This window comes from Micromys minutus, assembly GCF_963924665.1.
Source record: "Micromys minutus genome assembly, chromosome: 21".
NCBI lineage: Eukaryota > Metazoa > Chordata > Mammalia > Rodentia > Muridae > Micromys > Micromys minutus.
Window position 1 is genome coordinate 24932855 of NC_137956.1, and position 144179 is coordinate 25077033.

Sequence of the window (144179 nt, forward strand, 5' to 3'; positions counted from 1 at the left end):
ACTTGATGTGGGTGATGGAAGCCATGCTCTGGTCCTTTGCAAGCATAGCCAAGCACTCTTAACTACTGACCCATCTCTTAGGTTCCAAATAAAATACATTTTTGTTATACATTACAGATAGATACAACTAGCCCCTAAGCCAGTGCATCTCATGATTGGCTTCATGTTGCAACCACCTAAGGAGCGCCGCAAACTGGCCAAAGTCTGGCTTCTCAGATCCATCGGACTTGGTTGGTCTGAAGTCGAGTCAGGACCTCAACCTTATCTAGTCTCTCAGTGGTCACTGAAGTTTGACCCACCTCCTTTTAAGCATTTATGGTATATTCATTTTTGTCCATTTCAGCTAAGAAAATTGTTTATAAAATAATTAAAAGTAAACTAATGGTGTCTGAATAATTTTTAAAAAAATATTCTAAATTTAAAAATACTGAACTTTTTAAAGCTTTTACATGTACATCCACACAGACACAGATGTAGATATGTATACACACACACACACACACACACACACACACACACTAAAATAAAAAAAACATAAGAGTTATACATTGCTAACTATATTCAGGGTAAACACTTTAAAAATTTTAAATGCATAAGTATCAAACGATTTGTGTTTTGATTGTTTTATGTTTTCTTTTTGTGATTTAGTCTTTAAATCTTGATTTACTTTGAGTTGTATTAAAAGTAACAATAAATTTCTAAAATTTATGATAATTTAAAAATAATGATAAAATTTTTTTTCTCTTACAACTTTATTTTTAAAAAAGATGGATACATGTACAGATTTTTAAAGGCATTTTGGCATAACACTATATGAATATACTTTTGTCAGTACTTAATTCTTTTAGAGGTTTGATAGCATGCATTGAAATCCCACTGGTTACCATAAGCATAAAGTACATGTAGGACAGAATGTAACATGGAAAGTCAGTTTTCTTAGTGTGTATAGATTGAACATAATAATGATAAAATTTGGTGTGCCTTGCTCTTTCTGTTTCTAATGGATTCCCTTGATGGATGTTATTAAAGTCCTAAAATGAAATCGCCTGTCTTTAGGCATTTTTATCTTCCAAGAGGATTTTGGTGTGTTTATTATTGTAAGGAGTCCAAAGCACAGAACACGCATAGTTCCATTAAAACTTTCTCTTTGGTCAAGTAGCCTGACACAAATTATTTTTGATATTTGGTTAAAACACAAAAAATAATGTGAGAAAGAAAGAGAAAGAAAAAATAAGAGAGAGTGGTCATATAGAGAATCAGAGCCAAATGTCTTTAGATCTTTATAAGCATACTGTAGATGTTGGTTAATCCACAGAGCACACACAGTCTGCAGGATGGAAGTCTAGAAAGGTAGTCCCATTGAATACAGTCCCATTGAAAGAGCTGTTTCACTGGCATATCAGGAAACAAGCCAATGGAAGTACCCAACTAGAAAAAGTCTTACTTTCTTCCCTTCTGGCTTTTTGTTCTATTTGATCCCTTACAGTCTGAAAAAGTGCCACTGAAGACAAGGCTGAGTCCTAATCTAAGCCCTTCCACAGGTTTCACGCTTGCTTTCCCTAGTTACTCCATTTTATAACATATCCATTGGCTGCATTTTTATTGGAAATTATTTGCATTTCCATTTCAGATGTTATAACTTTCTCACAATCCTATCCCACTTCCCCCTCCCATTGCCTCCATGAAGGTGCTCCCTCTCCCAACCACCCTCTCCCATCTCAGCACCTTGGCATTCTCCTTCACTGGGAAAACAAGCCTTTCACTGGAACAGAGGCCTCTCCTCTCATTGATGTCAGAAAATGCTATCCTCTGCTGCATATGTACCTTGGTCCATGGGTCTCTCCATGCAAATTCATTGGTTGGTGCTTTAGTCCCTGGGAGCTGTGACAGGTTTGTATAGTTGATTTTTTTGTTCTTCCCATGGGGTTGCAGACCCTTTCAGCTTCTTCAGTCTTTTTTCTAGCTTCTTCATTAAGGTCCTCATGTTCAGTCTGACAGTTAGCTGCAAGCATCCTCCTCAGTATCAGTATTGCTCTGGCAGAGCCTCTGAGGATGCATCTATATCAGGTTCTGGCCAGGAAGCACTACTTGGAATCAGCAGTAGTGTGTGGATTTATTGGGTGCATGTGGGGTATATGCACAGGTGGGGCAGTCTCTGGATGATCTTTTCTTCAATCCCTGCTCCTCTATTTGCAGCTAATGATTCTTCTTTAAACGTATATACACTTAAAGAGGAATCATTAGCTGCATCTTGATTGCAAAAGCTAAAGCAGAATAATTGTATGTGGAGATCATTTGCGGTTGCTTGTCAAGAATTTGACACTGGGCTAGGCAGGACAGAGAAGTAAGATTAGGCAGGAATCTGATTTTAGGCGAGAAAAAAGTAATAGGCTTCAGGCAAGCGTATGGCTTTGGCCTAGGACAGGGAAGTAGGCTCAGATAATTTTGGTCACCTTACAAGCCCTTAGAAACAGTGATCATGGGACTTTGTTTATTGCCTTGCTTGTTCCAGATAACTTATTACACACATAAGGACTAAGGACACACATAATGTCCAAGGACTAAGGACATCCACATGTGTATTCTATTAAAAAACATTGTATTAAAGGACATGACAGCACATATACACCAATCAGCAGGGCACCTGGTACAGGAGTCACAGACCACACTGGCATTTCCAGTGCTCAGATTTTTGGGTATGGATCCAGCTGTATGACTTAGAACAGGCAAGTGATGAGGTTTAGTTGACATCTAACTCACTGCCTTGTGTGTCTTTATACTTGTATAAGCATTCTGCTCTAACCTTCACTGAGGCTCTGTTGCTTCTTTAGATCCTGGTGTCCATTCTCTTGTCCATGTATTCTGGGCTGATAACCTATAATCCAGTGGTTGAGCTGGGTATGGTGGCACATACCTGTAGTTCTAGCACTAGAATGGCTGAGGCTGGAGTACCAAGAGTTCAATGTCATATACAGAAGATAGTATCACATCAGGCAGCCTTTAGAATCCTTCTGTCTTCTCTTCTGAAATGTAAGAATCATAGTTATAGGTGCTGTGAAGTGGAAACTTGAGGGTTCTTTGGGAAGTCAGTTGGAATGCTGTTTTGATGGGGCAAACATGTTTTTGCTAAGTGGACAAAGTGTGAAAGGCTAAGGCCGACTCTTAAAGGAACTTTTCGAAGAAAAGACACAGAAGAGACCATGTTCTGCTAAAGCAAGCATGTGAACGGACACATGATAAAGGGTCCTTTGATAATGACATACATGTACTGGTTTGACTTACATTGTGTGGTTGAGCTGCATTTGTTGAGACTCCATAGAGAGAAACAAATGAAAAATCTTCTGGTGGTGTGCTGCAGTTTCTTGATACTTCCACAGGCTCTGGCTGATTGGATACACCTGCTGAGTCAAGAGAGCTGCTGAGGCGAGGCACATGGAGGATGGGTGGTGTTTGGTGGATACAAATAGGGTATAACAGCTATGTTATATATGTGTCATGGTCTAACCATATTATGATGGTTTTCTCCACTTTGTCCAGTTGTGGATTTCTGTGATGATCTGTTGTAAAAATATATTACACAAAAAGCTGGAGGTAATTCATGGCTGCTAAGAGAGAAATTCAGTCTTCCAGGGATGAGCACATTAATAGGTTATAGAATTCCAAACTACCATCCTTAAATACATACACAAACAAGAACACTGCATAAATTCAGAAGGTTGTGTTTATATGCACAGGTTTATATAAACATTTATGTATATAAGAATAATAATTTCAATATTGAGACAAATAAAGGAGAACATGGGAGGAGTTGGAAGAGGAGAGGGTGGGGTAAAAATAATAGAAATACAAGACTCATATAAAAATTCTCAAAAAAAAGTAAAACAAAAATTTTAAACAGCCTAATGTCCAGGCTAGCTTGTGTTACAAAGGGGGACATTTTCAAAATCCAGACTGCAAAACAAACAATTTGAAATATGCTTTGATTGCCTGAAATAACTCTTATTTATCAGGCAATGTCCTAGTACAGAGTGAACCCAAACTAGAGAATATCCATAATGAAGGAATGTCTTCTAAAAGATTTGTTTATTTATTTGTATGTATTGAGGGGCAGGAGGGTGTGTACCTGTGCACATTGGGAGCACAGAAGAGAACAATAGGTATCCCCTATGACCCCTCATCTACTTTGAGACAAGGTCTTCACTGAACCCAAGACTCATGTTTTCTTAGCTATTATAAAAGTCAGCAACCATCAAAATCCCAGCTATGACTGCCTTACAGTTGGAATTACAATCAAGCAGTAGATATGTGACTTAAGGCAATATATTCTGTGCAGACATATACATTAGAAAGAATCCCATAAAGTGTGGGATACAATGAAAACCCTAATGCATTTGGTAAAAAGAAAAGCTCAAGTGGAAACTTCATGGGACTTTTAATACTTTTCAAATATACCGCACTATATTGGCATCTCTGTGCAATATTTATATTCTTACCTCAGGACTTCAGTGATGTTCCTTGGTATAAAGATCCCTGATGTTGTATGCTTTAAAATTTGTTTTGCTAACTTTCATGAGACTTCAGAAGTATTTGTTCATCATATGAGACGTTGGGGACCCCAGCCTGGGCCAAGGTCCCAGGTGCCACAGAGCTTGTCAACTTTGAATTTAAACAGTTTGCAAACTGTACTTTCAAACTAAAACATAGCCACAGGATAAGTTTGTAAGAGGTGAACAAAATTACTGTACATCAAAGGTGGCATTTAAAAATGCACACAAATCAAAGTGCTTTGGTTATATCTTACATTTATATGATCTTTTAGCAGGCATGAAAACATATGAAATGAAAACGTGTGTAAGTTCAGCTATTATAAATGAATAAGAGGCTGTAGTTATAGATATGAAAGGCAATGGAATTAAAAGAACATGTTTTAGGAGTCATCAAAAGAATAGACGTTCTTATGAAATGGACATACTTCTAAACTATTATCAAAGGCTCACACTCATCTCTAACAAGTAAAAACTTGAATGGATCATTAGACAAAAATAATTAATCTCTTTTTTTCAGAAATTCATTTATTTATTTTACATATGTGAGTACACTGTCACTCTCTTCAGACACACCAGAAGAGGGCATCAGATTCCACTACAGATGGTTGGAAGCCACCATGTGGTTGCTGGGATTTGAACTCAGGAGTCTCTGGAAAGAGCAGTCAGTGCTCTTAACAGCTGAGCTACGTCTCCAGTTGAAACTTTTTTTTAACACACAATTTGCTCAGCGTGCACAGTCCTTTGTGTCTTATTGCTGATTTCCCTGAAATGGATGTATTTTTTTTTATCCTTCCTTCTACACTGTTCTATCTTAGGTTTTGCTGGTTTTGCTTTCCGCGTCTTCTTCCTCCAGTTCCCTATTATCATAGTTCAAGTCTTAGATTCTTCTTTATGTATTATAAACAAGTAATTTATAAAAGTGAGTGTTTATCCTCACTATTTTTATTGTTTTGAATGAATAATTTGTGATCCATTCAGGCTGCTGCTCCTTTGTAAGCATCACAGAGTGGGCAGGTAACCAGTGCACCTTCTCCTGCAGACTTTCCTTGTCGGACATGGTGGACATTGCACATTCAGACAAGGTTTCTTATTGTGAATTGCTTAGGCAATGGTGAGAGGGTGTCTGCTGTATTCACTATGTGCACATATCTTGTGAAAAAAATATTGTTAACATTTATCTTAATCTACACATTTAATCCATCCTTCTAGTACCAGAGGACTAGATGTATACTTTCACAGATCAACAAAGTAAGTTGGTCTTACTGTCCTGATCACCTCTATGTATTGGGGGAGAAAAGTAGGCTCTATGTATGAAGTTTCATTTTTTTTGAAATACTGACAAACAAATCTAGTGGTTTATTATTTTTCTAATGATCAAGAAAATTACTATAAAAACATATTTTTTTTTTTTAAAAATCTCTTTATCAGTACAAAATCTTGTGAATCTACATGACCATCAAGGTTTATCCAAAACAGTGAAAATGTTCTTTGCTTCTTTGGGTGTGTGTGCGTGTGCGTGTGCGTGTGCGTGTGTGTGTGTGTGTGTGTGTGTGTGTGTGTGTGTGTGTGTGCATTCCATTCATGTGCACAATGGTCATCAGATATGCTGATCTGTCACTCTCTGCCTTATTCCCTTAAGACATGTTCTTTCAGAAAATCTGGACCTAGATTGTCAATGAGCAAACCCCAGGGATTCCTCTGTCTCTGTCCTCCTAAGACACTTTAGTTAAAGGTACACACATAACCATACTTAGCTTTTCAGACAAGTTCTGGGGGTTCAAATCCATCCATTTAAATCTTCATGCTTGAGGAGTCTTATGCACTGAGCCATGTCCTGAACCTGTCTCTACTTTATTTTCTGGATAAGGTTTCTCATTGAAACTGTAGCTTGCAGATTCTTTCAGGCTGGCTACTAGTAAGTCTTGGGTCCTCTTGTATCTACCTCTCCAGTGTAAACATTGCCTGTTCAGTACTTATGGAGGTACAGAGAATCAACCTCAGGACCTCAGGCTTACATGGCAAGTAGTTTACTGAGTGAGCCCTCTACTTTGATTCTTTTTTTAATGTTGATTTTTTACTTTGTGTGTGAGAGTGTTTGCCTGCACCTATGTGTATGCAATGGGTGCCCGCCTAGAGCAGAGGAGGATGTTGGATCTGCTGGAACTGGAGTTAGGGATGGTTGAGAGCTGCATGTGGATGCTGGGAACAGAATTAGGTCCTCTGAAAGAACAGTCAGTGCTGTTAAGTACTTAACTGTGTCTCCAGTCCTGACTTTAAATATTAATAAAAGTAACATTTTTAATTAAAAAAATCAGCATTTTGCAAAACTTGTAGAACTATGTCAACCTAGAATCAAATCTTCCATACTGTGTTTGATTATTACTCAAATAATTCTATAATTTTGATGTAGTGAGTGCCCTTAGTTTGTTTTTTAAGAAATAAATGAACAAAGCAAACAAAAAAGAAAGGAGTTTATAGCCTTTGAAATTCAAAACTGAGGATTATGCATTATCAAATTAAAAATCTAACATTTGACTTTGTTTTCTTAAGCACTGACTAACTTCTGTGCTTTCACTATTGACTATATATTACATACTGAGATTTTTCACCGTGATAATTTTTACCTATTATCCTTTCATTTGTGGCTGAGTCTAGAAGCATACATAAAGCTTTTCTTCTAAGTGCACCTTTATTAACATTCTACCCATATATCCAACAACATGAAGACAATGAAATCTGATTAAAAATTTGATTTGCACGTGTTTGGTTTCCAGTGGGGATAAGGGACTATGGTACATATTTTATATACCAAATTATACCTGGCCTTGAGGTTTTCCCAGAATCCCTTAGTCCCTATCTGGCATACCCTGCCCTCAACCTTGTATTCTCTAGTCCAAGAACCTTCTCCCAAAGGCTCTTCCTTATACAATTAAGACACTTTTTTCTTTCTTCTTTATCTGTGTGGACGCTGTCCGCACCCCTCCACCCAACTTTCCTGGCCTTGGTCCTCGAGGCCAGTGAACTCAGCCTGTGAGAGAGCAGCTTCCCAATAAGTTTGACTTTAATATAATCTAATCTGATTTGAATTGGCTCATTGGTGGCAGCAGAGAAATAACCTATTAGTAGGGCTTTTAAATGCCTCTGAAAAATAGTGTAAGAGTGTTTGTTTCAATGTATTAATAAATCAGTTCTGAGCTGAGGTTCTGCAGGTTTTAGTTTTGATGCTGACTTACTCAGCTCTTGATCATCAGCAACTATTGTGTGCCAGGAAAGCATTGGGAAAACCTTTGTGAAGAGATCTAAAAGACTTAGCAGGAGCCTGTTTCACAGACGGCCATGGTTGCCTTTGTCTCACTTCTTTATATGTTCTGTGTTTGCAGTATGACTCTTTTTTTAATACGGCAGCACCAACTGGACTCAGTGTATTGATATTTTTCCTGCTGCTGTGGTAGAGTTCCCTGACCAATGCCACTTATAAAAGAAAGAATTTAATTGAGTTTATAGTTACAGGGAAAAAAAGCACAAACTATGCACCACCCTTCCTAAAGAGAGGAATTCGTGAATAACAGAAAACCAGTGGACGAAAGTGAGCAAGACCCAAGGCAGCAGGGCAAACTCCACATCCTATACTACCATGTCTGATATCAAAGGGTCTGTGGAGGTAGTTCTTTCCTCCCAGCTGTGAGGCTGCAACCCACTTCTTTCTCTTGGACTGGTTCTATTCCATGTGTCAATTCTCCTTGGTATATCCTCTAACACTTAGGGGCCTTCAATTCAGCCCAGCTTCCTCTTTAACAATTTCATGGAACTGTTTTTATAAGGGCTTCCATGCAGGACCTCCCTACCTAAATGACATTCCTTAAGTGGGGATGAATTCACACCCCCTCTTCTCACCTAATGGCCCGATTCTGTAAGGGTCCATGATTAAGCACAGAATGATGCCCTGGACTCAATAGGTAAACACAAAGAGTATTTTAGTCCAGAAGTCCAGCATGCTAGAGTCTCATTTCCAAGACAGACACCCAAGTGAGCTTGCAGACCTGATTTAAAGCACACTAGGAAATTCCAGGGTAGGTGAGCTCTATGTCAATCTGTTGGGTCTGTCTCTATGGATATTCTCCATATGGGAATGGAAACTTGCTGGGGAGGTCTGGGAATTGTTACTGAGGAAGTAGCTGAGAAGGTCTCTCGAAACTGCTGCTGACCCATTGTCATTGCTGCTGACCAGGTGGCTGGGACATTCCTTTTCCTGGGCCGGAAGGCTGGAGCCAGAGTTTTTTTCTATTAGTAATTGAGTTGCATGGGCTTGCCTCGACTTGCCCAGGCTTTAGGCCTACTCTCTTTAACTGCCAATTTGAAGTCTGTCATGGAATCAGCCTAGCCTCAATACTAAAGGCAGAACCATATGAACAATGTTGCCAAGTTCATCTGCCTCCTGAAGATGGCACCTGGCCCCTTTAATCATATTTACAGCAGCTTTTCTTTGTTGTTGCTTTTGGAGGAAGATAATTCCTTAAGCCTTGTTTATTTGTTTCACAGGTTGAAAGCTTATCTATGTGGGGTCTTTCCCTGAGGGCATACCTCTCTATTTCATTTCTAATCCAGCTTCTTCTTAATCTGTTTATCTTTTTCAGTACAACCCTAGGATTCAAGATTACATTCCCTACTTCTCTTTTATCTATTTTTTGTTCCACTTTCTCTTTTTTTATTGTATATCTGCATAAGATTACTAACAAGCATGCAACAGGCTCAATCTTGTGCCATAAAACCTCTTCCAGTAAAGAAATTAGAGTTTTTTCTTTCCTTTTTTAAATTTAGTTCAGGGCAAATTCTTGGGACAAGGACAGAAAACAGCTACATTCTTTTCTAAAGTACCACAGGATGTACCCTAGCCAAGTGAGATGCACCTTCACAGTAGGAATAACTTTCAGCACTACCATCTTTCACATTTCTAATAGGATGGTTCCATTAATCTCTGCTAATAGTATTCAACCACCTATCTAGTGCAACATTTCAACGTCTTCTGAATTTCTCAAACAACAGCATAGTCAGGCCTGTCATAAAAGTCTACTCTCTAGTATCAATTTCTGTATTAATTTCTTTTCTATTGCTGTCATTAAGCACCATAACCAAGGCACGTTATAAAAATTTGTTTAACTAGACTCCATGATAGTACATAACAAATATTTCTAAATATAATTAGTGTTCCCCTTCTCGTTAGGATATCAAGTATGCCTTAAACCTCGAAGAACAAAACCCTTGGGTCCATGATAACATAGCTTTTCTTTTTTTTTCTCTCTCTCTCTTTTTTTATTTTTTTTTATTTTTTTATTTTTTATTTAATGCTGAAACCTTGAAACCTGCCAGAGACTGGCATGGGTCTCTTCACGTGTCCTGTTTTCTGACCCTTATTGCAGCTCATTATCTAGAGCCAGAGTGCTCATTTAAATCAAGCACCACCTCCTCTGCAGTGTAACAAAGCTGAAGCTCCAAGGTTCCTCCTGGCCGCAAGAGTAAGCTCCATTCCTTACAGTAAGCCAGCGGCTGAACCTTCATACTGAAGCCATTGACTTCACCTAGGAAAACTGAAGAACTGCATCTGATGAGCACTTGGGAGTAGGAAGTACTTGTTCTGGTGCATACTTTTCATCTTATGCTTTTAGAAAATCTCAAAGAGTGCCTAGACAACAAAATAATCCATGCCTAAACCTTATAAGCGACTTTGTTTAAGAAGCTACAGATTGTGATCATTTGGAAACTATGATTTTTCTTCAAATATAAAATGAAACACCATGAGGAGTTACTGCTGTAAACCATGAACAACCCTTGTAATTCTGATAGTAAAACCCTTGTGATTCTAATAGTAAAATGACAAATGGAGTTCTATAGTATATTACCATAGTCATCACCTTTGAGATTTAGCTTCCTTTCCAGAAAATAGAGTTTCTGAATTTACAAACATAGAATAATTATATTTTATAAAATAAGCATTACCATTACTTGAAAGTCATTTTGAATTGGTATGTCTGAAAGTGCCACAAAGAAACTACCACTCACGCATGCAATAGACTAGAAGAGTGTTTTTATTTCCAGAAAGCAAGAAGCCTGCATTCAGGTGAACGCCACTTACATAAATGGAAACCCAGACAATGGGTCAGTAGTCTTTTATAGGAAGCCTGGGGAATCTTAGCAAAAGTAAGGTAATCTAAAACTTCATTGGCCCGTGTGGGAAAAGTTTCATGGATCAGTTTCTGATTTGCTGCTATGTTAGTTTCACTATATTTGGTGAGGACTCGAGGAAACTCCAGGAACTGTTTCAGCTCTGGGCTTATCCTCTCTTTGTCAGAGCCATCAGTGATTAACAGCCTGTTGTCAGTAGCTCCTTCTGAGGAGCTCAATCTGCTACCCTGGGAAACAAACTTCCATTCCCAAGGTTTTTATTTTTGTTTTATGAGGGGATATCTCAGAATTACAATATGTACACATCCAAATAAAAGTAGAACTGTCACAGTGTCTCTCAATGCAATACACCCCATTTAAATTTTGTTTCCAAAATACACTACAAAATAAACACAGTAAAATTAATTTTTCCACAAAACATTGGTTTAGCATAGTGTGAATTGATAAACACAGTGGTGTGTATCAACTAGAAAGGCACTTGGTTGGAAGTGCATTGTTTGAATAATGTGAATCAGTTGAACCAGAAAGGCTTCCTGTGGCAAACACAGTATTTTGGATCCCAGGTGTGATGAATCAGGCTGTGTGACCTTTCAAAGGTCATTTCTCTCTTTCAGCCTCAATTCTCATGGTTTTAGAAAGAAAGTCGGAAAACTATGGTTTAAAGTTATTCAAGAAAATGAAAAGCACACTCATACAAGGCAGCAACCTATGTTAGAAAAACTAGTACTCATCTAAAAGATGCAGAAAGAAAACTTTAAGTGGATGATCTGAAAAGAGGATGGTCACCAGAGCAAGGAGGTAGATGAGTTTATATGCTTTCTTGCGGTGCACTCCTCAACCAGTGAGGAAAGACGACCACCAGAGGATTCTTCTCAGATCACGCTTGATTGTGGGAGCCTCTTGATTGAAGGGAAGAGCAGGAAGCGAGGGGGGCCGAACTACCCTAGCTGTCCCCTTATATAGGGAGAAGCGCATACGGGCTTGCCATGATTGGTTGTCACCATTCTGCTGACACCAGAGGCCTCGGGATTGGCCGGAGATAGATTATGTACTGCGCATGAGCAGGGTGCAGCGCCTTAGCTGACAAGAGCATTACTATATATGGAGTTGTTTACCTCAAACCGTGAGGGAGCCAGCGCCATCTTGTAATGGCATCCGCATTCGGCTCCCCACACTTTCTCATACCAGTCATAGGAAGATACATTTCTTTTATTTTTATTCAGTTTAAAATTTTTATTTCAATTGTATACGCTAGGATCTTGAAGCTTAAAGTCCTGTCCATTGTAGTACATATTAAAATAAGCCCATGGTTATCTTGCTGCACCATGTATAAAAATTAAAAATCAAAACATTTATATAGTTGTTGGAATATTTAAAAACTTATGTATGAAATTTACTCAGAGTAATGTGTGATGTACACATTCAACTGTTATTGAGGTAAGTAAAATTTAGAATAAAATAATAGACTTGATGTAATAAATGCTATATTACTGAAAATATGAGATTGATTTATAATTAAAGTAACAGTCAAAAATTTAAATCTCTCTTGATAAAAAATTTGGCAAACTGTGAATATATTATCTGCTCTGATTTATCTGCTGTTAAAGTTTATCTATTCTCTCATATTTGTAACTTATATGAAATCTCCTGAAACTTCTTAAAATTCAGCTCATATAATACTGTGCCTAACTGTTTGAGCTAAGCATGAAGTGACAATGTGAAAACAAAGTCTATTTCCATCTACTTTGAAAATTCTAGGAAAACAGCCAACAGATTACATAAATCAAAACTCAGCACTGTATCCTAAGCAGATGGCTTTACATGTTAATGTGTTATTTAATGCTCTGTCCCTATTGACCAGTGGGAAGATAAGAACCTCTGTAAGGTCACAAAGACCTTCTGCTCACACCCTTTCCCTATTTCTTGGTGTCATTATGTCAACTGCTGGTGATAATTTAGACTGTGTGAGAAAAAAAAAAAACTGTACTTTGATTTCTTAAAAATATATCAAATATATTCGAGCAGAAATATTTTTGATAGAAATTCTGAGTATAAGGCAAAATAATGAAAATATCAGCTATCCCATAGGACTGAGATAAAAAATAAGTTAAAAGAAACCCACTCTTTTATAAGACTTTAAAATATTCTATAAATTTAAAATGAGAAAGATTATTCCCTTGAAGAAATATAAACTTAAGAAACTGATAAATATTTTAGAAAAAAATAATTTCACAAAATCTAGATATTTGATTTGTATTGATGAATCTTGGTATGTTAAAATTGGTGGATATCTCTGAAAACAAAAAAAAAAATGGAGAGAACAATATTAGGCTGATAATCAAGTTATATAGTATTTTTTCAGTTGAATAATTCAGAAAAGTTACCTCTACATAAACAACTCATACTTCTGAAAAGTTAAAATGGACATTTTGCCTAGCATGTTGATAAACACTCTATGACACAGAAAGGGCCCAATGTCCAAATTAAAGTGGGAAGCTCACTCAGTAAAATGGAGGGCAGTTTCAGGACTCAAAGTTTTCCTTAGACTTGTTGGTAAGATGACACAGAGAAGAAGATGCACCTTCCTCAGAAACCTGATTCTTGGACACTGTGACACAATAATGTGTCCTGAAATTTTCTTGATGATGCTGAAGTAAGAATTGTACCTCCTTTATATGTGTTTATAAAGAAAAGTTTTGAACACTGTAAGCAGAACATAACGGACCTTTCTATTAGGATCTTGGGAAAAAGTAGTGATGAAAACTATGCAGACTCAAGAAATTTCCCAGAGGAACAATATTAGCCACCGTGATAGAGACCATTCCTAAGATATTTTGACAAAAAAAAAAATGTAGCTTCTTTCTGTTCTAGTCTTAAGAACTTGCCTCAGGAAAATTTCAGAAGTAATCAACTAATCTCTTTGGTAGAAGAGATTTCCAGACAGTGTAATATTGACTTTGCTGCAGAGTTATTAGTAATAACTGTCTGCAGGTCTACAATGAAAAGAAAAACAAGTGGGCCAAAAATAAGTACAAACCTACCATTTGAAGAGAAAAAGTACAGTGGAAAACTTAATATTGTAGCCATGGATTGTGTTGAGAAAAAACAAAATTAAGGAGAAGTCTGAGCTACATTGGAGTAGAAGGAAGAGAACAGGCAGGGAAAGACTCCACAGAGCTAAGGTTGGGAAGAGACCAGCTCTAAAGAATTTTCTGCTTGTAGAAAGAATCAAGAATCAAATGTTCTGCAATTCATGGGGACCTAGTTCCACCCAAAGTAGGTAGCAAAATCTGGCAGTTGTCAACTTATGGTTCTGGCTTTAGAGTCAGGGAGAATTTGAGGTTAAAGGGGTCATGAAATCATTCTTTGCTTTAGAGAGCTGTTAAAGCTAGGAATATGACCTGAGCGGTCCTTTAGTGTATGAGTCAGTGAGAGTAAAACCTGTATTGACTAGATTACAAGAGGCTGGAGAGGCCAAATCTGTGCACTATTTACTAATGGGTGAAATAAACAGGAAGTGAAACCAAGAAAAAGGCAAAAAAAAAAAAATGCTGGCAGAGCAGAATCATTTAAGTCCTTTATTAGCAGACAAAAAACAGGATTTGGAATTTGCTCTATTAAGTTGTGGTAATGCTTCTGCCTTATAGTTCTTTACAAATCCCCCCATCCTCCCTGTTTTCAGCGTGTTTCTCATGTTCACATTTTCTTACCATCTTCAACATTTGTTCATCTAATTAACTCAGTATTTGTATTGTGATATTTTATACATGTGAGTATCTATGTGCTTGTATAAATATAGTTATATATATTTTTTATTTTTACTCAAGAGAGAAGTAGGACTTATTGTTTATTCCCAATAACTTTTAATTACTTATTCTATAGATATTTCAAAAATTGGTAGGCAATAAATGTGTATGGTTATTATTTCCAATATGAAATGAGAAAAACTTGTCTATACACTTTTTTTAATATGTCTTCAATGTTATTTTTTTTTATTTTTTTAGCCTTTGATCCTTATTATTAAGGTGAGATTGACAGAAAAATTGCACATCTTTAATGTGTATAAGTAAATAATTTGGGGGAAGGCCATGTAGATGTTAAGCCACAGCCACCAAAGTGGAATCAATCGCCGTTCACAGCTTTCATTTTCCACCACCATCATCATAATTAGCCATCATCATCACCTTCATAACCATCACCATCATCAATGCTATCAACATCATAGTCACCAACACCAGCATCATTATAATTGTGATTATTACAATCATCACCACTCACATCATCACCATCATTGATGTGACCATCATCATCATCAACACCAGCATCTTTAATCATTGCCATCATTACCATTATCACCACCCTCAGCAAGATCACCATCATTGTTGCTATCACGATCATCACCACCAACACCATCATCATCATTGCCATCTTCACCACCCTCAGCACCACCACCATCATCATTGTCATTACCTCCACCATCATCACTATCACCACAACCACCTCTAAACAGCATCATTGCATTGTAAGTTGTGGTCATGTTTCCATTATTAGTTTAAAACAAATCGTCTTGCTTGTCACATTAGTTATTCTCTGTGTGGTAAAAGCATGAAACATAAGCTTAATCTTCTTGTTTGCAAAATAGTCTTTCTAGCTTCAAATTCCAAAAGTTTTTCTACTAAAGGTTCATGTAAAAATGCACCACACAGCACAAGAACTGCTAATGTTTTCTGAGCAATTAGGTTGTGTCATGTCATTTGGCTTGTAAACTGACGAATATAGAATCCTAGAGTAGAGAAAGTAAAAGGGATTGTTTTCTCTGTCCTATGGAATGAGATGCCCTGATATCCAAGTGACATAAGACCAAAAATTTAGAGTTTAGGTGTAATTTTGATATTTAAAGATTCAGACTTTAGTCCTCCCCTTCCATTTGACTCTGGGAGAAATTATAATTATGGAAGCAAATTAAGGGTTATAAATGACAACTTTCTACTCAGTAGACTTCGGGTTGTACAGTTCAGAAAGGTCTTCAAACCCTGACAGAACTCCTTCCTGAACTACATAGGGCTGTAAGGAAGATGTGCTTGTGGAAATATGACAGCTGACTCTGAGTGACTCATTAGCTTAACTTAACAGACTCTATTGCCTCTTCACCAGAAAGAAATTTCTAGTATTAAGGTCATTTTATGGGTCCTATATGTCAAACTTTTAAACAGTATATTGAAAATTATTCTAATAATATATTAAAATTTCAGTTCAAATTTTTTATTTTCTTGAGTGATAACTTAATGAAGAACTTGTGTTCCAATTCTCAAGCAGCGGTAATATTTTCAATTATTATTTCCATCTGCATCAGTATTTGATTTATAAATTATGAACAATATAATAACATAACATGTGTATAGTCTGTATGCTTCTTAAAATAATTCCATTTATTGTTATATAATTTTTCATATATTCTCAATTAATAGAACTTCTTTCTTTATCAGCATTTGGTAATTTAGTTTCCAACATTTCCTGATTTGTTTTATGAAGCTATACTACAAAAGTTAAATCAGAGGATCAGTAACAATGTTTAAAAAATCTGTCACGCTTTTATATTTGAGGGCATATTATTCATAATATATATAATTCTATTAGCATTATAAATAGTATAATTTAGATAGAAAATTAACAATAAGGAAAATTTAGTATTCATCTAAATTTATAGAAACCTCAAATGACAAAATTTATGTTTCTAATCATTGTCTCAATGGTATTCAAATACATTTGAGATACATATCTTGTATTATGTGTTGATCAGATATTCTTCTCCTCCTATATTTTATTATCTGATGTAAATAACTGATTATTTTCTTCTTTGGTGTTGTCAGGTACTGCCCAATTGCCTTTAATCAGTCTCTAGTTTTGTAACTGTCAAAATTATTGGGCAACTGCACCTTCTAAAAAGCAATGTACTGAGAGGTAGTATTTAGGTGAGGGAGAACACTAGCGTTGTACTGCACTCACCCTTTGTTTTGGACACTTGTCACCTACCTTGGCAAATGGTACATTTTATGTGCAGCCACCATACTGGCAAGCTAGAGAAGCAGGACATTAGCCTTTACCTTCCTTTTCTATCTGTTCTTCATCGTTTATAACTAGAAACTTCCTGTGCACTTTGAATAACTCAGGGATACCCTCTTTAGTGTCCGTGTTTGTGGTCTTTTTCCTGGCTACTGTAAATCGACTATATAAAATAATTTTATTGTTAAATTTCCACCTAAAATTTACTATTAAGAAATCTTAAGTTATTAAATATATAATGAAGAACATGCCTCAAAAAATAAAACAATGACAAAACTTTCTTAAGGTTGTTACTGATCTTCTTATTTAATAATTCATGGTTAGCTGAAAATATACCATTGATTCAATTTGATTTTTTTGGCAGGAGAGATAGGAATGACAACACATTTATTTCCTTCACTGTTATTCTTGTTGAACATATGGTATTTTAATATAATTGAGACAAAATAACAGAGTTCTCAAGGCAGATGCTAAATATATAATTTTTTCTGGTGACAGTTTTTTTAATGAAGCCACTATTCTAAAAACCTAATCATATAAAATGGAAAAATTTTGGCAAATGGAGAGACAATTAGGTATGGCCAGCCAACTGCAATAATCCCATAAGCTTCTTAAACATCAGACAAAAATTATAAAAAAGTGCACACCTAGAGCAGGAAAATTACTTGAGCTACTCAGGACGTCTTTCTCACAAATTATTATATTAAGCTGTTAATAATTAACAATTACTCACTGTCTTTTCATGGTGACCAAAGGACTTCTAAAAGATATGTAAGCATTTATTCAATAAAATCTGTAAAATAAAATTAAAAAACCCAAACAAGCAAAAATCAGTAAAAACAGAGGAACCTGGCCTTGGAAAGGGACAAAGCTAGAATTTTTATGTCTTCCTAGAGAAAAGAATCTTTCAAATTGCTTTTATAAAATGGCTTTTGGCAATTCCAACAGCTTATTAGATGGAAGAAGAATTTGAGGTTGTTTCTGCAACCTGAGAGATGTTTTCTATAATCTACCTGTCATTGGTTGCCTACATTAAGTGGATAGAGAGCAAAAAAGTGACATCACATGAGACTTCATTTGGAAGAACAGGATGGAGTCACTGGCCAAAAGCAATACATGCTTTGAAATGTGGTCCTATGTTAATGGAAAATTGTTCCAGTTCGATTATCCAATTGACGACGTCCAACATCCCTACTTCCTAGCAAAGCTGTCCAAGATAGACTTCATAATCAGTGTTTACTAGAAGATGCTCTCCATGATTCCACAAAATCCACGTTGGATAGTGGTAATCAGATGATAGGACAAAACTACACACAGAAGACAGATTCTGGTTTCACATGGAAGGTGCACAGGGGAAGAGAGTGCAGAGCTTTCTTTTCTCACTGCTTCCCTTTGTAACCACAGGGTTTAATTTAGATCATCCTACTCAATTTCCTTCAGCCTAAGTTATGTAGTAATTGATTTTCCAAAGAATTGGAAAACAAAAACAAAGGAAGCAATGCAAAAAATAATTGCACAAATGTCAAATGCTGACAGCTGTTATCCTACCAATAGAGGAAGAAAGTCAGAGATAGAGAAGAACAAGAAAGGGGAATGGATTGAAAGACTAACTACTTCAGTGGTTTCTAGTGGTTAGAAATACGAGGTGCACATTAAAAGTTCTCTGAGGAATACAATTGTGAAAATAAACTCACTGATTAGTACAACTGTCTTAGTCAGGGTTCCTATGTCTGCACAAACATTATGACCAAGAAGTAAGTTGGGAAGGAAAGGGTTTATTCAGCTTACACTTCCATCCACATTGCTGTTCATCACCAAAGGAAGTCAGGACTGGAACTCAAACAGGTCAGGAAGCAGAAGCTGACGCAGAGGCCATGGAGGGATGTCACTTACTGGCTTGCTTCCCCAGCATTGCTCAGCCTGCTTTCTTGTAGAACCCAGGTCTACCAGCCCAGGGATGGCACCACCCACAATGGGCTGGGCCCTCCCCGTTTGATCACTAGTTGAGGGAATGCCTTACAGCTGGATCTCATGGAGGCATTTCCTCAACTGAGGCTCCTTTCTATGTGATAATTTCAGCTTGTGCCAAGTTGACACAAAACCAGTCAGTACAACAACCATGTCACTAAATAAGCAAATAAAAGGTAACACGCAGGTATGGCAATACCTTTTTGGCCCTACACAATGGAACACTAGAGCAGCAATTGCTGGCCACATGTTAGGATTTCTTGAAAAAGACTCTAATCATGTTTCTTCAATGCTAAGATGGCCATTAAGTTTTGGATGATAAAAGCAACCCTAACAACTTAGTATTTCTTCTAAGGAATTCTGCTACAGAATAGAGTCAACTGTAGACTTGGCGACATATCTTTCTCTCTTCAAAGATTCTTTAGGGATTTACTTGATGCCAATATACTAAGATCAGCATCTTTTAGGTGTGAGCCTCTGGGGAGATTTGCAGCTCTCTCGATGGTCAGAAAGGGAATATCTTTTCCTTTGTATATTGAATGGTTGCTATGGTACATGATTGTAATGGGTTCCATTGAAAGGGTCGAAGGATCTTTAACCAGGGCACTGTCATTAAACAATATTTATAAAGAATAGGTAACTTAGAATCAAAGTTAGGTACTTTAACATTGATTTTTGTATTGTTTTATCTGTATACTTCTTACATTTGGACTGGATAAGAGGAACAGTGAACTTCTGTCCACTTAAAACTCCATATTTTCTTCATAGTCTGCATATCATTGATACGATGAATTATAAAAGCTTAGTCAGAATACATGTATGAGCTGTAGGCATTTAGTTGAACTTTATCTCTTACTTTCCCCAAAGAGCACACTGAATGTTACAAGTGTGTAAACATCTGTTTTAGTTTGCTTTACTTTTACTAAGATAAATTTACCAGGATCAAAAACAACTTCTGGATGAAAGCTTTTGTTTCATCTACAATTCAGTGGGGCAGCATGGCAGGAGGCAGCAGGCAGCAGACATAGAATTGGGAGCAGGAAGCTAAAACCACACCACTATGGACACACAGGAAGCAAACACTGTGAGATGAAATTGAGGTAAGATGGTCAATACTCACAGTTCTCCTCTAATGGTTCACCTCCTCCACAATGGGAAGAGACAAGATTCAAATACATGAGCCCATGGAAATATTTTTCACTGAAACCAGTAAAACATCTTGATGATTTTAGACTTTTATAGGAATACTGTGCATCAAGATTGTTTATGATTTACAGTCAGATTAGAAGTATGCTCAGTGTTTAGGCTCAGAAAGAATGGAACCTGAAGTATGGCTTTTATGTGTAATGATGGCTTAGTCTTTACAAAAAAAAAAAAAAGCTCTGTTGTCCTTTTGAGAAGTAGGAATTATAGGACTGACACTACTCTGGTGCTAGGAAGAGCAACTGAGGAACTAAACATACATTCTTGTCACAATAACTAGTAAAAAACTATCGATTCCATAAAAAACAGCCATCATTACTTCTTTACCAGGGAATTATGTTTTAGGAATCTGTTTTTGCAGTGAAAAGGCATCAAAAATGAAAGAGATAAAAATAGAAAGGAATAAAAATAGAAAGAGAAATTAATACTTGTAAATCTATATTGTGATAAGGAGGTGAAGTATAATTTTCTGAGCACCAACTGTGCACAAGTTATGTTGTAGATACTTAAATCTTAGCAATGGCCATGAAGAAATTAATGTTGTTCTCATAAAACACAAAAAAAAAACTATTTTACACATCCACTGTTATTTAAGATGTCACATGATAAGACTAAAAATAATACTAAGGAAAGATCTGTAATATTATTACAAACAAGATCTAATTACAGCTCTTATGATTTTTCAGAAGATGTATTTTTGTTAATCAAATGAACAGGATGCCTGTAGAAGTCTCCTTGACAACCAATTGACTCAGGAATGCCTAGTGCGTTTTTATCTTTTGGTAATTGTATAGTGTATGTGTGTGTGTGTGTGTGTGTGTGTGTGTGTGTGTGTAGACATACAATATTATTAATGCCATTGTGACAGCCCACAAATTACATGTTTTTTACAGAATCTGGGTTAAAATATAATTTTTCATTCCAGTACATTTTTGGTAATAATAACAAATAAAGAGGTAAAAAGGTAGCAGGCAAGAATAAATTAATTTATGCACTTTTGGCTTGCAAGCTTGATAAAGATTTAGTTTATCGTGTCTAAAGATAAATTATATTCAAAGAAAAATTCTGAAATCTTATTTAGTAAAAGGCTTCAAACTATTTTGAACATTGAGAAAATTGATCATAGTTTATAAGAAATAAATTTAAGAAATAGATGTTGCAGTGAATTTAGGAACCAGTCTCTTGGCTTACTCTGTCAGTTTATGGCTGTCCTTCTTTCTTATCACCTATGGTAAAAAGCATTTCTCTGGAGGATTTCTCATAAAAATCCTTCTTACCCACAAATGAATTAAATCCAAGGAGATAGCTCTGCATTCAGCTCATCAAAAGTTTTATGAAAAATCCATACAAGTCTCTTAAACAGAACCAATATCTTAAGAATTCTTGTATTTCTATTAGCATTCTGTTTTTATAAAGTTGCGGGTTAATGTTTTCTGAAATTATACAGCTGAAATAAAACATGGCAATATTGCATTATTAGCAAATATTATCTCTGTGGTAGTTTGAAAGACAAATGTTCATAGACTCAATCTTATATACACTAATGATTCCCAATTGGTGGTGACATTTTGGGAAGATTAGGAGGTATGGCTGGTGGAAACATGTCAGTGGGCTTGGCTTTTGAATCCATTTCGTAAGTATGAGCCAAACAACCTTTCCCCATAAATCTTTTTCTTGTACAATTAGGTTATGATTATAAGAAAGTGAATAATATATATTTTTCAGACTACATAACACAGTTTCAGTTTCTTCAGGATAAAATGGAAATTGTTTTTTGAGAATTTATTTCTCATAATCTTAGAGCCTCCTCCAGAGCAATGTGAAAAATCATCTCTATAATGAGTCTGGCATATATGCCATCAGAATGATCTATACTCAAGTTCCATAGCCATTGAGGACCAGGAGCCTCTTGAGCTACTTGCTTTGTGTGGTACTTCTGTACACAAAGTGCTGTATCCTTAACCCAAGGTCACCGAGCTTCCCTTTTACTGAGAGATGACCTATTCTTTTGTACCTACATTTTAACTTCTTGGTTTCTGTAAGTCAATTTCTCTCACCTAGAAGGCTAGGTCTCTTTGGTTCTGAATGGAAATATGGCAGTCAATGCTATATTCCTTCACTGAAGTGTTATAAAATTCTGTGCCTAAAACCTCTTGGGTATTATGGCATTTGAAGTATACCCTACTGGAAACAAAGACTCTTGTCAATGATTCTAAATCCTATCTTTTCTTTTGAATGTGTTGTTACTTTATTTATACCATCCAAAGTTACTGGAAATCTACTGCTTTAGTATTGAGCATGAACTCATAATTCCAAGGTTATAATATTTATGTCCAAAACAAACAAAAAGTTCTAGAATATAAAATTTGCTCTAGAATATAAAATTTTGGAATCTTTTTAAGATTCCAAATTTTTTACATTCCCCAGTCCCTATGGCTGTCTAGATTGTTTCTTTCAAGTCTAGTGATGCTCAAAATATAACTCGTATCAAATATGAAATAAGCAAAAACTTAGATTATAATTTTAGTTCTTTACTTTTGCCATACAAGATCATAATAACATACACCTCCAAATAAAAACAGTCTTACAAGTAAAGAGGTGACTTCTTGGTCATGTTAGCAATGTGTTGTTATGGACAGTCAACAAATTGATACCATATTGTCTCATACAGAATCCAAAACAAGTCAGAGAAGCCAACCCTTCTCAGGCTGCACATAACTATAAGCAATAATAAATGACAAAAGAACAAGCAGAAACACATAAATGCTCTTGAGCTCTAAGAACTGCTTTGATGTGACCTCTGTCATATCTGCTCCAGTTCAATGTCTCTCACCAGAACAAAGGTGGTTAGGGCTTAGAATTTAGGAGTGTCATGAATGGCAGCCATTAGCCTTATACTATTTCTTTGGGAGAAAGAGGAAATGTTTGGAACAGTAATGAAATTGACTAAAATCATTCTGTATCTTTCCATATTTACTAATAAAGTATCAAAGAATTATACTCAAAAGGTGCCATTCTGCTTATTTACAGAAAGTTTATATTAAGTTTAAGAGGGGCATAGCCATACCATTGCAGCCTTAAAGATTCCTGGTGCAACTAATTGTCACAAATCAACAGGAGAGACATGGGTATTGGACATGTCTGTGAGAGCCTTGGTGTGTAAAACCAAATGCTTGCAGATGGATAAATGAAGAGGAAAAACAGGAGAGAATTCACCCACAATGCAGCAAGAGGGGAGATGGGGATTTCTGATCACACATACTTCACTGGGCGTTGAAGCCCCCACCCCCACCCTCTCTAGTAATAAGAATTCCTTCCTTCAGAGTATGGGGATGAATCCTTGCACATGAAGTTATCCCCTGATGTCAGGACATTGAACGCCAGACAACACTGTTGCACTTGTTACCTATCCAAAGACCTGAGCTTATACATACAGAATCCTGCTTCTAGGAAAGCAATCTCTACCATTGAGACTACTAAAATGTCACTACAAAGGGGTATAGTGAAGACTCCAGGATGTTGGTATGGTAGACTAGCCACTAAGAAAAACTATCGGCAGAGAATGGAACTGGAAAAAAACAAAGGGTTTGTATGCTACAGGTTCAGAACTGGAGGGGTAAAATTATGTAATCCCTGAGTCCAAATGATTATATCAGTAGTCCTAGATGCCAGACACAGAGAAACAGGATTTGGCATTTACTCTACCTGTTTTGTGGTCTTATTTTTGGTTTGATCATTTTCTTATGACTCCATTCCTCATTTTTGAAATGAGGATGTTTACTCTGTACTACTATGTATTGGAATCAGGTAACTTGTTTTTAGTTTTCTAGGCTAAAAGAAGAAAGAGATTGTCTATGGTCTAAGAAGAGGCTTTAGACTTTTGAGCATGTTGGACTGTTAGATACTATGGGACGTTTGACTGGACATAGTTTCCTTTATGATATGACTATGAGTCTATCGTGATAAGGAATGGAAAACCGTGGTATAAAGTGGTATGTTTAGGTGTCAAGATGACAAAAGATGCTATTGCGATGGTTAATGTTTATTTTTAACATGTCAGAATCCAGAATAATCTAGGAGAAAAGTCTATGGACATGTCTGTAAGAGAAGTGACAGATTGGTTTAGTTCTGTTTGGAAAACTTGCCACTATTTATTAAGCTGGAGTTATATACTAACTGAAAAGGAAAGCTTCAGATGAGAACTAGCATTCATCTCTGATTACTGTCTATATATACTTTATTACCAAAGCTCCCCACCACAATGCTTTTCCAACTACAATGGACTCTTGCTTCAAACTGTAAGATAAAATAAACCATTTCTTCCTTAAGTTGCTTTGTTCAGGTATTTATAGTTAATATAAAATAGTATTTATGTTTAACATATCCAATCTCCTACTTGGAGATTTAACATATTTGGTATTAAAATAAGGAAATTGAACTACTTATTTTCAGTGACATCTTCTGGAGTAATGTATGTTTCGTGCTTCTCATGTATCAGGTAATACTAGTCATTCTGGAGTTTCTTACATGGTTGAATACTGGTAGTCTCCTAGTCAACCCAGCTGTGTTGAATTATACTCTATTAGGATAGATGACAGAATGCTTTATTTAATGGACAAAATTGTTGGACTGGGTGTTAAGGTTGTCTTATATTTCATAAATTATAGAGGGGTAATAGTGGTACACAGTTTACACTTAAAGGTAAAGCCTATTTTTTTTTTTTTTTTTTAGCAAACAAAAAGAGTGATATATAGATTTATGTTAAGGCGTTATATGACTGGACAAAGAGAGGTAAGACGAGGAAAGGGAAGAAATCGAAAGAGGAAGAAACAGGAAAAGAAAAAGAAAATCAAGATGGAGTCAGAGAAAGCAGACCTGGATCCTGGTGCTTGTAACTGAAATAGGTAGATAAGAATATTTTAAGGGATTCTATATAGGTCTTCTATCTCATATAGAAGGGCAGTTTGTATTCTTGTCCATTTTATGTAATCTTATTGTGTGTTTGTGAACTGAGAATCTATTAAATAAACCTGTTTGAAAAGTAACCAGTCTTTGAAGTGGTGTTTGTGATGGCGGTGGAGGAAAGAAGACACCAGGGCAGTACTTCCACCTGGGACAGAGACAGTAGGGCAGGAGGAGTGAACCGCTTGGGAAGGGAATGGTGTGGAGGGGGTATTATGTGGACTGAGTGACAGAATTCATGTGCCCGGCTGTATATTAAGCAGTGAAGTGAGACCACAGGGGCTGATAAAGAGACAAGACAGATTCAATTAAATGTATATTCTCTATTTTAATGTTTTCTTTCATAATTCTGGACAGTATAACTTTTAATTACATTTGTAGTATATACAATGTTCTATAGGTATATGCAAAAATACTCATTACATAAATTTATTTTATAATAGAAATAAAAATATAATAAAAATAAAAATATGTATCTACTACCAAAAATCAAAATGAGGGCTAAGTTGATGACTAGAACAGGTAAGAGTATTTGGAATATATGCATTGGGACTAGAGTTTACATTTTTAGCACCCATGTGAGCACTTGTGCATATAAAGATCTATAACTTCATCACTATGAGGCATGGAGATGTCAGGGGTTGGGGATCATTGGGGCTTCTTGATCAACTGTCTAGTTTCAGTTTCATGGAGAGACTTTGTTCATGTAAGGGGGAGATGATGGAGGAAGTCAGCCTGTAAACTCCTCTGAATTCTGCATGCATATATAGTGCATACAGAGTGCACATACCCAAATATATTTACGTACCACAGACATACCCACACATGCAGAACTCCAATTAGAAAAGCTGTTAAAGTTATTGCTTTATACCACTTCCAGTAAAAAGATCTGATACTACTGTTGAAATTTTTGAACCTATTTAAAATAGTTTTTCTTATTAAAATAAGCTTCATTAATCCATTTATTCTCCTATTCAAGCTGCCTGCCTTTTATTTTCCCATCACATGCAATGGAGAATTTAAGTACATGGAAAGGCAATTAAGGAAAGTTGTCTAAAAAGCATTTCGGTATAGAATTATCACCAACTAAGATATCATCAAATTGGAAAATTAGTAACTTCTAAGAAACAGCTTCTGATGATTTGCATGCAAATATGATTGGCTTAATATATTTAATTATAAAACTCTTCAAACATTTTCATTATCCTCCTGTGAAGAGATTTTAATTATACAACTTGCTTTAACACTTACTACCTTGGTGCTGCTTTGCAAAATAAAGCAGGCATTTTTCCCCCAGGCAGAACTATGAGTTTTTGTTCACCTTGCAAGTAAGTTGGTGGTTTATTGGGTGTCATCTATCTGTCTTAGTATCTATCATTCATTTTAAGTAATCTTTCACCACTATTTATTGGCTCCTTTCTAGTTCTACCTATACTCCTCTTTTCTGAAGTTTTTTCCTTGTTTTACCATTCTCTTGCTTTACTTTATAGTTCAAGATGCTACCTCAACACTACGTGTTTAATTTTCATACATTGGAAACCTTATAAAATAGAACTATACTTACTACCTTAATCAGTATTTTATTGCTGTGAAGGGACACCATGAGCCTGGCAACTCTTATAAAAGAAAGCCTCATTTAATTGGAGCTTGCTTATAATTTCAGAGCTTTAGTTCATTGTCATCATAGATGGAACATGGCAGCATATATTACTAAATGTGCTAAAGCAGGAGACATGATGCTACAGAGGTGACTGAGAGATCTATATCTGGATCCACGGGCATGAGAGGGAGGGATTGGATTGAGGGAGGGAGGGAGAGGGGCAGAGGGGGAGAGAAAGAGAGAGAGGAGAGAGAGAGAGAGAGAGAGAGAGAGAGAGAGAGAGAGAGAGAGAGAGAGAGAGGATTGACTCTGGGTCTGGCTTATGCTGCTTTTGAAACCCTCAAAGCCCACCCCCATTGATGCAATTCCTACTCCAACAAGTGTAGATTTATGTTAAGGTGTTACATGACTGGACAGGAAGAGGTAGGCAGAGAAAAGAAAAGAAATCGGAAGAGGAGGGAGAGAGAGAGAAAGGGAGATCAAGATGGAGCTGAAGAAGTGTGATCTGGACCCAGGTGAACTTAATTGGTGCTAGGTAGATATAAATATTTTAAGGGATTTTATAGGGCTTTTATCTTATATGGAAGGGAAGTTAGTATCTTTGTCTATTGGATGTAATCTTACTGTAAAGATTGTTTGTGGAATGAGAATCTTTTATATAAACAGGTTTGAAAAGTTACAGGGCTTTGAAGTGATGCTTGTGATGAATGGTGGAAGAAAGAAAAGGCAGGGGCAGTAATTCCGCCTGGGATAGAGGCAGTAGAGCAGGCAGAGTGAAACTGAGGGGGCGTGTTGGACTGGGTGACAGAGTCTGTGTGCGCAGCTCCATATTAAGCGGCGCCCTCGGAGTGAGACCGTGGGGGCCAATAAAGGGATAAGCCAGTTTTCCATTAAACCTATACTGCAAACAAGAACATACCTACTTCAGCAAGGACACACCTCCTAATATTGTCACTCCCTGTTGATGAAGTATTCAAATTCTTGATCCTATGGGGGCTGTTCTCATTCAAACCACCATACTTACTACTCCATGAGCTTTCTTTCACTCAGTCTTGTGCTTCTAATGGAAGCCTAAGGTTAAAGTACTTATGGAAGCTACACTGTCTTTTGCTAGCTCCATATCAATGCTGCCATATCTCATTTATCTTTTGTCTTGTCAATTGGGGGCTGGGTTATTTCAAGGGTTAGTCTTATATGGTGTTATCTTGAGCATCAGTGTGCTTTTTTTCAAACAACATGCCTAAAGAAGGTCTAAAATAGTCACAGTTTTAGGTAACTTGAAAACAAAACCTAGGCACTAGGGAGACCAATAGATAACTGAGTGAAATCACTTACACTGCAAATATGAGGACTTTATTTGTAATCCCCAACACCCATTAAAAGGAAGTCATGGCTGCTCATGCCTTTAACCCTGTTGCTGAATGGGCAGATAATAAGGGTAGATCACAGAGCACTCTGGCTACTAACCTAGGTGGAATGATGAGCTTCCAGTTCAGTGACAAACTCTTCTTAAGTCAGCAAAGTAGAGAGTGAAAGAAGAACCCCCCACATCCTGTTCTGTTTTTGTAAGTACATGCTCATGGACAAATACTCTCAGACAAACACCACCAACCCACATCTATCCCCACGGATACTCTTATACATGCACCATACACACTGAAAGAATGAATAAATAAATTCACTTCCTGCTGCCTGTGAATCATAATATAGAGCTCCCAGCTCCTTCTCCAGCACCTTGTTTGGTTGTGTGTTCTGTGTGTTCTACCATGATGTTAATGGGCTACACCTCTGAACTGTAAGCCAGCCCCAAGTAATTGCAGGATTATATTTCGATGATTATATAATACTTACTTCTATATAAATTGTATTGGATTGTATTATTTCTATATCCTCAGCATGCATTCTTTTCCTCCTATGTGTGCTACAGGCATCTCCCCATTTATGCCCTCTCTTCTTCTTGTCTTTGGACAGTTAAATTAGCATCTTGGTTAAGATTTTTGTTATGCAAACTTTACTTTCTATCTTTGTCTCTCCCACATGCATATTTTGGGAGCAATTTCTTTTCTATTTCACATAATCCCCATTGTCCACTTGGAAAGTCGTGGAGTCTCACATTCTCCTGGATTCTGAGTCTTCCTTCCTGCCTGTCATTTAGGGGTGGAAGTGCCTCAGGGGCAGAGAGTTGCTGCAGCTTCCAGCTTCTGCTCAAGCTTTGCTCAATTACGTATTCTCATTGGCTTTAAAATTTAGTAGCTTTAGTTGTGCTCTATCACATTTTCAGAAATGGGAGTCCTTAATTTCCTTTTACTTACGGAAACAAATTAACTTGTTGCAATAGTCATAGACATAGGAGACTATCAAGTACCATTTGTAAACCAAGGCTGCATCTTACTCCTTATAGTAGAAGGCACGCATGGCCTTGGTGTCATTGATGCTTAATTTCTTGCACAGCTGCTAAGTCTAAGGAACCCTTGCTTAAAATTGGGCTACCACCTCACCTGACCTTACCACCTGATGTGACTCATCATGCACACAGTGAGGCAGGGTTCTATTATGAGTGGTCTGAAACCAGCTTGAATTTTGTCTGGGTGATAAATAATCAGCCACTGCCTGTCTTATTTTTTTTTATTGCGGTAAAAAGACATCAAGACTATAAAAACACTTAAAAAGAAAGACAGTTGGCTGGGGCTGGCTTACAGTTCAGAGGTTTAGCCCATTATTGTCATGGTGGAGAGCACAGCAGAACACAGGCAAACATGGGACTGTAGGAGTTAAGAGTCTGTACAGTGATTCACAGGCAAGAGACAGTGACGGGAGGGACTTCAGAACCTACCAATAGTGACATACATCATTCCTCTGACAAGGCCCCACCTACTTTAACAAAGCCATGCCTCCTAATAATGCCACTCACTATGTTCCTATGAGGTCATTTTTATTCAAACCACCACATTATCATTGTGAGCAGTGTAGCTGGTAAGAAATCTAGGAAGAACCATGAGCCTAAAGAACCACAAGCTAACTGAATAAAATCAAAGCTAATAATGAAAACATTTGAATTGTGAAGATAAAAGACCATGAGTTGGTAATTGCTTCAATAAAAAGCATAAAAATACATCCACATGGAAGAAAGGGCAAAAATTACCAGGGAGAATGTACATTTCTCAGCTTCTGCTCCATACTTTGCAAGAAGATAAGACAAAGCAAAGCCACAGCTTGGCAGGCGCTTGGCAGTAGTACCACATACATGAGTGTGGAATGGTTGACAGCATCTTTGGTCAAAGAGCTGCTCTTTTTATTTCTAGGCTGTCACCGATAGATGATTTGATAGATTACAATGGATATAAAACACTTGAAAAGAATTATATATATGCAAATTATTTTATGATATTATTAGGTACACTATCAGGCTTGTAGTTTCTAGTGACAGTCTGTGTTTGCCTCCTAATTCCTGGGCCATCTTACTGGGAAGTAACAGGAAGGAAGCTGCCACTCCACAGTCTCCAGTTTGTCTACATTTCTACTTTTGAACAAACAGGGCTAAGAGGTTCATTTCCAACTACTTACTCCAAAGGACACTTTGTCCTTGGAGCCAACACTGCCTCTGTTTTGATCATCTTCTTACTTTAATCCCAGAGAAAAGATTCTAATCTAAAGAGCTCAGTTTAGCCATCAGATTCAATTTTTCTTGACAAGTCCTGAACTTTAGAAGCTATGAATCTCATACCAGCATGGCCAAGACAGACTGAAATTGGGCCCGTTTCCTGTGTTTCTGCAGAACACTTTCCTGTAGCTGAGATGGTGCAAGTAAAATTGTTTGGAAGCAAGTGCCCCGAATCTATATCTTGGTTTCATAGAGGGGAGAGGAGTTGTTTTATAAGGGAAAACTGAATCATTTGTGGGGGGGGGGATTTGGTTGGAATAATTGCTGGAGTAATCATTTTTTGATTAGCATATTCTGTGTACAAGTCCCAATCATATGGTCTTGGATGTGGCCAAGGTTTGTTTCTAGTATGAGACAGCTTCTTCAGGATACTTTAAGTAGAGAGATTGATTGTGGGTCTCTGTGGTTTCACTGTCCAATAGGCTGAGAAAAAAAATAATCCTTGAATTCAGCTGAAGGTCATTTAGAAAAGGATGTTACAAGATTTGTGAGTGTGTGTGTGTGGTAAATTAACCCCTTCAAACTCTAGATTCATTCCTAGTACTAGAAAAATGTTGCTTCCTCTAAGCAGTAAAATAGACAGTAGGGAAAATGTGTGTATTTTCAGCAACTAGAAAATGCAGCTAGAAGTCCAAATGATTTAAATAACCAAGGAAATGCAAGACCTTCATGGAGCACAGTGTATCCACTGCTATTTTGTTTTGGGGCGTGGAAAGCATATACCAGAAAGCATCAATAGCAGAAGCATGGAGAGAACAAAGAGGCCCCTGACTTTTCTGCAGTATGGTAAAAAATATTGCAGGTCAATTAGTATCAGAAAGTAGGAGAGTTCTAGTTCAATTCAGGTATATGACTGGGAGAACAGAAGATTGGTCACAATAGACTGACATCCGAGATTAAATGCAACATGATTTCTCTTTTATTCTCATGTTCTGTGTCTGATATGAACCCTCCACTATCGAGCTGTGTTCAGATTACTTCTATGTCCTGCAATTAGGGATTTAAAAATATATATCCAATTTCAGCCACGATGCTGTTGTAAGAGTGTCTGTTTGCCTGCAGTCGCTGTGAGGTGGAAGCAAGTGTTCTGATCTGTCAGTATTCACAGTTGTACTAGGATGGAAGGGTTGGGTGCTGGGATGAGCTTAACTGTGTCCCCCAGAATTTGTCTGTTGGCATAAGGAGACAAAGAGGTAATTACAGTAAAAGGAGTTTTCAGTATGGACCCATATCCAAGGCATTGAGTATTCTCATATGGATAGGAAATTGAGGGTTAAAACACTGAAAGAATAGTATGTGAAAACATGGTAAAAGCTGTCTTGCAAATGAAGCAAGAGTATCTTACAAAGCCAAACATCCAGCCTCTATAAGTGTAAGGATGTAAGTTTCCAAGCCCTCAGTCTGTGGAATTCTGTTGTGACAGCACTAACATCTACATAGAGTCTTACAGTTAAATATGGAAAACCTAAGATAGAATCGCACATTTCAGGGAAACATGACAAACATCTCTTTTGCCTATAACTTCAGTGAGTCCCCAAGGTCCATGTGCCAGCATAACTCTCTAGTTATATGGGTTACATTTTGAAGAGGTGGAGTCTACTAGAAGGTGACTAGGCTGTTGACATATCAGCCTTAAAGAGAAATACTACAGCTCTCATAAAAATGGGCCAGCTTCTGATATTGGGAAGTTTATAAGGCAAGTTATAATTCCTTACACCCATCAACGTGCTTAATTCCTTTTGCTTCTATCATGTATGGTAGAGCCAAGGGAGACCAGGCTAGACTATAACACCATGATATTTGGAATTTTAACCCATTATAATTGCAAATCACAGACTGTCTTCTATTTATAAAGTACCCAGGCTCAACAAACAAATACTTAGTCCCAGGTTGTGTCATAATTAACAGTCATCCCTGCTGAGTGACTAACTATACTCATTCATATCTAGAAATCAAAACATTGCTTACTAATCAAGATGTAAAATTGGAGAGGATAAAGAAAATGATTGAATATCAATAATTTTATAAAAAGGCATAACCAAAGGTATGTTTATTTATGAGAAATTTTCCTCATACTCCTTCCAGTGAATTGTGCCAGATAAAACAGGAGTTACTTACATTAATGTCCGTAGTTGAGTACCTGTGGACTAATTACATTAGAAATAATGATGGGAGGGGTACTGAGCTTTACTTAGAACTCATGCATACTACTCACTTTTTTCCATCCCTGGATTTGATGTTTAGAACAACAGTGTTCCCTGTGGGTTACCTCATGTGTAACAGATTGTTCCCAAACCGTAGCAGTTTCTACTGAAAAGAAAAAAAAAAGAAAAAAAAAGAAAAAAGAAAAAGGCATGCTTAACTGTCTCTACTTCTGTGAGGCAGCAGCTGAGTTTGGCTGATGTTGGAGTCTCTTAGAAGAATTGAATCAAAGTGGCGGCTGTATCCTATTTTCACTCAGTATAAGCTTGAGGCAGAATCTGTTTCCACACTCATGCAGAAGTGGGTAGTAAACTTGAGTTCCTTTTGGAAAAATGAACTGAGATCCCTAACTGTTGGTTGTAAATCACCCTTAACTCTGTGCTCTGTGGCTTTCTCTGTAGAGAATCTCAGCACACAACCAGCTTTAGCAAAGTGTGGTACATACGTGCACATGTGTGTGTGTTCCTGTGTGGGGGGTGTGTGGGTGTGGTGTAGGCCTTTTTATATTTTAATCATGGATACACCATCATTAATTTGGCTGTACCATTTCAGGTGGTTAGAAACAGCTCATTAGATCCAGCACATCTCCAGAGAGAAGGTATAACATGTGAAGTGTATTATGGAAGTGTTTGAATATTGAAGATGATAGAAAGTAAAGAAATAGTGACATTAATATTAATTCACATAATTCACTTACTCAAAAATATTCTCTCACTGTCTACTTATTATAAAAGGTAATTTCATGGCTAAAAAGATAGCTTTCTACATCTTATTCACATTTTAAAATTCACTGAATTATTATAGAGTTAGCTCTTAAGAAAAGGGTTATTTATTTTCTTATTTGGTTCTGAATTAGAATATCATCATGTAGTTCAAACTTTCCTGAAAGTTAGTCTCCTTCTGTTCTAGCCTCTTTGGTGCTGATCACAGCTGTGTAGCCTCACCTCTGGCCTGACATCTCTGTTCAGAAAAATAGGAACCTACTTATGGTGTTATTTGAATCCAGCAGAAACCCTTTCCAGCAGAAACCCTTTCCAAGAGATTTCCAAAGTATCCACGTGTGGCTTCTGTTAATGTAATAAAACACTGACCAAAACTAACATGAAGGAAAGGGGACTTATTTTATACTTTCAGGTTAATAACACATGACTAGGAGAAATCAGAACAGGAACCTGGGGCAGGAACTAAAGCAGTAACTGTAAAGTAATGCTGCTTACCAGCTTCTTCTCCATGGCCTTATTATTATTATTATTATTATTATTATTATTATTTATTATTATTATTATTATTATTATTATTATTATTATTATTATTATTATTATTATTTGGATATTTTCTTTACTTAAATTTCAAATGTTATGCTCTTTCCCAATTCCCCCTCTGAAAACTCCTATCCCATCTCTCCTTCCCCTGTTGTTATGAGAGTGTTTACCCACACACCCAACAACCCCCTCTCTTGCTTCCTGCTCTGGCATTCCCCTACACTGGGGTACTGAGCCTTTACAAGGCCAAGGACCTCTCTTGTCCTTCATGCCTGATAAGGCCATCCTCTGCTACATATGCCACTGGAACTATCGGTTCCTCCATGTGTACTTTTTGGGTAGTGGTTTAGTCTCTGGGAGCTCTAGGGGGTCCGGTTGGTTGATATTGTTGTTCTTCCTGTGGAGTTGAAAACCCTTTCAGCTCCTTCAGTCTTTTTCTAACTCCTAAACTGGGGATCCCATTCTCAGTCCAGTGGTTGGTTGGAGAATCTGACTTTATTTCTCGGGCTCTGGCAGAGCCTCTCTGGAGGCAGCTTTATCAGGCTTCTGTCAGCATGCACTTCTTGGCATTCAGATATTGTCTGGGTTTGGTGGCTGTATATGGGATAGATCCCTGGGTGGGACAATCCTTGGATAGCCTTTCCTTCAGTCTCTGCTCCAAACTTTGTCTCTGTATTTTCTCCTGTGGGTGTGTTATTCCCCCTTTCAAGAAGGACTAAAGCATCCACTCTTGTTGTTGGGATTGCAAGCTGTTACAACCACTCTGGAAATCAGTCTAGCAGTTTCTCAGAAAATTTGACAGAGTAGTACCTAAGGACCCAGTTATACCACTCCTGGGTATATACCCAAAAGATAATCCAATATATAATGGGGACAAATGCTCCACTGTGTTCATGGCAGCCTAGTTTGTAATATCCAGAAGCTGGAAAGAACCCAGATGTCCTTCAACAGAGTAATAGATACAAAAAAATGTGGTTCTGTTACACAGTTGGAGTACTACTCAGCTATTAAAAACAATGACTTTATGAAATTCTTAGGCTGGATGTATGGGACTAGAAAATATTATCCTCAGTGAGATAACCTAATCACAAAGGAACACACATGGTATGCATTTACTGATAAGTGTGTATTAGACCAAAAGCTCCAATTACCCAAGGTACAATCCACAGATCACAACAAGCTCAAGAAGTTGAAAGACTAAAGAGTGGATACTTCAGCCCTTCACTATGGCTTTCTTATATACCAATGGACAACTTATCTAAAATTGTTACAATGGGCTGGGAACTCCTACATCAATCACTAACTTAAAAATGCCTTGTGGCAGACATACTACCATCAGGACTCACGTCATTCATAGAGTTAGAAAGAGAAATTTGCAAATTCATTTGAAATAAGAAAAAAACCCATGATAGCAAAAACTATTCTCAGCAATAAAAATACTCCCAGGGGAATCACCATCTCTGACCTCAAGCTATATTACAGATAAATTGTGATTAAAACCACATGGTACTCTTACAGAGACTGGCAGGTAGATCAATAGAACAGAATAGAAGATTCAGAAATGAACTCTCACACATATGGCCACTTGATTTCTGACAAAGGAGCTGAAAACATTCAATGGAAAAAGAACAGTCTCCTTAACAAATGGTGTTGGCTGAACTGGCAGTCAGCATGCAGAAGAATGAAAATATATCCTTTCTTATCTCTTTGTACAAAGCTCAAGTGCAAGTGGATCAAAAATCTTCACATTAAACCAGGTACACTGAAACTATTAGAAGAGAAAGTGGGGAAAACCTTAGAACACATAGACATAGGGGAAAATTTCCTGAACAGAACACAAATGGCTTGTGCTCTAAGGTTGACAAATGGGACTTAATAAGATTGCAAAGTTTCTGTAAGGCCAATGACACTGTCAAGGAAACAAAATGGCAACCAACAGATTGGGAAAACATCTTTACCAATCCCACATCTGATAAAGGTCTAATATTCAATATATACAAAGAACTCAAGAAGTTAGACTCCAGAGAATCAAAGAATCGTATTAAAATGGGGTACAGAGCTAAACAAAGAATTCTCAATTGAGGAATATCAAATGACTGAGAAGCACCTAAGTAAATGCTCAACATCCTTAGTTATCAGGGAAATGCAAATCAAAACAACTCTGAATTCTACCTCACACCAGTCAGATGGGCTAAGATCAAAATTCAGATGACAGTAGAGTGAGAATGTGTATAAACAGGAACACTCCCCCACTGTTGGTGTGGCTGTAAGCCGGTACAATTACTCTGGAAATCAGTCTGGCAGTTTTTCAGAAAATTGGACATAGTACTATCTATGGACCCAGCTATACCACTCCTGGGCATATACCCAAAAGAAACTCCAACATCTAACAAGGACACATGTTCTACCGTGTTCAGAGCAGCCTTATTTATAATAGCCAGAATCTGGAAAAAATACCTCAGATGTCCTTCAGCAGAGGAATGGATACAGAAAATGTTGTACATTTACACAGTAGAGTACTATTCTGCTATTAAAAACTACTTCATTAAATTCCTAGGCTAATGGGTGGAACTGGAAGCTATCTTGCTATGTGAGGTAACCCAGTCACAAAAGAACACTCATGGTATGCACTCACTGATAATCAGGTACTAGCACCAAATCTCAGAATACCTAAGAAACAATTCACTTATGAAGCTCAAAAAGAAGGAAAGTCAGAAGGTGGATGCTTCAGTCCTTCTTAGAAGGGATAACAAAACACTCATGGAATGAAATAATGGGACAAATAGAGGAGCAGGGATTGAAGAAAGATCATCCAAAGTCTGCCTCACCTGGGGATCCATTCCATATGCAGTCACTAAACCCAAGCACTATTGCTGATGCCAAGTAATGCTTACTGGTTGGAATCTGATATGGATGCCTCCTCAGAGGCTCTTCTAGAGCCATACTGATACAGAGGAGGATGTTTGTAGCCAACAATTGGACTGAACATGGGGAGCCCAATGAAGGAGCTAGAGAAAGGTCTAAAGGAGCTGAAAGGGTCTACAACTCAATTCAAAAACATAATTATCAACTAACCAAACCCACCACAGTTCCCACGGGCTAAATTACCTACCAATTAATTGTTATGGAAAGACCCATGGCTCCAGGTGCATATGCAGCAGAGGGTATCATTCTCTGGCATCAATGAGAGGAGAGAACTTCAAGTCAGCGAAGGCTTGTTTTCCCAGTGTTGGGGAATGCTGAGGTAGGAGATGGAGGTTGGGAGAGGGAGCAGCTTCATGGAAGCAATGGGATGGGGAAGGAGATGGGATTGGTAGAAAGGGTATAACATTTGAATTGTAAATACAGAAAATATCCAATTTAAAAATGCCTTATGGGCTCGAGAGTTGGCTCAGTGGTTAAGTGCTACACACTGAGAGCTAGACCTTCAATAAGTTTTGTCAAAGATAAGATGCTTGGGGCATTCTGGTCATATTGAAGTTCTGACAGAGGCCTTGGGAAGTTAATATTGTTTCTACCAAAGCATGTTGCGTTATTGTTTCTTATTATATTGAAAAGGTGACTTGGGTCATAGAGTCTTAGAGTGTGTCTTGACTTGTACATTGAAAAGAACATCATCATCTACAATAATTTCTAATTTCTTCAAATAATTTCTATGTTTCTACCCTGCATTTTCTCCAAGAAACATCACTTATATTACCTCATAGATTTTATTTAAAACTAGATTTAAGGAATTTAAATGGTGGTTTTCTTTGTTCAAAGTGAGATCAACTTTCAACCTTTTTATCTAGATATAAGCCAACGTATACCACTTTGGAATTTTAAGACACAAGTGTTGTAGCCCATTGCATTTCTACTTATTTTGCAGATTTGCTTTTAGTTTTACATTTTGTATAAAGATATCCTGTGTGACTACTCTCAACCTCAATTACTGAGGTAGGAGGGCTTAGCATTAATTCAGTGCAGAAGCCTTGTTTCTGTAAATTGCTAAAGTGTTTCTAGGAGGCTCATAGGGTGATGTCTTGGTCTTCTGCATGTGGTCCCATTGCTGGTAGCAGAGCCTTCAAGAGGTGAAATGTAGTACTAAAAGCATGTTCTCATAGAAGATAGCCCTTCCTTTTTAAATCCTGGAATGGAGTTAATGTTTCTTCTACTGATCAAAACTCACTGCTGTATGACAGGCCCCAAAACTATGGATCCAAATAATAGTCACAAATATATTTTTCAAAGTGGAGAAAAAGAATTTTCTCTCGGCAGAATATCGAGGAGGCACCCAAAAGCAGCCAGAAGCCACATAGCGTCCACAGCCACATGGTTTCTTCCCACTTTCGTCCACTATTTTAAATGCCAGACAAATAGATCATTTTTATTTTTTCTGTTATTTTTAATTAAAACACATAATAGAAGATAAAAAAGGAATTTTCTCTCTATAACACTATTATTTCAGATAAATGGTACATAAATGAAAGGTGATAGACAAGTTTTATTTTTCAGGTATGAGCATACAGCTGCATAATTTTTGAGGTCTCTCAACCATGTAGAATATGTTGACCAATGTCTAGTAGATGGTCTGACATGAGTAAGGTGATATCTTTGTGTACTTTGATTTGTTTGTCTCCAGAAGGTTTTGATCTATTAGACATTTGCATGTGCTTTTGAAAATGTTTGTTTACTTACTGTGCATCTTTTAAATTTGGTTGTTTTGTAATTTATCTCCATGAAGATATTATATGTTTTATTATCTCTTTTTATCAAATATTATTTAACAGTATGCTCTATATAGAGAGAATTTGCAGGCTTGGTTAGAGCAGATATGAGTTGGGTGGTCCAGCAATAGTCAGCTGCACTCTGGAAAGACACTTACAACTCGCAATCCATGGGGATGCATCTTGAGCATTCCTACCATGATGCTCTAGGCTTGGGAGATCCCTAGAGGGTCACTGAATTCTGTTGACAGTTAAGAACAGCATCAGACACACCCACAAACTACCAAGAGGCAGATGGAGCAGGTTAGCATTGCTACTTTTTTCTTAAGCCTTGACATCTGCCAGGGAGATGCTACCTCTTTCTGAAGGGGAATTTTCTTCCTATAGTTAATCCTTCCCAGCAATGCTTAGTTATCCATGCACAGAACAGGTCTCCTTGGGAAATCTAGGTCCAGTTAAACTGATAGCAAAAAAGAACCATCACACATTATTTGCTATATAGCTTATGATGCACATCTTTCATCCATAATCAAAAATATATTATCATAAAAGTTTTACTTTAAGATTTTTATTGATTGATTTTATATTTTATATTTATCAGTGTTTTACCTGTGTGTGCTATGTGCATGTCTGGTGCCCATGAGGTCAGAGGGGACGTCAGATCTTCTAGAGCTAGAGTTATAGATGGTTGTGAGCTGACGTATGGATGCTGGGAACTAAACTCGGTCCTCTACAAGAATAACAAGTGTTTTTAACCACTAAGCCATCTCTCCAACCTCCCTAAAAGCATCTTGTTTTGTATTTTTATAGTTTGAAATGGTACCTTTAAGTCTTTACTCCATTTTGTCTTGACAGTGTGTGTGTGTTTGTGTGTGTGTGTAGTGTGAGTTCAAGTCCAATATCTTTCTTGTTGATGATATCTAGTTTCTCCACAGCCTTTACTGAAAAGGGTATGATTACTTGATTGCCTGTACTTGGTATATTTGTCTAAGGTTGGTTGAAGATTCTATAAGAATGTCCTTAGGAGTTTAACAGAGATCGTGTGAAGTCTATATTTAATTTGAGCAGTTGATAGTGCAAAAAATTTAATTATTTAAGCCTATTAATCCAAGAAGCATTTCCCTGTATTGACATTCTTTTTAGTTTCTTCAATTAATGTTCCGTAGTTTTCTGTGCATGAGTCTGTCATTTCTCTTGTTCAATTTATTCCTACGTATTTTGTCTCTTTTATTGTTATCATGAATGTGTCTGCTTTCATAATTTTTATATTGTGAAAGCAAAGACAGCAGATCTTGGAGAAAATCTAAGTTGAGAGAAACCATTGTGCACTATTGTGAGTCAAAATTGTATCTATGCTAAAAAAAAAAAAAAAACAATATGGAAACTTCTTTTAAAATGAAATATAACTGTTACAATTGTTTATTTATTCAAGGTAGTTGATATGTGAATTTTGAATATATACCCACCTTTTACAATATTATTTATAATAGCAAAGACACAATGACTACCCAGATGTCTGTAGACAAATGAAAGAATAAATAAAATGCGCTATAAACACACATAAGAATGTTATTCAGATTTCAGGAAGAAGGCTATCTTGACATTCATATTATTGCTGATTCCAGAAAATGTTACATCATTTTAAATACTTCATTGTCACACATGTGAAATGTTGTCAGTTAAACTCAGAGAGATAAATATAGGCTGTTTGATGTGGTGGTTGTCATGGATGACAAGCAGGAGAATGTGGACAGATTTATCAAAGAGTACCAACCTTCAGTTATTCCAACCAAATTATTTATAGTACAATAATCTACTACATATTGACTATTGCAAAACCCATTTTATGTTATAAATTTGAAACTTGACAAAGGAAGAGGTCATAAATATCACTATACATCAAAATCTTTTTACATAAGATCATAATCTATAGTTAACTAGACCTTCTCTTTGATATTTTCTTTGAGTAAGAAGAAGATCTATTAAAATTAGATAATGTAATTGAAAAGTACCATATATTTAATTTCCTTGTAGCTTAGGTTGTTATACATGTTTATTTATATTTTTGTGTATACATTTTCAGCATGACAATATGTGTGCACTGAAAGGAAAAAGAGATATCCGGTCATGAGGAAATGTAATCTCCTCACACAGGGCACCAATGTTGTTAAAAGATGACTTCCTGGGTTTCAGCACCAATGTTAGGAAAAGGATGGGGGGGATATGGCCCATATGTCCCATGGAGGTGTGGGAGTTGAGAAAGAGAGAGAGAGAGAGAGAGAGAGAGAGAGAGAGAGAGAGAGAGAGAGAGAGAGAGAGAGAGAGAGGAATAGAGGGGTAAAGAAGTAGAGGAGTAGAAGCTGGCCATGAGCACGTGGATGGGGGAAGGGGAAGCGGGAGAGCAAGAGAGAGAGAAAGGAAGAGCAAGAAAGAGAGAGAAGAGGGGGCAAGCAGCCCATTTTATTGTTTCAGTTAATTGGGGAGGAGCATACCTGACTATTGCCAGGTAACTGAGGGGTGATATTTACAGAATCCCAACATGTACCATGTTCTTGCTTTGGTTCTTAGGAGACCAGAAGACAGTGTCACTGCCTTGAATTGGAGCTACAGACAATTGTGCCCCACTGTAAGGATACTCAGAACTGAACATAGCTCCCGTGGAAGAGCAGCAAGTGCTCTTAAATATTAACCCATCTCTCCAGCCCCCTTGACTTAGAATATGAAATGAATCTTTTCATAGTCCGTGTGCGGACCTGGGCTTGACCTGTCACCCAATCTGTCATTCTTCATCCTTCCCTCCAGACAGGGGAGAAGTAGGTGAGTTCTGTTGTCAGAATTCAGGCAGAGTTTAAGACCACCTTTTAGCTCCCTTTTCTGTTCTTTATTTCTATTTCAGAAATAAAGTCCTGCAGACAGTTGGCATGTGAAAAGGTTTCTTTCTTGCAGTTTCTTTTGTTCATCCTGAATGGTTGGTTTGTATGTGTTTTTTGGGCAGGTGACTGCCAGGTCAGCATGACTTTGGAAGGAACAAAATGACAAGGGTCCTGCCCCTGGGACCAGGCCAACAAACATGGGCATCTATGAGTATGGATGACTGCTGCCAGTGTAAGGCTCATTTGTATAATAATATGCATATTTTACTTTCCTCCCTCAAGGAATGCTGCTCTGCCTCTGTTGACATTAATGACTATGTGATAGTCAGAGGCAGCATGAATCTAGGAGGTGAAGGTGTGGCTAATGTCTCAGCAACAAGGAAAACACTGGGATCTTCAGGACAGCATTTAAGGCTATAGAAAAGAACTCTAAAAACATAGGTTCAAAAATACATAATTTCTCAAAAAAATAAAGATACAATATTAATTCTATGAGGGGCTTCACGAATCTGAAGGAACACAGGGAGCCACCTTCTCAGGAAGATAGTAAGGAAGGAGATAAAAAGATCTAGAATGGTGATCACAGATCTCACCCAGCTAAGTGGTTGTTGTTGTTGTGGTTGTTGTTTATGCTTACAAAGGCAGACAGATTTCTGAGTTTAAGGTGATCCTGGAACAGTGCAAGTTTAGGCCCAGGCATGGTTGAAATAGTAATTTCTGGATGGAATCCCACCCAGCTACTTTACCATACTTCTATGCTTAACAGAGACAATCAGATCTCTGAATTCTTTTGCAATGTTAAAAGAAAATGTGTGCCTGTTGTCTCCTAAAAATTAAGGGGTTGGAGTCCTGAGATTATCATAAGATAATCAAAAATAATAAAAATGAAAACCTGAAGTAAATCGTTAGGTTGCTATGTAAAATAAAAGATTGAGCTTATGATCTGCAAGAGATGAGCTATTCAAACAATTATTTAGAATATCAAAGAGGAAAGAAGAACTGTCTCAAGCATAGAATAGGAAGAGGAAGCTGGAGATAGATAGATAGATAGATAGAGAGAGAGAGAGAGAGAGAGAGAGAGAGAGAGAGAGAGAGAGAGAGAGAGAGAGAGATCAGTTTACCAAAAAAAGCAGAGCAGAAAGAAAGCAATCTGGAAAGCTGCATGGGCTGCCAGTTGAGACCCATGATTTTACTTGGGCTCCTAGACACCCTTTTTTTTTCAAAACCCCTCTTCAAGCAGAGGCTGGTACTTGGCAGGTAACCTTCCCACAAACAGATCATGTGAGCTGACCCTCACAGCACCATTATCAGCAACTTTTCCTGTGATAGTGTCTGCAGTGTAAAAAACTCAGGGTCTGATGTTGCACTAGAACACTTGCTACGAAAACCAAACATCACTTTACTTTTAAATTTAGACCATATTTGCTTTGCCTGTTTGAGAAACGAAAGGACATTGGGATGTCAAAGATACAAATATTCATAACCTCTATTAAAATGGAAAGGAAGATTCGATTAAGGGCTCTGTCATAACATATATAGGAGCATTGCAGTAGGGATTTGAGATAGGAAAGAAAATGTACTCATTTCTGAACACAACACAGGAAAGTGGGGGATATACATTTATCGGTGGTATCTGGTAACTACATATGTGACTGCAAAGATAATAACAAAAAAATAAAAATAAAACTTCCCTGAATGAACATCAGGCACACACCTCTGAGCAAAGAACAGGAGACACTGTGGAAAGCACAGCATGACCATGCTAGACTCTCTGTGCATCAGGAAAATTTTAAATTAATCTTGTTTAAGTGCCATCAGCCTAAGCCTCTCACATCATATCCATATTTAATAACTTTCTATATACGACAAATATCAGCAGCTTATGCCATTTGGAAAGATATGTCTCATCCTCTTGTCTTGGCTTCAAGTTGGACAGATGTGTTTCCATTACTCCTAGTATATCCTTGTATAGTATTTCTACTCCTTGACGCCACTGTTCTTGGGGGCTTGATTCACATTCTTCATGTCTCTAGTGCTTGCTATCTCCCCTGAAAGACATCCAGTGAGTGGCAGAGTACCATCTGGAAGACAGGCAGAGTTCATTAGGATAAACTAGAGCACATTCTCAGATGAAAACTGCTTTATTTGAAGGGCTTGTCCTGGCCCAGGCTTACCCCCAGGCTTGAGGAAAATTGTAGCTGGCTTCCCTCACTCATAGTTTCTGGTATTGACTATCTGAACAGAGTTGTGAATTATTTGTATAGGCAGGGTATGTCCTATTCTGTCTTGGGACCCTAAAGACAGAAATGGCTGAAGTCAGATTCAGGGACTTTCCAGTCATGCCAAGGCCATGAGATAAACATTGCTCTTGGACAAAACCAAGGCCTGCCTATGCATGACAAATAAAGATAAACAAAACAATGGCCCAGAGTAATTCTCAGAAAAACTGCAGAACGTACTGACTGATAGCCACCTGGCCTTCTAGAAAGCCCTAGACACATGTCACATGCTTGCTAGCAAACAGATTTAAAGGTCAATATGCTTAGCCAATGAGCTTAAACTATAACCTTGCTGATATTACCTATATCCCTAAAAAGTATAAAAATTGCTTGTAACGACCTTTTGGGGTCACCTCTCCTCAAGATGTAGGCCACTCCAGTGCACTGGACTAATAAACCTCTTACTTTTGCAGCGATCCCCAATCTCTTGTTTCATCCATGGGAGCCTCAAATAAATAAGACTCCATTTGGGTCTTACACTCTCTTCTATACTGCACTTTGAAACTCACTGGAATTCATTCAGTAGGGATCACAAACTGAAGCAGTAAGAGAGTGTGGACCTGGATCCCAGGGACAGTGGAGTCAATGGATGGAAATTTTCTGAGAAGTTATTCCAGAAGGGAAACTCACTTGTCCAACTTGATCCGACCAGAATCTTAATGAAGGCAAGCCAGGGAGATGTGGCATAGCTTTGTGAATGGTGAAAGCAGATGCAACTCCTTATATGTAGCATTATTAAATATGAATATGGGAGTCTCTGGTTGATATAATTTAAAAGAGACTGTTTTAAAATTTTTACAATGTATAAACAGCCCCACATGATCACACTGTGGTTTACAGTAGTGTTTCCTTTTCTTTGTTTGGGAGAATGGATTCAGACCAGATGTGTGTGACTGACACTTGTTGGAGGGAAGTGCTTTGTCAACAGGTAAAGGAAATAATATTTTGTGGTGTTTATAGTTAAATGGAGATTGAACATTTCAGCTTTGAAGTGTGTGTGTTTGAGAGGAATCTCCGAAACATCTTTCCAAATTCCTGCTTCCCTCTCTTGCATCTCTTGTACTCATTCCTTCTTTTTTCTCTTCTACAAAGAACCCCAGACTCCTTAAATTTCCTTTATTAGATAATTGAAAACAAGTAATTCAAAGAAAAGAAGGCAAGAGAATGTATTTGGTAAGCAGAAGAAGCAGACTGGGCTGTGTTCCTCTCCCTCACCAAACAGTCTGCAGATAAGGGAAAATGTTTCTTATGAAAAAAAAAGTGAGAAAAATAATAATGCACAACAATTATTCCATACTAATACATTTTCAAGTAAGGACTGCCAGAGCAGGAATGTGTTCCTTTTCAGTCTGCTCCCTCTCCCAGTGATAGTAGCTTTTCCTTTCTTCCCCTTCCTTTGCCTTTTGTTTTGCCTTGAAAGGCTTGGAAATGAGCATAATGGCTGTTTTCTTTGGGCAGTGAGCTGAGAGTGAAAGCTGGGCTCCCTGTGGACTAAGCATTTTGATGTAAATTTACCCAGAAGAAACAGTGGGGCTGGTGGCTGCAGGACTCACCTAGTGCAAGGGGAAGCTTGGCTGCTCCCTGTCTGGAGGCTGAGTATTAACTACACTATTAAGCAGCGGGTGCGAATCCTTCCCACACTCAGACCACATAAATCTCTAGAAAAGACAATGTCCCTCCAGGGAGCTTAGCTAGCCCATAAAGTGTGTGTGTGGTGGTGGTGGGGGGGAACATATTTAGACCACAACCTAGCAAAACAAAAGTAATCGAAGCTATTAGAAAAGTACTTACATTACCCCCAGGCTTCCAAGCAACTGATTTTTAAGACACCTTTGCTTTTCAGGTCAAAAAGTAACAATTTCTTTAAATAAAAGCATTTAGTTACAAGGCTGGAAAGCTTCTGCAATTCTGAATTTCTTTCACTATGGACCTTTGTTGTATTACCTTTTTTTTTTTTTTTTTTTTTTTTTTTTTTGGACATTTCCTGCACATTAACAAAACTGACACAGACTTTAAAAGAAGATTGAGACTGGATTCTTGCATTTTGGATTGTAATTTTCTTGCAATTTTTTTTACGAGAATATTTCCTAATGAGGAAAGGTTTTAAGAGATTGAAAATGACTACATCTGGAACTAACCAAAACCCAAAGCTTCTGAGCAGGCCAGTAAGCAGCATTCACCCCCCATAGCCTCTTCTGACTTTCTTTGATGGTGGACTGTGATGTACCACTATAAACTGAAATCAGTCTCTCCTGGAGAGTTTTGGTCATGGTGTTTGATCACAGCAATAGAAACCCAAGACAGTTCATGGATCATAAATCCTACATAGCATGAATTTGTATGATTTTTTTTTTTTTTTTTTTTTTTTTTGTCAGTCTGTATTTCGTTGTAGGGTCTTTGGTCACGAATTTAGTATGGGCGAACAAAACATATTTCTTCTTTCTTGGAACTGAACATCATACCATTTGTTAGGTTCAGGGCAAGTGTTCTGCTGAGGCTGAGTGAGCTCAAACCCCGGGAATCTCAGAGATTTGAGACCAGCAGGAGAGGAGGCAGTCTCTGTGCCTGCTCTAGACAACACCCAACTGAGAGGACCACAGGTAGCCAGTCACATATTGTAGCACCAGGAATCCCTCCTTGTGTAGAAAGATCATCAACAACATCTCAAACTCAGCCAATAGAAAACATTTACTCTCCAAATCCCACCCCATTCCTGAAAGTTCCTGTAGTTCCTGTCCACACAGGATAAAGCATACAAGTTCTTTCTCTGAGGATATATAAAGAGTGTCTGTCTTTACCGAGCTGGGGAAGAGTTCTCTCTATTGAACCTTTCATCCTTGGATCTGAGATCCATATGGCTGTCTGTGTTGATTCACACCAGAGCGGCTGTTGAAGGACCCCAGCTACCTGCCCTGCACCAAACCTCTTTCTTCCTCCTTAAGTAGCTATAACACTCCTGGCATTTTTGGCCAGACCAGAGTCCTGTCAAACCCATTCATCCCAGATGCCACTTCGCTCTCTGCAGTCTGGCATACCGAGAGATCTAGTGTTCCAGATGGAAGTGGGCAGATTGTGGACCAGAGTTAGGCACAGACCTTCGCTGGAGAGAGGTGACTGTTTGGCCGGAAAAGAAATACCACAGTGAGGAATGCAGCTTCACAGAGACATTGGTGGCCTCAAAGAAGGCAGAACGGCCCTTTTTCCTATAAAGAGGAGGAAACAAGGATGAGAAAGTTGGATGTTTGGTGAATGGGATGAGCAGATAAATTAACAGAGAAAGTAACAAAAGATTCTTCAGAGGCTCCATTCAGAGGGGCTCTGCTTAATTCCAATGCCTGCTGAGCTCAATTAAAGTTTGAATAGAATAATCTAATAAAACATCTCTTACCACAAAAAAAAAAAAAAAAAAAAAAAAAAAAAAAAAAAAAAAAAAAAAAAAACAGTTTTGAAATTTAATACCAAAGGTCATGACTCTGTTTTCCCCAAACTCCATTCCAATTAAGTAGCAATTTTATGAAGTTTTTATAGTAATAGAATAAAGAGACCATAGCAAAACATATTTTTCAGATTCATGAGTGGGCAGAACAGCTAAATGGGTGGAAAAAATTAGGGAAACTCTGCGATTGGCTTTAGATCCTATCAAGGGTCTGCTCATATAACCCAAAGTTTGATGCAATGGTCACAATGCTCACGAGGGATGTTATGTTACACACACAAGAAGGCAATATGTGATCATGAAGCTGACCAACAATGCCCTGAAATAATTTGCTATGGACTCACAACATTCTAAACCTCAGCACATCACAGAAGTTCTAATCAGCCAATTAGCCTTTACAGGCACAGTCTCTTTCCTGGGATTCTGCTTCCAACAGTCAAATTTACAGACTTTTTGTTTGTTTTCAAGTTTGGCTAATCATTTATGAGCCCAAATATGGGAGTGTGACGATGGCATTTTCAAAGGTAAAAACAAGGCCAGTTTCTAGTTATGTGTGTGCTGCACAGGAAAAGGGAGATTGCCTGTAGAAATGATTCTCCATATCACAAAAGATTGAAAAGATGTTTTAATCTTGTTTTCCAGGATTATAAGCTTTGGTAAATTTTAATCTTGTCTAATCATTGCTCTCTGAATATTTGCACTTAACTTCTGATCAGACTTACTTGTTTGCCTGACTTTAATTACTTGAGTTTAGGTTGTACCATCCCAGTATGTCAGACTATTTCTTTTGTTGCAGTGTGTTTTATAAAAAGATAAAACAGAAGGAATGTTTGGTGGAGGTGCTGTAAGGTTTGGGGAAAGTGGGTGCTTCCGTGGGCCCATGTTGAGGCATCCCTTCCCCCTGAGGGACTGGCCACATGAATGTATATTGGTATGGTATGAAGTAGAGTTTGTTCACGACATGGGGAGGGGAGGGGAGGAGAGAGGGTAGTCGAGACAGAGAAAGACAGAGACAGTGGAGTAGTAGAGACCTGCCATGAGCACCTGGAGGGAAGGGGAGTGTGAAGAGAGGGGGAAGGGGACAATAGGACAGAGAGGGGGGGGGGAGGGGACAATAGGACAGAGAGAGAGAGAGAGAGAGAGAGAGAGAGAGAGAGAGAGAGAGAGAGAGAGAGAGAGAAGGCAAGCTCTTGCAAGAGAGTGGAGGGGGTGAGCAGCCCCTTTTATAGTGAGTCAGACATACCTGGCTATTGCCAGGTAACTGTGAGGCAGAGCTTAGACAAAATACTAATAGTTGCAGCCTTTTTGTATTGATTTTGTAACCAATAAGGCAGAGATGAAGATCTTTTTAAAAAGAAATTCTTATTTTTGCCTACCGAAGTACTGAAATAATAGCCCCAAGAAACTGGAATCTCATGCTAGGCAAGGAAGTGCCTAAATCTTGATACCAGCCAGAGGGAAAATTCACCTCTCACGCTCACAGTGCTAACAATTGTCACAGCAGCTTGGTGGAGAGACTGGAACCAGCATTTAGATATATGTAGCCCTGATGACCTTCTTAAATCTGTACCTCATTTCAGAGTGGCAAAGATGGGTTTGGGGAACCCCTGAGTCTACTTACCAAAAAAAAAAAAAAAAAAAAAAAAAAAAGAATGCAGTCACCTTCTCAACTGACACCACAGGTTATCATATTGATGACATGTCAAGGGTGAGCTTTCCTCCCCAGGCAGATGACTCATCAGGTTTCCTGGTGAATGCTATAGTTTAGCATTTGTGATGATACATTTCAGGAAAAGGTTTGTGTTCTGTAAAGAGCTCTCAGTAATTTGCAAACATTTATTGTTTTGCCTCCATATCTGAGACTGAAAAGCCCTTTCTTGAAGGGACTGTTGGCAGAAGCACTGGTGGTACCCTAGGCACTGGAGGTACCCCTCAATGCCTGGGTCTGTGAAAGCATTTACTTCCTTCTCTGCTAAAAAATACATTGACATTATCATCATGATATGTTTCCTCACAGATATATACTGCTACCAAAGAGTCTTGAAAATGAAAGGAAAAACATTCTAGCGAGTCCTAAGAAAATTGGATACCATTATTTAAAATGAGATGCAGTGATAGAAAAGAAAATGCTTAAACTCTGTGTGAAAACTTACACAGGAAACACAAAACTCTCCTAGGGAGATCTGAGGGTTTAGAAGAAGACTAAAGTCACAGTGAGACTATGAGGTCATCAGCGAACTGCAGACCGAGTCTCAAGAAAATAGAAACAGTAATGGGGGGTAGTTTGCTGGTGAAGAGTAGATACAGTGACTGCTGGTGAATGTAGATACAGACATTCTCTCCACGGATGGCAGTTGCTAGGATCCCATAAAAGGTGAGCCATCTCCTCAAAATATACAAAAGCTCACACTCTGAGTGAGAAGACACTTGGCACAGAAGGAAGCGACATTATTGGAGAAGTGTTGTTGCTAAAGAAAATCTTCTAATGTTTTTAGCTCTTAACTTGGGCTTGAAGATGAGGGAGAATGTTGACTTAAAATCTGAAAGGACTGGATGCATAAATCAAAGCAGCTCACTCCCCAACACAAACATATGATTAAGGAATGATCTTTTCTCTGAAAAACAAAGCATGGGTGGGGGACTTAATCTGGGTGGTGGCACTTGTCATACCAGCATTCTAGAGGCAGAGGCAAGAGGATGACCCTGTGTTGTGGTCCGGTCTGGTCTAAATAGTGAATTCCTGACAAATGAATGGCACACAGCAAGAAACTGTCTCTAAAAACCTAAGAGCAAAACCTACAGAACAAAAATAATTACAAAAAGAATGGGGCTTTCTAAGTTGCAGCCTGTCTGATGGAATATTAAAAATAAAATTTATTTCTGTCTTGTTTTCCCTCTCCCTCTCCCTTCCACTCCCTCTCTCTCTGTGCCTCTCTGTCTCTGTGTCTGTCTGTCTGTCTGTCTGTCTCTCTCTCTCTCTCTCTCTCTCTCTCTCTCTCTCTCTCTCTCTCTCTCTCTCAAACCAGCATTGTGGGAAATGTAGACATCTTGTCCTTTGTTGCCTAGTGAATATTGGGTATGGTTTTCAACTTCCGATATGCTTTCATGTTTAACCAGCCTTAAAAACAAGTATATAATCACACTCTTTCAGCCGAAAAATATCTGTGCTCATCTCAAATTCACATTTTCACACTGAAGTGGAGAATTTCATTTTTTAATTCAAGATGCAAGGCTTGTATGCCATACCTATAAGAGATGTCTTGAAGTCAACATGTGGAAGTAGCCATGTTGTGATAGCTAAACCTACTACATTGGAGTCAGACTTTTCTCTTTTCCAGAGAGTTGATACAGGAGAACTATACACAGCATCACCATTCTTGAGTTACACATCCTATATTCTAGTTTGTGTTGTTACTGTGATAAACACTAAGACACCACTCCCAGGGTGGGGAAGCAAGGTCTGAGGAGCGGCGCTGGACAGCGGAGCTGGCTTGGGGGTTCCCTGGGTCTTATCGCAGGGCCTCTGGTTACTTACTTGGCTTTTGGGGTGGGGACCCAGGAGAAGAGGTGAGCTCCCACTGGTCCCATGTAGGTCCTTGTCTTGTCTGAGGTTGGTTATAGGCTTGGTTTGCTGGCGGCTGTGGCTGGGAACACAGAGAGGCCTTCTATAGATTAGACAATGGCATGGGGGCTCTGTGGATGAAGGCCTTCTCTACAGCTCTTAGCTGAATGTTCTGATGAAGAGAGATAGCCCATGCTTTCAAGGTGTTTAATGTCATGGTGGAAAGTGGATGTGTAAAACCATATCCCAGTTTCTCAGGGTAGGCCTGCGATTATGTACTGTTTGCAGGGAGGAGTGTCTTGGGAAGAGAGGCTAATTGGCTAAGCCTCCAGGTCTTTATGTTCCTCATTATAATAACCATCTGTCTTGAGCCTATGGTCATGTCCTCACCTGTGGACATGATGGACATGACCGATAGCCATGATTCTATGGAGGATTGTGGCTAGTGGTGGCAGCCTGATTTTGGGAGTATTAGGGAAGAACCTACTGTCTCTTAAGTTCACTGGGGCTTCAACCTCTCTTGACTGGGGACCAGGATATACCTTTATGGTCTTAGAAAGACCAAAAACTACTTGGAAAGGAAAGGGAATATTTAATCTTACACAGAACACTGCTTACTTTGGTTCACAATCAGCTCACATTCTTACATAACCCAGGTCCACCTGGTAGGGTATATCACCTCCTCACAGAGGTATAGGCCGTGCTACCTCAATTAGCCACTAAGAAGTTGACTTACACACATGGCCATCGGTCAATCAGAACTGACCAATTCTTTAACTGAGGTTTCCTTTTTCCAGTGTTGTATCTAAGATTGCATCAAGTTATCTTTTGACATTTTACCCCTTGTCAACCTCAACACACAGACATATCAATTTAAACTGCAAGTTTTCCTTTTTGCTATATACACTAATATCATATTATAAAATGCAGTCCAACTTAAAAAGAGTCTCAGTCTCAAAAATTGCAATAATTTAAAAGTCCAAGTTCTTTTATAAAATCTAAAATCTTTTATTGGTGGATTTCTGTAAAGTGCAAAGAAAGTTACTGAAGAGTAAAAGGTTGTCAAAGGAAACTGATTCCTTGCCCTAGAGATTTCTTCTGCAGGAAATCGCTCCCAGGAAATCCCACCCAGGAAATCCCACTTTCTTGAGATTTGAGTTTCCAAAATACCACAGAAGGTCCGGATGACCTCTGTGGAATGTTCCAACGCTCTAGGTGTGCCTGGGGGTGTACTGATAAAAAAATGTATGATTATTCCCCTTTGAATTTTCTCATTCCGCCTGTCCTCCCCCTCCTTTGTGATTTTTGCCTTTATAAGCCTGTTACAAGTTCAGGCCGGGGTCGAACTCCTCTACCCCTGCGTGGTGTATGAGTCTCGACCCCAGCATGCTGGCCTGAGATCTCACTCTGTTTCACTTTCAATAAACTTCCTCGTGCGATTGCAGCAAGTCTGGGTGCCTCACTGGGTGCGCGCCTCTCCTGAGATTTGAGTGAGGGTCTCCCTTCGGAGGTCTTTCATTACATACTTTCTTGTTCCAAAAGGTAAAGAATCCATTATAACTAAATCAAATCAAAGCCTAAATCTAAGTGTCTATAGAGGTCAATGTGTGATATATAGTCTTCAGTCACAATCTTCTAGCCTTCAAAGAAAGGGCTCAGTGACAAGAACTAGCTCTTCAGATCTGCCGTTTGCAGCACACTTAGTTTATCTAATAGGATTAGGCTGCCTCCACTCCATACCTGCTTCTGTACTTGATGGTCATCTCATGGTCCTGGCATCTCCAATATCTTGGGATCCCTTCAGCAACTAAGGAGCTACCATTTCCCTTGTACTCTCCTAGGACTTTGACCCTACCACAAGGTGCCAGGTCTCAGCTGGCACCTGTGACCCTCTCAGTCATTCATCTCCCATATCTTCTAAAACAACATGGGAGACTAACACACTGGTAATTTTTCCTGTGTGCTTGAGATGCTGCCTTGATTCCATTTGATCCCCTCTGCACTCTGACCCCAAAGAAACAATTCCCAGAAGACTTTACTTCATTGATGCTGGTCTCTTAATTAATACTGGTTGGCTCTTAATCCTCAACTCACCTGCATTCATTGTCCCAGTAAAGCACACAAGGTTTCACTAACACAGATTCTTAATTCTAAGGAATCACATGAAAAGTCTCGATAGCTTGTAGAGAACTGTAATACCTGCTGAATAAATTGCTACATCTATCATAACTGTATATAGTCTTTTTCTAGGTCATTATTTCCTAAGCAACACAGCATATCAAATCTTTGTAATAGATAATATAAATGATTTACCATATGATTTACTGTATATGACAGAATTGTTATATGAACATACAGCATCATTTTATATAAGGAATTCAGGTATCTTTAGAAACTGGCATCAGTAGAAGATCTATAACCACCTCTTATGGATAAGTGATATAAACATGTCCAAACTCTTAACTTTCACACACACACACACACACACACACACACACACAAACACACAAATACACACACACACATACACACAAATATACACACACATATACACAAATACACACACACACTCACACTCACACACACACACTTTTAAATAAACCATTATCAGATTTTAGTAAAATGCACTATTCTTACAGGGAAAAAATCTTTAAAAAAAAATCACATCTCATTTTGACTTTACCAGCTATTTAGCAAGTTTCTATATCTGGTTAGGAATTTTATGACTTATGGGAGGAAAAAAATAAAACAAAGTTTGAAAGACTGGTATGTTTAAACATTTACTTTTAAAAAGAAATCTGTCAAAATCTATTTTAGTCTGAATCAGAAAGTGAAAACTTTTGCCTTATATTAAAATCCATTTTTTTCTTATCTCGTAGAGCAGAAACTCGTGATAAGACTTGTAGGCCTCAATGTAGAACAGAGTTAAGATAAGAAATAAAGAACCAAATACAGACATTGCAATGAGAACCATACAGCAACTCTGGAGAGAACCAACACCACCCCTCCTGATGAGCTTATGGATACTAACGGTTGCTATAGAAGAGGGAGCCATTTTTTTAAAGTTTTGTAGTTACTGAGGGGCTAGTTAGGAAAATAAGAGATTCAGAGGGATGTGACAGGAAGAAATGAATAACGGGGTGAGTACATATAATCATAATACACTGTATAAGTCAATGGAACTGGTTTGCTTTTTTTATTTTTCATTTAGATTTATTTATTTATTTTATGTATGTGAGTACATACACACCAGAAGAGGGCATCAAATCTCATTACAGATGGTTGTGAGCCACCATGTGGTTGATGGGAATTGAACTCAGGACCTCTGGAAGAGCAGTCAGTGTTCTTAACCGCTGAGCCATCTTTCCAGCCCCCGAATAAAACTGTTAAAAAGTATTTTTAAAACACTTTAAAATCCAAACAGGCAATTAATATTTCTTTCATATTAAATACCAATATGCATTAAAATAGGTATCTTTTCATTTAAAGTGGAAAAACACAGAAAATAACATGCTACTTACTGAGTTAGTTAAAATAAGTTAATCCTTAAAAATATTTCATATTAAATGAACTCTGATAATTATTATTGTATATTATCTATAGCTTAATAAATGGTCTATATAGCAACTGATTATCTAACATGATTTTATACAGTATGACTAACAGCGGTTTCAACAAAAGTGATTGTATGGCATGGTTACAAAATGAATTTGATGTGCCTTTCCTAGACAGCACCTAATGGGTTATTAATAATAACCAGCAGTTCTCAGACAAGATCACAAAAATGCACAACCTTTTTGACCTATTCTCTTAGAATATTCTTTCCTTCAGCCTACTGTCAATTTTGTGAGGAAGGTATGACAGAAGGATGGGGAGCACATGTGTAAGGAAATCAGGGCCTGCAGCGAGGAGGATATACCTGTACTCGAAGATAGGAACACTGAACAGAGGGGCTGCATGCTTGTTTTTATCAGGGAAGCTGGGAACGGATGCACTGAATACCCTGGTGCCCTGTGCTCTCTGTAGTTCCTAAGACGTTTCTATTTATACAGACTCTTGATGCCTAGACCTTTATTCTGATCCTTGTGTCTCAGTCAGTAACCATTCTTACAGGACAGGCCACAGGTTCTTTGCAAAAGAGTTTTCATGTATTCAAGTCTTAGGCTTGAGTGCGGTTATTAACACCAGGAACAGTCTTCCCCCAAATTTGTACTGTACTTAGTGTGTGAAAAAGAAATTGTCTAGGCTTAGACTCTAGACGTTTGGCCCAGCACTGGCTACTAAGTTGTATTGAAGAGAATTTCCTTCTTACTTTACTCAGATAATTAACTCCCCTGGTTCTGGTGTTTGCAGAGACTCCCTCTGGGGCACATTTTGTTGCCTTGAATACCCCAATCCCCCATCTCTCCAGGACTGCTCTGATCTTTGAAACACCTGTTTTGAAAGGCCATGTCAATCAACCTTTGTTGCCTGTTGCTCAGTTGCATATAAACATGTTTGTGTGTGGGGTGTGTGTGTGTGAGAGAGAGAGAGAGAGAGAGAGAGAGAGAGAGAGAGGGAAGGGGAGGGAGGGAGGGAGGGAGGGAGGGAGAGAGAGAGAGAGAGAGAGAGAGAGAGAGAGAGAGAGAGAGTTTGTGTGTATGTGTTGAGTTTGCCATTTATGTTTTTACTCACTTCTTAAGATCAACAGAAATGGTGCTTAAGAGATCACCTTTGAGTAATGATGTGACCCTGTATTCAGTCCTGAACTTGAGGAGGTGACAAATTTTAAACTCCAAAGCAATGCTGGAGTGAGGTAGACATTGGGGAAAAGGAGAGTCTGTTTTGCAATTATGAGGAAATCTGAATTTTGTTAGAGAATGAAGCAAGAGATTACATTTTCTGAACATGGCTGCCCAAATTTCTTCTGGTGTACATATTTTTGTCACAGTGGGAGTTGCTAATTCCTTGACTGAATCCTCAGTTCATGTTCTTTATTTTTTGCTCAGGATTGATTGCTACTGTGGCAAAGTGATGTGCTATGACCTCCAAGCTTGACAGAAAAGACACTGTTGTAGCTTGGTTCTTTTGTGACCCTAGCTTTTCTTATATAATACCCGAGGAAAGCCATGTAGACCTTAGAGAGGCTCTGTCTGAGGGGCACCTATGAGTGATTAGCAACATCCATATATCATCATTGAAAGATCTTCTCACTGGAATTAAGCTTCCCTGGTAGATCCTACTGAGGACAGAAAAGAGCTACTCATGCCAAAGCCAAACCTTCACAAATAGTAAAATTGTGACCCCCTCTTCCAATATTTTGTCATTTTATATTTAAATATTTCAGTAAAATTTATTATGTAGACTGGGACATTCAAAGATCTATTCAAAAGGGAGAAAATGTAGAGAAATTGGTTCTAAAATATATTTCCACAGTGACGAGGCATCCATGTTGGTCTAACAACCAACTAATTCTGTAATTCTGGTTCTAATAATTTTTATTAAATGTATTTATTTTATCTCTTCATAGACTCTGGACATGGTTTTTATATAAATTATTTTATAATGCAGTATTTTGAACACACACAGTGAATGAGAATTAAAAGTATTTTCACTTCCAATTGTAAAATAACTTACTATTTGTAGTGTATGAGTCATGATCTCCAAGAAAGAAAAAAAATCCTTGGAATTTTCTTCCACAATTATTTTACAATAATTGCATGTATATGCTGCAAGAGGGATGCTGAAGTATTAACTCAACTACATGGCACCAGGAATAATAAAAATACTGCCCCCATCCTGACAGGTTCTGCACAGCAAGTGTTGAGTATGAACAAGTTTTAACATCTGCATTCCACAGGCCTGGTGTTTATTTTCTCTGAGACACTAAGAAGGCCTGGGTGTTCTGAAAATAACAAAACATACAAACAGTGAAACATATTTTCAAAATTACTTTAATTCTGTAAAGAGACCAACCGCTGCTATTGTGTGGCTCCATTTTCATTGAGAATATAGTCAGTTTTCTTCAGTTAATTTAATTTTGTCTAGTTAGCACCAGCTTCTAAACCTTTGTCATTATTGAATTCTTTCCAAAGGTAAAGGGAATTCTTGGCAAATCTGTTTCGTATTGAATTACGACAGGTTGAGAAATGATTCTCTATTGAGAAGAGTTTGTAAGACCTCCTAGCACAATTGGGCAAGATTTCAACTTGTGAGTAAAAACTCAGACTAAATGATACCATAAGACATCAGCGGAGAACAAGAGAAAGCCACCCTTGGGTGTGGGACACTGAATGCTCCTGTCATAGCTTCTGTGAAGGAAAGAAAGTGGCAGTGATTCTCCATTGGAATGACAATTATAAGAGACAATTGTAATGTTATACAAATATGCAACATACAGAATGAGATTTTTGGCTCTAAAGTTCCATTTGCCACTTTAATTACAAATAAAAATTTACTTATTTATTAACTTTCTTGTACTTAATTGCTTATATCTTGTTAATGTTTTTTTTTTTTCCTAAATCATTGGGACCAAGGTTTTAAAAAAAAATAAATTATTCTGCTTTTATATGTTACATCTTGACTCTTGTCTGTTCTCCCTCTGTTCCTCCTAGTCCACCCTCCATCCACTTTTCTGTTTTCTTCAAATAAGAGCAGTTCCTATGAGGGATACTAAACAAACATGGCATAACAAGTTCAAATAAGACATGGACACAAACCCTGGATCAGGGCTATGAGAGGCAGCCAGGACTCAAATTTTCACTCATGATATTGTTATTCTCCTTCTGTCTTTCCTTTTCTGACTAAACCCTGCACGAGGAGCCTTGAACATGCTGAGTATAGATGCTGTCACTGACTAATGTCCCTAGTACTTTAAAAATTTATATTTTGCAATCATCTGGAATGAGATTTTTTTAATTAATTTATTTATTTTTAATTTATTTTTTAAATTTTTTATTGAACAACTTTATTTTAAAAAACAAAAACAAAGATAAATGTACAAATTTTAAGCATATTTGCATAAAAGCATAAAAATACATTTTTGTCAGTGCTTGGCTTATTTTTTTAAAGGTTTGATAGTGTGCATTACGATCTTACTAGTTACAATGAGCATAAAATACATGTAAAAGAGGATGTAACTCAGAATTAGTCAAAGTTTTCTTGATGGGTAAGGATTAAGCATAATGGTGTTTCTTTTCTTCTATTTTTTTGAACTTCACACAGTCTGTGAGTAGTTTCTGGGGTGGTCAGAGGTTTCTGGGGTTAGTATCCAATTATCAGTGACTTCATATTATGTCTATTCTTTTGTGACTGGGTTATCTCACTCAGGATGATATTCTCTAGATGCATCCATTTTCCTAAGAATTTCATAAAGTCATTGTTTCTAAAAGTTGAGTAGTACTTCATTGTGTAAATGTACCACAATTTTTGTATCCATTCATCTACTGAAGGACATCTGGGTTCTTATCAGCTTCTGGCTATTATAAATAGAGTTGCAATGAACACTCTGGTGCATGTGTCTTTGTTGTATATTGGAGTGTCTCTGGGGTATATGCCCAAAAGTGGAATAACTGGGTCTTCATGTAGTACTATGTCCAATTTTCTGAGGAATTGCCAGACTGATTTCCAGAATGGTTGTACCACTTTACAACCCCACCAACAGTGTAGAAGTGTTCCTTTTTCTCCACATCCTCGCCTGCATCTGCTGTCATCTGAAATTTTGATCTTGGCCAATCTGACTGGTGTGAGGTAGAATCTCAGGGTTGTTTCCAATTGCATTTCCCTGATGGCTAATGATATCAAGCACTTCCTTAGATGTTTCTCAGCCAATCAATATTCCTCAATTGAGAAATTTTTGTTTAGGTCTGTACCCCATTTTTAATAGGGTTGTTAGATACCCTGGTGTCTAGCTTCTTGAGTTCTTTGAATACCTTGGATATTAGGCCTCTATCTGATCTGGAGTTGGTAAAGAACTTTTCCCACTCTGTTAGCTGCCGTTTTGTTTTCTTGACAGTGTCCTTAGCCTTACAGAAACTTTGCAATCTCATTAAGTCCCATTTGTCAACCTCAGAGCACAAGCCATTAGTGTTCTCTTGAGGAAATTTTCTCTTGTGCCTATGTGTTCTAAGGTTTTTCCCTACTTTCTCATCTAATAGTTTCAGTGTATCTGGTTTAATGTGGAGAGCTTTAATCCACTTGCACTTGAGCTTTGTACAAGGAGATAAGAAAGGGTCTATTTTCATTCTTCTGCATGCTGAGTGCCAGTTGGACCAACACCATTTGTTGAATAGGCTGTCCTTTTTCCATTGAATGTTTACAGACTCTTTGTCAAAAATCAGGTGACCATATATGTGAGGGCTCATTTCTGAATCTTCTATTCTATTCCATTGATCCATGTGCCTATTTCTGTAACAGTATCATGCAGTTTTCAGCACAATTGCCTTGTAATATAGCTTGAGGTCAGGAATAGTGATTCCCGCATATGTTTTCTTGCTGTTGAGGATGGATTTCGGTATTCTAGGTCTTTTGTTATTCCAGATGAAATTACACATTTCTCTTTCCAACTCAATGAAGAAATGGATTGGTATTTTGATGGGGATTGCATTAAATCTGTAGATTGGTTTTATAAGATGGCCAATTTTACAATGTTGATCCTTCCAATCCATGAGCATGGGAGATCTTCCCATTTTCTGAGATCTTCCTCCACTTCCTTCTTTAGAGGTTTGAAGTTCTTGTAATACAGTTCCTTTACTTGCTTAGTTAGAGCCACACCAAGGTATTTCTGTATATTAAACCATCCGTGCATCCCAGGGATGAAGCCTACTTGACCATGGTGAATGATCGTTTTGATGTGTTCTTGGATTCAGTTTGCAAGGTTTTTGTTGTGTATTTCTGCATCAATGTTCATAAGTGAGATTAGTCTGAAGTTCTCTTTCCTTGGAGGGTGTTTGTGTAGTTTAGGAATGAGGGTTATTATAGCCTCAAAAAATGAGTCAGGTAGTGTTCCATCTGATTCTATTTTGTGGAATAGTTTGGAGAGTATTGGTATTATGTCGTCAATAAATGTCAGATAAAATTCTGCACTGAACCCATCTGGAACTGGGTTTTTTTTTTTTGATTGGTTGGCTTTTGACGACGGCTTCTATTTCTTTAGGTGGTATGGGATTATTTAGATAGTTTACCTGGTCTTGGTTTAACTTTAGAATCTGGTATCTGTCTAGGAATTCATCTATTTCTTTGAGATTTTCCAGCTTTGTTGAGTATAGGCTTTTATAGTAGGACTTGATGATTTTTTTAATTTCCCCAGTTTCAGTTATTATGTCTCCACTTTCATTTCTGATTTTGTTAATTTGGATACTCTCTCTTTGCCCTCTAGTTAGTCTGGCTAAGGGTTTATCTATCCTGTAATTTTCTCAAAGAACCAGCTTCTGGTTTTGTTGATTCTTTGAATGGTTCTTTTTTGTTTCTATTTGGTCTATTTCTGCCCTAAGTTTGATTATTTTCTACTCCTCTTGGGTGTATCTGCTCCTTTTCTTCTAGAGCTTTCAACTGTGCTGTCAAGTTGTTAGTGTATGTTCTCTCCAGTTCCTGGTGGCGGATGGTCTGAGGACCTGTTCTGCACCCAAAGGCGCACTTTCCACATTCTCGGCAGAGATCTCTCCATTCACTGGCTTCTCAGAATGACTTCTCAACAGGCCTGTGTCCCTAGATCTCCCGAGATTTTTATAAGAAAGAGATTTGTGAAGATTAAACATAAGTAAAAGATGTTTCTAATAAGTTAATATTGTATCTTACTCTGGAAAGCAAGTAAGGATTTCTTATTTTGAAATGTATCTTTCCCATAGAAGCAATCTCCAGTCAAGTGCAGATAAATTGTGTACAAAATCTGGCAGTGTTTCAAATATTGTAAGCAGCTTTCTGTCTTACGACCTTATAGTCCAGATTGGAAAGGAGCATGTGTATCACAAACTTCATACCATGCCAGAAATGTGAACTCTTTTCTTTGCAAAGACGTGAATCATAAGCTTTTTTAGGACATTTTGTCCTTTGTGTAAAGGTTAAATATGAACTGTAAATTAAAATGCTTAAAAGATAAAAATCAGTGAATTAGTAAGCTTAATTTTTAAGTACTTTTCAAGTTAATTAGTTTTATTTTTAAATAAAATTTTAGTCTGTTTTCTATAGTTGTGAAAAATCCCTATGTAGGAATGGCTGTGCTTCTGGTGTGGGCTTCAGGGCAGGTGTCCTAAAATGGTAGGGTTTTACTGGAGAATGTACATGCATATTTAATTCAGCAGCCAGGTGCACTCTTCAGCACAGCCTGCTTTCCTGAACATCAGTCAGGATTCAGGACAATACATTAACCCTCACCAAGCATGATGCCCTAGGTAAATGGGTCATCTCCACCAAGGCCTCCTTTTTAGTGGTCCCATCCTGTCTCGACATCCTAAACTAATGGCCAAGCTTTCAGCACAGGAGTCTTTAGGGGTATAGTTTCAAAGATTTTCTAAACCACAGATGGTTAACAAGAAATTTCTAATTCAAAAGATAAAAAAAAAAAAAAAAAAAAAAAAAAAAAAAAAAAAAAAAACTACAGAGACTTGTTGAACAGTGGTCTAGTCAGGTCTCTGCCAACGGTTTATTTACGGGGAAGCAATATGAAGGACCAAACATGCCACAAAACCGTGTTTGCCTTTTGTACTTTCGGAAGTGTTGAGGCAACAAACCTAAGATATCCAAGAAGCAATCGATAGGCTTCTTTGTCACAGCATCAAAGTGCTTAGACCACCGTGGATTGTTTGGAAATAGGTTTCAATAAGCCCCATTGAACTTCCAAGTGGCATGTTAGTGCATCTTTGTCCCCAGATATTGAGCAGACATTCACAGAACTAAGAGGAGTGTGTTAGCCCATATTAAGTGCTCACACTGGGCACTCGAAATAGATTACTTTTAACTCTCACAACAACCTTGAGAGGAAAATATTGCCAACATTAGTTTACCATGAAGACAATAAAGATTATGAATACCAAGCATCCCCAGAGCTTGTTGTGGGCATGAATTCTCCTGTGCTTCGAAGGCCAGCACCAATTCTTCTCCATCCTGTCTCTTTAATTTGATGATAAGGATGATGACTGTCGTGAGTGTTACAGTTGTTCAGATCACAGTATTAACTGCCATGCTGCATGCGTTGTATATCCTGTCTTCCATTGTCTTATATTCCAAAATCTCTGACATAATAAAAGATTTAAGGGACTTTCATTTACATCCTCCATCATTATGAAAATAGAGAATGGAAGCAGTTAAGTAATTTGCCCCAAATCATTCAGCACATAAATGGACTTGCTGGGATTTGTACCGTGACGGAACAAAGAAAGTGCAAAGGCCTTTAACCTTCACACAGAATTGACTTCAAACCAAGTTCGGAAAAATGAGAGGACAGCTTATTTATATAAGATAGAGCCATCCTTTTAAAATACCCCTAACTTCTGCTCATAGAAGCTGTCTTCACTGATAGACCTATCTGGGGCTTGTGTTGAGGGTAAGAGTTGTTCATTATTTGTGTTGTAGCAGCTCATGTTCACTTACACCTAACACTTTTATACAAGATAGACATGGATTTATATTCAATTGTCTGCAATGATAGTAACTGGAAACCATGGGAGAGGCTGAGAGGAAATACTGTACTTGAAGATCCTTTTGCATCTTGTGAGGAGGTATTTTTAGAAGAAATTATTTTTTTCAATGTCTAAACTTCTTGAAAAATTTAGAGCAATGTATGTGATTTTCTAACATCTAAAACATGTTTATCAGGCAAGGGACAGCACTGCAGCAGCAGGAGCTATGGATCCTACAAGTCCTAAAACTCCTGCTAGATTGTCAACAGGAACAGAGTGCCAATGCCTTACAACCAGCACTGTAGCCTTCACAATTTAGAGGTTTATGATTGAGATTGCCTTCAACGAGCACAGAACTGGGTTGGGAATATGATAGCAGAATATTTTTCAGACTGCAGGATGCTCTGATTTGAGTGTCTTGAACATATATGAAAGGGGATCCTTGAACCTCCTTTCTTACCCTCTCCTGTTGGTCCTTCTGCCTCCTTAGGCAACAGGATTTTGACTTCATGTCATTTACAAGAACATATAAATTAGGTTCTTGACTAAGAGGAACCACCCAATATTCATCTTTCTGCAAGTGACTTAAATGTGAAGATTTCTAGTTACAGCCATTTTTCTGCGAATGATATAACTTCATTTCCCTTTATAGCTGAGAATTATTTAATTTTATGTATACACTATATTTTTTCATCTAATTCCCTGTTGTTGGACACTGGCATGGTGCCATAATTTAACTGATGTTGTATGGGCTCAGGAAGTGACAGACACTGAAGTGAACTGTGTTATATTAGCAATCTTAAATAAATTGTGTTTTATAGTAAAAAGATGTAAGTAACCAATGAAGAGGACTTTTCATTGCACCTTGAGGAGGAGTTATGGAAGTGAATGTAGCAACCACTTTTTTTCCTGAACCTGAGATATTGTTCTGATATATATATATATTTGGATTAGAGACCAAACATTGCAATTCAAACAGACCAGAGTCCTGAATACCAGGAGGTGAGTTGGGAGGAGAAAATCTGAAAATACAACAGCAAAGATGATTCATGCAAAAAACTGTTGCAAGGAATGAAGGCACATATAAGACACTCATACCTATTTAGTGTATTACAAGTTTCATCACTGATTAAAGCATCCTACTCTTAAAATTAAAGCTGTGTTCAAAACCTAATAGAGACTTTTGCTTTCCAAACTATCAAATTTTTCAAAAGTACCAGATAAGCAAACTTTCTTTTGTTAGATATTTTTGATTAATTTTTGCAAGAATTCATTGCCTACTCTCCACTCTCCCAAGGTCTCTATACCCACATATACTTTCTCCACCTTCTCTCAGGTAAATATTTTCCAGGCCTCTGACTCTTTTTATTCTCAAGATAGTTTATTGGAAGGAAGTGTTTGAATGATCCCATGGAAAATGTTATAGGCTATAAAGTGACAACACAGCTGATCTCTTGGGCTACAGGTACCATGTTATTGTAGCTTTCCAGCATCTTGTCCTAAGCAGGCTTCAGTCATTCTCACTTCTCTAAAGAGAAGTCAAAGGCCACACATGTGAATATCAGGAGATCATGAAACTAAACAATCTTTTTTCCTTCTGTGAGTTTCCATTTAATACAATGTTCAGAACCTGATGTTAGCAGCATAGAAATAATTGTCCAAAGAATGAAAACAAATTTTTCAGAGTTAGAGGAAATATTACATACAGGTGATATTTAAAACAGAGAAAAACTCCTACCAAGTTCAGTCATCATAATATAAAGAAACATTAAATTTAAATTAAAAAACAAAGAAAACAAAGAAAATTTCTTAAAAATAAAAAGAGAAAGTTACTCATAAAGGCTCATCAGAATCTGTAGAAGATACTGAAATAATTCTTTGAATTTAAGGGGGAAATTAATACATGAGGTCACACTAAATAAAAAAACATGGTAGAATATAGACAAAAGAAGAAAAGGAAACACACACACACACATACACACACATCCATAAAAAAGAGACAGGAAGTGATACAAATCTTCTTGTAATAATGCTTATTAATGTACATGTCATACCAAGAAAAATTAAACAGAGAACTATCAGAAAGAAATAACATCATACATAAAATTGACTTAAAAATCTACAGAACATTATATTCAAACAGAATAGAAGATAAAAAATTTGCATTCCATGAAACTCTTTACTTAATATGTTATAGGTCATGGAACAGACATAAACTAAAGGAAAGTTAAACTAATTTATTGTATTTTATTTAACAGGAAGGTTTATATATTAAATTCTCAATCCATAAACCATAAATCCATAAACATGATAAGCTTATATCCATTGGACAATGAAATAAACTGAACTTTTATATGAAATGAAAAGACCTATAGAAACCCTTAAAATATTCATATATATCTGTCACCAATTACAATCACCTGGATCTAATGACTAATTTATTCTTCAACTCCATCAGAAATCTGAGAATGACCAAATATTTAAAAACATAGGAATCCTAACACCATTTCCAGAAATGAGAGAGATTGTAGAAACAAATCTCTACTATCAGTCTTGTTAGCAACATGTGAAAGTAAGTCTTTGACCTTCTGGCCCAGGATCACTGGCAGACTTTGAAATGCAGCAATCTTAAAGGGCTGATAATTTTGGCTCAGCAAGATTATCAGTCGACTATTCCGTATAATGTGTCCCTTTCTGGACAGCATTAGTCTGTAGATGAAATCAGTAGTTTCTACCCATTGGCTGCCTACCCACAAAGTATACCTCACCTAGAGGTAGAGATGCTCAATCTCTTCATTAAATACACCAAGGAAACAGTAAGAAGCAGATATGTCTCAACAAAAGATAAATAACATTAAATGCCACAATTTATGGATTTCTAACATTTTTGAAAACTATCTAACTACAAAAGCATTTATAAACTATTAAGCCTTGATTACTCTTGACCATTTTTTAATTGAAATATTTCAAAAACACCCTTTTAATTGTCTCAGAACCATGAGCTTGATATCTGGTCCTTAGTTAATATTGTTTAATCAACTAAAAACAATGTATAATAGCAGTTATAGGACTAAGTCTACACCTTGCATTCCCAAATATATTATATAGGTACAATGCCTTCTTGAAAGCAATAATACTAATCTCAATTTTAAATCAATAAGAAATTATATCACTGAAACCTTAAATCTGTATCAAATAAATTCTATATCACTGTAAAGATTATAACTTCAACTTTTTATCAGTTAGAAAGATTTCTACCAGTGTAGATATGGCTTTAGCTTAGTTACCAAAAGAAGATTATGGCTGTATAAATCAATCGAGCTGATTCCTCCCTGTCAAATTATAACCATTTCTATATTCATTATAAAAAACAATCTTACAATAACTGCCTTCACCCCCCAAAGTCCAAGGAATCAGGTGACTACTTTTTATAGCTTCTTCAAGCTGAATATACGGGTGTTGAGAATTTAGAAGTGGGGAGAGAAATGAGAAAACCACACAGGCCTCAAGAAGGAAAGCTACACTGAAGGTTGTTGTAGTAGTCTTTGAAGTTTGGAATCAGGCAAGTTTAGCATTCTGATGATGAGCTTTACCATAGCTGCAGATTATGTAATATATACATAAAACTCAACAAAAAAACATTTTACTATTGATATATATTTTGTTTGATCCTATTGAATTTAGTTTTTCAGGTGGTCTTCCTCTATTAAATCTAATCCATATAACTTTAAATGGCACACAGAACCAAATCACACTTTTTAAAAACACAAAGACAAAACCTTTCTCCAAAAATAGCATGTCCCTTAGTTGGCAACTAGAATATCTTGTATCTTGTAGTCTTTCCCAGAGAAATAACATAACCACAAAACTCAACATCATACCCATTTTGAAACAATATAAACAATTAAGATAACCACAAGCCCTCACTAGCTGTCATCTAAAAAGCCATGTGACTTTAGCAGGGTATATCATGAAACAAACTAACTTACTGTTGAGGGCTGAAGGCTGCGCCCTTACAAGATGTTGCTGGTGTCAGGTGCCATGAATCAGCTAAAGTGTGGTAAATAACCACTGGGCACATGTGCAAAGAGTGGTTCGAGCCAAGTCACCACCCATCTCGGGGCATCATGATCAGACCACTGGCGGGCAGCCAATCACACATCGACACACCACCCTTGGGGGGTATAAATTAGGGTGCCTTTTCCTGCCCGGTGTCTTCCTCTTCAACATACAATAAAGGTTGTTCACAGAAGAATCCTGTTGTTGCACGCCTTTTCCTGCTGGCGGGAAGTGGGGCTCACGACAACTTACTATCTCTTACAAATAAATAAGTAAGCAATTTGTAAAACTAGGACCTTAGTCCAAAGTATTTTGATCTTTCCAGCTCTCAATCTGGAGCATCAGATCTTCATTTATTAATAATTTTCCTAATACATGTGAAAGACCCCCAGAGAGGGGAGACCCCCACTCAAGTCTTGGATGACATGTCTCCCCTCCCCAAGAACTCATGAAAGACTGTCCTTGCTGCAATTACAGGAGGTTTATTAACAAAACCAGTGCACTGGGGCCAAGACTCATATCCCACGCAGGGATAGAGGAGTTTACCCCAAGAGGCTGGGAGAAGGGTTTTTTAAAGGAAAAAACCCACAACCCAAGGGGGGAGGGAGTACATCATTGGAAAATGTCAAAAATACCAGTGAAGAATCGCAAGGGAAACACCGGGTTTCTCAAGATTGTTTATAAGGTGTTATTTTAACTTTTATGTTGTTATGGTCAGTCAGTTTCTGAAACAGAGTCACCCTAACCTTAATGACATAAATTCTTTATGGTCAGTCAGTTCCTGGTATTGATGAATAGGATTGCAGAACTGGCTAGCCTACATTTTTGGCTCTATTTTACTTGCTAGGGGTCTTTTACTTTACCTGTTAGAAGGTTAGGAGTTATCCGGGTCTTTCACGTGTCTGTATTCACTCTGTCTAGTGTTAGATTTCTATCAATAATAACCTTTTCTTTTGCAAAACTCACCATTTTCTCTTAAAGTCAGTGACTGATATTCTCTAATTCTAAACCAGCTTTTAATTCATTTACTAAAAAATTCTGTAAAACCAGGACTTTAGTCCAAAGTATTTCAATCTGTCCTTCTCTTAGTCTGGAGCATCACGTCTTCATTTATTAATAACTTCCCTAACATATTTCTGTATTCACTCTACCTGTTGTACAGACTTCCATCTTAGTTCCGAACCTCAGGTGGAAATTCCCACATGAGTCAAGTGAACTCTATATTCTCTTCTCCTAACTAGAAAAACAAACTTGACTTGTACATTAATTCTTTATACCATTTTAAAACAAACCAGCTTTTACATTTTTCAATACAATTTTGCCAAAGAATCAAGGAGTTATTAATCTCTTTTTTATCGTGTTCATGGTCACCTGCCTTCTCACAGCAGGACACCCATAGCCTGTCAGCAGAGGTTGCCTCTATGATTTTTTTTCTTTATGATTCCTATGCTTGAGACATCATGTGACTAAATATGGTGTTGGCCTCCTCTTAATTAGAAAATAAGACTTTCTAACTCTTAGGCTGAAGCCTCAACTTTTTAGTGGATTCTTGCCTGAAACATTGGTTTGCTGCTTGTTGCAGTAATATGCAGTAAAATGGATGGCTTGAACTTGTATCAGCCCCGTGGTCTCACTCTTGCCTCAAATAATAAAATGATGGCTTATGGTATTATCAGCTCCTGCAGTCTCACTCTGTGGATGCTACTCTAGTGTGGATGTGAGCATTCAGACTCTGTCACATGGACCGAAAGCCACACTTTCCACGAGGTTCCCTTCCCATTCAGCCCATCCTATTGCTTCTGTCTCGGGTGGATACAACCACCCCAGCGTGTTCCATTCTTCCACCACCTGGCACAAGCATGACTCCAAAGCCCAGTAGCTTAACAAACAGGCTTATATGTTAAATTCTCAACCCACAAACCCTCTACATAATAAGCTTGCATTCAATAGACAAAGATACAAACTGCCCTTCTATATGAGATAAAAAGACCTACAGAAACCCTTAAAAATACTCATACCTTCCCCAGCTCCATCTTCATTTGAATTTATTGTATTCTATCTAAGCAAAGTGTAGTGAGACTACAAATCAAAAGCAAGAAATTCTTAGAACATAAACAACATTCTAAAGATTGAATGATATGTGAGTCCTTGAAAAACGAAAACTAAAATAAAATTTTCTAGTACCAACTAAAAACATGCCAAATACTATGGGATAAAATGAAAGTAGTCCTAAGACTAATGTGAATTTAGGAACAGAAAAGTAAAGGATTATATATATATATATATATATATATTCATTAGGCCATTTACTGACAAAAATCAGTCATTTATTTAAATCTGCTAGGAAAGGCACCTCTCTTTTTATCCCTCAGTCTCCACCATTTTAAGTGGTATTAGGCTGATTGATTGATAACAGCTGGTCAACAGAGGGCAACAGAGATCCAGGCTACATTGTGAGCTGGGTCTTGCTGGTTCTGCCTGCAATAGATGGAAGAGGCAAGTCTGCACATTTCCCTTCACAGTATGGGATCTGAGCAGCAACCCTGCTCCCCATTTCATATCTCAGAGCACAGAAAAGCATTGGAATAAACTATTGACTTACTCTTGATTTTTACTTAGATATTCTAGTAAAGTCTGGCTGTTTTGGCACCTCCCTTCTTAAAGAAGATGTCACAATCCCACCACATCTTATAGTCATTCTTAAGATCAAATTGGTGTATGGCCTCAACCAGTAGTCCCTAGGTATTAAATAATTGTTCTTTGGAAGAGGATGCACTCTTGGTCAGTGATTATCTGTGTATCTCACAAACTTTGTGTTTGGCAATCCTTCAGCTAGTTCTGCATTCAACTGCAAATTAGCCTGTAGGAGAAGGAGATGAATAAGGGGTTATGAACATGTTAGTTGAGAATTCATTACACAGCAGGTGCTGGGCTGTTTGCTTCACCCTTAGTACTTTCAGCAGCTCCGAGATGCAGTATGAAAGTCTTCACCTACCTCATAGCACCACAAGGGCGAATAAATCTCATTTTCTCACTTGTCAACATGCTATGTCAGCTGGTACTTGAAAAACAGGATGCAGAGCAGAAATGCTAATGTTTTCATACTGCCACTCTCCTGTGCTTTGTGGCTAGGTAGGTAAATGTGCTTTTTAAATATAAACTATTCTCAAGTCACATAAAATGATCCAAAGTTTATTTTTATTTCTGCAAAATAAAAATCTCACATTTAGTACTTTAGCATCACGACTAAATAAAGTTAATATGCATCACAGTGTCAAGGGCATATCAATGATTTCAGTGAAAACATTTTAAAAAGCCTGCCTGTGTCTTCCATGGCAAGTGGAGGACACAGTGTGGCTTGTTACATATATTCTATCCCTCCTAGGAGTGTATACACCTGCGTATCTTACTCCCCCATGCTTATCCAGCTTTCCTACCCCGAGTAACTTCTGCCTTTTATCTTAAAGGGACTCCAGTCAGCCCTAGCATGGCAAACAAGGTTCTGGCAGGCCTTACCTCTCTCCCCTAGGTTACCTTGTTAAGAACTATAAGATTACATTACTAAAACTAACCATGAAATTTATTTCCTTATTTGGCCACTTCCTCCTCCTGAGGCTGATTATCAAGGTCCAGCTATCAAAGTATTAAAGTCCATCAATCAAAATCCTCCTTTGGCTGCCCCAATTAACCTGTCTGACCAAATTAAACATTTTATTTTTGTAAATGGCCATTTGATTATGTCTCTTCTCATCCAGGAGTGGTCCTTTGAGACCCCCCAACTCTTGCACCAGACCAATATCCCTTCCCCTTCTACCTTCTTATATTACATTTTCCTTATCCTCTGTCTCTTGTCTTTGTTTCTTATTCCCTGCCCTTTGCATCTCTGGGGCAAATAAATCTCCTTTGTGCTAAGAAATTCCTCTTGGGGTGTCTTAAAATGTTCCCTACATACATAGTCCTTATGAACCTTCTGTCTGCCTCTGTTCCCTTTGCACGTAAATGTCCCTACTAACTCCACTGACTGTGATGGCTTCCTGAGAGAAGCACTCCAATGACTCCCTCCTACAACAGCTTGTTCTCAACACTTGTCTTCCCAATGCTTTGATCTCGGTTTCCAAAGGTTCTCTTTTTCATTCTTTCTTCTGACTACACTCTACACTTACTGTTGGGCATTTATCTTTCTTAGAACTGAACATGATCAATGTTCATTTTTTTTTATCTCTACCCACTATGCTGTTTCTATCTACCTTTTAAAAAATCTCTTATTTATCATTGGCCATCTAAAATCAAGGATGATAAATCCATCAATCCAAGCATGATATTCAGTTTTTGGAGGGATGTTGTTCAGCAGGCATAACCACTGAGCATCAGAGAACTGGAATGCCAGAAAATGCTAATTCTTGAAATTTCAGCTTCCAGAAAAAAAAAGGTGAGGTTTTGAGATTTTACTGTACATATGGATTCTGCTAGACTAAGTATCACTTTATAACAGTATATCTTTATTTTGTTAGTTTGAGACAGGGTTTCTTTGTATAGCCCTGCTGTCCTGGACCTTACTCTAGTCCATGACAGCCTTGAACTCAGAGACCTGCTTGTCTCCATCACCTGAGGGCTATGCACCACTACATCAGTTATAGCAGCATATTTATCACATATACATGAAAGAAAGAAGATCTGATGGAATAATTAATGAAAAACAATAGTTGCTCATATTTATCTGGAATGGAAGGTGTCAAATATTTTTGGGGCATTGGATAGTAACTCTTGTTTTATTCATAGTTACCCATAGTTAGACATAGTTAAAGGATTATTCTTTTGCATAAATTATCCTTTTATCATGGTCAGAGTGGCCTTTCCTGCTCTTGGAATTCCTCAAAAATTTATCTTGAAATATCAAACCCCATTATGATGATGACTTTTGACCTTCTCTATTATTGTGGTTATATTGTACCTCCACAAGACTCAACCTTCATCCATTCGTAGTCTCACAGGCATGTTTGTTGGCATTCTATGTTTTGTTTAAGCTAGGTTTGTCTTTTGTGTACAGTACTTACAATTTTATCGTGTAGCAAAAATTTAAAGTTTACCCTGTATTTCCAATTTTTAAACAAATAATTCAGTTTATTTTTAACCAAATAGTGGCAATTACAAAAAAAAAAAAAAAACCCAATAACTGATTCTTAAGAATAAACTCTCAAAGCAAAAATAAGAACTATGTGAATGGGTTTTAAATTCCATGAAGATGTAATACATAAATGCATGATTTATAAGTTTAAAAATTCTATCATAATGTTTGTTATTTTGACAGCTGACTTTCACTGCATTAAAGATAAATCTTTTCAAAAGAGATGTTAATTCCATCCCAAGGAATAATTTAAAAGACTAAAATAGGAAAGATGACATCAAGTTGGAGATATGAGGGGGATTAATTTATTGAAGATAAATACGGCCATTTTTAACTAAGAAATTCTTAAAGGTACAGTTTTGACTAATTAGTGTATATTATAATTAGTGATGATATTTATAGAAAGAATATTGAGGAGGAAAATTAGATAAATTATTTGCAAATGTAGGTAGTATGAAGATTTTTTTTCTACTTTACTACAAAATATAGAGATATCTTATAATTTTTTTTGAGCACTGAATGCTACTATACAAATATTAAGTTTAGGACGGTTTATCTTTTCTAATCTAAACTTTTTTCACAAATAATTCTTATTCTTGAGTATTAATATTTTCTTGAATAGAATTTAGGAATATCTGTGTATGATAAGATGATATTTTCTTAAATTTGTCAATTGGAAGACTATGATTGGACAATTGAATAGATAATAGATACACTATATATTGATGACTACTCTCTGCCATGTGTTAAGTTGTGCCAACACCATGGCATTAGGAGTTCAATTTCCAACTTATTACTCTGAGGGAATAATTTCAAGACATTCAACCTTTGTATTTCTCTACTTTTCTTTCATTTTTGATGAAAAGAACAGAATTTCTTCATTTTTATTTCTCAATATGGCCAGTATAGAAAAGAACCTATTATCAGATCTTGCTTACAGATGTGTTCATTGTCCTCTCTGAGGATTTGCCCTTCTTGGTTTGAAGACTCTTCAGTTCTCAAATGATGTTCTGGAGTATAAGCTCATTGCCTTCACTCAATAGGCAGGCCCAAGGCCTCACGAAGGTCAGAGAGCCAGCCTTGACTGTGAGGTTAGTTCCATGCTGCAGAGCACACAAGAGCCCAATGAATAATTCAGAGAATATAATTGAGATAAATTACATGCTGAACTCTGTTGTCTCCCAAATTTACTGAAAGTCAACTGATAGGTCGGGTAGAGGCTCTGCTCTTTCATTTCCCATCCTCTGTCACCCTTCTCTTCATTTCCTCCTCACCCATAAGGAGGAAAGTGTTTTCATGAACATTGTTCTAAATTTTCTCACCATTATTAAAATCCAAGATATTTGCCATTGGTGCTCCCACATCTACCTTCATTACAGTAATTAAATGGAGAAAAATGGACCCTTCTGGTGTCTTCTTTATTTCTCTTAGGTATCATTTTCCACATTTGAACACATACTTATTTGTTTTAAATACATGTTACCAGATATGGAGAGGAGCTTATTCAGTGATCCATTGTCTATTTTCTTTTCCTAATTTGATGTGGATATAAGAATGAGTCTGTCCTATCAAATTATTTCTGAATTTAAATGTACCTGTTTAATTGCTAATATGTAACACTTCATTTCTAAATTGTTATTTTAAATAATCATATAATCTACATATTTTGTTTTCTGTACAGAACTTTACTGTATTGTAAAGTAGAAAATAAAAGAAATTACCACAGTGCCAGAAGTCTCTATACCACTGTAAATATAAACATTTATCTATTTCCTCCAGAAGAAATTCCCCTTTTTAAGTTTTCCCTGTATATACTACTATTTATTTCCTCTGTTTTTCCTCATCCATTTTTTCCTCCTTTAGTTTTCCAATTCTTATCATCAACTTACCAATACTTAGTATCTGTTATATCTCTCAGCACTAAATAGAAGAAACTGAAAAAGACTCAGGTGACAAGAAACACCTAATTATTCATAATGGAAAAGAAACTACAAAAGAACCTATTTTCATCTCTTAGTTATTGACTTATTGATCTATTTTCTTTCATAATAATTCATAGAAACTGAATATTTAATATACTGACCATACTCTGAACAGTATTGCTTCTATTTATGGAAGTATTTTTGAGCTAAAACCCTATTTGAAGTTCTTTTTAGGACACTTCCCAAAATTATGATAGTAACCTGCTAAATATTTTACTATTAATGCAGACAATGATAAGAACTGTCAAGTATTTTGATAATAAATTAAAATGGGATATTTAGTGATGACAATGATTTCACTCCATTGTTTTGGGTATTCTTATCTATGGGTTTTTTTGTTGAGAATTAAAATATTATTGAATTATCTCCAAACTATCTATCCAAATAATTATAGATTTCTATGAGTATGCAACATTAAGTTAAATACAGATAAAAATTGTTGATAAGCCAAATTGCTTTAGAGACTTGGTATCATAATTTTCTCTTGGATCTTACAAAAATGACTAAGGTTGTTGTTTTTCTAAGCATACTCCATTTTTGTTCCTTAAATAAGTAGATTATTTTCTTTGCTTGACAGGTTAAAGTTGTAATTTGAAATTTTCTCAGATTCCTTCTTTTTTAAAGAATGAATCTGCACCTACAAGAGTGAAATATTTTTAATAAGTACATTAAAGTGGAGCAATTGGCATCAAGAATTTTCATCAAATTACAAAACATAATGATGGTTTCTTGGAAAGTTAGAATTTTGTTATTAAAGACAATAGTCAAAATGTTGCTGTAAGTGATGAAAATCTGAATATACATTGAAAACTTACATTCATTGAATAATATGAGTAACAGGAATTACAGTGTTTTGGTCACATTTGCTTGAATAAAAGCTCTGAATTTATTTGCTTAGTTTTAAAAAGCATGTATAGGTTTTTCTTTCAAGCAATACTTAAAGAAAACCAAATGAATTAGGACAAAAAGACTGCAGCTGACTACAGTCAAAATTTTAGTTCTTTTAGTTGAGTTTTCAGTATAATAGTTACTAATCCAAAGCACTAAGTTTGAAAGAAAAGTAAAGTTTGTTTGTTTATTGTGAAGCCTTGAAAAACCATCTTGAAAATGAACAACCTCCTGCCTCCACTTCCCTCACTGTTACTGTTTTCCTAATTTTTGATTAGCATTCTGGTCACAACCCTTCAACACATCATTAACATAAAAAGCAAATACAACTTAAAAATGGATAGCAATCAAGAGGGAAATTTTATTTTATACAAAACAATTTGCATGCATTTTATCCTAATAATATGATAATTGCTACAGTTTGGTGCAATAACAATTTAGGGAAATTTAATCTTCTCTGTTTGGTAAATATTATTTCTGTTTTAAATATAAGGACACTGAGGCACAGAGAACTTGAACCATCAGTGTGTCCCAATGACAGTGAGTAGCTCATTTTGAAGCCTGACTTGATTCTGACCTTGAACTGTTAAGATATTTTCTGCATGCCTGGGTGAAGTCAGGCAGTTATGAGAAATTCTACTTCTGAAGGGCTCTGCCTTCAGGGATAGGATGGTGTCCATACTTGTAATTACCCAATTTATAGATCCCAACAGGAGGCCAACCTGTTCCCTGCTGCAGAAGTAGCTATGCATTGTCTGAAAAACCGTTCTAAAAATTACAATGACGCATTACTGAGTTTATATAGGAGGGATACCGGTATCTGCTTTATAGTCCTCATTAAAAGTGTTAATATAAGAAAAGGAAGGAGACGTAGCTATTGATCATAACACAAATTATCCAGCCCACTCTGCTCCTGTAAGGGAAACTGAGCCCATAAGCACAATTTCTTTGAGTCTGACAAGATAATGTTTAGATTCAATAAAGGACAACTCAGCTTTTCCCCACCACCTGCTCTGCAGTCACGACTTGGTTTTCATTCCATTCCTTCAATACAGACAGACTAAATAAACAATGCTATGTATGCTGAACCCAACCATGGGTCCTCTTTGTTTTTTTCTTACCTCTAGAGTCTGGGATTATATATTTTCAAGCAAACAAGATTCTCTCACAACTGCAAGAAGCCCAGAATTTCTTACCTGAAGTATTACAAGTCTGTCTGTTTCTATACCTACCTCAATGGGGGCATGGCTTGTCTAGTTTCATAATGTGAGTTTGCCCAAGGAATTGTTAATCTAATGATAGAGTATGTTCCCAGAGGTTGCAGGTGCCATTTCTCGTTTCCAGGCTGAATTATGAAACAATAGTTATTGTAATTGGCTTTCATTCCTCTCTGTAGTGTTTGGAATGTTTCTAGCTAAGTGTGCCTTAGCCTATGCAGATACATTTCAGTATTTCTCATTACCATGGAGTTTTTGCTAAAGAAAGAAGCCAGGAAAATAAAAAACGTCAGCAACTTATGCATTTGGATTTCACTCCCAGCTGAATTTCAATATAAATATATTAAAATGCATTATGTAAATATATTTAAATACGCACCACATATTTACATTTAAATGCAAATTGAAATAATTTACAGGTTAGAATTTTGAATGTCACTCATTATAATACTGTGATTTCCTGACCTAAAGCTACCAATCACAGTGATGTATGCATATGCTTCTTAATTAACACCAAAGGTTAAAATACTGACCCAGGTGTGCATAATAATTTAGAGAGTGGGCTTCTTGAAGATAGTGGTGGTTGGTTAAATTCAGAACTAAAATAAGAATTGAAAAACAAGGTCCAGAAGAAGAATCTAAGTATGCACTAACATTGGATAATCACCCTCAGATGTCCCCAGAAATATAGAGCTCCATGCCACGATGCCTTTCAGCATCTAGTCTTTAGAGGTATGCTTAAGTGGTGACTCCACATAGGTAACAAGGGAAATAAAGGGTAAACATGTGTCTGCCCTGTCTGTTAACATGTGTTCTATGGGTTTAACCCTGTGAGAGTAGTAGTCTGTACACTCTCTGCTCAGACTTCACATGTATACCTTGCCTATTTAATGAATAAATAATTCTGGTGTGTTCATGCCTTCACACTTGAGGACAGAGAGGGCAGAAGGGAGGTGTCAGATCTCATTAAATAGGGTTGTGAGCCACCATGCTTTTGCTGGGATTTGAACTCTGGAAGAACAGTCAGTGCTTTTAACCACTGAGCCATCTCTCCAGCCCTTGATTGTTTTTAAATAGGATTCTGAAGAGTGAGGCGGGTTTAAATTAACTTGCCTGCTCTCCAATTTAATTAAATATCATAGACATATATTTCTTTATAGTTTCTGCCCACTAACAACATGGTGTACATAACTCCACCAGAACAGCTCAAAATTGGTCTAGGGAGAAGAATGCTGAATTTTTGGAGGCATTGTAATGGGTTCCTTGAAGAGCCATAAACATTCCATAGGCCTAACTTTCCTATTATAGGGAAACATATAACCTCATTTTTTACTAGTTGTATTTCTCTGGGTTCAACAATTTGTTTAAAGCACTCATAAAACTCTGAAAAAATATACTTACTATCAATAGTTTGTTATAAAGAATATATTCCAGAAAGAGCTAGGTGGAAGAAATATTTACTACAAAGATAAAAGATGAGGAATAATGCCTCCCCAGTGCTAGAATGTGTCTAAAAGCATCAACCTCAACTTTGTCATTTGGACGTTAGACAGCATTTCCAAAAAATACACACGACTAAAAATTCTTTACCATTGACCATTATGCTTGCTTCAACCTCAAATTCTGCCCTTCTGTAGGCGGGGTTGCAATTTCCAACCCTATCACCGTGTCTTCTTCTTTTTGGTGGACATTTCCTTCTTGAAATTATATGAGACTTCCTATTCCCTAGGGATGCCACCGTGACAATTTTTAATTTGAGATTTTTTTAAACATCATAAAAATGAGTAACTAAGGCCAAGTGTTATGGGGTAAAAATTAGGAGAATCTAGGTGCTTTGTGTACAGCACCAGAGACAGATACATAGACATGTATCTGCCTTTATGGCAACATCTTGTTCCTTTCATATTTGGCTATACTGTTCTTCCATTCCATCTTTAACTCTGAGATTCCTATTCTCCAAGTAGAGGAAATTCGGTATACTCTTTAACACAATGTTAGAGAAGGATAGGCAGTCAAAATGATACCTGTAATCCATACATGACATTCGGGCTACATTACTTGACTGAAACCTCTCATTGGAATATGACTATCTTGGTAGGTCTACATTCTCATCCCAAATGGAACACTCTCTTAGTTCTTTTCCTACAAGGGAGAACAAGTGCATTTCTCTTCAAACTTTCCTTTAACTTGCCTGTTAATTTCCTTTAACTTTCTTCAGAGATTCTTCCTGTCAAAGGTAGGTAGGTCCAGGCAGAGCAGTTTCAGGAAGTATCTTATTCTGCTTCTTCTCACTTGTATTTCTTCATCCAGTTCCACTGGTCAGAAGCTTTATGCAGAACTTTCCCTTCCTGGATTCTCTCTTCATGCTGTAGAGGAGAAAGATTTATGATTTGCTCACCAGTTTCTCTGGCGAATCACCCTCTAGGAGATCGACTCTATGAATCACTGAGTTTTGGTATGATAAATTAAATGGAAACTAAATGAACCTACACAACCTTATTTCTTTTCAATCATGATAGCTTTGAAGACCATTTATGTTAAATTATTCAGTTTTCTCTATACTTCCGCTATCCCCGAATATAATAGGCACCTTTTCTTTTTTTATTACTGATAAAGTACTTTATCTAAATTACTAACAGTGTCCTCTAAGTACACATAAACTTCATGTTGAGTGAAGGGAAATAATGTTCATGTAAATACAGACAGACACATTTCTTGAACATAACTGAGTTATGCCCAGTATGTTTTTCTATTGTAAACCTGGTTTTATAATGCTACATGACTTTGTCTTCGGAAGTAAGCAGGAAGAAATAATGTATATGTAAATTGAATTTTCTTATCACTTCATAGTCTCCTTTAGGTAATAAAAGGAACGCCTTTCAGATGGGATCTTTGTGAATATTAACTGCTGACCACCACTGTGCAAAGGTTATTATTGCTTAGTCATGTATTCCATTTAAATTGCATTATTCCCCTAGCTGGAGTACCAATATTAGCATACCTGTTTACAGAGTCTCATGCTTCACTGCCAGAGCCAGCAGGACACTCATATTCTAATTCCGGAGAATCCAGGTGCTTGGAGTGGGAATCAGCCAGTGGAAAAGGAAAGCATGGTAGAATATGTTTGAAACTTTGACTTTTACTGTGTCGAACAGAAATTAAATTTTGCCATTAATCTTAACTTGGAAATTGCATACACACGTAATTAACCCATCAGGTGCCTTATTGTGAAGTTCTTTTAATCCTTGCAACAGTTGTTAATTATCAAGTTGCAAAAGAAATTAAATATGATGTTCCTTTCACTGCCAGATGAATTGTGATTGAAAAGAGAGGCTGAGCTAGGTCAAGCTGAAAGAGTAGTGTTAGACAAAACACCATGATTGCACTTAAATTACATAGAACAGCTTCATTTTAGGTTCTGTGACAACTTGAATGGGGAGAAAAGATAACATCTAAGGCAAGATTTTCTTATTTCTTGTTTTTCAGTTATAAATTAGTCACATTGGGAGACTCATGCTCCTTAGAGCTTCCCAAAATATGTTCCAGGAAACAATGGTTGATACATTATATAAGCATATTTTCAAGGGCAAAAAAGTTTGAGAATTTTTTTAGTAAACAAAAAAATTTACATTTTGTATTTTAATAGTTCTTGACCCGTCCTCTAAAATTTGAGCAAGGACAACAATTTACTCAGAACATGCTAGAAATGGGTGGAATAGAGCCTGTGGGTTCAGTCGAATTTGAGAACAATTTTATTATTCCATATTAATGAAGGTCATTGACATACTCAGCAGATGGTAGGGCATAGGTCCTTCATTAATAGCCTAGAGAAAAGAATACTGCAGAATGTGTACATGCCAACTTCTGTTATAAATGTCATTGTCTTAAACAATAATTTCCGTTCTTTAATAAAAAATATATAATACATTTCAGTAATGTTTTCCCCTCCCTAACTTCTGCCAGCTCTTCCCACTGAGAAGGCTAGGCTGATTTCATGACAGACTTCAATTTGGCAGCTAAGGAGACTGGGCCTAAAACCTGGACAAGTCCAGCCAAGCCCAGGCAAGGCAATTACTAATAGAAAAACCCCAGGATCAAGCCTTCATGCCCAGGAAACAGAATGTCTCAGACCTCCCCAGCAAGTTTCCAGGCCCCACACCTGGTCATACAATGTCCATAGAAACGGACCCAACAGATTAACATAGAGGTCACCTACCCTGGAATTACCTAAAGTGCTTTAAATCAGGCCTGCAAGTTCACTTGGGTCTCTCTCTCTCTATTTTAGTAATGGAAGATCCAGCATGCTGGACTTCTACAGAATAAAGTACTCTTTGCATTTATGTACCATTGGAGTCAAGAGTATCTATCATTATTTGGTGAATTATATAGAGCCTTACACCTACCTTCAACCCATCCAACATCAGTTTTTTCCTGTCTCTTTTAGAAGTTAAAAAAGAAAGAATCAGAACAAACAAAACTTGAAACAAATCAAAGCTAGCCCCTTCCAACCTCTACTTCCTATTTACCCAATTCACTTACCCCACCCCCTAAGAAGTACTACAAGGTTCATTTTGTGTTGGCCAACTACTCCTCCACATGTGGCCTGTCCTGGAATGTAGTCAACATACCCAGTGTCACTTCATTGTAGAAAACTGATTTTCTCTTTGCCAGCCTGTATCAATTGTAAACAATTTCCTGGTTAGGGGTAGGACTCTGTGTCCAGTCTCTTTTTCAGTGCCAGGATTTTCTAACTTGAATCTGAAGTCTGGAATGTGCTGACATAGCCTCTGAGTTCATATGCTATTAGTTCCATTGTATCTGGGGAAGACTGATTCTTTGGAGTCACCCATCACCTCTGACATTTACAATTTCCTCACCTCTTTTTTTTTTTTTTCTGCATAGATTCTTGCGATTGAGTAGGGGAGATTATGAAGACATTACATTTAGGATTGAGGGCTCCTAAATCTCTCACTTTGTACATTGTACAGTTGTGGTGCGTCTACTGCAAGGAGAAGCTTCTCTGATTAGGGTTAAGTGAGGCATAAGTCTATAAGTATAGAAAAATGTCATTATCAGACATTTTATTGCTATGTTTATTTAGAAGAATAATAGTAGTAGATTTCTCCTAGGTCTCACAAAACCGATACTGTGTGTTTTATCTCTTTCTTGGTTGTTAGCTTCTAAGCTTTCTATAAGTGTGTTGTAGTCTGAATAACAACCAAGGGTAGGTACCTAGTATCAGACAAGCAAGAAAGATGGAATACCCTAAAGCAGGAGAAACAGAATAAAGTGTTAGAAAAAACATAAATTGGAACTAAGAGTGGTAAGATTAATTGGGGAGATGTAGGAGATCAGAAAAAAGGAAGAATTATGGTGAAAGTCAACTTACACTAAAGGCCATTTGAAAAACTATATGTAAGTATACTGCTGCAGAAGCTTTCTATAATGTATACATCCATGAAATGAATTTAGAATGAAATATCAATCACCATATAATGGGAAATTTGATGCTCCAACTGGACATCTTACATGGCCAAGTACAACCTTGATCGTCAAAAGTGTATTACATTTTGTTGATTCATTAGCCAAAGCTGTCCCATGGATCCTATCTCTAAACATTGTAGGATATTGCCAAGGATATCTCTAGGACCTGATGATAAGACACTACTGTTGAGAGCAATACTTACTTATGTCATTGAACATGGAGAAGTCAAATTAAATTTTCTTAAAGACTGAAAAAGTGGTTTCAAATTATTTAAAACTAGGATGGTCCATAAACTGGGCATAGTGGTTGAGAGAAACCCCTCTTCTCATGGTGGACCTGAGATTAAATACTTTTTGCAGGGAGGAGTGTCTGGGAAGAAAAGATGCTTGGCTAAGCCTCCAGGACTTTAGGTACTTCATTATAATGGAAAGCCTCTGTGACTTTTAGTCACATCTCCACCTGTGGAGAGGCTTGGGATGCAGCCCTTGTATGACTGATGGCCACAAATCTATGGGGGGCTGTGACTAGTGATGGGCTTGGTTCCCTGGGAGTTTTAGGGAAATGCCTACTATCTCTTAGGATCACTGGGGTTTCAAAACTCATCTCAACTGGAAACCAGGATACTTTTCACAGCCATGGCCCCACATGAATACAGAACTAACACAATACAGCCTATTACCATCTGATGTAGCCTGTGCTTTAGCAACCTACCCATTAAAACAGTGGTGCTCACATTGAATTACCTGGTATCAATCCAGAATACTCTGATTTAATGAGTGGAGTTGGTCTAGAAATTAGCTTTAAAAACTCAGCAGATTTATTTATCTATTTGTTTGTTTCTCTATGACTTTGGAGATCACACTTAAGATTTTACTCATGCTATGCAAAAGCTCTGCTTTGGAGAAACACACTCACAGTTCATGGACATCTAATGCATGTTCCATGCTATAAGAGAAGAACTAGAAAGGCAGCCTAATGGATTTTTATTTTCTATTGCTCTTAGTTTTTGCCATTGTATCTTTTAAGTTCCTTGCCACTGAGTGAAGAGAGTACAAAGAAATTAAATGAACTGCAATATGGACTTAAGTGTTTAAATAGTGTATATTTTAAATATGAATGTAATGAAAACATTAAAATCAATTAAATGTGTAAAATATTCTTTTAATTTCAGTCATACTTGATAAATGTAGCATCTTAAAAATAAAATAAAAATAAATCTTTTAAAATTACAGAAAAGTTAAAAAAACATAAAAACATTTAATTATAAAGTTGAGAAACTCCAGGATGGAAAGGTAGCATAACAGTCAAGAGCTATAGCTGTAACTCTAAACTGCTAACAGCTCTTAAGAGGTACGTATTCAAGAGGACCAGTGTTCAGTTCTTAGCACCCACATAGTAGCATACAACTGTCTGTAACTTTGGTTCCAGGAGATATGCTATCACACAGACACATTTGCAGGTAAACATCATTGTACATAAAAATAAAATCCAGAAATTGCATCTCCAGGCTTACATTGTGTGCATATATGCATTCCTGTGTGTGTGTGTGTGTGTGTGTGTGTGTGTGTTTGTGTGCATGTGTGTGTGTGAGTCGATGTGTGTATGTGTACTAATTCCTTTTTTCTCATAAAAGTGGAGGCTTTAGAGGACTATGGTTTCATACACTTTCTTCTGCTTTTGAGATGGGTAGAACTATTAAGAATTTAGAAGCAGTATTATTAGTAGGTTCTGAGATAACTGTCTCAGCCCCTGGGTGTTTACAGATTTACCTCGTTAACCTTAAGTAAGTCCATTTTAAGTTTTGTTCTGTTAAAGTCATTTTATTTTCCCCGTTAATTCCGACTTAGTATTAACGTCCAGGTCATAATACTGGTGGTATTGACCTCTAGGTTATAAGATTGGGTGGTATTGATTCAAGTGATCAATGAATGGTATTGACTCCAAATGGTATCCCTGGGCAATAATGATCTTCATGTAATATGTTTGGGTGGTATTAACTCCAAATGTATTCACTGGATGTTATTTATTTCCACATGATGTCACTGTCTTGTATGGATTTCCAAGTAGAATTACTTCTCTATTTTGTTGTCATCTCTTTCTGCTTCTTTAACTCAGTTGATCAATAGTATCAGATTCCTGAGCAGAGCTGAACTCTATATTCCACAGTTTCTAAATGATTTAAAACTTGTAAACATGGGCTGAAGAGATGACTCAGCAGTTAAGAGTACTGGATGCTTTTCTGGGGGACCTGGGTCCAGTGCTTATCTTAGTGTCTTGCTTGCACAAAACCTCCCCCTGAAACTGTCTAGCAAGTGACCTTAATATAGCTTTTGCCTAAAAAAAAAAAAAAAAAAAAAAAAAAAAAAAAAACAAAAAACACTTACTTAAACACTTGTTGCTAATCTTGGATCCCAAATACCTTAGTGTAGTCTTTTCTGTTGAGCTTCATGTAACAATTTAAGCTTTAGTTGGTCTTTTCCACTAAAATTGTGCTAACTGTCACCAAAAAATCATATTTCCACCCGTTGTGGCTTTTAACACTCTGTGTCTATATATAGTTTACCTTTTACACAGTATGAAAATCATCCATAAAATCAGCTGCTGCAAGCTGGCCTCTTACCTCCATATGTTCATGCAAGTGCCCAGGCACGTGTTTTACACACATATATATGCACAAAATAAAGCTCATGAAAGAATGAAGAAGAAGATACAGGGATTTGAACAAGATATTACACTTCATTAATTTCTGGCTCCTAGCCTCAGTGTGGTGCCTCTGGGCCAACTCCTGATTGACATTCTTCTGGTCCTCACATAATGTGTTTGATTGACATGCGGGTTGGTAAGGGTCATAGAGTACACATATACAATCTAGGACGCTGGCCTGAGAATGGAGCTCTTGGCTCTTGGTCCTGGAAAAGTGGTAATAGGTGTATTTGCTGTCTATGGATCTGTGCAAGTGTTGAAGTATCTGTCTTCTAGGTTCTCAGTGAGAAGGAGGTTGGTAAGGTGACAATGTTTCAGCCCTAAGACGGTTTTTAAACATGTATTCTAAACATTTATAACCATCTTAACTTCACGTGTTTTATGGGCACTCATTATAGTGCAACTGACCATGCTGCTGCTGTTCACATTACAGTACCCAACTCACTTTTCTTTCTTTTATCCTTCCTCATCGTAGGGGCTGGATAAACCTTTCTTTTTTGAAAGAAGTTCGAATGCCGGAGTCAGACAAAGGATATCCCTTTCAGTTTCCTGCCAGCCAACACCAGTCTTTGCTGATCTTTTCAGACCTTCCTCTGACATTTGCATTGTATCTGAAAGAGCAGACACAATGCAATTGTGGTGGTCTTCTCCATAGGGATTTTATGAAGACATCCATCATGCTGGTGGGTCTGCTGTGCACAGCTGATTCAAAGATGTGAGGTAACCTCAAGAGAAAACACACTATCTTATTTTGTATATCATGTATTTGCTATATTACATATGATTAGTTTTCAGTTAAGTTTTTCTGGCATTACATTTTTGTTTTCTAATCATAGATATCCCAAGAGATACAATCTAATGACATCTAATTTTCATATGAGTCAACTACACTGTAATTTTTCATATGGCTTCTGGGAATACAGCTATCTCACATTGAATTTGGTTTTGTTCTTTCTTTTGTGAATATGATGCTCTTGTTATTGCCCTGGTCACATAGACAGCAATGACAATGTCACTTTAGAATTCATCTTATGCATCTTGTCATTGTACATAGGCAAATAAAATAAAATACATTTTAGCTGTTATAGAAGAAGTGTGTCTTTTGACAGTACGTACCATAATGAAAGAGATCATACAAGGAATTCATTGATAGTTGGTGCTAAGGCAATAACAGCTTCTGTCAGATCCAGGTAACTTCATTTGACAGGAGTAATGTTTCTACTTTGTCTTCATTTAGGACAGCTCTGCTTCAGTGACTGTGTAACATGACGAAGATCTATCTGTAACAGCCAGCACTTCAAAGCTCTTTTCCAGCAGAATTCTGGGGTGAAGTTAACAATCTTTTTTTTTTTAATACAGAAAATTAAGTCTCACAAGTAATTCCCTCATAGCTTTATACTATGATTTTAAAAAATCTAGATGACATTTAGTTTATCAATTATGATAATTGAGATAATGGAAACTAGGCAGACTATTAAGAATAGATTTAAGTAAAAAGGACCTTTGATTTAACGGATGCTTTGGTTTAAAAATACCTATCAAAGCCTTGTGTCATGGTGCAATGGTTATATGCACCTAAGCAAATGGCTCCAGACCAAAAAGGTATTTGTAGATTTCTTCCAGGTAGAAAACTAAACAGATAGAGTTTACATTGAAAATGACATTGGAGGGAAAAAAGTATTACATTGATTTCATTCTGGAGATATTAAGTTCTCTGATGACTTCCTAGTTTTTGAAACAATACAAGATAAAGCTATATTTTGACAAATCAAGCCATGTTGAGGAGATGTATTCATGGTTTTGTTTTGTTTTGGTTTTTTTGGACAGGTACTACTTACGTGACTTTGAAAAGTTTATCTAATTATTTGGATAAGGCCAGTTTGTTTTCAAAATAATTTATCTCAAGGGACCTTTTCAAGCCGTGTGTGTGTGTGTGTGTGTGTGTGTGTGTGTGTGTGTGGGTGGGTGGGTTTGTGGTGTGCTTTACTTGAGTGTTAACAAAGTATTTTCTTGGTGCAACAAGGAAGAGTAAGGTTAAGAATTCTAAAGAGAAGCTAATATGTGTTACAGAAACATATTCCAAATGAGGAATGATTCATTACTGGTCAAAAAGTGGCTTGAAAAGCCTGTGAAAGAAGAGATGTCAGGGAAGCCAACACCTCTGTATGACACTTATTGGGGGCATTGTTTTCTTCATTTTGAGAAGTATCTAATTGTTCCTTCCTATGCTGCAACATAAGCACCTGGATTGTGCTATAGTAAAAAGGAACACAAATTCTACCCGAGAAAGCAAAGAAGAAGGCTTGGAAGAACAAAATACAAGAGGTAGAGGATGGCCAGGACTTGAGAAGAAGAGAGGAGGGGAAGGGGAGAAGGGAAGCAGGATCAGGCATGAAAGGAGATCAGGATGAGATACAGAGGGTCAGGAATTGGAATAGAGGTGTGCAGCAACAGGGCATGGGGAACTCGGATAGCCATCAGAAAGTCCCAGATGCCAGGAAGGCAAGAGGCTCCCAGGACCAATGGGGATGACATTAGCTTAAATGTCCAACATAGAGGAAGGAGAACCTGTAGAGACCATATCCAGAGGTTACCAAGGCCCCCTGTTTGAGGATGAGGCTACATGTTCATCTCTAATTTTTTAACCTAGAATTTCTCCTGTCTAAAGAAAATATGGGAACAACATGTGAATCAAAGACTGAAGAAAAGACCATTCAGAGACTGCCCCACCTGGGGATCCATCCCATATACAGATACCAAACCCAGACACTATTGCATATACCAAGAAGTCTTTGCTGACAGGAGCCTGATATAGCTGTCTCCCAAGAGGCTCTGCCAGAGCCTGACAAATACAGATGTGAATGCTTGCAGCCAACAATTGGTCTGAGCATGGGGAACCCAATGGAGGAGTTAAAGAAAGGGCTGAAGGAGCTGAAGGGGTTTGCAACCCTATAGGATGAACAACAATATCAACCAACCAGATACTCCCCAACCCTGAGCTTCTAGAGACTAAACCACCAACCAACGAGTACACATGGAGGGACCCATGGCTTCACCTGTATACGTAGCAGAGGATGGCATTATCTGGCATCAATGGGAGAAGAAGCCCTTGGTCCTGTGAAGGCTTGATGTCCCAGTGTAGGGGAATGGCAGTTGGGTGAGGTGGAAATAGGTGAATGGGTGAGGGAGCACCCTCATAGAAACAGGAGGAGGGAAAGGGAGATTGGGAAGGGGGATAACATATAAAATGTAAATAAATAAATTATTCAATGAAAAAGAAATGAAAATGGAGCTTTTGCTATCTGAAAGTCAGAATACATTTGTGCTGTGATATTGAACTACTAGTCAGTTATGTTTGGTCTATTGTGTGCCATTATATTTTATGTCTAATTTTCATTGAATGTTTTAATAAGTCTAAAAAAAATCAATAAACAAAAAATTATCTCATACAAAATAGACTGAGGCTTCTGACAATAATTATTTTAGTCTACTGCTCTCTCCTCAAATTATGTAAACAGACAACTAACACAAACAACTTTTATATGACTCCAGAGAACATTAGTGTCTCTTTATTAGGATTTTCTTTATCAGTGTGAATTTGTGGCTGAGGGCAAGTACCTTCTCTTCTGTGTACATGCAGACCCCAACTAGGAACAGGCTCCTTATCATCCACACATCACTGTCACTTGTATAATATGTCCATGGGGAAGTTGATGCTGGGCAGAGACTGGTGACTCATACTAACACTGAAGAATTTAAAAAGGCTGGATTTGGCATGCAAACACACCATCGTCTGTCCTTTCCAATCTTTCCTTTTCCCTCAAAGCAGCCAACTTTGTCAATATTGTATTACAAATAAGCTTAGTTAGCCAGAATTGGACACAATCATGTTTTTACTGAAAGTGACTTTGCTTGTATAAAGTTCAATATCCACTCTATGTAGAAAGTTAGAGGAAAACAAAACAAAACATTGATAACTAGGTTTGCATCAATAATCAAGAACTGCCAAGATAGAGGCCATATACAAATTACTTGCAGGACTAAGGCAATCACAAAAAGACAATGACTGGAATGTCTTCAGTCTGAATACTAATTGGCTGAACATTTGAATGTGTCCTAAAAACAATGCACACACTAGTAGACATCATGTCATCAGATTTTTTTTTCCATTTCACATTTTCTATGGACTGTTTTTCTAGCAGCAGAACTAATCCATTCGGTATGTTAAGTTTTGGTTATACAAAAGATGTTCAAAAATTTTTTGTCCTTGGATTGTTTTTGAGTTCTTTAGGTTGTTCTTGTTCTTAATCATGATTTTCATAGATTATTTTGGTTCCTAAGAGAAAGGCACTTGAACTTTGAAAGAAAGTTTGTAAAAAATGGTTTGCAAAAACATTAGAACCAATAAAAAACATACCAACCAACCAGACCCCACAGAGCTCCCAGGAACTAATCCATCATCTAAAGAGTACACATGAAGGGACCCATAGCTCCAGCCAGATATGTAGCAGAGGATGGTTTTATTGGGCATCAATGGGAGGAGAAGCCCTTGGTCCTGTCTAGGTGCCCTGCCCCAGTGTAGGAAATTGCCAGAGTGTTGAGGTGGGACTAGGTGGGGGAGAACCCTCATAGAAGCAGGGGGAGGGAGATGAGATGGGGGTTTGTGGAGGGGAAACTGGGAAAGGTGATAACATTGGAAATGTAAATAAACAAATATTCAATAAAAGAAAAAAAAAGAAAAAAGTTTGTTTATGGAAGATTTAGCATTGAGTGAGAAGTATATTAGAGTCTTTTCTATTGCTCTTATGAAATTCCCTTCCAAAAAGCAACTTAGGGGAGAAAAGGTTTATTTTCTTTATCTTTTAACTCCAATACACAGTTTATAATTGACTTAAATCAAGGCAGGAACTTGAAAGCTTTGACCAAAAACTCACCTCACATCCAGGATGTACAGCAGGAACGATGGAAGATGCTGCTTGCTTGCTGAGTGGTAGGTTTGTACATAACAAGTCTTCTACAGTTCAGGATGATATGCATAGAATTGGTAATGCCTACATGGACTGCTCCTTGCTCATCAATCAAGACAATTCCTCACAGACATGCATATAAAGCAATCTGGTCTAGGCAATCCCTCAATTAAGCCTCTGCTTGAAGATCACTCTAGGTTATAACTTCACAATTAAAGCTAACCAGGACAAAGATCAATGCAAATATTTTATTTTATTTTATTTTATTTTATTGCCTGGAGGACCATTTCCTGAGAGGAGCTTTTTTGTGTCTTGAGATGGACATCCAGGTACCTGACCCCCATTTATGTGCTTGAGAACTATGAGAGATTCCTCATTTACGATGGCCCTTTCTGCTTTCCTGGTAGTGTGTTAATTAGTTTTACTGATCTGAGGTTTCTTTGCCTTCATCTTCCTGTGTATTTAGATCTTTAGTTCTCCCCAGAGTGGGTTAGTGATTAACTGAGCAGGCTGACTCGGAGAAAGTCCTGACAGTATCACTGTTCACTGTAGGACTTGTTCGCAGTCATCCTTCTCAGTCAGTGTCTCAAGACCTTATAGCACAAGCTCCTCAGCCATTCTCATAGAGAGAGGTCTTCCCCATCTGGCATCTTTGTTTCCAGATGTATAAGCTTCAATGTGCTCAAGTGCATATAGGTGGACACATGTATGTGAGTGTGTTAGTATGGATATTTATGTTCGTGCAGGTCAATGTAAACGTGTGAGCCAGGGGGCAACACTAGAGGTGATTCCTCAGGAGCCATCAAGTTTGTATTTTGAGGCAGGGCCATTCATTGGCCAAGTAGACTATGCTTGTTGTCCAGTGAGTGCCATAGATCTGCCTGGCTATACCTCCCCACTAGTAGGACTACAAGCACAGGCTCCTGGCTTTTTTCTCCTGGGATCTGGGGATTGGACTCAGATCACCATTCCCATAGCCAGTGTTTTTTCCAGTGAGCTTTCCCCTAGTCAGTGTATTTGCTTCTTGTAATCTAAATTTACATTGGTGTTTTTCTGGCTTTCTTGGAATTTTTATAGTGTTTGTTCACTTTCTGCTGTTGTTGTGACATAACCACATTAGGAATTAAACAAATAGACAGGAATCTCAATACAGCAAGTCTATTAAAGAGATATGTTATCTCATTTGTTTCAAATAAGTTGTCTGAAATAAACTAATTTTCTTCTGAGACTTTAAGATCTCCATGGAAATAAGATTAAAGAGAAAAAAAAAATCTTACCATGCCCCTAAGTGATTTTACTCATATTATTCTTTCCAGGGTCCTGAAACAAAGATTGCTACTTGAACATAATATTGCCACACATGTTGACACTGAAGAGATCACATCATATACATAAGAAATTGTAAAGTGACTAGTTAGTAGTACACAATCACGAACTAGTTCACTAGTACAAATACATCAAATAACAATATAAAGAATATGAATCAACTAGAGATAAATTATATACACATGAGCATGTGCACGTATACATGCACACAGCAGTTTGTCCTGCTGGGTTTTTATTGTTATTCATTACTGTTGCTGCATTCCTTTGAACTGAGGGCTCTCTGGTACTAATAAGCTGCTAGCTTTCTGATTATACATCGGCCATGCTCAACACTCTTCTAGTACTGCACATATACTTATTTTTATAAGTCCTTAATTTTACAGTTTGTATCTATAAGTGAGAATATGAAAATAAAGCCCTAGCTGTGCCCAATTCGATCACAATTATAATCTACATTGAACAACTTCCTAGAAAAAATTATAATATCAGCAATAATTAAAACGTGTAATTCATGTTGAATTTCACTTATCATTGCCTTGACATTTGCAAGGCTTTTACTGAAAACATTGCTAGTCAGCTAAATCTCAAGATACTTTAATTGCCCTAAATTAAATGTATTTTTAAATATCATAAAACAGCAATATCACATTTTCTTTAATTATACTATAAAACAATATTTTTTGTGATACGTACTAATAATAAAACTCTACAAAAGAAGTGTCTTTGTTGATATTTTGTTTATTGAAGAAAACCATTTTTGTCTGAATATAAGAGCTAGGCGTACAATAGTTTTAAAATAGCTAAGATATTAGAGCTGAATGTAAGTGTTAGTAGAAGTATAACTATTGAACATTTGACACTGATTATATTCAGACATTAAAATTGACTTTTCTAAAAATTATAAATTGCACACAGAAAGGTAAATCTGCAAGATACTAAATTGCTTAGTAATAGTAGTTAAAAAATGTACTGTGGAAAATGAAATAATATTAACCAACTGGAGAATTTCTCACATAAATACCCATGACAAATTACAACTAAACTTTATATGGAACTTAAAGAGGTCACCATATTAAGCCATATATTGTAGATTAGAAAGAGCATCACTGACCTGGGCCAGCAGAGAATCTGGACACAGGCCTGGTGAGGTTGTGCCGTGAGTATCCAGAGCATAGAGAGTGCTTGGCGGTGTTTGTGGAAAAGAATCCTTTCTGGCCCACAGTAAGGGCCAGGCCTCAGTCAGAGGGAATCAGGATCTGCCATGAAAGGCTGTGCTTGCAGACCAATAATTGGAAGCCTCAGTCCTTCTTAGAAAAAAAAATAGTAAGTATATAGCACCCTCTCAGGGTAGGGTACACCTAGACCTTAAGTCATTAATAACACAAGAACTAAGAAGATAGCCTTGTGGTAATTATTGGTAGTTAATCATTATGTTTAATATATACACATCAAGAAAACTTTGATTATTTCCATGTCACATTTTGTTTTACATGTACTTTATACTTATTGTAAATAGTGTGATTTCAATGCATACTCTCAAACCTTTAAAAACTCAAGTACTGACAAAATATATTCTTATAGTTTTTATGCCAAAATGCTTTTAAAAATCTGTACGTGTATCTCTGTTTTTTCTCAAATAAAGTTCCAAAAAAATTAAAGAGCATCACTAATTTTTTTATTTGGATTCATTGGCTTATTTTATATATATATATATATATATATATATATATATATATATATATATATATATATATATATACACACACACACATATATATATATATATATTAAAGCTTACAGAATCATAGACTTATGTGTGAGGTTTACACATATGGTTATTTAGTTTATTCTCTTTTCATCAGTTTGCCCCCATAGCCATACTCTTCTTTGTCCACTGTATCTCTCATTCTTCTGTAAAATGACTATAGACACTTGTTCCACTTCACCAGGAGGCAGTGCTTGTATCTATCTTGCACTACTGAACCATGTGACTATTCCAACCACAAAGGCAGTTACTTGCTAGGCAATATAACTTTATCTCCTAGAATTCTCTCCCTTTCTCTGTTTTTATGTTTCTTTCTGTTAGTCTCTATCTGTCTGTCTGCATATGTATGTATGTATGTATGTATGTATGTATGTATGTATCTATCCATCCATCCATCCATCCATCCATCCATCCATCCATCCATCCATCCATCTATCTATCTATCTATCTATCTAACTATCTACCCCCTTCCCTTTTCTTCTTTTCATCCTTCCTACGTCTCTACCTCTCTCATCCACTACACCTTTCTTTCCTTTCTCCCTAGTTTTTATTTCTCCTTAGATTGCAACCAAAATACCTAGAGGCCATGAGTACACACTCTTGCTGGCATTCCATATGAGAGATGGCAACTGCCACACCTAAACTTGTAAAATCTTTTGATGCTTCGATTTCTCTCCATCTCCAATAATCCCAGATAATACTGTGTAACATAAAGACTAGTTCACAAAGCCAGGCTGAATCATACAGTCATGAGCTTGACAAATGATTATCATTTTTTTCTAGCACTGGTTATGGTAATTGATAACAACTTATAAAAACTGGAGCAAGAAGTTAACAAATTTTCTTCATTTTGCTTTAGTAGATTATGTTCTGCTCATCCTTGGCTCAAGCTATAAATAATATAAATCAGAATTAATCAGTGTTTGGAAAAAAGGGTAAATATTATTTCTGCTTGACTTTAAAATAGAAACTATGATCTAGAAACATGGAAGACTACACACATGAATCACATAACTGATTCCTCAGTCCACAGCTACATCTATGTCTCAGACAGAGCGTGACATCTTTGAAGGTGGTGACATATAAACTGTCATGCGATGTAAATGAAAAACTTCTAGTCATGGACTGGAACTGGAGTGGAAAAGGAATTCAGTGGGCTGGAACAAAATGATTCAGGGATTGATCGTATGCATTTCTTTGGAAATAGGGAAAATTGAAAAGTCTCCAAAGCAATTGAGTTCCTTCTCATGTGCTTGATGCTGCAACAACCTGTCTCACTTGCATTGGACTGAGTTTGGGGGTTGGCAGTTTAGCTCCTGCTAGGCTCTCTCTTTCATGAGGAAATAATCAGTTCTTTGACACAGAGTTGCTAAATCAAAGTATTCAATGTACTTCCTTTACAAAAAACAAACAAACAAACAAACAAACAAAAAACCAAACTTGTTTTGTTGGAAATGTCATGTTCTGTCAGCATTGCAAATCCATTCATTGAGTTTATCCTGACAGCATTGCAAATCCATTCATTGAGTTTATCCTGATACTAAAATGTAATTACAATGAGTAGGGTGGTGGCTTTGTGAAAGTTTTCTCTTGCAAGTCTTTTTGACATTTAAAAATAGTGTGCCAAACACCATCATCTTACTGTGTTAGTTATGCCTTGTAATGTGGAGCTTGATATACAATAAAGTTACAGCTAATATACTCTTAATGAAGTCTATTTTAGTGAGTTAGGATTGTTTCTTATTGTGTAGTTATAAGTTACTTTCTTAGTGGACATCTCAATTATTTTTGATATTAGGTTAGTCAAAATAAAGTCATAATTCATTGTCTTATGATAACAAGTCCTAGCAACTAATTGTGAAATTCCAGCTGGTATGGATTTAGATAGATTTAGATTCATCTCAGTTAGTTTATTTCAGGACATTCCATGATTACAAAAGTTGGGTCCTTTTACCCCCTTCTCTGAACAATGTGATACTAGCTAACGTCATTTCTAATGTTCTTCACATTCATTTTAGTTATAATGACAAAGTTTCAAGAAGCTTTTCTATTTTGAAAATTGACTTTGTTTTTGTTTATTTAGAAAAGTTTTAATTCATAGTAAAGTTGAATATAAGATTTTTAACATAACCCTTTTCTTCTTGTAGACATACCTGTCCTGTTCTCAGGATCCATCACATGAGAGGTTATTTCAAGTAGCTGGCTTAAACTAGTGTAAAATCAAATAACCAGATACTAAAAAGTTAGAAAAAGAGGAAAATCAACATTCAAAGCTGACATTACAGTCTACTTTTATCAAGGCAATAAATGTATCTTTGAACCTTATTATATCTTCATCCAGTGACAATAGCAAATCCCATTCCACTAAATGGAATTCAACAAATCTTAATGCAACCCGCCCAAAATGTTCTGCTCTCCCTGAAAAATGTGCTGCTCTCCCTGCAAGGGATGAGAAGTCCCAGAAAGCCTCCTTCTTCCATTACCTTCTTCTGTTACTTTTGATTTATACAGGAACAGATCACTATTATTTGCCCAAGGAAAGTGTTGAATAATAGGTAGAATTGGATAACATATTGTGTATCTAGCTTATATTTAGAGATATCCAAATATCTATAGGAACATAAGGGAGTGTAATTTAAAATCTTTACTCCAGGCTTTGTTACTAATGAGAAGACTGCATTCATTAGGCACACATCCTATAGGCCTTAGTTCCCATGAGCACAAACTACCTGAAGATTTTCACTGGTGCTGCCCCAAACCTGCAGTCCATAGCTTGAATCATTTTATGAAGGTAAGACTTGTTTGTGTTTGTTTTAAAGTACTGTGTTAAATATCCTGGAGATGGAGAAATATGAACAGACATCTATTCACCACAAATAGGACATTGAAATCAGAAAGAAGAAACAATTCCATCTAAGTCATCTTGTTGAGTCAGTGAGTTTGTTGATCTCATTCATTAGAACATGAATGATCCCCAATGGATGCATTGTTGAGAAGTTCCCCCCCCCCAACATAGATGATAGCCTACCCAAAGATACATTGGTGAAGTTGCCCCTTATAGGTAGCTTTTCATTTTGTATGTACTCCAGCTGCTAACACCTCCCAAGCCCTTATGAAGCTGAGAAGGTTTCCAAGTAATGATGGGAGATGAAGGACAGAATGACTGGCAGACTATCAGTTGAGGGTCTGACATGTGGATAAACACTGCTGTTCTGGTTTCAAGAGGGCAAAGACCTAGCAGACCACAATGTATTCAAGTGATGCCATGTGAACCTTCTCCCAAATTTAAATGGTCAATAAAGGGCTTCAGTCTTTTACTGGGCCGAGGAAGAAAAGGTAAAACTAGAACCTCAAGAGGGAAGCAGGGAGAGAGAGAGGGAGGGGAAAACAATTCAGGAGGAGGAAGCTGCCATGGACCAGAATGATGTGGATGAGGGGAGAAAGAAAATATCAAGGGATCTTACAACTAGGGAATAAGTTAGTACAGTCCTAGATCTTCCAAGTCTAGGAATTATTATAATATATCTGCATTGTGTTTGTTTTTTATTATTAGGATTGTTAATCCAGCAATAAATTGGCACCAAACATGGGGCTTAGAACTGAACTAACTGAGATAAATGTCCCCACCCCAATATAAACCTCTAAAGTTGTGTTCTAAAGCTGCAGCTGGGTCAAAATGCTGAGAGGGTATAAGGGGTTTACAGGGAACTGAGAGGCTCCCTCTTCGCTGCACATGCCCCAAGCAAGCCACATTGACTGGAGGCAGCACCCCAGTCCCAAACTGGGACATTTTTCAATGCCAATGCCAAATCACAATCAGGGTTCTGAAGCCCAGATGAAGGCCAAGGACCCTCAGGACTACTTAACATAGACATAAGCTATACTTTACTTTTTCTTACCTGCCAATTTCCAACTATAAGAAATGACAGATACTCCCTGTAACATATTCTGTTCTTTTCCAATTTGTTTGCCACATCAGAGGCTAACTCGGAGGGTGTTACCATGCCTATTTTCTTGGTTGTTCTTCTGTTAATTGGATAGACAGCCAAACTTCTGTTGCATATGTCACCACACATTACAACTTGTGGGTAGGCTTCCTTAAAGCATTTGTCCATACATGCTATTGTGTTTTTCACCAAGAGGGCCAGCTCACACCACAAAGCATAGGAAGATGCTAGCTTTTCGCTCACACACTTTTCTTCTAGTTTGATAGCTTGGTCTCTGATGCATGTGTGATCTCCCATAGCAGAGGCAGTTCAACTGTTACTGCAACAGGCAGGCTTGTCATTCCATGTTACTCGAAAGACCCATATCAAGCAACTTGCCTTCATGGAGTCCCTACTTGAGTTCAGCTTTATGTCTTATGACACATAAAAGGGTCAATATAATGGCCATTCTCACAACTCATCTTCATTTGATTGGTTTCCTGTCCAGGTCCTGTCTTAGTCAGGGTTTCTATTCCTGCACAAGACATCATGATCAAAGTTGGAAAGGAAAGGGTTTATTCAGTTTATTCTCTTACTTTGCTAATCATCATCAAAGGAAGTCAGGACTCAAGCATGTCAGGAAGCAGGAGCTGATGCAGAGCCATGGAGGGATGTTACTTACTTGCTTGCTTCCCCTGGCTTGCTCTGATTGCTTTCTTATACAGCCAAAGACTATCAGCCTGGGATGGCACCACCCACAATGGGCCCTACCACCCTTGATCACTAATTGAGAAAATGCCTTACAGCTGGATCTTATGAAGGTATTTCCTCAAGGGAGGCTCCTTTCTTTGTGAAAACCCCAGCTTGTGTCAAGTTGACACACAAAACCAGCCAGAACAGGCCCCAAGTGTTGTTACTTTACTGAGGGTATGTGAACAAACTATTATACAAACTACTATAGACATGGCACACAATAGATGGTGAAAATTCAGTCTTGGGAACTGATGAGCTAGAGTAACTCACAGAAACATGGGTGATGTTACAGAAGCACAAGTGGCCTCCAAACAGCTACATCATAGAAAAGGCCACCACCGCATAACTCATAGTCACTTGAAAGCTGCATAATTCAGATGCTTCCCCAGTGACCCAGTTCCTGTCCTCGTTAGCACCACCCAAGATAAGGCATATCTAAGGCAGGATTAGATGAAGCTGCAAGCTATGGAGAAGAGTGATTGTAGCCTCACGTGAGGTCTGCAGTGTGACAGTCACTACAGCTCTGATTTTAAAATGGTGTTAACATGTCATGTCCAGAGGACAGTGTCCACTGTTTTTGTTAATTTTTGTCAACCCCACACAAGCTAGAGTCATTTGGGAAGAGGGAACCTGTTGCACCTGGCTACTTAAGGTCACAACCTACCATATTCAGACACCTCCTCTGAGTTTGGCACAAAATAGAGGACTCCCTATTCTTAGTGGGACTCTCTCAACTCCCAATATTCTACCTGAGAAATGTCACATAGTCCTTATCAAACCTATAAGTTCAAGTTCCTCTTTCAAGGTAAGAACCTGCCCAGCAAATATCTGGAATTCCTGGAAAGCCTTACCATACAAATGGGACATCTACAGTACTTTAAACTCCAGCCAATAATTTCATTCACCCCTGGACCCTTCTTTCCACACCCCCAATTAAGTGTTTATGTACAAATGCACCCTGAATAAAAGTATGCACACAGGCTATGACCATCTAAGAGAGCTGTTTCATTTAAAATTCTCACCTGCTGAACTGGGATCCCACAATGCCCACCAGTTCTAGACTCTGCTTCATCCTTTCAGCCTGGTGTACGGCAGTGTCTAGGGTGAAACAGAAGAAGTAAGGGAGGACGCAGAGGATGAGGAATTACAAATGGTCCTCAATAGGCATACCACAAGAAACTCAGTATAAAATAAATGCCCCCACCAGATTGGCCTAGAGCCAATGTTTTCTTCATTAATAATTGATGTGAATAGGTACAGTGGTCCTGAGTTATAAAAGAAAGTGGGATGAGTAAACGATGAGGAGCAATGCAGTAAGCAGCATTCATCCATGGTCTCTGCCTCATTTCCTGCCTTCAAGGTTTCTACCCTTGAGTACCTGCCTTGACTACCTTAAGTGATGGAGTATGATACAGAATCAGAATTGTAAGGTGGAATGAATTTGTTTCTCTCCAAGTTGCTTGTGATCATAGACTTTATCACTGCCCTCCAGACCTGACTAGAAAATGGCCTGAGAGATTTTTTTAGGCGTGTTGTTCTTTTTGAGCAGAGTAGGCTTGTATCACCTGTTTTAGCAACTTACCTCTGACACTGTGGCTGCAGTCAACAGAGTCAACAATTTGGATTCCTTAGGAAGTAATTTGTGTTCTCTGTTTCCTTAGCTTACTGTGTTTTTAATTGGAGTTGTGCCTACATTTAAATAGCACAATAGTTGAGTTAATCTATGCTCAGAATTCATAGATTGCATGACTGGAAAAAATTCAAAATATGACATAATGTTTTGTTTCCATTTTAGAAATTTACTTGCTTTCTTTCAAGGAAGTCCATTTATTAAATATAATGGGACTATAGTCTAGAAAATAGGGGATGTGTGAAATAACTGGCTACATTTCTTGATAGCAGGAAGTTTGGAAGAAAAATGGGACAGAAAAAAGCAATAGTAATAGACTCCTGTTAATGGTAAAGCAGTTGTGAAAAAAAATAGGTAAGTGCTATACAGAAACTTCAACTTTTTCTTCATCAGTGGGGAGGGTTTTACAAAAGAAAAGGAATAAAGGTGATCACAATTTTTTATGCTTTCCTTAGGAGACACAGAGCTTATTTACAATGGTCATTCTGTGTTGTAAATGCTGGACAGACTGGCTTTCTCCATCAGTAAACAAGGAGAACAGGGAGCTACTGGGCAGAGCTCAAATTCTAAGCATTATAATCCCTGTGGCATCTGTGGGAAGGAAGGATGGTGGTGTGTGTAGCTACTGCATCTCTCCATGTTCTGCTCCCCCCCACCTCACAGGCTTCTCTTCATGCTTTACCAAGCTGTCTGCCACCAGCATTCAGAGTGTACACTGCAAGCTTACTAGTGGCTATTTTTCACAAGTACACATTGCCTGCTTTACACTGGAAATCTGTGAAGAAGATAGGCATATAGTAGAAATAATACTGCATGCATTGCTCTGTGGAATTCTACATATTAAAGCATATCTGCAGGAGAAAATTTTATTAAACAAAGCTAAAGCTTAAAATGTATTGTACAATAGTTTTTAGAACTCGTGCAGGAGAATATTTAAAAGAACATAATTGCAAAATATTACCCAGTCCAATTTTTTGAATAATGTAAAGGAGACAAAAGACTTTTCAATTCCTGTAGAGAGCTCCTAATTAAAAAAAACATTCTTTTAATGTTATTGTATTATTTATTGGGTGTAATTATAAGGTAGAACACCACAAAAGGGAATTTTTGAAACGTACTTCTTAGAGAATGAGATTCCTATTTGTTTTCTCCAATTCAAAGAATTTTTGTATTGAATTAAGAAAATATTCTGTTTTTAGATGGTGTTTGTGATATTTAGAGAATTAAAAACTTATACATAGCACAAGAAGTTCTTCCCCCAGCAGAGGAAGCCACTCCCTTGACTTTTGCACTCCACCAGTCACGCGGGGGTTTCACACATCTGAGGACAGGGTTTTTCTTAGCATTATTAACTTTTATCCTTTGTGTGATAAAGGACAACAACAAATTGTAAGTCTGGAAGTGACTCCTTTTCCCTTCCTTTGATACTGGGTCTTGACTTTCCCCCACTTCTCTTCTTTTACTCCACACGTTCTATCCTTTTTACGACTACTGCCTAAGGATACTCTACCAGCACTCAAACTTTCCCACAGAAAGCCTTGCTAGCCCTTCCTTCACAAAATTTTGGGGCAATCTCCTTGAGTAGAGGACAGGCAGATGGATTTCATACATGTGCCTCCTAACGAAACCACAAAACTATCTTTTTATGGTGGTAAACATTTTGTATGGATGGGTAGACTACAACTGAAACTCCAAACATAATTTTTTCTCACCTGAAAAATATTATTTTTACAACATTTCACCTCCCTTTAGCTATATGTACAACTGGGTAGTGGCTCAGCATTCATTTATCTCCACCCCTAAAGCTACTTTTGAGGGCTATAGGAGTATAGTGGCACCCTCATACTCTCTACCACCCCTAGTACTTAAGAAAAGTAAAAGAGAACTCAGTGAGAGACAGAATGAAAGATGTTTGTGAAAATCTCTTTTGGACTCAACCCCTTCCTCCAGCCCTAACTTTCATTCAAGCTGCACCCTGACTTCCTTTTTCTCAGCCCATCTGAGTACATGTATCAATCTCTGCTTTTGGGGTGTGGGGGAATTTACCTTCTCTGTAATAAGCCCTATCCCTCTCATTCGACTAAAGCATGTTCTCAAAGAACATGTTGATCCTGTCCACCCTCAGGCCTCTACTGACCTTTTCACCCAAAATTTTTGAGATGAATATACTCCCAAATACCTTAAGTTTTCCTTCCATCTATAGTATCTATCTTTATGTTAATTAGACACAAATTAACTGATTTGGGGCTAATAATCAGGGAATTATTTTTTTTCTTCAACACTTTCTGTCAATTTCTATCTTCCAATATCTATTTCTATTTTTATTTTCAGATTTATAATATTCTTCGTTCATGCATATGTATAATGTGTATATGGTATGTACATGGTGTGTGTGTGTGTGTGTGTGTGTGTGTGTGTGTATGTGTGTGTGTGTATGTGTGTGTGTGTGTGTGTGTATGTGTGTGTGTGTGTATGTGTGTGTGTGTGTGTGTGTATGTGTGTGTGTGTGTGTGTGTGTGTGTATGTGTGTGTGTGTGTGTGTGTGTGAATATTCATGTGTGTGAGTGTTGGGATACACTTGCAGAGGTATATGTGTGGAGGCCAGAGATCAGCCTCAGCTGTGGATCGTCACCCTTCACCTGTCTGACACAGGATATTTTGTTATTTTACTGCTGTTTAATCAAACTAACTGGCCAGCTAGCTTGAAGTTAATATCCTGTCTCCACTACTCATTTATTTTATGGTGGGATTACAGATGTATGTTTACTCCAACCAGCTTTACATAGATTCAAGAATCCAAAGTGCAATCCTCATGAAAGTAGTTTATCTATGGAGCTACTTTCCTAACTCTATAATAGGTACTATATTCTATAAATAGAATGAGTTTCTATATTTTATTAATAAGTTGATTCCAAAAAATTCAAAATAAATTTACTTAAAATTTACATTAAACTAAAATTATTGTACCCCTAAATACACTTATAATTTAAAAATAAAGTTTTTGACCTTGAAAAGGCAAAAATATAATTCTATCTTATCTAAAACTGATCATTTATATATTACAGGATATATAAATGTACCTCAGTATACTAACTGGTTTGGCTAGTGAAAGATGTCTTGACTCTTTTCTAAGTCTTGTCTGCAAGGAATAAAGCTATTATAACTTTTACACACAGAACTTTTGTTGACATTGGATAATATTTATTTATTGATTCTTTTAAAGTCAGAAAATTTGTTTTGTCCTTAGGTACTAAGCTTTGGATGTTGATTTGTTATAGCTGCTGTGAACAAATGTCTTTACCGAGGTAGCTGATTAATTCTATGAAGAAATTTTGTGCGACAACCTCAGCTTTTGCACACTGACTTTTTTTAGTTGAACAACTTTATTTTAAAAAACAGAGATAAATGTACAGAGTTTAAAAGCATTTTTTGCATAAAAGTATATGAATACATTTTTGTCAGTCCTTGATTTTTTAAAATGGTTTGATAGTATGCATTAAAATCTTACTAGTTACAATGAGTATAAAGTGCATGTAAAACAAGATGTAACCTGGAAAGAGTCAAAGATTTCTTGGTGTGTAAAGACACTGATTTTAATGCTACCAACCTATTATGACTCATTCAAAGCAAAGGAATCTCCACTTAGTTGTCATTAGTGTGTAAAAATGATTGAAATCTGGGCACTGTTCTGCTTCATGTCTATTTTCCTCACCTTTCCCTCTGTTGATTGAAGGAATGTCAGAAGACATCTTCATTTGTATTAGGGGGAGTTACTGCTAACCTTAAGGTAGATATGAGTTCTCTAAAATATTACGAAAATGTTGGTACTGCTATACAGATACTCCAGTGAAGGGGAAATTTCTGGGTTACTTTGGAGACTCAGTTGTGTCATGTGATGATTTTATGGAAATTGTCTTATGAGAGGATGTTTTTGCTGAATCAGACCTGTGGGAGAATGTTTTGCTTAGGAAAGATACATAGTGTTTTCTTGGAAGCTGCCTAGAAAAACAACATGTGAAGGTTTGCCAGAGCTGACACTTGAGAGGACATCTAATGTTTAGAAAGGGTATAAATATAACCCAACAGGTAGTGGATGGCATTCTGGCATTGGTTTGCCTTGCCTTCTTTGCTGATCATCACCTGTCATGACTTAGTGGAGAGAAATGCACCAAAGAATTTCTTGTGATATTCTGGCATCTGCTTGCCACTTCCACACATTCAGGCAGATTGGCAGAGGCTTAACGTTTCTTCTGGATTGAGTTGCTGTTGCTGATTTGCAACAGTACATGGTGGCTCATGTGAACTGAACTGCTGATACCCTACTCACAAAGGTTGGAATCATTCTAAAGAACTATTTCTAAACAGGTCCACTTCTCCCTTTGATCTAATACTTTTTGTTTTCCTATCTGGTCAGTGGTGGGCTAGAAGGGAGGTTAAAGCATTGAAGAACCCTTATTAAGGTAAGTTTTGGAAAAAAATCTAAGTCTACATTCCAGTTTTCTGGAGTAGTGCCTATAGATTTCATTAGGTCAACAAAATACCCAGATTCATTCTCTGTAAGGTTGTATTTGAGCCTTCCAAGAATGTGTCAAATGTATGCATTTGGATCATAAGATGTTTATTCTGAAAAAAAAAAAAAAAAAAAAAAAAAAAAACAAAGAAACAAAAAAGCAAAAGTAACACCCATTCAACAAAACTGGATCAGATAACCATACCATGGTACATGAACACAACTTATATTCATGTGATGCCCAGGCTCCAGCACCAAAACACAGTTACTGTGAATAGCCTAGGCAGCTTATATGTTCCACTTGCTGTAGTCAAAGTGCTTAGGAAACTAGTGAGGGTGTTTGCAGAGGGGCTTTCATGGAAGAAAGGTATAATGCAAAGATGTGAAAGCAAAAGGTAGAAATGTCTAAAATGAAAAAAGAAAGTATTAAATGGATTTCAGGATGGAAAAGGAAGGGAAGAAAAAAGCTTATCAGGAAAGATAACCAATAATAAGGCTTTGGAAAAAGCCATATGGAAACTTCTTAATGTAAAACTTTCATAAACATGTACATATGTATATATGCAGATACATATATGTATATATGTATATGAGTACAGAGGACTTGAACCAGACCAATGACTCATTGCAATGACCATTTGTGAGGACATATATGTGGGCAAAACTATGGGACACAGTTTGGCACAGGTCAGATTCTGCCATGAGGTGTTTCCTATGATTTGTTTTATTTTGATTATTTTTTTTTTAGTTTGCTTTTTATTTTCTTTCATGGAGAGGCTGTAAAGGCAGAGGAGAACCTATGTGGAGTGATAGGGAAATAAGTAGGATTGGGATATATGATGTGAGACTTACAAAAAAAATCAATCAAATTTTTAAAAAGCATGTGACTATCATTTACATGTCTAGATATTTTAAAATAATAACTATTATACATTCTTTGAGAATTTATACAATGTGTTTTAGGGTACTCCTGCTCTGATCTTGTCTAGGAAATTCTAAGGCTGCGCCCCCTGACCCCATTCCCCACACAACCCTCTATCTGAGGAATGTTGCATAGCCTCAATTAAATTATTGGACCAATGTCTTTTCTCCTGACAAAACTTGTTCGGCCAGTACCTGAGATTCCTGAAATGTTTCTCCATGCTACTGGGGCATTCCAGGTACCCTATGCTTTCAGCCAATGCACTCTGATCATCCTGGAAGTCCCTACCCTCGGTCCCCAAAACTTTATAAACCTTCAATCACCCTAAGTAAAGGTGGTCTGCTTACTGACAGCCGGTCCCAGTGTGGTCATTCACCGTATGTACCGAGAGGGCTTCTCAAATCCCAGTTAGGTGTTTCTGCTCCCTTTGCCCTTGCGGACCAAAGTGGCCAATGTACACCAAAAGTACTGGAATTCCCAACAGGACTCCTTTTGGTTATCATTTTCTTGCCTTGCGTCATGATGATCCCATAGCTTTGGATCTGCAGGATGGGCCTTTTTACATGCTCTAGCAGTTCATAGATGAGCGCAGGACCTGGGCCTCTGTAGTAGCGCTGGTCAGTCTGCCAGCTCTCCCGCAACTGCGCACCCAGGATAAGTTCTCCAGCACAGCCCCAGTTAACTTACCTAGTATTTGCTGGTAAGGGGCAGGGTCATAGTTCCTGCTCTGCTGCCCTCCCGGACAATGCTACCCACACCACCAGCATCTGTGCTACACCCCTGCCTAGTCAAAGTGCAGTGACTGCTTTCCAGAGTGCTTCAGTTTGGGAGAAGGTGGACCAGCTCTCCAGAGTGCCATAGCTAGTGAGGGGCGGGGTCAGCTCTGCGTGGTCCTCGGTCGTCTACATGGTTCTAATGACCAAGGAAGTACGCATGCTCTTTAGTGGTATTACAAGTTAGGACATCGACATAGACCTGTTGCTGCAGCGTAACCACAGACAGAGACACAGTCCTCATTGGCACCATGGGCTGAGATTTTATCATGGCCTCAGGTGGCGCGGCTGGCTATTCCTCTCCACCCTCACAACCTCAATTCCACCTCACTTCAGTGCTCAGACTGTTCCACTTCTCTTTCTCTCCCATCTGTCTGCTATACACTAGTGGTGGATTGTAGTGGAGTGTGGGCAGACCCCGCCTGCCCATGCTACGTGGCATGGCGGAAGAGCAGCACTTCCCATAATTGCTAAAGCTGTTATGGAGTAGGAGTTAATACTATAAGGGACAAAATAATCTCAAAGAAAATGTCAACAATTTCATGCGTCATCCAGCTAAATTAATGTTTTAAGAGAAAGCTTTAGAGAAAAGGAAAGCAAACTATACTTCCCAGTAAAATGGAATGCTATTACCTATGATATTGATAAGGTCATCTGAATTTCTTGGAATGGAAGGAAAAAAAAAAAAAAGTCAAATAGACCCGAGAACAAGGTATAAGCAAAAAATGCATCCAGAATCTATGTGAGGTACCAAATACAAAATGTAAAGCATATATGACCTTTTCTATCACAGCCAGTGTGGTGTAGTCAGAATCATTTATTTTAACGGCGATTCCATATTAAAACAGACTAAGCACCTTTTTCTCTGTTAGGAACTGTGAATGTTACTAAATTGGTCCTTAGGTAGTAAGGTTCGCAGTTCTTGGATTCTGCCCTCAAGGAATTCTCTTTTGTAGGTAAGTCACATACAAACAAATGCAATTCCTGCTACAAAGATCATGATAAATACCTTACATATGCTATGGTGACAGAGCAGTGATTAATTGTGTGACTCGTTCCAGTGACTGGGAGGAAGGTCATTCGAAGATGAGGAAGCCCAGATTTTTGTTGAAAACCACGAATGACGAGATGTAAAGACCTTATAAGTATTTTGGCTTAAAGATGTTGACCTAGCTTGATTCCTTTTTTGCCAAATTTCCAGGTACATTCATAGGCTATTTTACTAGGTGGATGGATTTATGAAAATTGATGATAGAGGAATATTTCATAGTTCATATATTTCATATAATGATGTCAATACCACGCAAACCAGAGGTAGCTACTCAGATTTCAGGAGTACCTGTAATAGTGTGTCTGATGACTCGCTTCTTCCATTCTGATAATATGCCTTTAAAAACAATGTCCTTTAGGGTTCAATGGACCATGAAATAGTCTCTGCAAAAGTGCCCCTGGTGCCAGCACCGAGACAAACATTCATTCTGGCTGTCAGCTGTGAGAACCGGGAAGAAATGAAGCACATGTATTATGTACTGAGATATCCTGACTAGATAATCCTTTTTAGTTGGAGGCACCGTAAAAAGAAAAGTGCAGATTACACTTGGCAAACTAGTAAAAAGTAAAATTCAGTTCAGCTGCACCTAATTTTACTTCCAATTTCACAGCTGGATAACCTTCTTTATAAACTGGTATTTAAAAGTTTTGCTGGCAATGAATACGCTATTAAATAAACAATTTATAGTATCATAAACTCAGATGAAAGGATGGACTTCCAAGTAATTTTTTTCATAATTTCAAAATGTTATAATTCTGCTCCATGTTCAGCAGTTTAATTAAGAAACTAATAAGGATTGGCATTGGTATTTGCATGAAAATGCTATTAAAGTTAAAAATTCGATAAACCATTTCACTTTAGGCAATGTGAAGTGGCCACTTTTTGTGCTTCAAACTGTGAAAAATGAATTCTAAATAGGAAAGTTCTATATTATGGAATATGAAATAAAATAAGTGAGTTAATTGCTCTGTAGCTGTAATCATTAAAAATAAGAACACGTATATTTTGGGGAAATCAGGGGGAACTGTCCAGCAAAGCACAGAAGCAAGTTGGCTCAGTGGCAGTCTTTCCAGAGAAAGATGTCTACACTCACATGCACTTTGTCTCACTGAAGGGCTCCCTAAATTTCTCTAAGGGGTTATGTTTTAAGATGGAATCTTGCTTCTTCCTCAGTAACTTAACCACAATGTCATCTATTCCTGTGATCAGAATCTCACACTGTAATGAGTATTTTCTATTCAAGATCAGGAAAAAGCATGGCTTAGATGACTGTGGTTATTCTCATCTTAGGTAGATGCCTTGACTGTTTATGTCTGTTCGGTAGCTGCTTCCTTGTAATCTAGACATTCCATGCTGTATAAAGAAGGGAGCTTTGGAGGGCTCAGGAAGCCAATAGAATTTACAGGACCCATGAAGAGCCATTTGAAGTCATATCCTGCCATTGTATAACCTCTGGTGAATTATGCATACTCCTGCATTGCTCCATATACATGAACCTGAGACTGGCTCTGATTAAACTTGGCAGATCACAGAGCAAACAAACCAACAAACAAACGGCAATTAGACATGAATGTAGAAAGAAAGTTTACTCTACAAAGGACAGAAGCCTTTCATAAGGGTGAGGCAGTGGGTTTGACCAGAATGCACTACATACATGTGTAAAGTTGTCAAAGAAGAATTTTCTTTTAAAGTCTAGTGATACTGAAAACGAAGCAGGTTATGGGACCAAAATGGAAAGTTTTAAACCACATTGTTTTTTTTTTTTTTGCTAGAAGCAGCATGGAAAAGGGACACAATTGTTCAACCATTCAACCAATGGGTTAGTGTAGCATAAAAATAGAATGACTTAATGGTCTACCTAAAAGCCAAGGAGACATTTTGTTAGCCAAGAGCAACATAATCAATATTACTTGTTCATGACTTTCTTTTCAAGATAGTAGATAGGATATCGGATTTGCTGAAAATTTCACCTTGCTCAGAACAGACTATCGTAGTTTGATTACAAAATATTCCACAGTAGCTCACGTTATAAAGAGTTGGTCCCCAGATAATAGGTCTATGCTGGCACATTCTGGAAAATTTCAGGAGGTAGGTCTGAGGTACAGGAATTATGTTTTTAGGAATATGATGTTGAAAGTTATAGCTGGTCCTCAATCTCCTCCTTGACTTTTGTTTTCTTTTCTCCATTAAGTGTGCAGCCTCCTCCTTCATGCCTTTCATCCATGATGTCCTTCCTAACAATAGTCTCAGAAACGGGAGACCAAAAATCATTTTTCTTCAATGTCACTTACAGGCATTTTTAGTGAAAAGTTTGAAAAAGTAGTTATCATAGAAACACAACGACATCATCAGATTTCAGACACTACTTAAGGATAAATACAAAATGACTGGAGATAATCTCACAGGGGAATCAAGGGGAAGAGGAAAAGGAAGAAGAAGAAAGCTATAGTCAGTAGTTTCACTGTAGAGCTTTTCACCAAGGAGGTCAGAACTTGAGCCTTTCCTTGTCATTCCCAATAAAGAAAATTACACTCAGAGGGTGCGAAAAAAGAGGGATGAGAGAGAAAGAGAAAAGGAGAGAGAGAAAATACCTGTCTTAGAGCTATATTCCCAGTCTATTTCCTTCTTCTAGACTTACCTATGAATTGGCGATTGCATCATGATCTAATCAATGCATTCACTCACCTATGAGATTAGGCCTTACATAATCTAAAAGCCTCAAGCCCCATCTTGGAACTGCTGCCCCTGCTACCAAGCTGCTGCTAGGTGGATCTCCAATAACTGGAATTCTCGGTTTCCAAGAATGATTGAAGTGACGATTAGTACCGCGTTCAGCCCCTCAAATTCTTAATTCACTTTTCAGATTTATGTATCAATACAATGTTACAGTATCAAAATTTCACTCTTTCATTTTGAAAATTCCATATTTCTGTGTCTTCCTGCAGCATTTTTACCACCTTCCTTCTAGTCTAACTGTAGCCTACCTCTTTATGTACACACACACCCACACCCACACACCACACACACCAGACACATACACACATAGACACACAGACACACACACATGAACACAGACACACACACACACACCACCTGACTAGTCACTGTGGCTGCTTCAGTGTAATGGTGCTGCCCTTATTTTCTGTGCTTGGCATCTGTCCTTAGAGATGATTCCCTCAGTTTGTTTTCTTCTCAGCATGTGCCATACATACACTATTTGGTGATCAGAATAATTCTGGCAAGCAGACGTTGACTAATGACTATAGTAGACACCAGCTGGAGTTAATGCCAGGCAATCCAAACCTATTTTTACTTGGCGTTTCTGTTTTGATGAAAGCATTTTTCCTTATTAATGCAAACTAAGATTGGTTTTCTGTTCAGTATTTTCCTAACATATAATTTTGTTGAACTCAGTTTCACAAATACCAGGGTGTATAAAAACAAATAAACAAAATTACCATGCCTCTCAAACAGACTTTCCTACTAATTTTTATCATTTAATCAATGTACCATGATCACTTTCATTTCTTTGTCAAGAAAGAAGTCAAATCAGGTTTCACTTCTGCAAAGTTTTTATCTTCCTATTCCTTGTCTCTGGATAGCAACCACATTCTTAGGATTCTGACTGGATCACCTTGTAAGACCCCCACCAAAGCACTACTAGATTATCTTTCTTGAAGAATAAATTTAAATAATAGCTAAGTACTTGAAAGTCTGGTTTCTTTCTATTGTTAGTGTGTGTTTAAAACATTCAATCTCCTATTATCTATTTTGAAATATTTTATTATTCGGCCCAATTATTTTTCTGTGCTACAGGACATTAGATGTTTTTCTTTCCATCCTACTTCACTGGTATAGCAATTAGCCACTCTGACCCAAGCTCGGCATCTGATACACCTCTGCCTAGCATTAGAAACCACCAATTTAATTTTTATCTCTTTGAGATTAACTTTAGATTGCATAATTAATGGAGATCACATGCTGTTCATGTTTCTCACACAACCTTCTTTACTTAGGGAAGACACTCCCCAGTTTTAATAATAGAAAAACAATTCCATTGTAAACCTATACCATATTGCTTTTATTTCTTAATTCACTGTTGACACTTAGACTGATTCCATGAATCTTAGCTACTGTTAGATCATGTGCCAACTGTTTTAAATGCAAAGGTGCTTAGTAACCCCTCCCATAACTAACAAAACACACAGCTTTAAGTAGGGAAGGAGTTGTTAAGGCTAACAAGCCCAAGACAAAGGAAATTTATCCATGCCTCCTATGAAGTCCTGACAAAGTTGCCCCCTACTCTACTACTTCTGGTTTTAACTTATAAATTTAACTCACTAAATGCTCCCAAGTTCACATGTCTGCAAATCACGTTTTCTCTATATTAAAGCCATACAAACTTAGAGAGCCTGGTCACTCATTTCTGAAAGTTACATAGACAAGGATGTCCTTCTGTTTCCCAGGTTTCTCACTTCCCCTTTACAGGAGCCCAATGTACAGTCTGCTCCCCTTGAACTTAGTTTAGCATCAGCGCCTGTCTATTGAATCACCTCCCTCACTGCTTCTCTGACAGCTATGTGTGTCATGTTGTGATAAACATGTCAGCATCTCTCTAACACAGAGATTTTAGTTCTTTTAGACACATCTTATACTGGAATGGCTGGTACATTTTTTAGCTTTATTTTTATTTCCTTGAACAATCACTTAGTATCTTAGTGATAGCTATGCTAATTTACATATTCAGTATTAGCATATGTGCTCCTGTTTACATAGCCTTGCCATTTGTTCTTGTTTCTTTTTTAAAAGCCATTATACCTGGAATAAGACTGTGCACCACATTAGTTTAGACTTGTGTTTCTTTGGTGGATAAAGATGGTGAACAGTTTTATATACTTGCAGGCTGTATGTATGCTTTCCTTTCAAAATGTTTATTCGTATTATTTGGTCATTTTAAATCACTTCCTCTGTTTCTTTTTTCTTTTTTTGATTGTTGAATTCACTCATAATTTGGAAATTAATCTTTTGTTAGATTTGCAAATAGTTTTCTTCCTTTCTGCTGTTCTTCTTACTCTGTTTAACATTTCTGGTGTTATGCTTTTAATTTGATTAATTCTATTAATGTGTTTTTCTAAGCCATCTGTTGAGATAAGGCCATGTCCCATGCTAGGGTTCTCTACATTTTATGAAGGCTGTGGCTTTATTTAGGTTAGGTATTGACTTGAAAGGTTCCATTTTGCCAGCAGCTTTTAATTCCAGTGTGAGAGTGGAGGATGCTTGCACTCCTGGGCAGACAAGTAATCAACTCCATTACCACCCACACAGCACAAGCTGATAAATGTCTATCCCTGGTAAGAGAAAATGATGCTATATTATACATTTATTGAGGTGAATGAGAACTAGTGTTTATTAGAATTCTATCAAGAAAACAAAGCTCAAGAACTTTTAGGAGATGCAAGACCCAGGAAAAGGTTTAACAACTCCTTTTGAACAAAGCGATGGATGCCTAGTACCACAATGGTAAGGCTCCACCAACTCTTTTATCAAATACCTGATGAATGAATCAAAGACCAATATACAGAAAATTCCCAACTTTTTCCTAGGCTCCTGCTCAGCTCAGTCTCCTTCTGTTAATAGGAACGATTCTAATGCAAAAATGTGCTCACATCTAGTCTTAAAATCTACATTTTGTGCTCCAACCTGCTTCTGCTTTTTCATATTTGTGGTTAACTATGTTTTTGCTCTCAAACCTGACTGTTCTACAGCCTGTTCTCTCTGTGACATCCTCACCAGGCTGGCCCTGGGTTCCTTTATCTCAGTGACAAAGAGTCTACTCGAAGTTCTTCAGACCAATGTAATGGTTTAAATACACTTGACCCAGAGAGTGGTACTATTAGGAGGTGTGGTCTTGTTGGACTAGATGTGTCAGTGTGGGTGTGGGCTTAAAGACCTTCATTCTAGTTGCTTGGGAGGGAGTATTCTCCTAGCAGCTTTCAGATGAAGATGTAGAACTCCTAACTCCTCCTGCTCCATGTCTGCCTGGGTGTTACTGTACTCCTTCCTTGATGATAATGAACTGAAACTCTAAACTTATAAACCACTCTCCATTAAATGCTGTCCTTATAAGAGTTGCCTTGGTCATGGTGTCTGTTCACAGTAATGCAAACCCTAACTAAAACAACCCATTTCTAATATGTACAGGACTCAGCATTAACCCCCTTAACTTATATTCATTCTGTCTGCATTCTGCATTATGCATTTATGCATTCATGGATATGTGAGCTTTATTTATGCTGTGTGATATGTGAGTTAATATTAGCAATTAAGATTAGAATAAATGAATTACATTTGCTTTGGTCAGGTTACCAAGGAGGTAGGATTATTTGGCATAAAGCTGCCATAAAGACAGCTGAACCTTATAATTTTATTAATAGTGAATATATTCTAATTTTGTGAAAAGGCACAATTGTGTTCATCTGTGTCTCCAGTACAGTGTCATCATGAAGCCTTCTCCATGTATTGTTGGAAGTAAAATCTAAGGTTCGGTGACTATTCTAACATCATGCAAAGAACATCTTAACAATATGAAAATAAATTGGCTTATGCATTTGTAGAGTTTGCATTTATTTGAGCAGCAAGCACACAAAACAAGTTATTCCACAGGCTTTTCTCCTAAAACAGTAGTTTTCCCTATGGGTTCAGGGTTTGACCTCACAGTCTTTTAAGACTGGTTAGTTTTAGAAGAATCAGTACATAAGAAATGAAGGGGTCAGCCCTTCTGAACCATTTAACTCCCCGAGTGAAGCAGGGCTTCTACATAGATATGATTTGACAAAGTTATGAAGAGACAAGTAGCATTATGAAGGTTACATTTCTGTGATTATTTCTGAAAGAAATACTTGAATTACTTGAAATTATTTTTTCTGTTCCCCCTATTTATTGCACCAGAAAATCTTCAAATTTCATGAAAGTTACCTGTCAATTGTCTCTACAAAGAGCTGGTGATTGTGTAAGTTGCGGGGAGTTGTTTAGTCAATACTATTTCTTGAAGTCTTGAAGTTTTCTCTGTACTAAGTGTGAACACAGTACACTATGCCACACACCACAATTGTCTCATTGTGCTGACTAGTTTTTGTCACCTTTACACAAACTTGAATTATTGTGGAGAAGGGAATCATAAGAGAAATGACAATTCCCTCTGATTTGTAGGTAAGTCTCAGGAGTGTTTCCATTATTAATTATGATGGTAGGAGGGTCGAGCCACTGTGGGACCTGTCACTCCTGATGAGATGGTCCTGAGTTGTACAAGAAAGCAAACTGAGCAAGCCATGAGATTAATATAAGTAAGCAACTCCTCCAGGGCCTCTGCATCTGTTCTTCCTTTAGGTTTCTGCCTTGAATGTTTATCCTGACTTCATTCGGTGTGAATCTCTTCTCCTGCAAGCTGTTCTTCATTAGTGTTTTAGCACAGCATCAGAAACGCAAAAATAGAATGCCCAGTATTGTATCAGTGGTTGTTAAAATAGATGTCATTATGTCTTTCCATTTCCTAATCCACTGATCAAATAGAATAATAAAGAAATGGAAATCTATAACACCATTTTGGCGGGGAAAACTCTTAGAATAACTTTCTATTATTTTGTGACTTCTGATTAGGCCAACATTTGACCCAAATGTTACCAAGCCTAACTTTTCTTGTTATCTAGGCTGAAGTTTCAGTACCTAGCTAGATCCTCGCATAGCAGGCTCACACTTGTCTTATTTCCAGAACTTAATCAGGGCATAGTTTCCTGGCTGACAGGAATTTATAGGACATCAAAGAAGAAAAGTTTGGGTCAACAGGCCTTGCTGCCCAAGAGACAATAGAACAGAAAACAGACCTAGGTCATAATTTCATAAAAACTGATCTTTGATCTAAAAAATAAAGAAGTCAGGGGATTGAATCAGATAGGGCAATCCCTAAAAGAAAAAGGTAGTCTAGGTTATTGGATATTTATGGTGTGAATTATAAACTTGAATGACTCCCTTGTGGTATACAAGTGAAAATATCTTTTGTTATAGGATTTGGTAGCATTTTTCTCCCATCTGAGAGGAGCTATTACCCTTTTGGATTTTTAAAGCTATTAATTATATGTTCTTCCTCTTTAGGGATGGTAAATGTGGGATCTTTTCACAGCCTTATCTGTGAGTGTTTCTCTTTGCCACTAAAAAATGTCCTTTCTGATGTCCTGTACTAGGGACAACAACATTTCTTCAGGTAACATCAACTTATCTAAAATTACTTAAATGGTTATACTTAGGTACCAATTCCTGGCCTTTCCTATAGTGAGATCCAGCTCTGCCCAGATTTTTCTGAACACATGGATCACTCTAAAGATGTATTTGCAGTATAGTCAATCCTTCCTTTCATTTCCTGCATTTTAAAGTTTGTTTAAAAGTGAATAATTTGCAGGTTTGTCCTGACTAATTCTTAGGTACTCTGCCCAATTCTAGGATGACTAGATTTCTCTTGGATGAGGAGGACGAGAAAAGAGATTTTGTAGGACTCTTTCACACAGTTCAATTTCTTTTAGTCAGGGCATGGAGGAGGATAAACAGCTTTGATGTGTTCCTAGAACATCAATAGGGAAATTTCCATAAATCTGTTTGTCAAAGCTTTTGTAAGAGGTTAATAAAAGAGGAAAAGGGGAACAAGAGACAGTTTGAGTAGAGGAAGCAGGTAAAGGAAGCAAGGAACAGAGCATAGTTAAGCCAGAGCTAGAGGCTCCCTGAAGGGCAGTGGCTCTGTCTGTTAGCCCCTGCACCCCATCTCTTGGCAGAGTTAGAAGAAGCAGCATTATTCGGTCAGAAGTGCATAGATACTTTTATGAGCAGTCACCAGAAGATGAATCAATAGTGGTTCTTTAGAAAGACAACAGCTGGGGAGTCTGTCCTTCTCGGTAGTAGTTGACTGTTTACTAGTAAGAATGAAGTAGTAACGTCCTTGAAATTATCTGGTGAATATTTAGGATGTAGAATTAACTGGTGAAAGTTAACCCCAGGTGTAAACTCTCACGTCTACCTTGTCAGGAACCTAAGGACTGCTAGGGAGACTATCTGCACAATCAGGCATGCCCTGATTGAAGTCAGAGACATTTGTCAGGCATGTCTTGATGATCAAGACTGGAATAAGTATATGAGGAAGCAGAATGAGATTGTCTCAGATAGGAATGCCAAGTTAAACTTTTAGAAGCTGTGAAGGGACAGCATGTGTCTGAAGCATGGGATACTTCCAGGGCTAAACAATGGTGTCAAGGAACAGGCATTTGGAAGAGTTAGGAGTATGAATTGGACAAATAGAGGTGGGGGTCAAGAAAAGAGGAAGTTTTAGAGTAGGAAAGAAAGGAGCTACGATAGGGAAATGAGAATAGGGACATTTTCCTGGCAGTAGCTAGATCCTGTTTGGGTTTTTGATTCTGATTATGGAGTTCAGTAGAAGGTAGATGAGCTACTCTCTAGACAAGTTCTATGCTATCTGTCATCAGAGTAGACAGGATGATAATATAACCATGTCACCAGGTCAGGCTAAGAACTGGGAGATGTGAAGGAACTTCTTGAATTAAAATGATCTTTGGGAAATCAGCACAATTTGGACTCGATTTGGGCCAGTGCAGACATGAAAAAAAACAAACTGTTTTCAAAGTGTTCCCTTGAGTTGGGATAGCTCCCTTCCAGGGAGAATAATCTGGACCTCATAAAAGGGGAGAGACCATAAGTTTTGAGGGAGGGGCCCTGTTGCTGTGATGAGAAAAGGGGAAAAGAAGAGGCTTAGAATGGAAGTGGACCTGAAGGGATAAAGGTATGTGAGCAGAGAGGGGGGATAGAGGACCACGCACGAAGCTTTTCTACCCAAGAGTCAGATGGGAGTCTTTCAGTAAACAGCAGCACCAGACTGGAAAACTGCAAGTTGAGCCTGCCTTGCTGGTTGGGTGGTAGAGAAAGGAGTGGAAAGATGTGTCTTTTAAGGGGGTAAGGAGGAGGGCCTACTGTCACCAGCAGACTTTGAGTAATAAAATAGGATTGACTTACTGAAGGATGTGTATGTAGATGGAAGAAACTTCCTGCCACTTGCCAGTTTAAATTCTTTTTTTCCCCCAATTTTATTGGATATTCTCTATATTTACATTTCAAATGTTATACATCCCCACTTCCCTCCTTCCTCTTTTTCAATTTGATTCCATGACAGTGATTCCTTTCCCAATAACCCTCTCTACCTCAGTGCCTTGGCTGATGATGATATTGTTCTTCCTAGGAGGATGCAAATCTTTCAGCTATTTCAGTCCTCTCCCTAGCTCTTTCATTGGGGTCCTTTTGTTCAGTCTGATATTTAGCTACAAGCATCCTCATCTGTATCTGTATGATTTTGGGAGAGTCTCTGAGGAGACATTCATGTTTGGTTCCTGCTGGTAAACACTTCTTGGCATCAGCAAAAGTGCTTGGGTTTGGTGACTGCATATGCAGTGGATCTCCAGTTGAGGCAGTCTGTAGATCTTTTCTTCAATCCCTGCTCTTCTATTTGACCTTGTATTTCCTCCCCTGTTTTGCTCCCACTTCTAAGGACTGAGGCATCCACATTCTGGTCTTCATTCTTTTTGAGATTCATAAGTTCTGTGGATAGTTTCTTGGGTATTCTGAGCTCTCTTTTTTGGGAGGGTGTAGGGAGCCGTTTGTGCTGCACCCAAACATGGCGCCGGCTTCCCGCCGAGAACTCAGCAAACAGAGCTGTTGCCCAGCCAAGAGACTTAATGCGCGTGTGCCACATAAGTCATAGCCCGCTCTCGGGGCATACTATTGAGTTACTGGAGGGCGCACCAATCAGGGAGCGACACGAGTCTCCTAGGCATATATAGCAGTGCATTTCTCCCCCACGTGGAGAGGAAGACAGAGGAGGAGAGGAAGACAGTGGAGAGATTGCGGGAGATCCCGCGTGGACAGACTGGACAGAGAGATCGCACATGGGGGACTGCGCCTGGGAGGTCGCCTAGACAGTAGAACCCAGTAGGGAGTCCCCGGCTCAGAGAGAAGTTCCCTGCTCAAGAAGCCCCCTGCTCAAAGTGCTGTACAATAAAGGTTATCCGCAGAAGAATCTGTTTGTTTGTTGCACGCCTGTTCCTAGCAGCGGGAAGCGTGGGCGCGTGACAGGGGGAGGAGGGGGCTAGTATCTACTTATGAGTGAATACATACCATGATTTTTCTTTTGTGCCTGGGTTACCTCACTCAAAATGATAGTTTCAAGTTCCATCCATTTGCCTAGGAATTTCATGAACTCATTTTTAATAGCTGAGTATTCCATTTAATAGCTGAGTATTCCATTATGTATATGTACCACAATTTCTGAATCCATTCCTCTGTTGAAGGATATCTGGGTTATCTCCAGCTTGTGGCTATTATGAATAAGGCTGCTATGAACAATGTTGAGCATGTGTCCTTTTTAGATATTGGAACTACTTTTGAATATATGCCCAGGAGTGATATAGCTGGGTTTCAGGTAGCACCATGTCCAATTTTCTGAGGAATTGCCAGATTGATTTCTAGAGTAGTTGCACCAGTTTACAACCCCACCAACAGTGGAGAAGTGTTCCTCATTCTCCACATCCTCACCAGCATCTGCTGTCACCTGAGTCCTTGATCTTAGCCATTCTGACTGGTGTAAGGTGGAATCATAGTGTTGTTTTGATTTGCATTTCCTGATGACTAGGGATGTTGAACAGTTCCTTAGGTGCTTCTCAGCTATTCAATATTCCTCCATTGAGAAGCCTCTGTGTAGCTCTTTACCCCATTTTTGACAGGATTCTTTAGTTCTCTAGGGTATAAGTTCTTGAGTTGTTTGTATATATTGGATACTAGCCCTCTATCAGATATAGGATTGGTAAAGATGTTTTCCCAATTTGTTGGTTGCAGTTTTGTCATCTTGACAGTGCCCTTGGCCTTGCAACTTTACAAGGTCCCATTTGTCTATCTTAGAGCATAAGCCATTGGTGTTCTGTTCAGAAAATTTTCTCCTGTTCCTATGTGTTCTAAGCTCTTCCCCACTTTCTGTTCTATTAGTTTCAGTATATCAGCTTTTTGGGGAGGTTTTTGATTTACTTGGACTTGAGCTCTGTACAAGGAGATAAGAAAGGATTGATTTGCATTCTTCTGCATGCTGATTACTAGGCACCATTTGTTGAAGAGGCTGTCCTTTCTCTCTCTCTCTCTCTCTCTCTCTCTCTCTCTCTCTCTCTCTCTCTCTCTCTCTCTCTCTTTTTATTTTTATTTTAGTACAGAATAGAGTTTATTCAGGTCATGGGAGAGTTAAGAGGGTGGTAGAGGCAGAGAGAGAGATAGAGAAGTAGAGGCCGGCCATGAGCACATGGAGGGAGAGGGGGGAAGGGGAAGAGGAGGGATAGGAGTGGGAGAGCAAGAGAGCCAGGAGGCAAGAGAGGCCAAGAGGAGGCTGTCCTTTCTTCATTGAATATTTTTAGCTCCTTTGTCAAAGATCAAGTGACCAGAGGACCATAGGTGTGTGGGTTCATTTTTGGGTCTTCAATTCTGTTCTGTTGATCTACATGCCTATCTCTGTACCAATACCATGAGGTTTTTATCACAATTAATTTATAATACAGCTTGAGGTCAGAGATGGTGATTCCCCTGGAAGTATTTTTATTGTTGTTGTTGAGAATGGTTTTTGATATTTTGGGTTTTTATTATTCCAATTGAAGTTGCAAATTGCTCTTTCTAACTCTATGAAGAATTGAGTTAAAATTTTGATGGGTATTGCATTGAATTTGTATATTGCCTTAGGCAAGATGGCCATTTTTACAATGTTAATCCTTTCAATCCATGAGCATGGGAGATCTTTCCATTTTGTGAGGTGTTCTTCAGTTTTCTTCGACAGATATTTGAAGTTTTTGTCATATAGATCCTTCACTTGCTTGGTTAAGGTCACACCAAGGTATTTTATCCTCTTTGTGGCTATGGTGAAGAGTGTTGATTGTCTAATTTCTTTCTCAGCCTGTTTGTCCTTTTAGTAAAGGAAAGCTACTTATTTGCTTAAATTAATTTTACATCCAGCCACTTTGCTGAAGGTGTTTATTAGCTGTAAAAGTTCCCTGTTGGAATTTTTAGGGTCACTTAAGTATATTATCATATCATCTGCAAATAGTGATATTTTGACTTCTTCCTTTCCAATTTTTATCCCTTTGACCTCTTTTTATAGTCTTATTGCTTTGGTAGTACTTCAAGTACTATATTGACTAGGCAGGGAGAGAGTGGACAGCCTTGTCTAGTTCCCGATTTTAATGGGATTGCTTCAAGTTTCTTACCATTTTCTTTGATGCGGGCTACTGTTTTGCTGTATATTGCTTTTACTATGTTTATGTAGGTGCCTTGAATACCTAACCTTTCCAAAACTTTTAACATGAAGGGGTATTGAATTTTTCAAATGCTTTCTCAGCGTTGAGAGATAATTATGTGTTTTTTTTCCTTTGAGTTTGTTTATATAGTGGATGACATTGATGGATTTTCATATATTGAACCATCCTTGCATCCCTGGGATGATGCCCACCTGATGATGAAGAATGATTGCTTTGGTGTGTTCTTAGATTTGGTTTGCAAGAATTTTATTGAGTATTTTGCACTAATGTTGATGAAGGAAATTGGTCTAAAGTTCTCTTTCTTTGTAGGATGTTTGTGTGGTTTAGGAATGAGTGTAATTGTGGTTTTGAAGAATGTGCTGGGTAGTATTCCTTCTGTTTCTATTTTTTGGAATAGTTTGGAGAGTATTAGTAGTAGGTCTTCTAAGAAGGTATGATAAAATTCTGTACTAAACCCATCGGGTCCTGGGCCTTTTTTGTTTGGGAGGTTTTTGATGACTGCTTCAATTTCCTTAGGAGTTATAGGGCTGTTTAGATGGTTTATCTAATCATGATTTAACTTTGGTACCTGGTATCTGTCTAAAAAATTGTCAATTTCCTTTAGATTTTCTAGTTTTTTTTAAATATAGGCATTTATACTAGGATGTGATGATTTCTTGAATTTCCTCAGTTCCTGCTGTTATGTCTCTCCTTTCATTTCTGATGTTGTCAATTTGGATACTCTCTCTGCACCCTGTGGTTAGTCTGCCTAAGGGTTTATCAATCTTGTTGATTTTCTCAAAGAACCAGTTCTTGGGTTGCTGAACTTTGTATAGTTCTTTTTGTCTCTATATAGTTGATTTCAGCTCTGAGTTTGATTATTTATTTCTGTCTACTCTTCTTGGGTGTATCTGCTTCTTTTTGTTCTAGAGCTTTCAGTTGTGCTGTCAAGTTGTTAGTCTATGCTCTCTTCAGTTTCTTTTTGGACGTGTTCAGTACTATGAGTTTTCCTCTTAGCACTGCTTTCATTGTATCCCATAAGATTGGGTATGTTGTTCCTTTGTTTTAGTTAAATTCTATAAAGTCTTTGATAGCTTTCTTTATTTCTTACTTGTCTATGCTGTCATTGAGTAGAGCACTGTTTGGCTTCCATGTGTATGTGGGCTTTTTGTTGTTGTTGTTATTGTTATTGAAGACCAGCCTTAATCCATTGTGATCTGATTGAATGCATGGAATTACTTCTTGTATCTGTTGAGGTCTGTTCTGTGACCAACTATATTGTCAGTTTTTGAGAAGGTGCCATGATGTGTTGAGAAGAGGTATATTCTACTTTTAGGATGAAATAGTCTATAGATGTTTATTAAATCCTTTTGGTTCATAACTTCTGTTAGTTTCACTGTGTCTCTGTTCAGTTTCTGCATCCATGATTTGTCCATTGATGAGAGTGGGGTGGTGAAGTCTCCCACAGTTATTGTGTGTGTTGTAATATATGCTCTGAGCTTAGTTGAGTTTCTTTTATGAATGTAGGTGCTCTTGTATTTGGAGCATACATGTTCAGGATTGAGAGTTCCTCTTAATAGATTTTTCATTTGATGAGTACAAAGTGTTCTTCCTTGTCTTTTTTGGTGACTTTTGGTTGAAAATATTTTATTCAATGTTAGGATGGCTACTTTAGCTTGTTTCTTGGGACCATTTGCTTGGGAAGGTTTTTCCCAACCTTATACTCTGAGGTAGTGCTTCTCTTTGTTGCTTACATGAGTTTTTTGTATGCAGCAAAATGCTGGATCCTGTTTGCATATCCAGTCTGATAGTCTATGTCTTTTTATTGGAGAATTGAGTCCATTGATGTTAACAGATATTAAGGAACAGTGATTGTTGTTGTTCAAGGTACAGTTATGTTTGTATGCTTTTCTTCTTTGTTGTCTATTGCAAGAGAATTAATTTCTTGATTTTCCTAGGTTGAAGTTTCCCTTTTATGGTGGTGTTTTTCATCTATTATCCTTTGTAGGGCTGGATTTGTGAACAGATTTTGTGTAAATTTGTTTTTGTCCTGGAACTTCTTGTTTTTTCTACCTATGGTGACTGAGAGTTTTGCTGTATATAGTAACCTGGACTGGAACCTGTTTTCCCTTAGGGCTGTATAATGTCAGTCCAGGATCTTCTAGCTTTCATTGTTTCTGTTGAAAATCTGGTATAATTCTGATCGGTCTGCCTTTACATGTTACCTGTCCTTTTTCTCTTGTTGCTTTTAGTATTCTTTCTTTGTTTTGAACATTTGTTGTTTTGACTATTATGTGTCGGAAATAATTTCTTTCAGGTCCAGTCTATTTAGGGTTCTGTAGGCTACTTGTATGTTCATGGGCATCTCTTTTTCTTAGGCTAGAAAAGTTTTCTTTCATAATTTTTTCGAAGATATTTACTGTGCCTTTCAGTTGATATTCTTTTTCCTCTTCTATATCTATTATCCTTAGGTTTGATCTTCCCTTTGTGTCCTAGATTTCCTGGATGTTTTGGCTGAGAATATTTTTGTTTTTTGCATTTCTCTGACTGTGGTGTAAATGATTTCTCTGTTATCCTCTGCTCCTGAGGTTCTCTCCTCCACCTTTTGTACACTGTTGGTGACGCTAGCATCTATGACTCCTGATGTCTTTCCTAGGTTTTTCAATTTAGGGTTGTCTCTCTTTTTTTTTTTTTTTTCTTCATTGCTTCTATTTTTGTTTTCAGTTCCTTCACCTGCTTGTTTGTGTTTTCCTTTAGCTCTTTAGGTGATTTTTGTTTTTCCTCTTTAAGGGCTTCAACTTGTTTTCATGTATTCTCCTGGGTTTCCTGTACATCTTTAAGTGTGTTATTTATGAGCTTCTCAAAGATCTCCATCATCATTGTGAAGTATGATTTTAAGTCTAAATCTTGTTTTTCTGGTGAGTTGGGTTATCCACTATTTTCAGTGGTAGCAGAACTGAGTTCTGATGTTGCCAGATTGTCTTGGTTTCCATTTCTTAGAGTTTTGCTCTTACCTTTTGCCATCTCGTTGTAGGTGATGCTAGGTGATCTTGATGTCTCTTACTGGAGCTTGTCTTCTTTCTTGTGGTTCTATGGGCCCATGGTCTCCAGAGGAAGATTGTTTCTGGGTATTCCTCTCTCAGGGTAGGTTGTGAATTCTGATGGCAGAATACGGTTCTAATATGTCTGGGCTAGGTCTGGCCTTGGGCTGGAAATGTGCACTCCCAGGCAGTACCTCTGCCTGTGCCCAGAAAGTTCTAGGTGGCCTTTCTCAGGGTAGAATGTATGCAAAAGAAGTTGACTCACCCTTTCACTTAGGATGCAAAGCCTCCTGCAGCTCTTCTGAGCTCCCAGGCCAGTTTACATTCTTACATTATCAATAACCTTTTTAATTTCTGCCATTATCAGGCCATTTATACACTGACCAGGCACTGTTGGAAATGAACTATTTACCTTGAGGCAGTTTGCCCTTGAGATCCATTTAGAGAAACAGGACAAATGGTACCTTGAGATGGAGATTGATGGCTGCTGTCTTCCTCATTGGTGGGTGCCTAAGCACAACCAGCAACACACTCAGGGGAGGTAGAACACATGATAGGGGTCCCAGGCCTGGAATCCAGTTTGCGTCCAAGTGAATGCAAGAGTACAGAGGGGCTAGAAGGGAAAAAGCCTTCTCAAGGAAATTTAAACTTTAGGCTTGGCTCTTTACAATGAAGCCCCCATCTTCCCAAGCAGTCCTTGATAAAAAAGGAGGCCTTTGCTTGTCCAAAGTCCTGTATTTACTGGTGAACATGAATGTATACATCTTGCTCAGAGTGAATCAGGGATTAAATACCTTTTGTGGGAAGGAATGCTCAGGAAATAAAGCTCATTGGCTAAACAGCTGGGGCCTATCTAGATACCTCATTAGCATGGAGAACTATAGGTTTTTATACTTGTGACTGTTTGTAATGGTCATCTCAGTGGGGTGTCATAGGTGTTGTTCCGGATAGGGGAGTTTAGCAGGGAGTTGTCCTCATGTCCATTGCTCTCAATTCTGAGAATTTCTAGGGTATAGGTTGGTTAAATCTTACCAGTTCTGTCTGGTGGCATGATCCACTTTCCCCACACTATGGTGATAAGAAAAACCCAGAGAAGTTTAAAGGTCCCACATTGTCATGTCTTTCAGGATTTCAGATACCTGCTCCTAAGTGGACCTCTTGTGAGAGATCAGAGACAGGCTCTACCCAGCTCTGAGTCTGGGCAGTTCTTCAGGGACAGGCCACCATGGTGCCTTAGGGGAGACTGAAAGTTCACTGACAATAAAGAGCAGTCCAGTGTTGAAGAATACAGTAACTAGCAAGAAGCCTTGACAGAAAGAGAGGTGTGAATGGGATAGGAAAAAAGAAAGGGGGAGTGAAAGAGAGAGAGAGAGAGAGAGAGAGAGAGAGAGAAAGAGAGAGAGAGAGACAGAGACAGAGACAGAGACAGAGACACACACAGAAAGAATTACCAGCAGGGTTGTTGGACAGATGGTTAAATCCTGCAGGTGGAAGGGTAAAAGTTTCCAGTATTCAGGTTTTAGTTGGAATGAGCAGCTGGTGCTCACTGCTTCCAGAGTCAAAAGAGGTTTCCTACTCTGAGCACCTGCCCTTACACAGAGACCAAAATAAGAAAAGAAAGGTGCAGAAGCTACTTGACTGTGGGATAGGTTTGTTTAGGAGTAGATCTCCTAAACACTCTCAATAGACAAGGAGTGAGAGTGAACTAGGTTTTTTATCAGAGCTGAGCAGGGGAATTATTCAAAAGTGCTGTGGGATGCAATGCAGTTCATGCAGGCAATGAGTGATAATGACCAAACGAAAACTCTTAGAAGTGCTATTAATGTTGCTTTCAGGAGCCTGGCTTTGGGAAATTGAAATAGTCAGGGGAGGGGTTGCTGTTCTTGCTCAAACATAAGATGGGGAGGCTATTCAGTCTGGAATGAGGTTGTCTGGGAGCTGTGCTTTTCCCTTAGCCACACTTCGTAAATATAATTTTTCTTCTCTTTGCTATTAATTTGGCAGTTCCAATTGACTTCCTAGGGCTGAATGAATGCACATGAATTCTTAGGGTACAGACTGTGACCCTAAAGTTGATAACAGTGGCCTGCAGTGGTCATGGGAGTTTCTAGAGTATGTAAGAAATACAAGGGTAGTTGAAAATGGAACTTCTTTATGCAGCTTCTATGAGATCATTATCCACAATATTCACAATAAGGGTGTGTAGGGAGGTTTCCTCATGTTACAAATGTTTTGACACTGCCCACTATTGTGTGAGTAACCCCCACATGTATGCCTGATAAGAAAGCTTAATAAACTAAATGGTTGTACCAAGTTGGACTTCTGTGGAGTCATACCTTGGCATGTCATTGGTGCCCCTTTAGAGTAAAAAGGAAAAGTTTACACAACATCCAGCCTGTGATGGTACACAGCCAATGTTAATGAAACATGACAGTTAAGCTCTGTTGCCCTTAAGGAAAGGCTGCTATAGAGGGCAGTGGGCCACTGCTAGATTTCCTTGGCTTCATTTAGGGTTTCCAGGTCTATCTTTCTCTCATTGTGGTGTTCTTTTCCACCTAATATTCTGCAGCCAATGTGAGCCCAGTCTGTGGATCCTGTTAGGTCAGAACTCATATTTCCTAGTACATATCTTTTAGTCAATGACTAAATAGATGCGAGAGGACCTGGGTATGGTTAGGCTGTCTAGAAACTAACTGTTCAGAGGTAGCTCACCTCCAGCTTCCCAAGGCTCAGAGCAGAGCAGTACTCTGCAGTACTTTGAGGTGCTTGTGGTCCAGCCATTTTGATCTCTCTGTCATTGCCAGATATTTCTGATAGCACTGTCCTAATACAGGCCCATCTCAAAATTTCCACCTGAAAAAATCTGGTTCCCACAGAGAACGTCCAAATCCATCTATTTCCTGATATATGGTAATTACACATAGCTATGGGAACAAGTCCGACTTTGCTTGTTTTCAAATATCAAATTGTGGAGTACCGGTTCCCTGCTATTTTCAGCAGGTCCTAACATGGTTGCTTTAGGTGATCTCTAATGGGGTCTTTTGAGGGTGACAGGGTATAATTTTGGTTATAATTTATCCAGTACACCCGTGAATTGTAGGAGCAGACATGCTTTGCCATGTAAAAGCACTATTAAGTAACTCTTACGGCATTGAATAGAATTAGCCCAGCTGGGAGAGTTTGAATTCCCTTGGGCTATTAGAGTCTGGAATTTGATTAGCGTTGGCAGCAGTTTAGTCATTTTATCTGCTCTTTCTGTAGCACATCAATTCTGTGTCATTTACCAATGTCTGTGCTAAGACATAATTGTGGCAATCTGCTCTGTTTTAAAGTTATCAAATAATTGCATACAGAATAGCCTTGGTGGTTTTGCCACTAAGATGTTTCATATTTTCTCCTTGCCAAATTTCATCGAAAGCTGTTTAGGTTGTAATACACTGCCAGCGTCTGGCTAAGATCTGTGTTTTCAAGTTTGAGTGTTCTATCAAAATAACCTACAATAAAGAACAAGCTTTGTGGGAAACCTTTAAACTCTGTTATTCTCAAAAATTGTATGGATATTGCTAAGTCAGCTTCTATCACTTATATAGTGCTACTTCATGAAGCCAAGCATTTCTGCTGTATTTCTCTTTAAGGGTCTAACTGTTTTCTGTAAAAATGGCCAACTCTATAGCATTTACACAGCATTCGAGAGCCATAATCCAGGCATATCACTTTATCAGGTCCCTGTCTTACACTATACAGCCACTGTATTTGTTTGAATGCAATTGTTCTTTTATAGTGTGCTTTGCACAAAGACGGTTACAAAGACTATCTTTGTGGTTTTTATTGGTTTCTTATCCCCACATGGACTAAAATACTTTACATTGTTAAAACTTATTTACTTACAGTTGGGATTCTACTGGTGTTTAGAAACTGTCATTATCATCTAGAAGTCAGGAAAACAAAAAAAAAACATATTTTTTAAATTTTATTTATCTTGTTTTTCTTCACGGCAAGTTTATTTATTTTTATTGAATATATTTTATTTACATTTGGAATGTTAATTGGTTTCCCTCCATACCGTCTATCCTATCCCCCCTCCTCCTGCTTCTATGAGGATGTTCACCCACACACTTCCTACCCCCTTCCCACCCTGAAATTTCCCTATACTGGGGCATCGAGCCTTGACAGAACCAAGGGTTTCTCCTCCCATTGATTCCCAACAAGGCCAATCTCTGCTACATATGTAGATAGAGCCATGGGTCTGTCTATGTGCACTTTTTGGATAGTGGTTTAACCCCTGGGAGCTCTGGTTGGTTGGTATTGTTGTTCTTATGGAGTTGCAAACCCATTTAAATCTTTCAATTCTTTCCCTAACTCCTCCATTGAGGACCCTGTTCTCAGTTCAATGGTTGGCTGCAAACATTCGCCTCTGTATGCCTTAGGCTCTGTCGCAGCCTCTAAGGAGACAGCTATATCAGGCACCAATCAGCATGCACTTCTTGGCATCTGCAATATTGTCTGGGTTTGCTGGTTGTTTATGGGCTGGAGCCCCAGGTGGGGCAGTCTCTGGATCACCATTCCTTCAGTCTCTGTTCCCAACTTTGTCTCTGTATTTCTTCCAGAGAATATTTTTGTTTCTCCTTCTAGGAAGGACTGAAGCATCTGCCCTTTGGCCTTCCTCTTCTTGAGCTTCAAGTGGTCTGTGAATTGTATCTTGGGTATTGTGAGCTTTTGGGCTAATATCCACTTATCAGTGTATACTGGCTGGTTTTGTGTCAACTTGATACAAGCTGGAGTTAAATCACAGAGAAAGGAGCCTCAGTTGGGGGAATGCTTCTATAAAATCCAGCTGTAAGGCATTTTTTCAACTAGCGATTAAGGGGGGAGGGCCCAGCCCATTGTGGGTGGTGCCATCCCTGGGTTGGTAGACCTGGGTTTTATAAGAAAAAAGACTGAGCAAGCCATGGGAAACAAGCCAGTAAGTGGCATCCCTCCATGGCCTTTGTATCAGCTTCTGCTTCCTGACCTGCTTGAGTTCCAGTTCTGACTTCCTCTGGTGATGAACAGCAATGTGGAAGTGTAAGCTGAAAAAAACCTTTCCTCCCCAACTTGCTTCTTGGTCATGATGTTTGTGAAGGAACAGAAATCCTAACTAAGACACAGTGAATTCGTACCATGTTTTTTGTTTGTTTGTTTTTGTGATTGGGCTACCTCACTCAGGATGTGAAAGAAAAGAGAATATTAGGAAAAAGATGATGTCCTGGGATTCAGCACCAATGTTAGGAAAAAGACTAAGAGAGTGGGGGAATATGCTCTATGGAATTTTGGGGAGGTATGGGGGCAAGAGGGATGCCTCTGGGGGACCCATGTTGGTAATCCCATCCCCTTGAGAGGCCAGCCATGAGCACTTGGAGAGAAAGGGGGGGAAAGGAACAGGTTGAGGAGGGGCATGGAGGAAAGCAAGAGACCAAGAGGCCAAGAGAACATGAGGGAGAGAAGGGGGCAAGTAGCTCCTTTTATACTGTCAGGTAACTGGGGCGGAGCATATCTGGCTATTGCCAGGTAACTGTGGGGTGGGATTTACAGAATCCCAATAGGATGGTATTTTCTAGATCCATCCATTTGTCTAAGAATTTCATGAAGTCATCTTTTTTAATAGCTAAGTAGTTCTCCACTGTGTAAATGTATCACATTTTCCATATCCATACCTCTGTTGAAGGACATCTGGGTTCCTTCCAGCTATTATAAATAAGGCTGCTATGTACATGATGGAGCATGTATTCTTGTTGTATGTTAGAGCACCTTTTGGGTATATATATGATCAGGAGTTGTATAGCTGGGTCCTCAGGTAGTACTCTGTTCAATTTTTTGAGGAACTTCCAGACTGGTTTTCTACTTTTGATGAACAGTACTTTTTAAATGTAAAGTATTCAACAGTAAGATACAGCAAAATTTCTTAATGAATACTTTGATGTTTACTAATAATATTTTTAGTGTTTAACAAAATTGATTACATAATTATACTTATATATATATATAATTATTATTGTTTAGTCTAGTCTTATGAAAATGTAAGTCAATAAGAAATATGCTTCCAAAATAATGTTCTTAGAAAGAGGACAATAGAGTGGAAACTGGGTATCCTTTTATTATTGGAATAATATAACAAGAGGCCATAAATTTATTTTTCACATTCCTGTATACTAGCTATAAGATCAAGGGAGTGCCGTATTTGGTGTCCGCTAAGATCTCTTTCTCTATGATGATACCCTCTTTACGATTTTCTGTATCCTCAGACTTTTATAAGACATTACTACTACTACCATGCACAACAGTCCCACCTGTACAACCTATTAGCGTACACCACCTCAAACCCAACAATCTTATTTCTCTCACTGTAGGGGAGATAGGGTTTGTCCTAATTGTCCTAGAACATTCTCTTTAGATCACATGGCCTATTCAGATCTGCCTGCCTCCAAAGTGCACCATCATTGCCTGGTAACATATGAAACATGTGAAAATAGAAATATTGACATCATCAGAGTCAGTCTGCTTACTAAGGATCATATGTGAAGGCGAGAGTCTTCAATCTACTAAGCTCTATTTATAGCAGAGTATTAATATGTAGCTACGAGTAACATTTTCTTGAGATCCTGCTTTCAAGCCTGAGTACCTGAGCTAGTTCTAGAAAAAGAAGGGTGATGAAGAACTGTATAGTTCAGCCACCTGCTACCAACATGACCATGAATCATCTAAGACTCCAGACCCTCAAGGCTCACTCAGATCCGCTTGGCCAGACTCATTCATGCAGGTTGCACACAGATGCCAAGGTTGTTAATGCCCTGGTCCTGGTTCTCTTTCAGACCTTCACTTTTCTCACTGTACAACCTGTGACTTTGCTCACTAGAACCTAAGCTCAGTCTGGAGTCTTAGTGTTTTATCATATTTGCCATGAGATTTAATAAACACAGCAGCATTTAGACATAATAATCTTACCCTTACCCCAAAGTATATGCTGTAAAATTCCAGGTGAATTGGAATAAATATGGTCCTCATGACATCCCTCATCTTCTAATGCATTTTCCTCTCCCCTGCAATGTGGAGCATGGTGACTAGTACTTCCTCGATCTCTGTCCTATTTATTGTCCCATGAGCTGGTCCCTGTTACTCCAAATGCCATTTTATTGTCCCAGACATTCTGCCATCATTACTCTTCAGACACTCTGACAAATCCAGTTTTCTATGTGTTAGATCATAAGAATACATTTCTTTCTTGTCTGATACAAATAAACAGCATATCATTATGGTTAGGCTGTGGTTTGTCTTTTAAGTGGTCATAGACTAGGAGCTTGTCAGTCAAGAAAGTGAGATCAAGACAGTTGAACAATAAGAAGTGTAGTGAAAAGTGGTCAGGCCATGCAGACTCCATAAATGAAAAGACTAATTCTGTTCTCCCAGATTGGGTTGGGTAAGACTGAAATAAATTAGCCCCCTTATAAGCAAAAATCATCAAGCTGGGAGACAGAAATGGTCCTTCTTTAACTTGTTTTCTGTTAGGTATTTTGTTTCAGCAATGGAAAACATAATCAATACAAACATTTGGTACCATATCTGGGATCACTGTAGTAATGATCCTGACCATGTGGTGCATAGACTCTCAGAAATACTTTGTGTGAGTGATATCAAGAAGTTTGGAATTTTGTACTAGAGAAGTATTATGATGCTCTAAGCATAATTGAATGGCTCGTTGTCATTAAAATTTGAAATATCAACCTACTGGAGAAATGCAGATAGCAGAAGCCCCAGCTCCTAAGATTTCAGACAAAAACAAGAACTTTAGTGGAAATTTGGCTAGCCTTATTCTTATATCCTTGCAAAAAGTCTTGCTGTAGTCTACTTGTGTGCTGAGAAATTGAATGAGACAAAATTTAAAAATAAAGTACTAGTTTGTTGGGTAGCACAATGGTTTGGAGATGGTGGGATCCAGACTGTGTCTTGGTCCCCACACTTATCTAAGTCTATAGTCAGAGAGAGAGAGAAAGAGAGAGAGAGAGAGAGAGAGAGAGAGAGAGAGAGAGAGAGAGAGAGAGAGAGAGAGAGACAGAGACAGAGAGAGACAGAGAGAGACAGAGAGAGACAGAGAGAGACAGAGAGAGACAGAGAGAGACAGAGAGACAGAGCAAAGTAGCAAAAAAAAAAAAAAAAACAGAAAATGTGGTCTTTGGAAATAAATTAAGGAAACTTAACATTGCAGGTACATTGAGTATTGACATTCAGCTGTTAATTGTTTATGGTATTAACACCATTAAAGAGAAACCTCTACTTCTACCCTGGGTAAATAGAAAAGGTAATTCAAGGAAAAGACTAATACTCACCAGAGGCTACATCTCCTGAAAAATCAAAACCCAAATTTCTTTGAAAGGAGAAAAACCAACAATGCCACTGAAGTCATTTTCTTCTAGAAAATAACTGTGGGGAAGAGCTTTCCCGCTGGGTTTAAAGACTTGAAAGTCAAGGCTATCAGGGTCCTGAAGTCTCACGAAGTTTTTAGAGAGCCACTGTAGTGAAGAACTCTGCAATAGGGTTAGCTAAATGGAAGGAGGTCCTAACAGGTCAGTGTGAGAAGCTGTGAAGGTGAAACCTATTGTGGATTTGGTGTAATGCTTGCATTGTTATTTGGGTTCCCCAAATTGCACAGGAATCTGAATGTAAGATGCTGAGGATCCCTGCCTCCAATAGGTTCTGATTGGTAAATAAAATTACCAGCATCCAATGGCTTGGTAATGAGTCAGAGATAGGACTGATTTTCAGGCAAGGAGACCTAGGAAGAAAAGGAGAATCTCCATGTTGGGAAAGGAATAAGGATCAGGCTTGCGAGTGGCAGAAGAAGGAGGATACCAGTCAGGTAAGAGGTAGGAAGAGTGGCCTCAAGCCCTCTTTCTATTAGGTCTAGGGTAGAAAAAAAATATAGAGTTTAGATTTTAGGAAATAATAACTCAGAAGTCTTGGAGTGAAGGTATTAGCAATGTGAAAGTGTGGGAGTGGCATATCCATTGTGCTGTTTAAGACATATTTAATATAAGGCTGCATGTGAGTGTCTTTCATTCAGGAATCCAGAATATTGGGCTGCTGGAATGATTTGAGTAGCATCAATTGCCTAGTGTAACTGAAATGGAGAGCTCAGGATACTGGAGTTTGAGATTGGATATTGCCATGGGGAGAGGTAGCCCAAGACAGAGCCTGTTTGCTGCAGGTAGTAGAGCTGAAGGTATTGGGCTATACAATCACTTTGGAGCCCAGGTTATTCCATCACAAAGTCTATATTTCCAGTATGGCACTATAGAATTTTGTTTGTCTTGATGGATTTCCAACTTTCTTTATCTCAGTTGTCCTTTTGCCTATTGGAATAACAATGCTTGTTTACTCTGTGCTGTATAGTAACCAATCTAAACATATCCCCAAGTAGCTTACAAATAAACGAGACTCAGGCTATAGTTACTTTATTTGGTTTTGAGAATTACTGGTGGGCAATCCCTAATCTACTCTTTTATGTGCCTGGCTACCTTCACAGTGGTATATCTCAAAATCTTACTGTTTCCCCTGGCTACATGCTAATGTACCATCTCCCCTCGGGGCCACTTTCTCCTCTCCTCTCCTCTTATCCTTTCTCTCTCTCCTCCTCAGCTCTCATTCATCCTCCCTCTTCTTTCCCAACTGTGTAACTCAAAATCCACCTCCTTCTAATCCCTCCAGTAACTGACAGTTGTCAACTTTATTTAACAAATAGTTTCAAATCAAGAAACAAGGCTTGCATAACAAAAGTTATCAAAGTTGAGAATTTACTTGAATTCCTTGGCCTTTAGGTACAGAATTTTGTATTACAATACATAGCAATAGACCAAACCTCAAAACTATGGACTGTATATTGGAAGTATAGAATTTGCTTTTTGATGAGACAAGAATTTCCTGTTAAATGTGATTCAGAGGATATCCTGCACTTTTGTATAGTGTTAGAGCTTGTAAAAATTAATGGACTTTTGAAGTTTGGCATATTGTATTTTGTATGATGAGGTCCCTATGAGTCTGTAGAGAGATAAGATAGAAATTTATGATTTAAGACTGATAGGTTTGTGTTAAGTGACAACAGGTAGACACGGTGGTTAAATCTTGCTGTGATGTTAGCAGAACCTAACACTCTCAGAGACAAATCTCTGAGTATGCCTATGATGAAACCTTTAGATTAGGTGAATTGAAGTTGGAAAACCACCTGACTATAGTTGGCACTGTTCAATGAGCTGGAGTTCTCACCTGAAAAACTAAATAACAGGACGACAGTGAGATACATTAGCTGGTCAGGGAACTTGCTATGGAGCCTGATGATCTATCTTAGTTTGATTCTCAGGATTTCCAGGTGGGAAGGGGGAGCCTCCACAGTTTTCTTTTAAGCACTATTCTTTCACTGTGACTACACTGTGGAATATATATATATATTCAAGCCTCCACAAGTAAGGAGCTAAGTAAATTAAAAATTAAATAAGAATTTTAAAAAGAGTTGAGAACCTTAATTTATCTTTCTCTGCTCTTCAACTATGGATGTTTTCTAAAATTCTTGCCTCCATGACTCCTCTGCAGTGGTGGACTACACTATCACACTGTGAGCCAAAGTAAGATTTTCCTGCCTAAAGTTGTTTTTAATCACAATGCAAAAACCAATACAACTTCTTTATTTACAATACCCAGGTCTGTGCATTCGCTTCTAAGAGAAGCAAAATGGAATTATACTTACATGGGACGATGCCTTTTGTAATGTCACAAAGGTCATCTTTCTATACTTTCAAAAAAACCCTCTCTAGATCATGCTAATTTTAGGTAAAAAGTCTGAATGCCAGCAACCTTTACATAGTAAAACTCACCAATCCCCGAATTTCCCACAGAAACCTACCAGTCCCTGAGGACAAAAACCCATCAATCCTTGAGCTTCCTACTGACATGAAATCCCACTAATCCTCACCCTGTAAATCTCTATCCTAGAAAGCCCCCCACAGCAGAACTCTTATGTAAGCACTGCTCTTTGTCCAATTCTTTGCTGTCCACCCCCAAAAGCAGAGGTCAGCCATCTTTGGATCCATCTCTCCTCTCCTGGAACCTCTAATAGGTCTATTTAATGAGATTTATTGCCTCCCGTGACTCTTTCATGGAAGAAGACCAGATACAATGAAGAGAAGAGGCGAAGAAACAAAGAGAAGAAGTGGAACTGAGACTCCTGAGCTCTTCAGCTAGGCTGGGGATATGCTCCCCTGGGAGTCAATGCCTCTGTTGAGGAAGCTTCCTCTCAGAGCTGGGTGATCCTGGGCTGCAGTATAGAAGGGCACCCTTTCACTGGGACATTGTCCCACCAAAGAGCTGTGTGGTTCCTGGGCTTCTGAGTCCCAAGATACCTTCCCACCCTAGCAGGCAGGCCAACAGTGATCATAAGACTTTAAGAAGCTGTTTTTGAACTGGTACTAAAATAATAGGGATTTGGGAGCTCTAGTATGTGGAAGGTGAATCCATATTATATACTTAAAACAACTGAGAAGCATATAAAAATAGGATCATGGGAAATAGTCTACAGGAGACTTATTGAAAAACACTCTCTGGAGTAAAATATATGACTTGACATCTGACTGCATTCGGTTTCTAATTTATTTTCTTTCCAGAGTTTACACTTTTGTTTTATTTGCTATTTTTGTCCTGAGTATTCCAATGCAGTATTGTTAGAAGAGGAAATGATAACTATCCTTTCTTGGTTTTCATCCTGAGTAATTTTAGAGCTGTTGTTACACATGCTTTTTGATGTAGATTTTCCTTAGGTGCCCTTAAATGAACCGATGAACTCCCACTGTATTCTCAGCTCAGAGCTTTATCAAAGGATGTGAATTTTCCAAACATTTTTCTTATCTACTTAATTGGATGATCACCCAATCTGCAGCTCTGCTCACTTGTTAACTTAGTTAATGTAGATATGTGCAGTACAAACCTTTTTGAATCATGTACTTTTCTACTCTAGTCCAGCTAGATAACTTGCTTGTTTACTTTTTCTAGCTCTTAACACATACTTTAAAAATGTTAACATTCTGGTTTCTGTCTTCAGAATTAAAGGCTGTATATGTAATAATTCATGTGACAAAGATGACAAGACTTTGTTCATTGACACAACTTTGTACTTTATTCACAGTCAAGCTGCAATAAATTTAATTATAGCAGTCACTATAGCATAAAATATTCAATATAATATAAGGCAATTTACTGCTCAGTAATGTCAAAATTAACTGCTAACACATGACATTTAGAAATACTATCCTTTGATACTGTCATATCATTAGTAAATCCATTATAGAAATATCTAATTTTAGATCTCTGACCTCATGATATTAAATATAATAGTCCTTTTAAAGAAATTATACTTATCACTTGATACTTCTTAGAAGGACTGATTGAGTTAGAGTAAGATTTAGCAATATGCTGGGCTTCTTCTCAAATAACTCATCTTGTTGAGTTTTCCATCCCTGAAGAATTAAATATCAATCTATTGAAATATATAAAATTGCACAGCCAACTTCTGCAAACTCAGAAATTTCACTATAGTTTCTTCTCAAAATACTTTCTATTTTAAAGAGAAGGATGAACCATTATTTATATCTTCTCTCTCTCTCTCTCTCTCTCTCTCTCTCTCTCTCTCTCTCTCTCTCTCTCTCTCTCGCCCACACACACACACACACACACACACACACACACACACACACACACGCACACATACTATATTTATATAATCTCCTGGGGAGGTGTGGACAAATGCAACTACATGTACAGTAATGAAGACATATAAAATAAATCATTCCACTAAGTCTAGATTCAAATGCTATTGTGTAGGAACATAGATGGGATGTACTTGCAGAATCATGGGTCACTTAAATCTGCATCAATTAAAAAGCCAGCCCAAGTTTACATTGTTACTCACAAAACCTGTTTCCCTGGAGCACACTGCACAACTTCCAGGCACTTTGGATGATGGAAGCCTCCTCTCTCCAGCAACTTTTGCTGCTTAAACCTGGGCATAAGCCCATGATTTTTGAAAGCTTTAGAAGTTTCTTGAACCTTGTAAAGTCTTGTTCCCTCCATGAGTCTTGTAAGTTTCATTTACTTGCCAAACTTCCCTCTTCCCTGAAGGAGAGAATTTCAATTTAGACCAAATAGTGAAGACATAAGTGACATTTAGTTCAAGAAAGTTAGCATAACTCCTGTGGTAATGATTGGTTTTGTGGAGTTTAATAAAACTGTCCTGTTTTATTAATGTATACAGTCATTGTGTGCAATGTTATATCCTTTATGTTCTCTCATCATAGCAAAAAAAAAAAAAAAAAAAAAAAAAAAAGCTAAAATATACTATTGATGTGATCAACTAAAAAGCTCCAAACACTTACCTGACTTTTTGCTTACTATTCGGTGTTACCCAGATACCACTTAAGAGTCTAGAACTTATTGGCCTACAACACCAGAAGAGCTTATGCACAGAGTATTATACTGACTCATAATAACTTGTCTTTATCCCCATAGATTAATGCATCTTTCAAGCACTATCAGAGAATCTTACTGCAGTTGAAGGGGATAAACCTCAGAGACTCACAAACAGTCAATGTGGGAAAAACAGGAGACTATGGAATTATCAGCCCTATATTGGACCTCTAAATTACACTCTCTCTCTTCTACCAGAGATCAGAGATCATAGCAAAAGAGGTCCACAGAGAATAAAAGAGCCAGACGTTGTAGGCGATTATAGGAAACAGTATTTCCAGACACAAAAGGACCTGGCATATATAAAATCAAAGTGGTTATGACAGTGTATACAAGTCTTAGGCACATTTAAGTCAGATAATATCACTTTATATATATGAGAGGTAGGCACAAAGTTCCACCAATATAAAAAACTACTAGCAATTAATAGCTTTTGGAAGTTGGAGAGTAAAATTTCTTTAAAAGACTAGTGGTAGGTCTACCATGATCCAGTAGATTGCCCACACTCAAAAATATTTATATGGCACAACTTGAAATTGACGAGCTTAAACATAATAATAAAAATGAGGAAAGTGAATTGAGCAATCAACAAAGGGCATTATTTCTGGAAGGTTTGGGGGAAAGAGGCAACTATGATGAAAAATATTTTTTGATAAGAGAGTAGTAGAATTCCTCTAAACCAAATGAGAACCATAATAGACTAAGAAAATGAGAAGAGACTTGTAGAAGGACATGGCATTAGGCATTAATGTCTTTATATCCCTGAAGAAGATGGAAGCGACAGAAGCTATCTAGGAAAAGCTTTGGCAAGCAAGTGCACTTCTTAGACATGGTCCACTATTTTGCTTTGCTGTGATGGGTGCAGAAACTTTATCCCAGGATTGTTCCTCGCTGTTAATAAGACATCTCTGTCATTATTACACGGTCTAATCATTTTTGGACATCAGCTCACGATATTGGGCAAATCTCCTGAAGATCAAGATTAAGATGAACTTTTATAAATTAATGATGATTAGATGAAATAATGACTTTGTAAAATTCCTGATTTGATTTAAATAATTTTAAGGAGAAAATTTAAGGAGATGGTTTTAGTTGTTTTGTCAAAGAGAATGTAACAGAGTTATAATCAAGAATAGAATATGCCCCCTCCTCAAAGAATAGTAATTAAGACTGCAGATAAGGAATACACTGAACCTCCATGAACTACAATAAGAAGAAAATTAGATCTGGGGACAGATTTGTGATCAAGTGAAAAATTCATTTTATGTCAGGTCCAAGGATGAGACCACGGGTGTACAGTATAATAAAATAAGGCCACATGAAACTCTTGCTTTGAACTTATAATAATCTTATAGAATAAATCACTTAACCTGCTATCAATATCCTTCTGTACCTCCATTTTTATGTAATGCATTACCTATGAGGTAATTTATGCATAGAAAATTTTTTTGTCTACAAAGCTATAAAAAATTAAAAGCAATAATATAAAGGTTTGGGGTAGCTATTTCTGCCTCATCTTGAATGCGTGTTCTTTGTGTATCTAACATTTCTCTCTTCTCTTTTCTCTCTGGCTCACAGAGTTAACACACTCTGTGCTCTTGCCTGGCTAGTGAGGACCCTTTAGCCAGAAAGTAAAGAGCCCAGTTAACTAAGCCTTTTCCTGAATCCCATGCTGCTATTAACAGAAGTTAAATTGTCATAAGACAGACAGCAGCTTTTTGCCTCCAGAATAGCAAGAAAGAGTTAAATCAACCCAAATTTGAAGCTTTTGGTCCCAATCTGAACCAACCTCCTTTTTAATACCTCCCCCAAGGAACCAGATACATGTATAGCTCTCACCAAAGAAGAAAGAGTGATAAGGAGAATATTCAAAGAAGCAGTGTCCAATTCCCCTAAATTTGGTGAAAGCTACTGCTGAGCAAGAGATGCAAGAGATTGATGAAATTAAAACAAAACCATAAATTCAACCCACAAATACATGCACCCAAACTTTGGAAACTAACTCGAAAACATTCAGAAAGAGATAGTGTAGAATGTGACTATGAATTATAGATTCACATCAGATTCCAAGGAGAGAAGACCAGAGAAGCATTGCAGGGTTTCCAAATATCAAACGACAGTGGAGTATTCATTCAGGACAGTTATCTGCAGCAGGAAAGGAGGGCAATGTAACAAAGGAAATATTCAAGAGAATGTGAATGATAAATCTTACTAATTTCAGTAGAAATCTGAGTACATAGAATAGACTATCTCACATGAATTTTAGAATTTGGATTTGATAATTAAACAAAATTATAACCTGATATGACAGTAGTTGTTCTCTGAATGAGATTAAAACTCACAAATGGAAAGACAAAAGCAATGTCTCACCCATAGCAATTAAACTACAGTCCTTAATAAGCATGTATCAAAAAACAAAGTCTAGAGGTTCAAAACCTGGTAATTTAGTAATTTTTAAAAATACAATCTTTCAAAATATTTAATATTCAGGTCAAACAATGCTGGCAGGGAAATTCAAAGACATAAGTGCATACATTTCTTAAAAGTGATGAAGTATACCCAAGCAAACTAGAAAGGAGAATAAAAATAAAAAGATATTTAGAAAAAGAAAAAAAGATGATCAAAAAAATATTCCAAACTCCATGAACTTTTTGCCAGTTGCTACTAGAGAGAATGCAGTAGTGAAGTATGCTTCCTTATGCTCTAGAAGACTCAGGTTTGCTTCTCAGCATCCACATATAATAGGTTACAACTGCTTGCAATTCTGTCTCTAGCAGATCCGATGCCATCTTTTGGCCTCCCCAGCAAGTATACTACCTCCATGTAGACACACACTGACATACACATAGTTAAAATAAAACATTTTAAAATTGAAAGAATTAATTATTAATTCTATAGCCATAAAAAGTTGTTCTATGCTCTCCACTAAGAGCATTCAATCATTTTTTTTTTCCATTTTTGGAAGTTGTCTTTACTCTGATTTTTGTTTGGATTGCTGTTCAGAATGTATATAACTGAATTTATCTCATGGATTTATTTTGTTTTTCTGATTTTTGCTTTTGCAATGATAGCCTAAAACTCATTGGCTTTATTAATAGAGACATGCCCCAAATGCTAGCTCTAGCATCCTGCCCCTTACCCTTTTCACCTCCTTCACTATGCTGGTTCCCAGGCTGTTCCAGATACAGTTTACTTCCCTCAGCAGCTTCTTTGCTCTCTTAAAACAAGCACTCTGGCAGAGTCTCACAGGAGATATCCATATCAGATTACTGTCAGCAAGTATTTCTTGGCATCAGCAATATTGTCTGGGTTTGGTGGCTGCATATGGGATGGTCACCAGGTGAAGCTGTCTCTGGATGCAGAGCTAGATAAAGGACTGGAGGAGCTGAAGAAGTTTGCAACCCCATGGGGAGGACAACATTATCAACCAACCAAACTGCCAGAGCACCCAGGGACTAAACCACCGACCAATGAGTACACATGGAGGGACCCATGGCTCCAGCTGCATATGTATCAGAGGATAGCATTGTCTGGCATCAATAGGAGGAGAAGGTTTTGATTCTGTGAAGGCTCATCTCCCCGTTGTAGGGGAATGCCAGCCTGATGAGGTGGGAGTGGGTGGATGGGACTAGGAGCATCTTCTTGGAAGCAAGAGGAAGGGAAGGGAGGATGAAGGGAGGGGAGGATAACACTTGAAATGTAAATGCATAAAATATCCAATCAAAAGGATTAACAAAAGAAAGCATAAAACAATAAAACAAGCGTTCTACTCTGCCCCATCCCCTGCTATTTTCTCAGCATTCTCTACTCCCTCCTCCACCATGCCCTTAAAGATATCTCTGACCAAGGCTGATGCTCATCCCATCCTCCACTGACATCAAAAGGCTGTCCTCCTATCCCTGGGGACCTTAGTTCTGTGGCATCCTTGGTTACAGAGAGTAACTTCTGGACAGGTTGGGGGATATGGGGCATCTAGTGATTCAGTCCACACGAGTCTCTCCTAAAATACGTGAACTATAAAAACTATACATGTGAGTTGGGGACCTCAAGTGACCGAAGGCCTTTATTTGGTAGCCTCTGGATCTGGTCACAATACAAAGCAGTGATGGTCAGGTGAGGAACTGTGTGTCAAATCCTAGCTATGGCCCAATGGCTGTTACTCACTCCATGAGGTATGTTGGTGGTCTTAAGTGGCATCAATAAATTGTTATATGTAAATAATTATGGTTAATTTAGTTATTAAGTTATTTGTATATATATATATATATATATAATAAACCTTTGTATTTTGATATTTCTTTTAATAAAATATAGAATATTTATAGGAGAATCAATATTTTTACTCTTTTTTTTTTAACCAAGATATTCTTTATTGTTCAAGTATTCTAGCATGATACTGTTCTGACTTATTTCATGGAATTACTTAAGTGATCCATGAATTTACAGAGTTAGAGAATTAATCAAAGGCAACAAGATCTCTATATAAATAATTGAAACAACCAAACAAAAATTATTTGAGATAACAACTTTCTGTGGACTGAAACTGAGAAGGTGGGTTAGAATATGAGATTTTCCATTATCTCACTCTTAAAGTCAATATTGGATTGATTAGATTCCTTTCTCATTGGTCAATTCTAGACAGCTACTTTGCCCTTTTCTTTGTCCTTATTCCTGCCCCTCTATGTGTGCACATACTCATAGCCATACATGCACAAGCACACACACACACAACATATACACATTAAAAACACACAAATCAAATATCATTGAAATGTACTAGAGAAATAGCCAATACCTTATATACAGCTAGATAGGCCTTAGGAAAACATAGTGACTCTTTCAGAATTTCTGTTATTGCATAACATGTATAGAAATATTCAAGTTCTTTTTGTTAACGAGCAGAGCTTTCTTCAACAAGAATTATCCTAAAATTTTTATAAAAATAATGCCTCTCTGAACCTGTAGAATAAATAGAAATCTAACTCAAAATATTTTTTGAGAACAATAGAAGAAAATAAAATAGCCTAAATGCACAACAGATCCACTCTGGAAGCCTTCCCCGACTGCCTGTTTAGTCACTGACTGGTGTGCATACTCTTACATTTAGTTTGCCAATCACACACGTGTCTCAGTATTCCAGTGAAGAGAAATGATGACTGCCAGTAATTAGCTTAGAGGTAATTTGTTCATCCATCACCATATTGTTTTCCTCTACTTTGTTCATTACATTATGAATTTCTTTTAATTTTTAATTTCTGAAACAAAGGGGGCAATTAAACAATATATATTAACCCTGGAATATCTAAGTAACCCAATGTTAAGGGCCTTTCAATGTTAAAAATTAGAATTTATGATTGGAGAGAAGAGAACTTGTAAAATAAGACCTATATAAAATATAATCTGAAAGTTTAAACCAGAATTAATCAGAAACTAGACACGTTATGGAGTTACAGTCTTTCAATTTGCTCATGTACTATAGGAAGACAACAGACTGGTTAACTCATTTTTTTTCAGTTTCTGCTTCATTGTAACAGACATATTTTTAAAAATTATCATGTACATGTATATATCTCTTTCTGTGTGTCCTTTTATATGGGCTGGAGAGGAGGTTCAGTGGTTAAGAACACTAACTGCTTTTCTAGAGGTCCTGAGTTCAAATCCCAGAAACTATATGGTGGATCCAATGCTCTACTTTGGTGTATCTGAAGACTTACACACACACACACACACACAAACACACACACACACACACACACACACACACACAAACACATTTATATGTGCATCTTTCTCTGATACCCCTTGGGGTGTACTTGTGTATATTTGTGTGTCTGTGTGTGTGTGTGTGTGTGTGTGTGTGTGTGTGTGTGTGTGTGTGTTTGTGTGTGTGTGTGTGTGTTTGTACATTTACATCATAGTACCTGTATAAAACTTAGAGGATAAGTTGTTGGAATTGGTTCTGTGATTCTAAGATGCAGGTTCAGAGGTTTAAACTCAGATAGTCAGTTTGGTGCCAAGAGACTTTCCCTAGTGATCTATGGCTATCAAAATTGGATTCAGGCACTTCTTAATATTTGTATGAAATCACTTATAGACACCTTAAAAGATATAATGCATTTGATATTTTAACAATATATTTATTATTTTATGCATTTAGGGTTTGCTGGGTGATGAGCACATTTAAAGAGTAAATATGAATAAAATCCAGCAAGTAATATCACTAATCACCTTTTTATTATGTGGTTTGGATAATCTGGTTTTCTGATGCTGACTAAGGTATTAATAATCACATGATGATCCACGGAGAAGCAAAAAATAAAATCAGAAATAATAATTTGAAACCTTGGTAAATCACTAGTTAACAAACACAAAACTCGAGGGGAGATCAAATGCAATTAACCATGACAGGTGAACGTGAGTATGTTTGGAGAGTGCATAGAAACACACCTTTGCCAGTTTGTCTAGGATCCCATGAGGCACTGCTGCTGAGCTGAGAAAAGAAACCAGCATCCTCACTGGATGGCATTTACTACCTGATTCCCGAGGTTGGGGAAAACATTAGTTCGCATGGGACAAAATATCATCTCACTTCTCTTATATTTATTTCAAGCTCTCTTTGCCACAGTAAAAACCCTTTTCTTATCACACTGAGCATCTGGCTATTGGTAATTTCCCCACTGAGTCAAGGTTATGGCCAGTCCTGTCCCTTGGAAGAGGTTCAGCTTCAAAGGACATTTTCCTTCAAGTTTTTTTTTTTTTTTTTTTTGAGGCTTTGTCCTAAATTGTAAGTAGTGATTCTCAACTGTAAACACTGATATATATTGTGTGTCCAAAATATTTATTCTTAAAAATTGACTGAATTTTCCAGTTTGCAACTTGTGAGAACCTTCCATTAAGAGTGAGTAGAGAAATGGGAGAACACACTGGTGACTTGGAGGCACAGCATTCTCAGGACCCAAACCAAACGACCTATGACTTTGGAGCTGACAAAGCTTTTACCTGGTGGTGAAATTTGGATGTGCTCTACTTTCTGAAGCAGTAGCACTGACAACATCACATTGACCCTAAATGACTGATTAGCGTTTACATTCAGGTCTCTTGCTTAATCTCTATGGTGACAGAGTAAAGTGAAAAGCACTGGCCCTCAAAAGAGGCTTCAAGAGAAAACCTTTGGTTCCTGTTTACATCCTGAGTACTTCCACACTACACATTTGGCATGCCTGAGTATTTTTCTCTTTTGTGGATACTTGTACCAACAGTGAAGGTGTTGCTTAATAATGCTGAAGGGACAGAGTTCTTTTGCCATATTCTAAATTCCTCTTCTCTGTCCTCCACTTGACACGAGTGTCAAAACTTCTCCAAAGGCACCGCTGTCCTGTTCATGTGCAGACCACATTGCCTTCAGGTGTAGCAGGTTAGCATCACTATTCTTCTCTCTGTGAAATGGAAGAGGAAGCTTGTGTTCACAGAGAACTAGAGCAGCTTCATGAAAACCAAAAATGACAAGATAGGGCTCTCCTGGTGAGTGTGGACTTAGGGATACTGTTTCTTTTATTTATTTGTTTTTCACTAAGAAAAAGAAAAATACAGTCTGGGTCAAATCTCAGAAAAAATTAATGTGTTAAAATTAAAATCTAATACTAGAACCAGAGAAAAATTAGCTTGAGACTCAAGTGTTATATAGTAAAGCTTAAAACTGTCATTTAAGATTACAATATATGTATTTAAAAAATGCTGGTTTGACACAGAAAGATTCACTTGACCTAAGGGCAATCTGGCCTTGTCAAATACTAGCTGAGTGATTGATTGCACATGTTTTAAATATCAAAACTCAACCACCTTGTTTGTGAAATTTAGATATTAGAAACTTTAAGTGACATGTTCATATAAAGTTTAAATGTTGAGCTTTCCCAAATCACATTTGCTGTCTTTGTGCATTCTGATATTACTTTTCTTTTTCACTTTGACTGTGATTAATGCTGCTTCTGAGTAACATAGTGACATACCATTGTTTTGTTCAGAAATTCAATTTAAGTGTATGTCTCGATCAGAAGTTTCACATGCTTAGCACAGAATAGGTCATCCTCGACATATTTATTTCATAGGAACCAGGGAATAACTCAAAGCTACATGTGTTGGTTTTGTTCATCTAAGAACTAACTGTTACATATTTTGTTAACTCCATATTATAGTTAATCAACTGTGTGACTGTGAGATCACCTTTGATGGGACCCATCTTGAAGATCAGAAACATTGGATGGGCTAACATTTGCCACAAGTGGTGATATAAAAGAAATACACAGGTGCTCAGGGTTTCCTGTATCTCAGAGTCCCAGGGTGCTGACTTTCAGTGCTATAGAGCTCCTAGATTTCTGGAAATCGAAAGCATGTTTTGAAGTCTTTGTGCTAATAAGCATTACCTTATCCTGGGGATAACAGGGAAGGATACTTCTTATCCAGCAAAGAGATAGCCACAGCCCTGATTCTGGGGTACAGACCAAGCTAATAAAAGTGGCTACACCCTTTTCTGACCTTAGCTTGCCATTTTTTTAAAAGAAAGATAAAAAGCATAAAGCAGATTTAAAATTCATAATCATTTTTAATCAAATGTATATATGAGAAAAGGTCTAAATTAAAATGAAACCCTGTTTGTCATCTGTTTAAGTAGACACTGTCAAATTTCTTTTCCTGAAGTTTCATCAATCAATATTTTAAGTGATTTAAAATGAGCACAAATAAAATGAGATAATTCTAATAAAACTATATTTACCTTTTATTAAAATAATTTTCTATGAAGATTAATTTATTTGGTGACATAAAGTACCAAGGGGCTTAAAAATCCAGAAAGAATGTAAGCCTGTGGTTGATATTTAAGAAATCAATAATAAATAAGTCTTTGCAATGTAGGGGGAGTTTATTTCCTTTGTGGAACTGAAGAGTACACAATGTGCATTAAAATTCATTGGCAAACATATCTGAGCAAATTTATTTTATGTTAATTAATGTAGTGGAAGGAGTATATTAGAAGGATGAATACTTATTCACA